The sequence below is a fragment of the Dipodomys merriami genome, unplaced genomic scaffold (assembly GCF_024711535.1).
Source record: "Dipodomys merriami isolate MVZ:Mamm:240054 unplaced genomic scaffold, mDipMer1.0.p SCAF_6, whole genome shotgun sequence".
Taxonomy (NCBI): domain Eukaryota; kingdom Metazoa; phylum Chordata; class Mammalia; order Rodentia; family Heteromyidae; genus Dipodomys; species Dipodomys merriami.
This window is the reverse complement of record NW_027206179.1, coordinates 74521748-74645449: the sequence shown is the minus strand read 5'-3', so window position 1 is coordinate 74645449 and position 123702 is coordinate 74521748. Positions and strand designations below refer to the sequence as shown.

General features: G+C 39.5%; 1 protein-coding gene across 2 annotated transcripts; it reads right to left on the bottom strand.

Moving 5' to 3' along the window:
• Positions 1-3238: 3238 nt before the first annotated feature.
• Htr2a (5-hydroxytryptamine receptor 2A) lies at positions 3239-75315 on the bottom strand. Of its 2 annotated transcripts, none has more exons than XM_070003206.1 (4): positions 74919-75315; positions 73732-74755; positions 70306-70506; positions 3239-4434 (listed from the first exon to the last, which is right to left on the bottom strand). In XM_070003206.1, the coding sequence occupies exons 2-4, from the start codon at positions 74141-74143 to the stop codon at positions 3632-3634; spliced, it is 1416 nt and encodes a 471-aa protein (XP_069859307.1). In that variant the 5' UTR covers positions 74144-74755; positions 74919-75315; the 3' UTR covers positions 3239-3631. The 2 variants fall into 2 exon arrangements, with proteins under 2 accessions (XP_069859307.1, XP_069859308.1); XM_070003207.1 differs by having other exon boundaries at positions 73732-74752.
• Between the last annotated feature and the right edge of the window lie 48387 nt (positions 75316-123702).

Sequence of the window (123702 nt, the reverse complement as noted above, 5' to 3'; positions counted from 1 at the left end):
TACACAGAGCATGTATCATCCCTATTTGATATCAGTGGCCTATCCTAACAGATGAAGTGGTGAATCAGGGAAAATTTTCTATTTTATTTAATGGTGCAATGTGTCCTTTGGTTGCTGGGAAGGAGTGTGATTGAACATACTATGCACCTGTGCACCTATACACTGGTGTACATGTCTTAGAACCTCAGTGGCTCTTCATTTTTTTGAGTTGTACATACAACTATACATAAAGATCAATCATGAAACACTTGCCATATTTAGATTGCTGGAAACTAAATTGTGACCACAGAGTCAATTGTATCTGGAGGCTCCTAGCTAATTCCAGAGATACAGGGTTCTTACTTTCAAAATATCAAAATGTTACTGAAGTTTCACCAGCCTAATGATCTGTAAAGTTTAGAGCAATTCCTTTTGGTAGACACATCAAGGGACTCATACAAAGTTGTTCATTTTTGAGGATACTTTATTTACAATGAATTATTCATTCTTGAAATGTTTTTAGAATCCATCAAAATCAGTACATAAAATAATCTTCACTGTATTTGTTACATATGGCACAGAAATAATTAAACACTTTATAAATATACTTCCTTGATGCACAAATGGGAGAAGCACCCTTTGCTAAAAAGCAGTATGGTAACTTAGTTCAATTTGGCTAGAATAGCATCTTAAAATATGACCATGAGATGGTGCTGTGGCCAAGTAGAATTTGTACTTAGGCTTTAAACTGAGTTTTTCTCAATTGTGGCATTTAATTCCTTTTCTTATGTGTTGAAAAAAATCTATCATAACAGTTAAAGCAGAGTGAGGTTTGTTACTCAGTTTTACTAATATTGATTTAGAGTAAATTCTTTCATCCTAGACCCATAAATTATTTGCAGACTGTTTCAATGGGGTGAGAATTGGATTTAAAAAGCCAGAGTAATCAGGAAGACTCCAGCCTAAACACTTAGGGTCCTAAGTTACCATTTATTTCCATATATATATATATATATATATATATCCATATCTATCTCCATATATGGATACGTACATATCCATATATCTATATATATCCATATCCATATCCATATATGGACTATTGTCTTCACCAGGCTCACAGAATTGTGTTAAAGTGATTCCACACAATCAGAGCAGCTTCCAGTTTATTTAAAGGGCGTACCTCTGTTACACATTAGCCTCCTTTGTCAGCACTGGGAGGTCATGGAAATATTAGGACATGAATTCACATTTAAATTGACATGATACAAACATGCACACATGAGTATATACTGAATATTTTCATTGACTTGCTTTTCCTCTTTATAAATATATAAATATTGAATAAAGTGCATGGGGACATGTCTGTATATATATACAGATACATGTTTATTTTATATACACTTGAACAGATACAGAGAGCAAAAAACACATATACACATGTAATATATGTATAGTAAAAGATATCTGTCAGGCAGTATTTAATATTCATTCTGATCAAGACTAAGTACATTGGGTAGAGTCTAATCTTTAATATATAATGATATGTGCGGAGTTTTAAAACTAAGGCAAATACATTACAGCAGAGACTTTAAAAATTGATATTTTCATCATTTAGTTTGTTATGTTTATCAAGCAAGAGTTCAGTTCAAATGGCATGGCATATTATAACTTCTAGCTTGAAAATGGTGAATCCTGTCTTTCAATATATGTGTACGGACATAATTAGGATAATGGTAAAGAATTTCCAAGTTATATAATCTTTCTGCATTCTTTAATTTTCAAAACTGTAATTTTATTCCAAAGGCATAAGGCAAAAAACTTCATATTCAATGGAAATCCTTCATTATTGTAAACATGGATCTAATATTTATTCAAACAACAATGTACAATTTAAGTTTGAGAGTATCAAAGTAGATCAACTACTTATAATCTCTTACACACTTCAGTAGTATTTACTTGCCTTTTTATTGGGGAATTTAATGTCAGTAATACTAAAATGAGTGTATTTTTAAAGAGTTGGATCAAATGTTTTGCTTAAAACTTAGAGTCATAGTCATAGGTAGGATCCAGATAATGCCGTGTTTGATCTCAAATGATAGCTCTCCCTTCTTTGATTAGTATTCGTTGGTGTCCAATAAAAAATTAGTGAAGCTAGGATCCAGTGGCTCACGCCTGTAATCCTAGTTACTTAGGAGGCTGAGATCTGAGGAACATGGTTCAAAGCCAGCCTGGGCAGGAAAAATCCATGAGACTCTTATCTCTAATAAACCACTCAGAAAACCAGAAGTGGTGCTGTGGCTCAAGTGGTAGAGTGCTTGCCTTGAGCTGGAGAGCTCAGGGACAGTGCCCAGGCCCAGAGATAAAGCCCCATGACTGACAAAAAAAAGTGAGAAAATTGCTATTGTAGAAACAAACCTGTTTCTACACCATGTGAGAAAGAGAAAAACTGAATTGATTCTCAAAATAACCGGTTTATGTTTTTTTTGACAATGACCATTTGAGTTTAGTCATTTTCTATAAAAGCAAGAATCATGTTTTATTTATTTATTTTTATATCACTTGTACCTAGACAATGCTTCCATCCATAGGTATGTGCTGAACAGATAATTGTAGAACCAAGCTGACCAGTTTCAATAGATAATATAAATTAGTTGATCAACTTTACCTATTTTTTTTACACAGATGTCCTAAGACTCTACTACAGAATCCTGAGTTTATTCTTCAACCTTGACACAAGTAAACATACTGTGTTTTATTCAAGGGTGTGCAGGTATGAGATAGTCCTTCCATAGTGAGTGGCCGCATATCCTCAGGTATGGTTTCAGATGTGCTATCTAGAAATGTATTTGGTAATGTTGAATTATCCTCTTCTAGTTTCTACAGAAGAACAAATATGAAACAAGACCACATTGGAAAGGCAAAGTAAAGCAGGAGATGGAAAGGAAAAAGCAGCAATTGTTATTAAATAGCAGTTAAAATCTTTTTCACTTCTGAGAAGAATTAACTTGAAATGCAGCAAGTGGCAGCAATCTTATGACAGGTTCAGGATGGCATCTATCAAAAAGCAGAAGTGCAAAATGTTGTCAAGTATTGTGTTTAATTATCTTAGCAATATAGATTTCATAATACTGTTGTTAGTGTCTATTTTCCTTTCAAAATATGTGTCACGGTGAATTATAAAGATAATTTTTCTTGATGTAAGAAGCCATTTTATTCAACACATTGTTCACTATTTATAGCTCTTTTTTTTATTTACAGCAGTAGGTAACCAACTCAATCCCATGCTGTTAGTCAACCACAACATAGCAGCGAGGCATCCATTTGATACTAGAAGTTATGTTAGATTTACTTAGGACCTCATTGTAATTGCACAGTAAAAGCTAATTATGTCAAAGACATCATTTACAATGTTAAAAGTATCATAAAGCTCACAGCTGAAGTGCTGTCACACATTTTTGAAGGGCACATTTTGTGGCATGGAACCCTGCTTCTCAATGACAGAATATAATGAGGCATATAGATATTATTATCAGTTCCAGCAGAGTGGCTTAATTTTTTTCCCAGTCTTCCTATATTTCCCCCACCCCCACTCCAGATGGGTGAAAACTTGTTCAGAGTGCCCACTTCAGTTTCCATGGCAACCGAGCTTTCACACACAGCTAACCTTTTCATTCACTGTGTCGATATTGTCTGTACAAGGATCTTCTGAATGTGGTTTTCCCAGAGCAGTCATACAGCAGTCATTATCTGTTGTCTTGACATCTACCTTGGAATTCTTTTTTTGTCCCCCTTGGAGTTGACTGGACTTGTAGGCCAATGTGGGTAGAGTGTTCACTAAGATTAATTGCAGTGGTTTTTTATTTTCTTTGTACTGACATTGAATGTACCGTGAAAAGGCCGACCTGTACGTCTTATTGAACAATGTGTAGACGAGTGGGTTGACCGCTGAGGAGAGGTATCCAATCCAAACAAACACATTGAGCAAGGCTCCAATGACATCCTCATTGCAAGACTCTTTGCAAATGACTGCCATGATGTTCGTGATGAAGAACGGGCACCACATAACCACAAATAGAAAGAAGACAATGCCCAGCACCTTGCAAGCTTTCTGCTCATTGCTGATGGACTGCATAGTCCTCCTGCCTGCATAGGACCCTGGATCCCTGTGGACTGACCTCTGGAAGAGCTTTTCTGAAGACAGAGAACTCTGGGGGAGGAAGCTGAAAGAAGTTAATTTGGCCCGTGTGCCAAGATCACTCACGCACAGAGTAGCTTCTTTCTGGAGTGACTTGATAGTTAGAAAGTAGGTGATCACCATGATAGTTAAGGGGATGAAAAATGCCACAAAAGAGCCAATCAGGACAAAGTTATCATCTGCAAGTAGGCAACTCCCTTCCTTAAAAACCTTGGAGTCATCTTGCAGTCCAAAGACTGGAATTGGCATGGATATACCTGGAGATGGGAAAAACATGAAAAAAACAGGATTATTCAGGCAAGTGCATGTAAAGTATATAAAAGGAAAAAAGATGCCAACATAATGGTTTTCTTTTTGTTTTTGTTTTTTGGTGCCAGTCGTGGGGCCTGAACTCTGGGCCTGGGCGCTGTCCCTCAGCTCTTCAGCTCAAGGCTAGCACTCTACCACTTGAGCCATAGCACCACTTCCGGCTTATTCTGCTTATGTGGTGCTAAGGAATCAAACCCAGGGCCTCATGCATGCAAGGCAAGCGCTCTACCACTGAGTCACCTTCCCAGCCCCAATAATGTTGGTTGTGAAAAGATTGTATATCAATCTTGTTTAAAGTGTCACATATATTTTTGGTGAGAATTCATAATCCTTTGGACTTATCTTTTACTTTTTAATTTTTTTGCTAGTTATGGGGCTTGAACTCAGGGTCTGGGCATGTCCTGATCTCTTTTTCAAGGCCAGTGCTTTACCATTTTGAGCCACAGTGCCACTTCTGGTTTTCTGGTGGTTATTTGGAGATAAGAGTCTTACAGACTTTCCTGCCCAAACTGACTTTGAACCAAGATCCTCAGATCTCAGCCTCCTGAATAACTAGAATGATAGGCATGGACTTACCTCTTTTTTTCTTTAAAATTTTTTTGTAAAGATACTGTACAGAAGGATTACAATTACGTGAGTAAGGTAATAAGTACATTTCGTATTGAGCATTGTTACATCCTCCTTTGTTTTTCTTCCACTATCCCTTCCCTCTCAATTCCTGCCTCCACACACTGATCTTGTAAAGTTCATTTTTCTACATAGTGTCTTGTACATCTCATTGTTCCAATGGGTCAACCTGTATCCTTGTTTCAGCATTTTGTTATTTCCCTTCCTCTCCCCAGATTAGAAAAAATGTGTATCCAATACTTACCTGAAATACCCTTCTCAGGGGCTCATATGGCAAAGATTAGATCCCCAACTAGTAGCTCTACTTTGGGAGGTTCTGGAAACTTTAGGAGATAAGACCTTGCTGGAAGATATAAGACAATGGAATGTCTATGGGAGCATCCTGATCTGTGTCTTTCTGTTTCCTGGCTGCCACGAGGCGAGTAACTCTACCTCACCATACACTTCCATCATGATATTCTTTCTACCTCAGCAACGGTCCAGGCTCCATAAAGGGATCCAGCAACCCTGAACTAAACCCTCTGAAACAAAAGCCAGAATAAACCTTTCCTCTTACAAACTGTTCCTCTCAGGTATTTGCTAGTCTGTCTAACAGTATTACATAGCCTTTTGTGTGTTGAACTGCCCTATTTCATCTTACAAAGCGCTATGATTAATCTAGCTTTCATTTTTCATGCCGTATTTTTCTGATTATAAAGCCCACTTACCTTCTTCCACCCCTCCTGTGTTATTTTGAACCAAATATCAGACATCATATCATTCAGTCTGTAAATATTTCACTGTGGAAGTCTAGAAGATATCCACATTTAGGAAAACCAAATATTATCACAGTGCCAGTCTCACTTCTAAATAGAAATCTGACACTTAATAGTATTAAATATAATAAATATTCAAGTTTCTAATTGTCCTATATAAGTCATTATATACTTTTACTAGCAGAGAATTCATAAGGGTGGGATTGCAAAAGGCAAAGCAGCTCTGACTTGTGTGTGTGTGTGTGTGTGTGTGTGTGTGTGTGTGTGTGTGTGTGTGTGTGTGTGTGTGTGTGTGTGTTCTAGTACTGGAGCTTGATCTCAAGGTCTGGGCACAGTCTCTGAGATTTTTAGTTCAAGGATAGTACTCTACCACTTGAGCCAAAGCTCTACTTCTGGATTTTTGGTAGTTAATTGGAGAAAAGAGTCCCGTGGACTTTCCTGCCTAGGCTGGCTTTATACTGTAATCCTCAGATCTCAAGCTGAGTAGCTAGAATTACAGGTGTGAGCCACGTGCCTAACTTAGCTCAGACTTTTATTAACAAACCTAAGAGTTAGGAAAGACTATGACAAAAAATGGGAATTGTAATTTTACAGTTAGTGTCTCTGTCACCCATTCAAATCTGAGGGATCTTGAAAGCTGCCCCAGATATAGGGCTCAGGCAGAAGAGGGATGGAAGTGAGGGTAGGGGACACTTTGCTCAAGCTCATGCTTTTATGGTGACAGGACCCTATTTAAATGGACAATTCACCTTGTCATCTTGTCTATTTTTTGGCCCCTTTCTGAAGCTCAGCAGTGTCAGAGAGGTTGGATCAGACCAAAGCAATCATGAGATGGCTTATTTTCTCTGCCATAAAAGTAGAACCAGGGTGATGGGAAGGGAGAAGAAAACAGCAATCAGCTTTATAATAACAAAGTTCAAAGCTTCTTTTGCCAAAAAAAAAAAAAAGAAAAGACACTTCAGGGACACTTTTGAAGAAAGATTTTTTTTTTACTTCCTTTATGTTAGCTCAGCTGAACTATATAACTGAGTGTACTGGTCTTGCTTCTGGCTACTGTGTAGACTCCAACACACAGTCTCAAGTCAGCTAAGCATATCAGTGCATTCTGGAGTCAGGGGCCGCTGATTGACTTGTCATTTATTGGGAAAAATGCTCTTTTGAAGGTATGCAATGTAACTTCTGCACAATCAGAACAGAGTTTGGCTCTATCTAACCTCATATGTGAGTGTCCTAACCTTCATGCTACCTCATGCTGGCCATCCTAGCAAGAGAGAACTTTAACTAGTACATTGTGTAACAAAAATCTTTTTTGGTGACATTTGCTGTTACCTTCACAGGTTTAAATAATGGCATTTGTCACTTGTCTATGCTGTCACCTCAATATTCCTGGAAGGTGGAGATAAATGACATCAGGGTTCATATTGAGGACATTATTAAGGCTAATGAGTCTTTATTTCCTTCCTTCTTCTCTGTCCCTGGCTGAATATTGGGAACATTTGGTGGGCTAAGAGTTGGCTATGGCTCCAAGAAGAACATCCTCTAAGACCCCACATACCTCCCAGCATTCCTGATAACAAAATCTAGCATGTGATTGCTGAGTTTTAGTATTTTCAAATGTCTAAACATATATCTATGAGTGATGTTTTCTTTTTCTTTTTCTTTTCTTTTTTTTTTGCTGGTCCTGGAGCTTGAACTCAGGGCCTGGGCATTGTCCTGGAACCTCTCTACCACTTGAGCCACAGTACCACTTCCAGCTTTTTCTATTTATGTGGTACTGAGGAATTGAACCCAAGGCTTTATGCATGGTAGGCAAGCAATCTACCACTAAGCCATGTTTCCAGCCATGAGCGATATTTTCTATATTCATAAAGTCTTATTAGATAAAGTGCTTGCTCACTGAGAACAAAGGACACACTGGACATCCATTTGAAACAGTACTGGATTTGAGTCTTGGCTATGATTCTGTTGTCCTAGATCGGTCACTTCATCCCTGTGATACTCATTTATTTATCTATAGTATGAGGCTGGCACCAACATGCCTTCATGGACCTGGTAAGGATAAAGTGAGTAAAATATGCATTGCACCCATGTCACTACCCAGGTTGAAGCAATATTCTATCATTGGCAGACAAATGTGTGAATGACTTCTGTAAAATAGAGGCACATACACCAATCTTATTTTGTTCTAATCTATATTGCTTAGTTGGTCTATATTACACTTTTCATAAACTGAAAGAATCAAAAATAAGATTTGGCTATTGGCTATCCAATAATGATGTAATTATTAGCTCTGCCAGGGCCACATAGGGTCTCAATCAATTTTAATTTGGTACAGCTAGAACTGTTGATTACTTTCCTAATGTGATGAATTATAGCCATTACTGTTAGTCATGATACATATAAACAAAAATATCAGCTGTTTAAGAAAAGGTGAATTAGTTTGTTATTAAATTTTGGGGTGCTCATCTTCCTAATTACTACCTTGTTTGTTACCTGACTGTTTAAAATAAATAGCAGTTTTCAACTAATCAGAATGTGGGATTACCTGAAATGCCAAATTCTTCAATTCCTTGGAGCTCAGAACCTTGACTTTGGTTGGGAGAACATATATACCCCCACCCACTCCAGAATGTCTCAATGTCTGCAGCTAGAAAAGGAAAGGGAGCAGGGTAGAACCATTTGCATTGGCATAGAGATTTCCTCTCTTAGGTTCCTAGAATAATCAGCCAGTCTTAAAAAGTATAAGAGAAGAGGTGTCTGGAGGGGGAGAATCAAGACCACAAGTTTTTAAATGGTCCTTTCTTCTTCACTCTAAAAAATATATAACCTTGTCTGTAACGTAGTTACTCAGGAGGCTAAGGTCTGATGATCCTGGTTCAAAGGAAAGTCTGTGATACTCTTATCTCTAATTAACAACTAGAAAACGGAAGTGGTGCTGTGGCTCACATGGTAGAGCACTCACCTTGAGCTGAAGAGCTCAGGGACAGTGCCCAGTCCCTGAGTTCAAGCTCCACCACAACTATACATTATATAACCTCAGTGTTACTATGTGCCATTCATTCAGTGTTACTATGTTCCATTTTTGGTAAGTGGTTAGCAAGGGTTGGTAAAAAGACTGGCCACAGGTCAAAACAATAATCTACAAAGAGAGAAAGAAGTTATGTTAGAGGACTAGAACACTCAGATAGGCTTGGATCCCATCAAGAGATGAAGACACTGGATGATAGCCAAAATTATGTCCAATGCCATCTCTAGGGCAATAATTTTCTGGCTGTTTTGTATGATAATAGCTGATTTGGAGACCTGACATCTCCTCTGACTTGAAATTTTTCACATAGGAAGTATTTTCCTTTATTAGTAAACAGGAGCTTGGAGTACGTGACTCTGTTTTGTTTAATGTATTTCTTTTCCTGAAAAGTGGAAAAGAGTAATCAAAATTCACTGTTGGTACTGGATCTTCAATGCACATTTTGATTTCTTTTCATTAAAACTCAAATAATGAAATGAGTGGGAAACACTGACCCCCTAAGCATACTAAGGTGTTAGTTGAGGCCTTTCTCTTTAAAATATAATGCCATTGTTGTTAATAAGGTATTGTCCAGAGGTGTTACCATTTCATAAGTCAAGTAATTAGTGCATTTCTTTTTTGGAAAATGTTACCCCTCTTCCTTTACTTTTTCCTAGTTTTCCCCTCTCATCCTGGCTCACAAGTTGCGTAGTTCATTTTAGTGTATAGAGAATACCATGACTGCATTTGTTCACCCTACCCCCTCCCTTTCTGTGTCCCTCCCTCCTTGTCCCCCTAAAAAGAAAAAAATCCAAAGCAAAAGCATACAATAACAGCAATAAAAGCCCCATGTTTCCATTCTCTGGAATTTGTTTCAATCAATAGTATTTTAAATGTTCAGAGGAGTTATGCCTTTGGATTCTTCCCCTAAGGGGTCCTCCTTTAAGTCTGTTTGTGTTCTATATAGGTTATCATGTCCAGTTGTATTTTAGATCTAGTTTCTACATATGAGAGACAACATATTTATCTGAGCTTGACTTACCCCACTTAATATGATTTCCTAAGACCATCCATTTCCCTGCAAATGATAGAATCTTATTTTTTCTAATGGATGAGTGAAATTCCATTGTGTATAGTTACTACATTGTTTTGATCCACTCATCTACTATAGAGCATCTGGGCTGTTTCCATAACTTGGCTATTGGGAATAGTGCAGCAATGAACATGGATGTGCTGTAAGTGTCTTTCCCATATCCTAACTTATGATGTTCTGGGTAGATGCCCAAGGGTGGTATGGCTGAGTCATAAGGAGGTTCTATGTGTAGTTTTTTTGAGGAACCTGCAAACCACCTTCCAGAGTGGCTTGTACTAGTTTACATTCCCACCAACAGTTGATGCCTTTCTTTTAACATAGCTCTGCTTACTCTTTAGATATAAAGTTTGTACCTCTAATCAGTTTCTTACCATGGGCTAGATAAAGGACCTTAGCTCTGGAGTACCAACAATGAAACCTGGGTTCCATTCTCAGTTCTACTCTTTTAGGCATTACTATCTTAGTGCTAATGGAGTTTCTGGTTGTCCCCTGGGGAACAAGAACATTCTGCCATTAGGTAGCAAAATTCCCATGGGGATATAGACACCAGAAGTCTCTAGGAGCTTCCAGTGCAGTAGTAGGTCAAGGGTACAGAGACATATATTTCAGGGCTTTTGTGAAAAAGATGGAAATTTAGATCTGCCAATTACTTTTCTTCACATTTTAACATGTACTGATTTTTTTTTCAGGCTTTAAAAAGGGATTTACTAGCAGTTGGAGGAAAAGCAAGCACCATGCATAAATACTTCAGGATAATCCTTAAACCACAGGAAAGAGGAATTGGATAGATAGGGCAACAAGAGTGGGACTCAGTTACCTTCCAGAAGTGTAACTCTCAAGATGTGAGAAATTTCTTATAGTCTCTGGTCTGTTACCCAGGCAGGGGAATACAAAAACCAAGGCGAGGTATGCATGCTAGTTGCCGAAGAAGTTATGTATTCTTTCTTAGAGTGATTCTCAGTAACTTTAATCATAAATTGTGCCCAGTCAAGATAATTTCATATAAATGTGTTCATTCTACATGGACATTTTACAGAATTATAGAAACATTCCTCACATTGCCCTATATGCTGATATTATCTCTGAAATGTTCTCCAAACCAGGGAGGCCTCCAAGATTTCGATGAGGCAGTGTTTAAATATGGAGGGGTAACAGCTGGTTGGGAATCTGGGAATGTAGCAATCTGTTTAGTGGCAGCCTTGGTGTAGAAATCATACCTCTCCCTTCCACTGCATGATTATTTGGGGCTGATACGGGAGGCACAGATGGAAATTATAATCCCAAACTGTACCCTGCATTTCTTTTAAAATGTATCTCATGGTGCCTCCCTCATGTGAAGTCTTTCCAAAATGATATCTCAATATAATAACAACAACTTCTCTTCACTCTATATTCCTTAATGGCTGATATTGTGTTGGTCTAATTTTTAATACCTTAGATTCTTTCTTGTGTGTTTGAAATGTCATGTATACTCAGGAGACCATAATCTCACAAGTGGCAGAATTATCTTTTCTCTTACTTATTGCAGTCATGATGAGGTTCTGCTCCTACCAGAGGTTTTTTTTTTTAACCAAGTGTTCATTAGAAGGGAAGAAAAATAAAAAGAGTTTGAGAATTGCAATACATTTTATAGACACCATTTGAAATGACTAGATGATTTCATAATGCTTCCCTTCTTTTTTTTACTTGGAAAACACAGTAAGAAAGCTGTTAGTCACAGAAGTCAGAAAGAAGGAAAAGGGACATTGTTATGATACAGAATGTGGCTGACTACCTGAACATCTGCAAACACAAGGGAAAAGATGACTATGAAACAGGGAAGCCTCCAGGGAAGCAGAGGACCTGGGTTTATTCTGATCTATTCTGACTCATTACTTGGATCCAGGCCTATTATTTTTTGAAAGCTCTTTTTTGGGTAAGGTAAACAAGTATTAGGAAACTAGAACATCATATAACAGGAAAAGAATTTAGAAACACAAGTTGTACATTTGTTTCTTGACTGTACATCACTAGCTGGGTGGCCTCAGATTGCTTAATTTTAAATGGAATTCTATGCCTCCATCAGAAAGAATGACAACGCCCCATTTGTTAGGAAATAGAAAGACTTAGAAAAAATTATATTACTGAAGTAAGCCAGGCCCAAAGAAACATAGGACCCATGGTTTCCCTTATCTGCAATAACTAGTATATGTCTAGGGCAAGCAGGAAAGTTCAAAAGCTATGTACATATGACCATATAAGATGATGTTAAGTGAAATGAACCCCAAGATAGGGATACAAGTGGTATCTTATCTTTCTTGCTATTGTTTTTAATGTATTTATAATGTACTGTGTGATTTTTTTGTTTCTTTTGTATGTTCTTCCCTCATGGTACAACCCTTGTTTTCACTGTATTTGATTCCGGTGTCCTGCATCTTGTATATACATTTTTCTAATTTGGGGAGGGGAAGGGAAATAACAAAATGCTAAAATAAGGTTACAGGTCAACCAATTGTAACAATGAGATGTACAAGACACTATGTTGAAAATGAACTTTACAACTGGGGGGGGGAGGGAGGAGTTGGGAAGGTAGGGAGGAAAGGAATAGCAGGGGCAAAATAAAGGAGGAGGTAACAATGCCTGATAGGAAATGTACTCATTACCTTACTCATGTAACTGTAACCCCTCTATACAGTATTTTTACAATAAAAATATGAAAATATTCAATATATTAGACATGCAGGGCTTTTTTTAATTGTGAAAATACTGTACAGAGGGGTTACAATTATATGGGAAGGTAATGAGTACATTTCTTACCAAGCATTGTAGCCTCCTCCTTTGTTTCCCCTTCCCATCCCTTCCCATCCTCCCCCTAACCCCCACCCAATCTTCTTCCCCCCCACCCCACCAAAGTTGTAAAGTTCGTTTTCGACATAACGACTTGTACATCTCATTGTTGCAATGGGTCCACCTGTATCCCTATTTACACGATTTGTTTTTTCCCTTTCCCTCCACAAATTATACTGATATCAAATACAGTGAAAGCAGGGGTTATACCGTGGGGACATGCAGGGTTTTAATGATAAATCAGTGTGGTGCTGTAATGTACACAACAGTTCTGAAATATTTGGTCTCAGCACTACTTTACACACTGAAGAATAGACCGGAATGTAGATCAAGTGGTGGAATACTTGCTTAGAAAGTATTATGGTTTGAGTTGAAATCCTACTACTACTAAAAAATATTATTAAGGGCTTCAGAGAATTTTTGTTTCTGTGGGTTATATTAATATCTACTGCATTAGAAATTTAAAAATTAAAATAGTTATCAAGATATGGTAATAAGCTCATTATATATATATATATATATCTATATATCTGTACACTTACTACTGCATAGCTACATGTATACAGATGTAGACATATGTATAGGGTGTACTGAGATTGGGTTCCTGATAGGTACCCTGGGTACTGTCCCTGTGCTTTTTCACTCAAGGCTACTGTTCTACCATTTGAATCCAGTTACACTTCCAGCCTTTTGGTGATTAATTGGAGATAAGAATCTTCTGGACCTTTATGTATTTATTTTTGTGTGGGCTGGTCTTGGACCTTGATCCTCAGATCTCAGCTTCTTGATTGTCTAGGATTACAGTGTGAGTCACCAGTGTCAGGTTAGATCCTCTGTGACTCTAAGTCAGTCATTTCATCCCTCTGATGTTTTTCTTCCCATAAAATGTAGATTATTTAAAAGTATTCCCATTTAATGGATTATTGCTGTGTGATCAGTTGTAACTATAGGATCAACTAATATCTGGCAAAGAGAAAATTTTATATAGCCTTTTTCAATGCTTCAGTTCCTCACTCTGTCTAAAAATCCCTGCTGTTGCTGAAATATCTGACAGCCTTGTTTGGCTCTAATAGAGATGAAGCCCAGTTTGCTACTGTCCCTATGGCTTAGTTTGGAAATGTGTGTATGGCTTGTCTTTTTTGTGAGTAAGTCTTCATTAACATAGAATCTGTTCATTTGGGGCCTCATAGTACAAGAAGGCCTCCCAGCATGGGTGATAATGGACATGTCATGTATGGGGTGACCAGGAACAATGAAGTCAACTGCCAAGTGTGCAGAGTAATGGTGGTGAACTGTCATATTGTTTTACAAGTACACTTTGGGGTTCACTGAGAAAGAACAAAAGAGATTTCCATCATGTTTTTCCTTAGTGGAGAGCAGCTTGGCCAGATGAATGCTAGGGATGTTTTTTGTAGGTTTTTTTTTTGTAGGGTTTAGGGATTAATGTGAGTGACACTCCTCCATGGTAGCCCCAAGGGAAGGTTTCCAAAATGGATCTACATTGCATGTTTTATCTGTCAAGATTCTTTGGGTTGAAGCCAAGAAATCATACTGGCTGATTTAGCAGCAAACAAGCTTAACCAATGCTATTGAATTCTTAAAAGAATTCAGGAGGGGGCTGGGATCCAGGCTACAGCTCTAGGAAGAAAATTGCACGATGGATGTGCTGGACACATGAGAAAATTTGCTGCCTTCCTTGTCACTGAGTGGCAATGAAGTCCCCACAGAAGTGTCACGCCAGTAGCAGGCACTCAGCGACGCTGCCCCTGACACTGTTCTGGCTTGCCAATAAGGAGTGTCTTGCTCATCCTGTTTATTTTGCTTTTTTCCAAAGCTTCGTTTTGCCAGGGTGCTGATATTAGGTGGGACCTAGGCTTCAAACCAATGAGCTAACTTTATAGAAAGAGAATTCAAATTGTGAGAACTGAGTTCTTGAGAATTTCCTTAAATATTGAAAGGCTAGTTAAAAGAGCTATAGTTCTTCTAATGGAACAGTTGCTACCCACTTCATTTGACAAATGGTAAAATGATTAGGACAGGGGAATACTTCTTCCAAAGATGGCACTACTGGGCTTTCTAGTCTATTCCTATCCACTCCCCTGCCTTCCTTTTATCTGTGATCTCTGTATGCTCAAGTATTTAATATTAAAAAAATGTCAGTCTGGAAATATGAATTACATGTCAGTAACTTAGACCAGTGATTCAACTTGTAATATAACTAAGAAAAATGGTGCTTGGTCTGAGTGCAATCAAGTTCAATTATGAAAAGAAAAACAACTAAGAACAGGACACATTGTGCAAACAAAACAAAATGTATCTGTGGGCTAGATAGATTTTTCATTATATTATTAGCTTGGCAGGTTTGGAGCTTTGAAGTGTTCCTGTTAGGTTCTTTTAGGTTAACATTGCTTGTGATATACATTTCAACTTGACCTTGCTCTTGGGGTTGTGTATCTATCCTGATAGTGATATGTGGGCACTCTTTCTGTCACAAGGCTTGGCTAACTGTTTATTTGGTTCTTAAATCCTAAAATTGCCCAGCGTTTTTCTCAGTTGGTCTCAGAGACACATCCTTTCTTCTCAGAAAACACTGTCATTGCACAGATGAGTGAGCTTTCAATCTGCCGGTACCATTCTGCACATTTTAGGGTCCAGAAACTTCCCAACTAGCAACTCCTTTTTCCAACCTCAGCTAAATTGTGTCTCCCTCCCCTCTTAGCAGACCTCTCTTGGGGCTCTCAGGATTCTAGAAGCTTCTTTAGAGTTCCACCTTGTTACATTTAACAGTCTGTTTGGCTCAGACCTCCAATTGTCCACCCACCTCAGGGAAGGCAGGGGTAAAGCACTTTCGATTTTTGATTTTTCTCAAACACTGTTTGCAGTCAGCAATATGAAAGTCACTGCTCAGTAAGATTGAATTTACTCCATTTCTACAAGGTTGTATATACTCTGGAATGTTAGCTTAGGGACTTGGGGGAATTTTCCCCCCAACATTGGAGAAAGCTTTCTTTAGTCTTATTTTTCCCTGTGAATTCTCTGTGTTTCTCAATCTAAGTAGGAGCTTAGTTTGCAGAAAGATGCTCTGACTTCAGGTTAAAAGGCAGCTTTGATTGACAAGTTTGTCTGGTTGTTATCGAGAGGGTAACAGATTTTGTGTTTTGGAGGTTCTTAGGTTTGAACTCAGTACCTTATATTTGCTAAGCAGTCCACTCTATCACTTGACTCATACCACAGTTCTTTTGGTTTTTCAAATAGAGCCTTGCATTTATGCCTGGCATATTATAGCCTGGACTATGGCTCTCCTATTTATGCTTCTCACATAGCTGACATGACAGGCATATTCCACCATGTTTAGCTTTTTATTGAATGCCTGGGCTGGTTCTCAAACCATACTTTTCCTGATCTTGGCCCCCTAAATATTTGGGACTACAAGCATGAGTTATTGTGCTCAGCTGAGATTTTTGCTTTTGATGAGCTCTGTGCTCGTCCAGTTGAGCAGCTTCATTCTATAGTTCATTAACTAAAGAAGAGCTCTTCAAATCTTTTATACCCATAAATAAAAGGTGGGAGGAAGCATGCATTTATAGGTGTCCATGACAAGTCAGTCACTATTTAGGTCTTCACAGATATCAATAAACTCCCTCCCCATTAGGAACTGATGAGATAGGAATTATTATCTTTTTATGGAGAAAGACAGGCGTTGCTAGTGCATTTTATGGTTTGCTATAAATTCTGTAGTTAAATGAATTTTAAAAAACCTGAAAACTAAGCCTATTTCTTTTTTCTGTAACATTTTTTGAGGGCTCTGGTCTCATGTACTCTTGTCCTGTGTTTGTTTGTTTGTTTGTTTGTTTTTAACTACACACTGTTTTTATAGGCCTATTGGGGGATTTTTTTTTAGTCTCTTGTTGAAATCATAAGATTTATTGGTTGGCTTTTTCATTTGCTTTCATTTTAGAATTAATGCTTTTGGGTTTTAAGGATTAAGAGTGTTTACTTGTAAAGAGCTTTGAGATGCATCTGAAGATTATGAGAGCCCTCCCATCATTTAAACATGGACAGTAGGAATGGAAATGGAATATGGAAAGTAGAAAATTAACTGTCTATCTTAACAGCAGTGCATTTATCATAATAAGCAATAAACAGCTTGAGTATCCAGATGCCTGCTTGGTCCCTCAACTTGAATGTATCTAATGAATATCCTTAACCTCAGTCACAGCAGAAGTCTGGCTTTTTCAGCCCTGATTCTCCTATATCCCAAGAGATAGCATCACTTCTTAACCTAGGAGTTGTCCTTTCCCTGTGGGGGAAAAAATTGCCATTGCCAGGTACCAGTGGCTCACACCTAGCTACTCAGGAAGCTGAGATCTGAGGACCCTGGTTTAAAGTCAGCCTGGGCAAGAAAATCTGAGACTCTTTTCTCCAGAAATAGAGCTGTGGCTCCAGTGGTAGAGGATCAGCCTTGAGTGAAATAGGTAAAGGATAACACGTAAGCCCTGATTTCAGCACAAACAACAACAAAACCCCTCACAACAAACAGCATAAAACCCCTGACCATTATCCTCATAATACTACCTAAGAGTCCATACCAATTGTACTTCTGAAATACAATTTTTATGTTTTAGGTTCATATCTACCTTTCTCTGTTTCTACTCTCATAGCTTGGTGCTCTAAGTCATTAGGACTCACATCTGACCTTCCTCACTGTTCTTGTTTTTGGGGGAAGGGAGAAGTCCTGATGCTTGGACTCAAGGCCTGAGAGTGCTGTTCCTGAGCTTATTTTGCTCATAGCTAGTGCTTTATCACTTGAGCCACAGTTTCACTTCCAGCTTTTTGGTGGTTAAGTGAAAAATGAGAGTCTCACAGACTTTCCTGCCTGGGCAGGCTTTGAATTGAAATCTTCAAAATCTCAGCTACCTGACATGAGCTGCTAGTGTCTGACTTTCCTGTCTATACATCGTCAGCTTGAACTCCTTGCACCCTGCTCCACTGCACTTGGAATAACATCCAAATGCCTTACCTGCTTACGGGCTTCCATGACATGGTCGAACTTCCTTTCCTTCCTGGTCTCTGGTCACTCCCACTTGTCCTATACTTTTGCTGCATGGCCTAATTCCTGGCTCTTCAGTCCCATAGGTGGCTTACCTGAGTAGGGACTTGGGATTGACTACTTTCATCTCTAGATACTCTCTCCATTGCTATTCCCCAGGCTGTCTTTTCCTTAATCTATAGCCACTGAAGTGCTCTTTTTTCCCAGGGGTTCTTCCTGACTGACCACTTAGCCTAAATTAGCCTTAGTGTAATAGGGAATCTGAAGTGTATTGCCCTTGTTTCTTTCCCTACTAGCATTTGCCACTATTCAAAACCATTCTGTTGGTAGGTTTGCTAGTTGATGGTTTGTCTCCATGCATGGGAGACCCAAAAAAGGAAAGATTTTTTTTCCTCAAATAGGGCCTGGTGCATAGTTTTAAAATAGTAAGCACTAAATGAAGATTGTGGAATAATGGACAAACAAATACAGAGGTCTTTGGGAACACATGCAACACACACATTAAAAAAGAGGAGAAAATAATTATAACTAAATAGTAGGTGTCCTCAATTCTGACAAATTTGGGCTTTGTAGAAGATAAGGGGACATAATAGTTAATTGGCGTTATGCTTTCTTGCAAGTCCTAGTTCATAAAGGTTCTTTGATTTTTAATATTTGCAGACTTATCTTGCATCAGGGAGGACTATGTGGTGGTGGTGATGATAATAAAATCACAAACATTATATTCACAGTGAGGATTTATGTGCAGTGTTTCAGGCACTATGCTATGTGCTTTATACAAGTTAGCCTCACTTGCTCCTTCCAGCAGGCTGTGAGGTAGTATTTTCATTATCCGCCTCTCACTGCCCATGAGAAAACTAAGAGATTAAGTAACCTAACGAAAGTCACCCTGGAGTGGGAGCATGAGGATTCTGAGCAATCCTCAGTTTGGTTTCAGACATAGTCTCGGCTCTTTTGTAATCTATAGCCTTTTTTCTGCACAGTTTAGGTCCCAGGCTCAGAGCCAAACTCCTTCATTTCAGAAGAGATGCCCTCACAAAAGTCATAATGCTTAGGCTTGGTTCTTAGATCCTGAATCATCATAAGCTCTGGAGCCTGAAACTGATAAACTGATGTTGGGTGCTGTGCAGTGTTTTTTTCTTTTTCATGAGTCCAGACCGCCTTTATCTGTACTGTACCATGGGAAATATTAACTTCACATTTAGAGTCATTGAGGTGCTATTCAGATGAAGGCCTTCTCATAAGAGAGAAACAAAAATTAGTATGGTAGGGAACCTAGTTCTCAAGAAATTAATGATAAAGAGCAGTTATATTTTATTGCAAGTCTTTCAGGGCAACCCCAGAACAACATTTAAAAAACAATATGATAAGTCCCTTCTCTATTTTTTAAATGATATTTATTTTCTTTTATGACTTCCCACTAGTTGGTAGTTACCATCAGTTAACCTGTGCTGGTAGTGAATGCTTTTTTTTTCTAGCTTAACATCTAGATGATATTAGAGATGATTCTGCATTGTTGAATCTGGATGTACAGAGGCTATGTCTAGTTTTGTGAATGTGTGTGTGTGTGTGTGTGTGTGTGTGTGTGTGTGTGTGTGTGTGTAAAATCATAGTAGTAAAATCATAGCTATCGGCTTTATGGTTCCATTTATTCAGGCTAGGTTTTTTTGAGACTATGGAAGCAATTTATAATATAAAAACCTATTTTTATCACATACCTTCATTGAGGTATGTAACATTTCTATCTTCTTATTCATAAAATTGACAGATCACTGGCTAAATTGATAAAGAAGAGACTCAGATCAAGAAAATCAGGGATGCCAAAGAAAACATTACAACAACATCCAAGAAATCTAAAAGATTATGAAGGACTACTTTAAAAACCTCCTCCAATGTAAAATCTAGTAGAAATGGACAAATTCCTAGGGATATGCAATCTACCTAAGCTGAACCAAGAAGAGATATAAATCACTTAAACAGGCCCATAATGCACAATGAGGTTGAGGAAGTAATCAGCAGTCTTGTAGTAAGGAAAAGCCCATGTCCCGATGGATTCATGGCTGAATTCTATAAGACTTTTAAAGTTGAACTAATACCAGTACTCCTCAAATTTAACCATGAAATAGAAAAAGAAGGATCAGTTTCAAACTCATTTTATGAAGCCAGAATCATTCATTCTTATCCCTAAAACAGGTAGGGATTCAACAAAAAAAAAAGAGAACTATAAACCAATCTCTCTGATGAACACAGATGTATAGCCCTTGAATAAAATACTAGCCAACAGAAATCAGCAAGTAACCAAAGTAAATCATACATTTTGGTCAAGTAGTTTTTATCCCAGAGATGCAAAGCTGGTTTAACATATGTAAATCAGTAAATGTAATATATCACATCAACAGAGCCAAGGACAAGAACAAAACCCAGCATCCATGAATGTTAAAAGTTCTGGAGAAGCTTTTACTGAAGAGGATGTCTTTCTTCCATTCTATTTTTTTAGCTCCCTTATCAAAGATTAGATGGCTATAGGTCTGTAGGTTCATTTCTGGGTTTTCAATTCTATTCCATTGGTCCTGAGGTCTGTTCTTTTGCCAGTACCAAGTTGTTTTGATTACTATGGCTTTATAGTAGAGTTTGAAATTTGATATTGATATTCCTCCAGCAGTGTTCTTTCTGTTGAGGATTGTTTTTGCTATTCAGGGTCTTTTATTGTTCCATATGAATTTTTGGATTGCCTCTTCTATTTCCTTGAAGAATGAGCTTGGAATTTTGATAGGTATCTCATTGAATTTGTAGATAGCCTTGGGAAGTATTGCCATTTTCACGATGTTAATCTTGCCAATCCAGGAGCAGGGGAGTTTTTCCCATTTTCTAAGTTCTGTTTTGATTTCCTTTTCCAAGTTTTTTAAGTTTTCATCATAGAGGTCCTTCTCTTCTTTGGTTAAGTTAATTCCTAGGCATTTTATTTTTTGTGGGGCTATTACAAATGGAGTTGCTTTCCTAATTTCAGCCCCACTTTTCTCATCGTTGGCAAACAGAAAAGTCATTGATTTTTGGGGTTAATTTTATACCCTGCTACTTTGCCAAAGTTTTGAATCAGCTTGAGTAATTTGGGAGTGGAGTCTATGGGATTCTTTAAATACAAGATCATGTCATCTGCAAAGAGGGAGAGTGGGCTAATGACTTAAAGAGAAACTTCTCTGAAGAAGAAAGAAGGATGGCCAATAGACACATGAAGAAATGTTCAACCTCCCTAGCCATAAAAGAAATGAAAATCAAAACAACATTGAGATACTACCTCACCCCAGTTAGAATGGCTATAATCAAGAACTCTAATAACAACAGATGCTGGAGGGGATGTGGGCAGAAGGGAACCTTACTTCATTGTTGGTGGGAGTGTAACCTTGTTCAACCACTTTGGAAAGTAGTATGGAGGTTCCTCAAAAAACTCCACATAGAGCTCCCCTATGACCCAGCAGTCCCACTTTTGGGCATTTATCCAAATATTTACAAACAAGACTACACTAAAGCTACCAGCACAACTATGTTTATTGCAGCATTATTTACCATAGCTAAGATATGGAACCAACCCAGATGCCCCTCAGTAGATGAATGGATCAAGAAAATGTGGTATATATACACAATGGAATTCTATGCCTCCATCAGAAAGAATGACATTGCCCCATTTGTTAGGAAATGGAAAGACTTGGAAAAAATTACAGTAAGTGAAGTAAGCCAAGCCCAAAGAAACACAGGTCCCATGATTTCCCTTATTTGCAATATCTAGTATATGTATGAGTCAAGCAGAAAAGGTCAGATAAGGTGATGTTCGGAAAATGAACCCTAAGATATGTATTTTAAATGTTTTTTTCTTTCATGCATTTGTTTCTAACGCAATTATACGATTATTTCTTAGTTTCTTTTTATGTCCCTCCCCCACAGTATAACCCCTGCTTTCACTGTATTTGATGTCGGTATAATTTGTGGAGGGGAAGGGGAAAAACAAGTCGTTTAAATAAAGATACAGGTGGACCTGTTGCAACAATGAGAAGTACAAGTTTTCATGTCGAAAACGAACTTTACAACTTGGGGGGGGTGGGAGGATTGGTGGGGAGGGGAGGGAGGATGGGAAGGGATGGGAAGGGTAAACAAAGGAGGAGGCTACAATGCTTGATAAAAAATGTGCTCACTATCTTGCCCATGTAATTGTAACCCCTCTGTACAGTATTTTCACAATAAAAAAAATGTTCTGGAGAAGCTAGGAAAAGAAGGAACAGACCTCAAAATAATAAAGGCTATATATGAGAAACCTACAGCCAACATCATACTGTGAAAACAGTGAAAAACTAAAACTATTTCCTCTAAAATCAGGAACAAGGCAAGGATGTCCATTCTCTCTATTCTTCTTCAATATAGTTCTGGAAGTCCTAGCCAAAAAAATCATGCTAGAAAAAGATATAAAAAGGATTCACATAAGAAAAGAAGTCAAACTATCCTTAATTGCAGAGGGAGACATGATCTTATCTAAAGGATCCAAAAGACTTCATCTCCACACTCCTAGAACTGATTGATAACTTTGGCAAAGTAGCAGGATACAATATCAAACCACAAAAATCAGTAACCTTTCTGTATGCTTGTGTGTGTGTGTGTGCGCGCACACACACACAAACAGAGAGGAAAATCAGGAAAATAACTAATTTTAAATAGCTTCAAAAATATCTAGGAATAAACCTAACCACAAAGCAAAAGACTGTTTTAGCAAAAACTATAAATATTAAAAAAAGATGACATCAGGAAATGGAAAGACATTCCATGTTCATGATAAGTACAATTAATATTGTGAAAATGGACATACTGCCAAAAATGATCTACAAATTTAACGCAATCCCCATCAAAATCCCAATGAAGTTCTTTATGGAAATAGAGAAAACAATCCAAAAATTCATTTGGAACAACAAAAGACCTCAAATAAAGGCAATTCTAAGCAAAAATGTAATCCTGGTGATACCACAATCCCAAAACTTTATTTATATAACAGGGCTATAATAACAAAAACAGCTTGGTATTGGCATAAAAATAGACCTGATGATCAATGGAACAGAGTAGAAGACCCAGAAATAAAACCAACCAAAGATATACAGTGGAAAAAAGATAGCCTCTTCAATAATTAGTGCTAGGAAAAATAGGCCTCCATATGTAGAAAACCCAAAGCGGATTCCTGTTTCTCAAATATCAACTCTAAGTGTATCAAAAGACGTTGACATTAGACCTGCAACTTGGAAATTACTACAAGAGGGAACAGGAGAAATGCTAGAATTCATAGACACAGGCAGAACCTTGTTTTGAAGAGTCCCAGGGAAATAATGAATTACATCAAACTAAAAGTCTGCACAGCAAAGGACATAGTTACTAAACTAGAAAGGCAGCCAACAAACTGGAAGAAGATCTTTACCAGCAATGCATCAGACAAAGGCCTAATACCCTAATTATACAAGGAGCTCAAGAAACTAACCCGTCTGAAAGCAAATGAAGCAATAATAAATGGGCAAAGGAGCTAAGGAGAGACTTCTCAGAAGAGGTAAGAATGGCAAAGAAACACAAGAGGAAATGCTCATCATTCCTGGTCATAAAGCAAAGCAAATCAAAACAACTCTGAGATTCCATCTCTCCCCAGTTAGATTGGCCAACATTGTGAATTGCAACAGCAACAAATTTTGGCAGGGATGTGGGAGAAAGAAGCCCTACTGCTCTGTTGGTGGTAATGTGAACTAGTACAACCACTCTGGACAGAGGTCTGGAGGTTCCTTAAAAAACTAAGCACAGATCTTCTTGACAACCCAGTCATACCACTCCTGGGCATCTAGTCAGAATACCACAAGCCAGGATACCATAAAGATACCTGCACATCCATGTTCATTGTTGTACTATTCACAATAGCCAAATTGTAGAAACAACCCAGATGCCCTACAGTAGATGAGTGAATCAAAAGAAAAATGTGGTACCTATACACAATGGAATTTTACCTAGCCATTAGGAAGAATAACCCCTGTTTTCACTGTATTTGATGTTGGTATACTTTGTAGAGGGGAAGGGAAAAAACAAATTGTTTAAATAGGGATACAGGTGGACCAACTATAACAATGAGATGTACAAGACGTTATGTGAAAATGAACTTTACAACTTTGGCTGGTTGGGGGGGCGGAAATGGGAAGGGATGGGAAGGGGAAACAAAGGAGGAGGTAACAATGCTTGATAAGAAATATGCTCATTACCTTGCCCATGTAATTGTAACCCCTCTGTGTGGTATTTTCACACACAAAAAAGAATAATAGTATGTCATTTGCAGGAAAACGGATGGACCTAGAACAAATCATGTTAAGTGAGGTAAACCAAAATCAGGGAGAAAAAAAGGCCCATGTTTTTTTCTCATATTCAGGAACTAGATCTAAAACACACCAGGACATAATAAATCATGCAAATCTCTAGGCATTTCCATGCAGTGAAACCCAAGGAGGATACTCTTAGGAGAGGAACCGAAAGGCATAATGCCCACCCATCTGATCATACAAAATAGCATTTATCGAACTGCAGGAAATGGAAACAATAGGTTTTTTTCTTTTCTGCTGTTTTTGTTTTCTTTCTTTTTATTCTGTTTGTTCATTTATATGTCATTAGGAGTACAAGGGGAGGCACAGAAATGGAAGGAAAAAGGGTGAACAAATGCAGCAATGGTACTCAGTGGAGACTATGTTGAAAATGAACTATACAACTTGTGGACCGGGATGGGAGGGAACAACTGGGAAAGAGTGAGGGAAGGGGTGATATTGTCCAAAAAGAACTGTACTCTTTACCTGACTTACATAACTGTAACCCCTCTGTACATCACTTTTATAATAATAAGAATTTTTTTAAAGAAAAAAACTTCATTAAGAAATAAAAGTTGCTGGGCACCGGTGGCTCACACCTGTAATCTCTGGCTTCTCTGAAATCTGAAGACTTTGGTTTGAAGCCAGTTGGGAAAGTCTATTAGATTCATCTCCAATTAACCATTAAAAAGTTGGAAGTGAAGGTGTGGCTCAAGTAGTAGAGTGCTAGATTTGAGGGAGAAAAATGACCAGAGTCTGCACCTAGACTCTGAATTCAAGGCTTATGATCAGCACGAAGGAAAAGAAAAGAAAAAGCAATAAAATTCATAATCATATATAAGGAGATGTAGGAAAATGAAAAAGGATGAGTTACTTGATAATTTCTGGGACACACACACACACACACACACACACACACACACACACACACACACACACACACACACACACACACACACACACACACACACACACACACACACACACACACACACACACACAGCAAAATATCCAGGGAGAAGTCTACTTGTTGGGTAATTGAATGTACACTGATGCACTTAAAGCAAGTCAGGCAAGATTTTGCTAACATTAAATGTCTGTGATAGGAGACTAGAGCTTCTGAGAAATCCTTTACTAACCCTTATGTTGACAGGATGTCTAGATTAACTGCAGGATATATGCTCCCTCTAGCCATATTCTGGTCACAGCGGGGCAGATGTGAGGCTGTTTTACAATGAAGCTGCACCTAGTAATATGAGGGCTTTTTAGTTGACCCTGCAAAATGGTTGAACCTGATATATTTTGTACTAGGTAAAATAATGACGCTGTCTAGATGTCTGCATCTAACTCTAGGACCTGTGACTTAGTTGTGTTACACAGGTGGAACTGAGATTGCTGATGTGAATTAAGGATCCAAATCTTAGCTGACCTTAAACATAGGGTGAGTACCGCTGATGATGCAGGTGGGGATATTATAATCAGGAGTTTCTTTAGAAGTAGAAGAGGGCTCTAGAGAGTGTGGCTGTGCTTGAACTGCCTGGCTTTGAAGATGGAGTCAGGGGACCGAGGCTAGGAGTGTGAGTGACCTCTAGATAAATGTATCAAGTGACCTTTTCTTCCTCGAGTTTCCAGAAAGGATATAGTCCTGCTGACACCTTGGTGTTGGCCTAGTGTGACCTGTTGTGGATTTCTCCAGAACTGTAAGTAATACATTTGAGGTGTAGGGCAATAATAAAAGTACTGCTTGAGCTTGTGGTCGTTGTCACAGGGGTGCTAGGCAGCGAGTGCTCTCAGCCAGCTCTGTTAGATTTCATACTTGGCGTTGCTGGCTTCTGGAGGATACTGAGCCGGGGTTAGGCAGTGGGGCTCTAGGTCAGCTGTAACGAGGGCAAGTTTTCACATACTTGAGATTGTAGCTTTGTCTTAACAGCTGAGCTTTTGGAGAGGTATTTGCTTAACATTCTTTGGCAAAAAACAAAACAAAACAAAACACCCCAACCAACAAACAAAAAGTCCCAGATTTGATGCCATTTAGTTCTATGTAGTACCTCTTAGACCTTTCTGTGAACAAGAAAAGTTGTCTTTTAATATGAAAAGTGTATGGTGGTGCAGTACCTTTCTTTTCACTAGCAAAATATAAGCTACAGCTGTGGCTAAGCGAGTGTGATAGGAAGGTGTTTTTTCCCCAACCCTTCCACATGCAAACAATGGATTTGATGAACTTCTATTCTGTAAACATTTTAGTTAGAACTGTCGAGTTTCTAAAATTTAACTTTTGAGTTAAAACAGTCAATCGGGGAGAAATAGAACAGTTTCACAACTTATTGAAATCATTTGAATGTCATTTAAAGTAATTTTTTTCCAGTAGGTTTCTTTTCTTATAAAAATCTTGTTAATTTTTATGTGAACATATTTTGTTTGCAGTTTTTTTTTTTTTTTGAGTCCGGTTGTGGGCCTGAACTCTACCACTTGAGCCACAGCACCACTTCCGGCTTTTTTTTTCTGCTTATGTGGTGCTGAGGAATCGAACCCAGGGCCTCACGCATGCAAGGCAAGCGCTCTACCACTGAGCCACCTTCCCAGCCCTTGTTTGCAGTTTTGTGGTTTGTGACAATATAATATTTTGCCCTTCGGTCTGGTGCGTGACAACTTCTAAATAGGTGGCTAGTTCCTCTACTTATTGATCTTTTATTTACATTGAGTTTCTCATATGTCTAGGAAATTTACCTATGACTTTGGGAAGCATTGGCGGCCTTGAGTAATATGGAAGTTATATCAGGAGAATGGCTTTCTGGCTAAGGCCTTACCCATATCCTTCCTGGTGGTCTTGAATAGGGAGGAGGGTGGGTTTCAGGTCAGAGGTCCTCTAGCATTCAATTACAGATATCTCCATGGTCAGCTGACTAGCTCAAAGTGCTCTAATCCTCAAGCTGGGGGTAGAAGAGAGCTCAGATGCTATCTGATTGCTCTCGTCCCTACTGTGTTCTTGCTGATTCTTGGCTAAGAAAGTACTGACACCTTAGATGGAGTTGCATAAGGATCCTGACATTTTAAGTCTCGGGAGAGGCTGAGCCACAGGAATACTTTAAAACGCCCCCAAATGATTCTGATGTGAAGCTGAAGTTGAGATCTGCATCTAAGCCCCCTCCTGAAGCTACCGAGGCTGGAGAAGATGCTGGAGCAACACTGCTGTCTTTGTATTGCCAGGATTACCAGGTGGTAGATCGCTGCAAAGAGCAGTATTGACACTACACTCAGGCACCGTCTACTCTGTGGCTCTTAGTTCTCCTCCTTTCTGGGTCATAGATCTTTCACATTTTCAGGTGTGGACTTAATGACCATCTGATCCCCTAGAGATTCTTTCAATTTTTGGTGAGCTCTAAGATTCTTTAATCCTTCTGTTGAGTTTGCTGGAGGCAGTTTGTAATGCTATTAACTGTGTGTTCTGAACAGGACTGGGAGTGTCGCTTTAATTGTAATCCTGCAAGACAAAAAAGAAAACTAGCTGACTAATCCTGGGGGTGGAGTCTTGGTCCTCAGCACCTTGCATGTTGTGTATTGGAACACTACTGGAGGAATAGGGGAGGAAGGCTAGGGATCCCTGTCATGCCAAGTGTACATGTGATTCTTAGCTAACCAAACAAGCTTCATTCCTTCATAGCTGTGGGGAGGATTAAATAAAATTAAATGGAAAAACACCCTCTGTACGTGACAGTCTTTACTGATGCTGACAACAGGGTCGTCAGCTACATAGGAATAACAGAACGGACTAATAGGCAGCACAGCAAAGCCCAAGCTCAGGTGCTCCTCAATGCCTTGGAGTTACACCTTGGCCTCCTTCCCTCTGTTAGGATTGTTTATTAGACTTTGTTAGCATTTGCTGTATTAGACTTCTTTCCTATTGCACGTCAGGAGGGTCACATAACGGAGCTTATATAACTTAGTTCATTTTAGGCTTGGATGAGTTGTAACTATTAGATTTTCATAGTCAAGGTTTCTAATAGTGACTTTGGGCTCAGTTTGGAATAAAATAATAATAATCTAGGACTGGTCTTATCTCTCTTTGGCTCTTTTTCAGGCTAAAATTTGCCCGTGAGTTTTAAGATCTTTGTGACTAATTATAAAAGCCAATAGAGAGTCCTAGGCAACAATGGTAATATAGTTAGCATTTTGATAACATCAAAGGCAACATAAGAACAGTACTTTGGCCAGGGGATCATGGATCCCTATTACCCTGTTATATGTAGGATCAAGTATTTTCCAAGAAAACATTATGTCCTAATCACCAGGATAGCTGTGAAGGCAATCTTCTTTGGAAATAGCAAGTTAAGGTCAAGTCTTTAGGGTGGCACCAAGCGAGCATAACAGGTAACCATACAGAAGGGGGAAATCAGGATGTAAGTGAGATATGAGCTGGGCACTAGCAGCTCATGCCTGTAATCCTAGCTGCTCAGGAGACCAAGACTCTTTATCTTCAAAAATGTGGAAGTGGAGCTGTGGCTCAAGTGGTAGAGCAATACTTTGAGCAAAAAGCTCAGGGATAAGCAGGGTGCTGGTGGTTCACACCTATAATCCTAGCCACTCAGGAGGCTGAGATATGAGGATTGTGGTTCAAAGCCAGCCGGGCAGGAAACTTGAATATTGCTAATGAATGACTCAAAAAAGCCAGAAGCAGTGCTGTGGCTCAAATGATCGAACACACTTCTTGAGCAAAAGCAGCTTAGGTACAGCACCCGACTCAGAGTTCAAGCCCCAGGACTGTCAAAAGAAAGCTCAGGGATAACACTTAGGCCTTGAGTTCAAACCCCAAGACTGGCGCGCGCATGCGCGCGCGTGCGCGCGCACACACACACACACACACACACAGACATGCATGCACAGAGCTATAACACTTTGTGAACTTGAAAGCAGAGACTAGGTGCTTTAGCTTCAATACCAAGAATTACCAACAAACCCCCACAACTAAGAGAAGGATGTTAAACTGTTTCTTCTGATAACTTGATGTCACTGTGAGCAAAGAAACGTTATTTTGAAGCCAATAAATTTGGGGTACTTTGCTATCACAACCATAGGAAACAATTTACCAGCATTTTCTCTCCCTGCCTTCTAGGAGAAATAAACTGGTCAAATTCTAGGACTCTTATTGAATTCTTAGGCTGACATGCAAAAACTAGATATTTAACCATTCTGCCCTTCAGAAAGGGAAGTTTCACAGATGGAACCTTCTAGCCAGTAGAAGTGTGTAGGACATACAAGTTTCTTTGGGGAAGGCATGGGTGGGTGGTGGTGCTGCTTTCAATTTGGCATTTCCTTCTTGTTTGGGTGGGAAATGGAGGGGAAGGGATGTCCAATCAGAAACATGCTGGACACTATGTTGCTTTGTCTTGCCCCTTTGCATTTGGGTTACTCTTCATTCCCTGCAGCCAGGAAAAATGTGAATGGAGTCAACCCTAAAGCTTTCCCTCCTTGAAGAGGATGGCTGGTAGGCAAGTCAGAATATTTGGTGTGCTGCGAGCCTGATGAAAACTTTTAGATCTGGGGAAAAAGAAATGTCGGAGCCAATTTTAAAAAAGAGCAATCTTAGAGTTAATCATTCAACTTAAATATATAATATCATCACCTATACCAGGCAGACCAGCTCTGATGACTGAATATGTAACATTTTTTTTTTTTGGTCTGGTCATGGGGCCTGAACTCTGGGCCTGGGCACTATCCCTGAGCTCTTCAGCTCAAGGCTAGCCTCTACCACTTGAGCCACAGCGCCACTTCCGGCTTTTTTCTTTTTGCTTATGTGGTGCTGAGGAATTGAACCCAGGGCCTCAGGCATGCAAGGCAAGCGCTCTACCACTGAGCCACTTTCCCAGCTCATAACATATTTAATGTGTCATATTAATGCATGAGATTGATACGTAGCGGCTCCCAGAGTAAGAATGCCCAAAGTTTGAAACACACTTGGGGATTGAAGCAGAGGGTCCTTAGCATTTATCAACTTGCATTAAATGTTCTAGGTTGCTATGTTTTGTACCATCCAAAATGGTGAAATTAGAGACTGTGTGGATTAGAACAAATCCATTCTTTGCCCTGTTCTGTCTTTGCTTATCTATGCATTTATCTTAGAAGACTGAATGTTTTCTAGTAGTGGATCGAGAGCAAGATTAAGCTATTTTTACTGAATTCCCTGTCAATAATGTTCACCCCTTTTGTGAGAGTACCCAACTTCATTTCTCTGTATACCATTTCATTAAAATGAAAAGCAAGACATTAATCCCTCAAAGATTTCTAATCTAGCTCATGGATAATTTAGAAGATCTGAAGCAAATGCAATACCTAGATACAATGCTCTGTCTTTCCAGTGAAACTTCACTTTTATTTCCTAACAAAGGCCAATCACTTCCCTTTTATTTATTTCCTAACAAAGAGAAGCAGGAAAGAAATATTGTAAGAGAGTGGTACTTACTACAAGTACTACAAGGTCATGAAATTCAAGAAGTAGAAAATAACAGTAATATTTTGAATGGGCAAAAAGACTTTTAAGTGGCTATGAGGCTTGCCTATCCTCATGCATTCTGGGATATAGGTCTCATATATGGGTGTGGACAATGGTTACGCGTTAAAACTTATGAAAGTAAGGATTAGCACACCACCCTCCAGCAGGCTGCTCTTGCTCTGAGTAAGGAAATACTGAGGCTGAATGGCCATCAGATTATCTAAGATGGTCATTCTTTTTTTTTTTTAAAGTTAAGATTATTGTGAAATTTTAGTACAAAGAGTCAGGAATCTGAGTGGGTTTGAACTACTAAAAGAGGGACATCTAAATGTTAAAACCCACAAAACAATGCCTTTAAAAACACTTACAGCCTACTTTGTTTGTTTTTTTTTTTTCTTTTTGCTTATGTGGTGCTGAGGAATCAAACCCAGGACCTCAGGCATGCAAGGCAAGCACTCTACCACTTAGCCACCTTCCCAGCCCCTTTGTTTGGTTTTTGAGACAGGATCTTACACAGTATCTCAAGCTAGTATTGAATTTGTGGTCCTCCAGCCTCAGCCTCCCAGGGACTAGTGTTACAACCAAGAAGTCTACATTGCCAAGCTACAATCAAGTCCGGATGGATAAAAATAATTTTCTGACTTGCTTATAAAGTTTCACAACATTATGTACCACCACATTTTCTCAGAAAGACTGTATCTATAGCTGGTTTATGTATAGCTGGCAGATATATTTACTAAATATCTTTTAAGTGTTAGATATGAAGCAAAGTGCTGAGTCTAGCTTGGTCCAAAATAGCAACTCTTCTTGTCGCCGTGGAGCTTACAGTTCCATTGGAGGCATTTGTAGCTCATGATTTAATCATGTCTCAAAATCCCTACCCCCTAATATCACTGCACTGCCAAGCAGACTTCAGTATATGAATTAAGAGAACATCCAAGCTTTCTGATCACCATCAGCCAGTGAGGGGGCACATGCCTTGGATTTGGGAATTGATCAGGAAATCTTTGCTTAGAAAGTAATAGCAGAAGCTCTCAAGAATATAAAGACTTTATCCACACAAATTGGATAAATGCCCCAGAGGCAAGAAAGCACAGCATATAATAAGAGCTAAAAGTAACTCAATAGGAGGTAAGGATGCTCAAGAGAGTGATGAACCAGAGTGGCATGTGAAAGCCACATCCGAAAGGGCCTTGCAAGCCATTTAAGAGGTTTTAACTTTGTCCTGAGGGCAACGGGCAGCTATTAAATGGTTTTAGATGGAGGACAGAAATGATGCGATAAATGGCCTGGCTGTGCAGAGGATGGATTAGGAAGGAGCTAGACCAGTGAAGAGGATGATGCAGTAAACAGGTGGTAGGCGGTGACAGGCAGCAGTGGCAAAGTTTGGGTGGATGGGGCGGGGGGAAGCAATAGGCTGAGAAAGAACAAAAGGAAATGGAGGGCTCCTGAGATATTAGGGGATAGAATTGGCAGAATTTACTGATTAATTGGATGTAACTAAAAGGGAGAAAATGAAGATTAGAGGCTTTGAACATAAAAATTCAGAGAGAGAGAGAGAGAGAGAGAGAGAGAGAGAGAAAGAGAGAGAAGCAAGTTTAGGAAGAAAGGTAATGACTCTTTTGCACTTAGTCATCTGGAGTGCTGAAATATGTCCTAGTAAAAGCTACTTGATAAACAGGATGCTAGAATCTACAGAAGGGAAGTGCTGGAGATTTCACCAGGATAAGCCCATCACTGAGACAGCTCTTAGGAGGGGGGCATGCAGGAAGGAGGGAGGGTGGAGATGAGTTTTGAAGGATGAGGAGTGGTCAGGTGATGAGAGGGCAGAGGTGCCTTTTGCAGAAGGGTTACATTGGAGGAAGGGAACTGTGGGTGGTATAGGAGGTGGAGACAGAAGAAACCAGGGATTCGTTTCTGAGGCACCTCGCATGTCCTATTCTGTGTATGCAGAACTATGAAAGAACCAAGCAAAGACTTCTCAGCAGAAGAGGGACATAATCTTTGTTTTGGAAATTAGGCTGAGTAAAACCTGGAAATGTGACTAAATCAGACCAATTATGAGAAGATTGGACTATTTCTTTTTCCCTGAATACCTTCTCAAAATAGGTTCCATTATTATTATTATCACATGGTGTCCTGTTCACCCATACCCCTCATTACCTATAAATTGTGTAAGTTGTTTATGTACTGTCTTTAGCTCCCACTTTGTCTTGAGGATGAAAGTCCTGACAGATTCTGTACCTGGCTATTACCAACAGCAGCATTGTGTCTGATTAATAATTACCATTCCATAATACTGGTCATTACTTGTAGAGAAGTAAAGAATACTGTTTCCAAAACTCTTTTCAGCTGGTGTCATTTCTGTGACCATTTGAACAACTTTGGTGCTCGTTTCCAGTAGCCACTGCTCAGAGCTCTAGAAGTGCATATTCCCTATTCCCCCTCTTCCAACTTCTCCTTACCCATCCACATCTCTACTTTCTCCTAGAAGCCCTTGGAATTTTCCATAACCCACAACTAAAGGCTTAACATGTGGCCCAGCAGGCCCTAGCTCTGATTTATTCAAATTGGTGTTTGTCTGTGCTGTGCATGTTCATAAATAGTTTTGCTGTCATTCCTAGCTAGACTTCTATTCCTAGCTAGACTTTCAAAGCCAGAATGGTACTTTATTTTACTACATAATGCATGGAAACTTCCATAATAATTCGATTAATACAAGTTTCTAGGGCTAATGATGAACAAATTGGGTTCATATGAAAGCAAAATGATTATGCCAGTGATGGTAAATGAATGGGTGGAGCTGTTTGCATGGGGTTGTGTTAGGGTCAGAAGCTAGAGAGGGTTAGAGCAAGGGAGGATCATAAAACAATCACTTTCTTTTAATTTTGGATTTTTGGGTGAAATACAATGTTTTACTACTCCCAAAGAAAGGGAAGACCTTTATTGAAATGAGAAGTCAAATCTCAACGGTGTTGATTTCTGCAATATGTTCTTAAGTCGAGATCCTCAGTGAGTTCTTCCATCCAGGCTTAATTGGATTCCCACTGGGTAGAATCTTAATCAGAATATATTTTATTTGCTTAAAGTGAGTATTACTGCAGTTGCCCCCTATTTATCAACGAAGTAGTCATTAATAGCCATCAGTGGCTGACCTTGATGGATTCCATTATGGAAATAATGAAGGCTGCTGGGTTACCATTATTTGCTAATGGTTTTACATTGCAGAGAAAGCTTGAGATAGGAGTGAAATGGAGCTACTCACTCAGGTAGGTGGACCACAGGGAGAAGCTGAGAAAGGAATTAATGAAAAGCACAGGGAGCTGGATGCAAAATGAATGTGCCCAGGCAGTTTCTACAAATGAGATGCAAATTCAGATGTATATCTTATTTCAAATTGGACTCACCGGATGTTCTTGTTGTAGGTAGGAATGGGAAGCCAAGTGGGAAAATAAACATTTATCTTTTGAAAAAGCCTTCTTATTTCATGAGAGCTGGTAGGAAACTAGATTGACAAATGGAAAGCAACCAGGTTTAAAAGAGGAATGGGGAGCGAAATCTCAGAAGTAAGGAGAAAAAATGGGTGAAATCTGTGTGTTATTATCAATTTTGCAATTTGGAAGGATGGGTGATATACAGTAGAACATTTTTTTCTTCTAAGAATTCAGTGGTCAATAGCTTCTTTCTCAGTGACAAAGTTTTAGATCATAAACATTTTCCTTTTATTCTACAGACCATTCTCCTTACCTTCAAACACATGATCCAAAAAGAAGTGTCAGCCCAGCAACTTTTGTTTTCTGGGCAGAACCAGTAGTGGGTGAAGTGGTATACTCCTTTCTGTGATACAGTTTGGGCGACACCAGAAAGACTATCTAACAGATCATTTCCCTTGCCTTCGTGAAAGTGTCTTATCACAGATTCATTTCTTTGAATGCATCTGCCAAGCATCTTGATCTTCCTACCTTTTCTCTTTAAATTGCAAACGTTTTTTGGAAGAGGTAATAACTTGCAACCCATTAGCTCTTATCAGTTGGAATATTAGCCTAAATGGAAGTCCTGTAGGGATCAAATCATGTAGAGTTAGAGATTGTTTTTGGGAAATTAGCATGTGGAGGGGGGGGAATTGCACTCATAGACTTTGGAAGAGCCCATGTTTGTAAGCCCATGGTCTTACAGTTCTGAAGTGGAGAGACTTTCTTTGGCTTAACTGATCTTTACTGTCAAAACTTTGTGGATTGCTGCTATCTCCAGTCAAAGCTAGGTTAAGTGTTTTTATGGCTTTATATTGCTGGAAAGCCTAAGGTAAAGAAAAATGTACACAAGGGCAACTTCTGTTTACAAGACAAATAGATTCTGTCTTCCTGTTGACTATTTTTCTGGGTGAATGGTCTAGGATCCTGCCAATTTCCTACACATGAAATTAGCTGTGGACTTTAAAATAATCTTTGTCCAATCATGCAAAATATAGAACCAGCTCCTTGTCAGAGCTGATATAGCTCAGGCAAAAATATCTTCTATTAAAGTATTTCTCTAATCAGTGCATAGCATACAGAAAATGCATTTGTCATTTTGAACCAATCATTTTTAAGCATATGCACATTAGTGGAGATAGATTCAAAGGGCCTTTAATTTTTTTAATTTTTAAACTTTTATTGTTATTTTAAAGGTGATGTACACAGGGGTTACAGTTACATAAATGAGATAAGGAGTACCTTTCTTTTTGGATGATATCACCCATTCCCTCACTCAAAATATGTTTCTATATAGCATTTTAGGAAAGGCCTCTTTTGTAAGTATTACAGTCCAAAAGTACAAAGATAACCACATGCAAGATAAATTTCTATTCTATGCAGATGAAGGTATCAGAGAACCTATGATGTTTTGCTATCAACTTTAACAATGTGACTAAATAATTAAACTTATTTGCTATAAAAAGGATCAGCTAATTCACTTTGGTGAATATGAATATAAAATATGACTTGGGAACATTCATACTCCTTACTCCTGGCCCAGTGAAGGACTTCCTAACAAGGCAAGTGATTCTTACTTGGAAATTTTTATTTATTTAATGAACTGTTTATGAGACAACTTATCACTTGCATTGAATCAGATATTTTGAAGTGTCTTCTATTTGGTAATACAGAATTCCAGTGGTAACGTACACTATGCCTTGCTGAGATTGAGGCCAGACCCAAAGAAAGAGAAGAAAATGAACTGAAGGGATGACTGAGGGTAGGAAAGGAAATCTCAGCATTGATATGAGAGAGAGTTTGATGACTAGGGAAAAATCTAGTCTACAATGACCTTAAAGGAGAGAGACAGGAAGGAAAATTAGACAGCAGACGGGCCTTATTTAAATTAACATTTATATTCAGTGAAAGCCATTCAGAATCAAAGTTATTAAAAGATCTTCATTCATATAGCTTACATCACGGAAGCTCACCAAATACCTGAAATAATGAGCTAACCACTGCATTTGTCCAAACATTTAAATATTTACCCACTGATTTGCTGGGTTAATTTTTAGTGAGTATTATAATTCTTGGGGCTGTTCTGACTCCTTGAGTAGGATATTTAAGGTATTTTATGGGAGAATGGAAATATGCATTGATTATATAGCCCACAAGTCAAACTGGTCCTTAAAGTGAGTGATGGCGCAATTCTTAATTTTTCTAAATCATAATTTTATCAAGAGTTGAAATCAACATTTTAAATCAAGTGTTAGGGACTTCTCCTAAATGATGGACTTTTCCTAAATTACATTTTCATAAATTACATTTTCAAGACATACTAAATGGGATAAAATCTATATAACAAGGCAATAAATCCATGACAAATTGTTTGTTGTTTGCGTCATATAACACAACTTTATTCGTTACTATTTCAAAACACATAAAAATATATTTGTTTCATAAAATGGCATTTGCCCTACATATAAAATAAACCAAGATTTTGGAGGGAAATATTGAAATGTTTAGATTATTTTCAGCTAATTTCCAGTCATTTGTGAATAAATGACTTAAATCACTAAAGAAATGTTTCAATTTAATCCTCATAGAAGATACCCCAGCAATCTCCACCCATTGACAGTCTTTTTGGTACTAATAATTATATGCATTTAAAAAAAGGAAAAAAAACTCTTAAATCATCTTCAGTTTAAAAGCTTTAATTCAGACTTAGTTTCTCAATAATTAGTGACATTATAAGTGGTTACGCCAAACTTTGACTTAATGTATTTTTTATGAAGATTTTAAGGGCAAATACAAATGAAAAATAAAAGACTGACTTATTCCTTTTAAAAGGCAAGACAAGAGCCAGCCACGGGCTGCTCATGCCTCTAATACTAGCTGCGCAGGAGGTTGAGATCTGAGGATCATGGTTTGAAGCCATCCCAGTCAGAAAAGTCCTTGTAAGAATCTTATTTCCAATTAACCACGCAAGAAACTGGACCTGGGGTTGTGGCTCAAAGGAGTTGAGCAAAAGAGCACAGGGACAGTGTCCAGGTCCTAGTTCTAGCTCCACAATCAACAACAACAACAACAATGTAAGGCAACAGCTAACTTGCTAGGTTAGCCAAATTGTCTTCCTTTGTTGATTTAGACACCAAGATAGCTAACTATCAAACAATTGTAAATGAATACTGTCCATGTTCCTTCTGGTGACATAAACTAAGCTATCATTTCTTCTGGTCTAGCATATGCCAGATCCCATTTTCATTCTCAAAATTCAACAAGATATATCATCAATTAAACTTTTATATGTTAAAAAGTAATAAAAGCAAAGTGAGGAACTTTTTCTTGGAGTATTTTCTTTTGTGTATTTGTCTTTGCAAATTGTTTTCTTCATTGTTGTAATGTTTCTTTCTTTGGCACATACATTTTTTCAAAGGTTCCTTGCAGCATTACAATCTTTGAGTCTCTTTTCTAAGGACTTGGGAATTGTCTCTTGAAAATGTTATCAGCAAAGGAAACCCTTGCTCAGTTTCAGTAGAGGGTAGGAGCCTGCCTTCCAAGAGATGCCTTTCTCCAAGTTGCAAAACTGCCCTTGTCATGATGATGTGAGAAATTTGTTTTTCCTTTTGTATGAAGCCAATTAGCACAGATGGTCACCCCAATTTCCATAAAAATGAAGACAGACAACATGTGATACATTGTCGAGTCCTTTTACTTGAGGACTGACTAGTTATCTCTCGACAGTGTATGGCATAGGAGGCATCTGCTTGAATCTATAAAAAGTTGAGATTGATTTATTTCTGGCTTGACAAGAGTCTCTTAGCTGATTGCCTATGTGTATCATGTTGGTTTCATGTGTACTCAGTAACAAAGATGTTTGTTTTCCTGACTGTCTTTTTGGAAGGATTTTTTTTAGAGTGGATAATGATTGTATTGTTAAAAAAACCCTCACCTTCATGACCTTATATGCATCATATGGATGACTTTCATATGTTCTTAAAAGATGTCCTTGGTAGATGTTAATATGTAGTTTTATTGCCTTGGGGTTAATCCTCAGTATTAAACAAACTTCTCTTGCTTCCAAATCTCATGGAGTTCTGCTATAATGTTTCCTATTCTACCACCTTTCCTATCTTCTCCTGGCATTATCTCCAATATGGTGCACTGTAACTTTAATTTGGTTATAGAGGATTCATTTTACGTTCTCTGAAAGTGAGGTAACAAGAAGGTGGGTTGTTGTCCTAAGCCTGGTGTGAAAGGCTCAGATGGCAGGATCCAAGGTCAGTAGGTGCACGACAGAAAGCAAAACATTGTATGAGTGAAAAGGCAGGAGCAGATTAAACAATGGCTCAGGCTCACTTACAGAAATGAAGTGTTAGAAGAAATATTAGACTTCTAACAACAGACTCTGGTACCAAACAATTCTGACTCTACCAGCCTGACATGAGCACCAAGCCAATCCTTCATCCCCTAGGCCCAGAACTAAAGATGTCTGTATGATGAATGTTATCTGCTTGTCTACTAGCTATCAGCCATGTGTGCCCATTAACCATTGAAATGATAGCCAAGGTGACTAAAGAGTATTTAATTGTATTTTTAAATCAGCCTAAAATTAAATAGCAAGATATGTACGTAGTATCTGTTGCGTCGGATAGAACAAGAATTATATGACTCAAAGGGAAAAGATTTTTGGGTCATTTACTTAGAAAAAAAGTGTTATAATTTCTGTGCTATGGAGGTGGGGTGTTGAGGGTGAGTGTCATGTGTGGATGGTAGTCAGCATTTATCACTGGTTGAAGGATGAGACAGGGGTTGAGATAGTCCTTTGAAGTTGACAGTGTTAGGTCTGAATAGCCAGCCAGGTGTCCTTATCTTGAGGCCCCAGACTAGTGCCATTTACACCTCAACTACTTCCCCTGGATTCACTATAACTTATTTGGCTGGCAATAGACCTGAGTTTTGAAAAGATCAGGGGTATGAACAGATACTCCTGGCTTCCTCCTGCTCTTCAGCTGTGACCTATTTTGCACATTCTCCACGTCTCACCATTAGTTCCTTTTGCATCAACTGCTACCAGACAGCTCCAACATTCCCAAATTCACTATGAAAGTGCTAGACCCAGAGGGTGGGTCTCTGTCTTGGGCTGGAGGCTCCTCCTCTCTGCAGATTTTCTTCTCAATAAACCTGTGCGGGCGTTGAGCCATCTCCTTGTCTATTCTTCCCTCTGTTTTGAGTCTGAACAGTTTCAGTGATGGGAATATTGGTTGCTCGGGAGGAGGCAAGCTTTTCTTTCCTCATGAGACCTTCTTGCAGCCTTTCTTGCACATATTTCATTATTTTCAAGTTCTGCTCTCTTAATCTTGCCCACATCCTGGGAATCCTAAGAGGATTCATTTGTGAGAGTTTTATAAATTGCTTTGTAGATTAAAATTCTATATAAAGTGTCTATTACTACTGGCAGTTCTGACTTACAGAGATTAGACTTCTGACAGTTCCCCATTTACAGGGTTTGCAGCAATGAATCTGCGTTATTGACCCAGGAGACAGGCTCATACAGATACGGTTAGATCGGAGTAATTGCTTACTGATACTCTAACCTATAAAGCTACCTATCCTGCAGCCTGAGCCTGGCCTCACAGGTCCTTCCTTCTTTGTCTACGTCAGAGCTCCTCTCAGGATTGCAGCCCTGGGACAAAATGAATCCATATTCCCTCCTGAGGGTGGAGGTGGAGGAGGTTATGCCATTATCTTAGCCCTGAGGGCAAGGACTGTGTTCGAGTTATGAAATAGAAGTTACGCAGAAGAGAAGCAATGGACTTCAAGTCAGAAAATCTGCCTTTGATTTCCAGCCCCGTCCCACTGGTTTTGAAACCAGGACTAGGTACTTAATCTCTTTGAGCCTTAGCTCCTTCATTCAACAAACGCTAAATACTAGATATGGGTGAGTTATTATGTCTGAGATTAGAGGTTTGTCAGTGAATCAGATTCAAAAATCTCCAAATGATCACAAACAAGACCATACTAAAGCACAACTATGTTTATTGCAGCCTTATTTACCATAGCTAAGATATGGAACCAGCCCAGATGCCATTCATTAGATGAATAGATCAAGAACATGTAATATATAAATCTATATATCTATATCTATATCTATCTATATATCTATAATGGAATTCTATAGCTCCATCAGAAAGAATGACATCACCCCATTTGTTAGGAAATGGAAAGACTTGGAAAAAATTCTATTAAGTGAAGTAAGCCAGGCCCAAAGAAACATAGGTCTCAAGGTTTCCCTTATTTGCAATAGCTAGTATATGTCTGGGACAAACAGAAAAGGTCAGATAAGATGATGATAAGCGAAATGAACCCCAAGATAGGGACACAAGTGGTTTTTTTCTTTCTTTCTATTGTTTCTAATGTATTTATAAGGTACCATGTGATTTTTTTGTTACTTTGTATGTCTCTCCCCCATGGTATAACCCCTGTTTTTACTGTATTTGATGTGGGTATAATTTGTGAAGGGGAAGGGAAAAAACAAAATGTTTAAATAGGGACACAGGCTGACCCATTGCAACAATGAGATGTACAAGACATGATGTTGCAAAACAAACTTTACAATTTAGGTGTGGGGTGGGGGAAGCTTAGGTGTGGGGGAGGGGAGAGTGTGGTTGAGGAGGTAGGAGGGAAGGGAAAGGAGGAGGGAACAATGCTTGATAAGAAATGCACTCATTACCTTGCTCATGTAATTATAACCCCTCTGTACAGTGTTTTCACAATAAAAAACTTATTTAAAAAAATCCAAATCTCATCCTCATGGAACTTACATTTCCAGTGGCAGGGAAAGTAAATACAGTGTATGTATCATGTAACATGTTAGAAGGTATAATAGAGAGAAAATAAAGCTTGATACAATAGCTGGGAAAGAATATAATTTCTGTAGGGACATTGAACTAGGCATCATTGAGAAATAGACCGTTGAACAAAGGCCTGAAGGAAATGGAGTATGTACTTATGTGGGAAAAGCTTTTGGGTAATGCAGGTTGGTCCAGAAACAGGACAGAGAAACTTAAAAGTTAGACCTGATTGTGACTCTCACTTGCCTTGATATGCCTACTGTGTGCTAGTGGCCAAGTATTTCACATCTAAAAGCTGTTTGCTGGCCTTCTTGAAAATACCAGTCAACTCCAATACCTTGATAAATGACCAGAGTCTCACAAAAGGGACCATTTTCAACTTGAATCTTGATGACACCATCTTCCATTCATCCAGTAGGTATGGGCACATAATGCAGGTTGAAGTTTTTGGAACCATTTTTTTCCCCCCCATAAGACTCTTAAGATGATTTTCCTCCAGAATCTTTTTCAAGGAGGTTTGAATAATTTGGGGGAGAATTTCTATTTGCAACAAAGTCTGTGTTTACTCATTTCTCTTCCTAAAAGATGTGGCTTCATTAAGCTCAGTTTCTTTCCTCTGATACAATCTGCTATTCCTTATACTTGTGGGAAAAGGGACTCAGGCAACCAGTGTGAAAGGTGGAAACACTGTGACTATTACTGGGGTAAATCTCTGGCCTACAGGTTTCATGTTTTTCTGCCAGAATCCACAAACTGGGGCAAGTTAACAAAATATAATCCAAGGCCTTCCCTTCAGTCCTAATATCTGTTTGAGTTAGAGATTTTCCAAGGAGAGTTCTTAAGGAAACTTAAGAAGGGTAATAAACCTTACAAACACAAGGTATCTAAATTAACTCTTTGTCCTCATTAAAGTTATAAAACATGCAGATTATAAGGAGAAAATAGAAATTTGGCAGCCAATTGTCCCAGTGCTGCTATGAAGAAAAGGTTCTTAAGGTTCTTGAGGTCTTGGAAATCTAGGTAATTTTGTGCATTATCAGGCCATTATTGGAAGTTGTGCTTCCAATTTCAAACATTATTTACTCTTTTTATCTTCCTAAGGTTATAGAACTGTCTTTTCCCTAGAAAGGTCAGACCTTAGGAAATGCAGGATATTTGAATAACCTGAAAGCTCAGCATTTGTGGATGTGTAAAGCTGACAGAGCTGGGTCAGAGAGTCAGGCTGAGTGGAATCACTGAAGGGCACAAATGCAATCTAGAAGTGAGCTTCCAAGCAAACAGATTGCTGGGAACTGACGTGTAACATTTGTACGAGATCTTGTGGGAGCAGAGATGAGAACAGCAAAGTTGATCTGAAGATTATGGGTTTGAAAGAGTTCTCCATGAACACCGAAAGCAACCACCCATGCAAAGAATTGCACATAACCTTACCTTTCCCCCAAGTAGCAGTGCTGATTTCAATTTCCTTCAACATCAAGAACAGCAGCCTAAGAGTGGGTAATTAATACCCCTAGCTCACTGAGAAAATCTACTCGTGAGGAGTATATTTGAAGTTTGGAATGTTTAGCTGGATTCCTGGTGCATCCTGTTGCAGCATTTCCTCTAGCTGTACTTCCCGGGGGAAGGTACTCATCATTAAAGCATTCAAATGTGTGTCATATGCAATGTCTACACTCACCAACTACGGAAATCCTGCCATTTCTTAAGAATGGGGTAAAAGTTATTTACTACTGTTATTAGAGTGCAGAAAAATTCAATGTAAAATATTTGAAAGCAATTGCAAAAAAAAAAAAAAACAAACCTCAATGCATATTGTTACTTTTTAATTCCCAAGCATACTATTTAAAAGTCTGGTATTTCATAATACCAATCCAAGAATGACCGAATATATTTAACGAAGTATCTTTAAAAATGTGAAGAGAGCAAGAAGGGAAAGAAGATTAAAGGAATATAAAGTGATTGAAGTAGATACAGCACCCAAATCCAAACAAAAGAAAATAAAAGGGTAGATAAGTCAAACTTCATTATAATTAAAAACTTTGTACATCAAAGAATATTGTCAAGAAAGTGAAAAGACAGCATGTAGAATGAGGGGAAATATTTTCAAATCACATATCTGATAATGACTTAGTGTCCAAGATATATAAAGAACTTTTAAAATTCAACAACAAAAAGATAAAAGAACCCAATTAAAATTTGTGTGAAGGACTTGGATAGACATATCTTCAAAGGTGGTAAGCAAAATGACTCATAAGCACATGAAACAATGCTCACCATGATGGGCTACTAGGAAAATGCAAAATAATGCCACAATGAACACCTTAGAAAGCAATGCGCAATAATGAGGGCAGCTCAGATAGGAAGAAACAGAAGCACTTATAAATTGCTGGAGGGAATATAAAATAATGCAGTTGTAACTAAAACTAGTGTGGTAATTTTCAAAAAGCTAAAACTAGATTTGCCATATGACCTAGAAATTTCACTTATAGGCATCAAGGAACTGAAAAGAGGGATATACCAATGTTCATTGCAACATTATTCATAATAGTTGAGAATTGGAAACAAATCAAGCATCAGCTGATGAATTACTACACAAAACCTGCCATATACACATAACAGAATACCATTCAGCCATGAGAGTGATTAAAATTCTGATATATATTAATGTAGATTATTCTTGATATGTAATACATAAATATATGTATATATGTAGAGAATTATAATATATATGTGTGTGTGTGTGTGTGTGTGTGTGTGTGTTATTGGTCATTGGACATGGTATAAAAACAACAGCCAGAAATTTAAAGGACAAATGTAACCTTTCATTTATATGAATGTACAAACCAATAGACAGGAAGAAGATCTACTCTAATTAGGGATCTGAGTTGAAAGAAAGATTTTTGATTAATTGTTCCTGAGTTTGTTGGGGAGATGAAAAAACTGTAGAAATTGTGGTGATGGTAGAACAAGATTACGAATTAATGTAACATGCCCCTAGCTATCATGACATTCTTAAGAAAGGTAAGAATGGTAAATTCTGTGTTCTATATTTTACCAAAAGAATTTTTAAATGTATATGACATTATTTGTGATTTTAAAAATTGAACATCGGTCAACTAAAGCTTTATTTGTGGTGATGGGAAAAGTGAAGACATTGTTGAGGCCTAAGTAAATATACGTGAAGTAATTATAAGCAAATGAATAGAAAGGGACATAGAAATTGGAGGTAGAGAAAAGAAAACCAGGTCAAAGGCCAAGTAACTGTTTTGAATAAACTACTTTGTTTCATGTTTATGGTCAAACTAGACACAGAACGGGAAGAATAGCTCACAGATTATAGTCTAACAGTCTGAGAGAATAGCAGGCATTAATAATCATAGAGCCCAGGTAGCAAGCAGAAAAATGTTAACAACACAAGCTGATGGAAAAGGATTAAGAGCATAGACCAGCACACATTATTGTATATTTTATGTGATGCCTTGCATATGGGATACAAAAATATAAACATGGAAATAGCAGTTTTAGGATTAAAATATTATTTGCTGTTGCATTCAGTTTTTTTGAAGCAAGGAATCATAAGTTGGGAAAGTTAAAGAAATCAGCAGTCTCAATAACTTGGCCTCTCCATAAGCAATTACCTAATGTACAATGAATAATTTAGAGCTTTCAGGATAAATTCCCTTTACCCTAGAATTGTGTCAATTATATATGATTTTAGTCTGCAGACTGCTATGTCTGCATTAGGTTTAAATAAGCAACAGAAATGGCATTAAGGAAAAGCCAATGGTTTGAATGAATTGTGAGTTATGGAAATTTTGCTAGAGATCTCACCAAATGTTTTCACTAATTGCCAAAGCTTAAGGTTCGGTTTCTGTAACTGGAATCATAGAGTTGAAAATTAATTTAGGAATTTGGTAGTCCAAGTTCATCTCTCTTTTTTTTATACAAAAGAAACAATTGTTGTAGATAGTCTGAATGCCAACAGCATCCAGACAGTAGCTCAGGTCTCTTGAGTCTTAGTGCTTTGCCAGTGTCATCTTTCATCCACTGCCAAACTGCATTACAGCATATTATAAACATATGCCCAGATGGATATGGTGTAGAAGGCAAAGCTTCCAAATGGTTCTAGATTGTTGCTATTAATGTGTACTAAACCAAATTAACCCAAACCATCACCCCTTCTTACACTGTAATATTCTTTACTACTTTTCAATCACTGGACTTTGGTACATACCATAGAACTTTAACATGGAACAATTTGATTTTACATCTTATTCCATTTTTTAAAGAAAAATCTGTTCCAAGCCAATAATTATTGGGTCAGTTGTGCCCTTTCCCCCACTCAAGAAACCCACATGGAAATCAATCCTACAGCCTTGACTGCTCTGTGACTGGCAGAAGAGCTCCTTAGTCAACTCTACTCCAAGCATGAGGCTGGGTTTGGAAGAATCCTCTCTGCCTGCAGACCTTCCTGGTCTAATTCTATTGTTGGCTATTATTTCAGGCTTCTGAGCCACTGATCAGGTTATTCAATAATCAATTTTTCAGCTCTGCATTCAAAAAAAGAAAGCAAAAGCAGGCAAACCACCCTGAAAATAGACTATTTAGTTCAGTCTTTCAATAGAGTCAATGATTTAGTTTATTCAACTGAGAACTCTTCCCACCCCTGGCCTCCTCTGTCCTCGCCTCCAAAAAAACCCCATGAATTACTAGCAAATGCTTCAGGTTGTAAGCTTTCCAGGCAGGCAGTGAGAGACAAGCGGTACAGGTAACAGCATGGATTTGGTCAGGCCAGGCACAGGTTTGTGTTCACATCGACACACCCAACTAACTTTGCATACGTTTCTAAAGGTCTTGTGTAGACCTGGAGTCCTTTGCTACCAGAATAAAAGCATCTTTGTTCAGAGGCTTGCTGACAATTTTAGGTGTTGAAGCCTTAAGGCAAAAAAAATGGATTTATAGTTCGAAGGATTATCAAAATGTAATTTAATTCCAGGCAAATCCCACATAAGATTTGGGATTTTCTAAACCATTTCAAAACAGCACCAGGGAAATTACTTTAGTTGTACTGTTCATTTTTCTGCTTACATTTTGATAACATGTTATTTAGGGACACTGATGTCTTTAAAATCTCACCATGCCCTTTGAGATGTGACATGGTATCTTTTTGACTTTGCCCCTAGCTTGACAGAGAAATGACTTGTGAATACAGACTTGAAATCAAAAGTTTCAGGAAGGAAAATGCCAAACAGTCAAGACCAATGCACCTGCAGGACAGAGTCAGGATTGGCTTAGTAATGGCTAGCATTAGTAAGTCCCTATTGTGCTAGTGAGGAACTTGAGTGACAGTAGCCCCGGTTGGCTGCAGATAGCTTAAAATCAAGTGAACTCTGTTGTATGGTTTATGTGACCAACTTGCACCTGCCCAATGGAAGGGCTTGCAAACCTTCTGAGCTGTGTAATTCCTGGGGAGTTGTTCAAAATTCACCCAACTCCTGGATTGAGAGTATAGGCTGTGTTTCTCAGAGCCTCATGATTCCTGGGGTTCCTCTCCATTTCTAGTTAACCAGATTCTCTGTCAACAGGCTCAGAAAAAAATATTTCCCTGTAATTCTTGGGCACTTTCGTTGTTGTCTTCCAGAAAAGCCATTGTTCCTAGAAACAAAGTAGGTTCTTATCTAACATAGAGAGGATCTTCACTTAGGGCTCACATTTTGGCCTCTATTCCCAACTTGTCCGAGAATGGTTTTTGTAGCTGCTCAGAAATGATTCACTTTCACAGTTCGGTCACATTTCTCTTCTTGAGACTCTCATTCTGTGAGCAGGAGGGCAGGGTGGGATAGGAGTGTGAGGGCTGGTGCATATGTGCATATGGATTTTTTAGCTTTTATGAGACAAAGTCTCCCCGAGCTCAAGATAGCCTCAGAGCACAATTCTTCTGCCACTGTAGCCTCCCAAGTGCTGGGATTACAGGCATGTGCTACGATGCCTGGCTCATTCAATTAGTTTTCTTAAATATTTTGATAGGCTTCATCCAAACTTGACAAAATACTTCAAAATAAGCAAGTAAGCAAGTATGAAAGACTGACTATAGAAAGGGCTAAGTGTGGGGAGTTTTAAGGCCACAACCAGAATCTAAAAGTTCCTCTATTTCCCCAGGAAATTTCCCTATTAACATTGTTCCTGTAATTGCTTTTACTTTTATGAGAAATGTAAACATTCAAAGATGAAAGCTTATTAATATAATGAAAATATTTCTTGCTTGAATTAATATGGTGCTCTCCTGCAGAGTTTAAAGTGCGGAGTCATTGAAAAGATACGAGATACAACAAGGGTACCAGCTTTTGCCTGGCAGTTGGAACATGAAATTCTCAGGGTGTATGTTTCTCATTCTTGGCTTCTGCCTATAGCCAGTTTGGCCAAAGGTGTCTCCATGGAAACAGTCATTAAATCTGAGCAAATACTGGAAAAGCTACTATAGAAAGATTCCCCCAAACTCTTCATTTGTAGTACTTTTCCAAGGAATGCTCTCTGTATGTACTTAGCGGGCACAGACAGTTACCCTAGTTAAAAAAATGCCTTTCTTAGCTGGGTGCTGGTGGCTCATGCCTATAATCCTTGCTACTCAGGAAGCTGAGCTCTGAGGTTGGAAGTTCAAAGCCAACCCTGGGGAGAGAAGTCTGTGAGCCTCTTATCTCCAATTAACCAGCAAAGGGCTGGACGTGGAGGTATGGCTCAAGTAGTAGAGCACCAACTCTGAATGAAAAAGCCAAACGAGAGCACGAGGTCCTCATTTTAACCTCCATATTGGCATACATACATGCATATATACATATACGTATATACACACACACACACATACACATGAGCATACATGCCTTATCTGGCAAATACCACAAAAGCCTTTCAGCAAACATCTCTCCTTCCTCCTTCTATGTCTTTGTCCTTCTTTCCCTTCTTTTCAACTAACCTAATTGCAATCCTGTTGATAGCTGGACATGTGAATACACGTTTCAGTATTTTCCTAGTTAGCGCTAACACAAGGCTTTGAGCCAAAACAGTCATCAGAGATGCTGCCTTTGCACGTGTGTAGGAAGCACATCTATTAAGTTAGGTATCGAGGGGGAGGGCAGGCTGTGTTATCTTGCCAGCATCCAATGTACACTGGCTCGGTGTCCATCCCAGCACAGCTTGAACAGAATGGCTGGATGACTGGTGTGGGAATGTGGATTAGGAGTTGAGACACATAGAAGGAATCTTTCATGAGCAGAGAATCCTCAGGTGGGAGGTGTTTCACCCGTCTGGAGGTCTACCAGGTGTTTAGAAGTCTATGTTTATGATGAAAATAGTCGACATAAAACTACAGTGCCTCTAGCACAGCCAATAATCGAGAAGTCAACTCTCTTCATTTCCAACAGGGTTCACTACCTTTTCTTCACATGGAACACATATTTTAGTAAGTGCTCCCCTGAACAGACAAACCTTTGAGTTCTATATCAAATGCATGAACTGATGGAAAGTAACATAGCAATGTACTAATGCTGAGAACAGAGCTGTAAACCTGGTTGCTCAACACAAACCTTTAGAGGATCATTTGGATTTTAAATTGAGGGCAGAATTATGGAGAGGAGTCCTATTGATTTCAGACTATAGGAGGAAATGTAGGTGGTAGGTTACCCACATTGTAAGCCTTTTTAAAAGTGAAGAAGATGGCTAGAATTGGTGATTATTACTCTTATTTTTTAAAAATGTAATGGTGATGTATAGAGGGGTCACAGTTACATAAGTCAGGTAATGAGTATATTTCCTTTTGAACAGCATCGCCTCCACCCTCTATCTCTAGCAGTTTTTCCCCTCCCAACTCTCCTGCCCCCCAAATGGTATAGTTCGTTTCCAGCATAGTGTCTGAATTAGTTCTCCCTTTGTCTCACTGTCTCTGTGCTTCCTTTCCCCTCCTCAAATAAGATACAGTTACATACAGGTATACAGGACAACGGATACATAAATCCAAAGTGACAAAAAGGAATAAACCAAAGGAAAGGAAAGAAGAAAACAAGAACTGTAGACAGTACAATAAAAAAACCCTCTTGCTTCCATTTCTTGGATTTCATTTCAATAAGCATCATTTTATATGGGCACATTCTATAGAACTTGGACAAAAAAGATTCTGCTCCTCTCTGTACCTCACCACAACAATGGTCCCTCATTACTGAAATCAAAAATTTATAATTAATGAGGAAGATAGATTGGATAATTGACTTGGAGGATATGATTTTTAAGTGACAGTGCAACTCACTTTTCTGAATTCTTTCTGGTAACAACAAAAACTCTGATGAACTTATAACCAGGGACGTAGAGAGTATAAGAGGTCAGAAAATGACTATTTTTTAAAAAAAATCAAGACAAAGGTTTATTTTTCAAAAAATGGCAAGATGGTTCATCTGCCAGAGTCTTCCTAGAAGTGCTTTTCCAGAAATGAAAATGTTTCTGACTTAAAAACACATTTCCCTGTTCATCCAAGATCTCAAAGTGCCTCTTTCTAAAAGTCATCAAACAAATATCCATCTCTATGACTAGTGTGAGCCAATGCTAATCTTGGAACTGTGAAATTAGCATGTTCAGAAAACTACTTTGATGAAAAAGAAATGTGGGGAAAGATGAGTCTGATGGCTAGGAATTTTCCAGTGTTCCTCCAGTTCTGGTTCTAGACAACTACTGGCCTTATGCATTGACTGACAAACACCCAGACAGGAGAAGGGGAGAGTCATGAGGACTGGAGTTATCGAAGTTTCTTTGAAGGAACATGTGAGTAATCTTGTGACTCTCCAGCCTTTCCCGAAAGTCTTTCTCTCACATTACTCTCTTTTCTTGGGAAATTCTATCTCATAATCATTTCCACTGTTGAAATGTTGCCTATCCTTCTTGTTCAACTCCATCTTCTCTCTTTTCATATAATCTTACCTGGTCCCCAACCCTGCCCGGGTTCTCTACATTTTTATTACAATGGCAAATCCTGCCTTGTGTTCCAAGTGGCTGTTCAGAATGTAAACTACTTGTAAGCATATTAAAAAAGTCCACGAGAACATGAAATTTGAAATGTTTTGTATGCATTCAGTCTTTGTTTATCCACATGCTGGCATGCCTCTGGCCCCTTGTGACTATTTGATAGGCCCTCTGAAGCGATTCTCCTTCTAGGAAGGAGAACCAGGCAGGTGAATGGGTTTGGAAAATGAGTATTACCTACATTAAAAGTAACTATGTTGTCAGATGCTACTGACTCATCATTCTATAACCTTAGCCACTCAGGAAGTTGAGATCTGAGGATTGTGGGTCAAAGCTCGCCTAGGCAGAAAAGTCCATGAGATCCTTATCCTTATCTATATTTAGCCAGCAAAAAGCTGGAAGTAGAGGTGTGGTTCAAGTAGTAGAGTGACAACCTTGAGTGAAAAAGCTAAGGAACAATGCCCCGGTCTTGAGTTCTAGTGCTAATACTGACACCAAAAAAAAAAAAAATGAGCTTATTAGAATTGGATAGATGTAAAGTCAACTTCCTAGAGTGTGACCATCCCTGGAGAAAGGAAAAAGAATAATAAGCGAAACCTACAAAGTTGATGCTTAGACTTCAGAATGTATGGGATTCCATTAACCAGCACCGCTGTCAGTACTGTGAGGTCCTAGCTGAGAGACCAGTGAGGTGAGAAGAGGAAATGCTACACTACTTTGCAGAACTATTTCTTGAGGGTTTATTTTTTGTCTTTTCTTTTTAAATTTATTTTTATTTATTTTTCTGTATTTTTTATTGTGAAAATACTGTATAGAGGGGTTATAATTACACAGGCAAGATAATGAGTACATTTTTTATCAAGCATTGTAGCCTCCTTCTTTGTTTCCCCTTCCCATCCCTTCCCTGCTCCCCTACCCAATCCTCCCCCATCAAAGTTGTAAAGTTCGTTTTTCAATGTAATGACTTGTACATCTCATTGTTGCAATGGGTCAACCTGTATCCCTGTTTAAATGATTTGTTTTTTCCTTTCCCTACCACAAATTATAGCAACATCAAATACAGTGAAAACAGGGGTTATACCATAGGAGAGGGACATACAAAGCAACAAAGAAATAATCTTATAAATATGTTAGAAATAATCATATGAAAGAAAAAAATCATCTGAATACTTATCTTGGGGTTCATTTACCTAACATCAACTTATCTGACTGTTTCTGCTTGTCTCAGACATATACTAGTTATTGCAAATAAGGGAAACCATGGGGCCTATGTTTCTTTGAGACTGGCTTACTTCACTTAATATAATTTCCTAACAAATGGGGCAATGCCATTCTTTCTGACAGAGGCATAGAATTCCATTGTGTATATATACCACATTTTCTTGATCCATTCATCTAGTGGGGGGCAGCTGGGTTGGTTGAGGAAAGAAAGATGGCCACTAGACACATGAAGAAATGCTCAACCTCCCTAGCCATAAAAGAAATGCAAATCAAAACAACATTGAGATTCCACCTCACTCCAGTTAGAATGGCTATAATCAAGAACTCTAATAACAACAGATGCTGGAGGGGATGTGGACAGAAGGGAACCCTACTGAATTGTTGGTGGGAGTGTAAACCCCCACCACTTTGGAAAGCAGTATGGAGGTTCCTTAAAAGACTCCACATAGTGCTCACCTATGACCCAGCAATCCCACTTTTGGGCACTTACCCAAATTATCACAAACAAGACCATACTAAAGCTACCAGCACAACTATGTTTATTGCACCATTATTTACCATAGCTAAGATATTTTTTGTCTTTTCTGTTTTTGGTACTGGGGATTAAGCCTAAGATGTTGTACTTGCTAAGCAAGTGCTTTGCCACTGAGCTACATCTCAGCCACTGAGTTTTTAAAAAGTAACAAATTTAAAGAAACTTTTCTGAGATGATATCCTGGATTTTGACATGAGAGAACTCAGCTTAGAAAAGGTTGATTCTCAAATGCTTTCTAAAGAAATTTTAAAATCACAACCAAAGGCTCACCAACTGTTGTGAGAACAGCAACTCTCAACACACAACTTTTCCTTACAACCCCCATGATCTAGTATATATAATAATTACAACATGGTTCACACTGAGTAGAAATATTTTAATAAATGTCTTATCTCGAGTGTGGCAATTTTTTCTTATAATGGCATGAGGGAACAAGATGTATTTTAAAGGTATCTTTGGTGTCACATTCCAAAAATCAAATTTTGTACTCATGCCTGGATTGGCATTTTTGTGTTATGTAGTTCAGGAACAAACTATGTAATGTGTTTGTTTTGCTTTCCATTCCTTGTTCTCTGGAAACTAAATAGATTGTTGACACATAAAGTATGTCTGTGAAAAGATGGATGGAAGAGTTATGGAGGGACACAAGCAAGGAAGAATACTTCTTAGAGAACAGAGAGACAAGAAGCTTTCTACGGGAGGGAGAAACACAGAAATTAGGCATTAGCTAAGCAAAAGGCTGGAAAATATTTCCAACAGATGATTAAAATGTGAAGATGGGAAACTGGAGGTGTGGCTCAACTAGTAGAGTGCCAACCATGAGTGAAAAAGCCAAGCAAGATTGTGAGGCCTTCAAAATTTTTTTAATAGAGACCTAGAAACACAACAAATCAAAGAAAGGTTGGAAAATGGGCTTGCATGAAGTTGCAGAGCTTCTGCATGACAAAGGACATAGCTAGCAAGATCTATAGAAAGCCCACAGATTGGGAGAAGATCTTCACTAGCCACAAAATGGATAAGGGTCTCATATCTAAAATATACTTAGAACTCAAAAAATTAAATCCCCAACAACAAATCCTCAAAGAACTGCCCCATAAATAAGTGAGCTAAAGACTTAGAGAAACTTCTCTGAAGAAGAAAGAAGGATGGCCAATAGACACATGAAGAAATGCTCAACCTCACTAGCCATAAAAGAAATGCAAATCAAAACAACATTGAGATTCCACGTCATTCTAGTTAGAATGGCTATAATCAATAACTCTAATAACAACAGATGCTGGAGGGGATGTGGACAGAAGGGAACCCTACTGCATTGTTGGTGGGAGTGTAAACTTGTTCAGCCACTTTGGAAAGCAGTATAGAGGTTCCTCAAAAGACTCCACATAGAGCTGCCCTATGACCCAGCAATCCCACTTCTGGACTTTTACCCAAATGATCACAAACAAGACCATACTAAAGCTACCAGCACAACTATGTTTATCGCAGCACTATTCACCATAGCTAAGATATGGAACCAACCCAGATCCATCTGAATGGATCAAGAAAACATTGTGTGTGTGTGTGTGTGTGTATATATATATATATATATATATATATATATATATATACACATATATAGATATGTATATATCTATATAGATATAGATACATATAGATATATATGTATATATATATACATATATATATATATATATAATGGAATTCTATGCCTCCATCAGAAGGAATGACATTGCCGCATTTGTTAGGAAATGGAAAGACTTGGAAAAAATTATATTAAGTGAAGTAAGCCAGGCCCAAAGAAACATAGATCCTATGCTTTCCCTTATTTGCAATAACTAGTATGTGTCTGGGGCAATGAGAAAAGGTCAAAAGCTATGTACATATGACCATTTAAGATGATGTTAAGCAAAATGAACCCCAATATAGGGACACAAGTGTTTTTTTTTTCTTTCTTGCTATTGTTCTAACGTATTTATAAGACATCATGTGATTTTTTTGTTGCTTTGTATGTCCTTCCTCCACGGTATAACCCTTGTTTTTACTGTATTTGATGTGGTATAATTTGTGGAAGGGAAGGGAAAAAGCAAATTGTTTAAATAGGGACACAGGTGGACCCATTGCAACAATGAAATGTACAAGACACTATGTTGAAAAATGAACTTTACAATTTAGGGAGTGAGTGTAGTTGTAGAGGTGGGAGGGAAGGTATGTTAGGGGAAAAACAAAAGAGGCAACAATGCTTGATAAGAAATGTACTCATTACCTTGCTCATGTATCTGTACAGTAGTTTCACGATAAAAAATATTATAAAAATATTGTGAGGCCTTGAGTTCAAGCCTAAGTAAACACACACACACACACACACACACACACACACACACACACACACACACACACACACACACACACACACACACACACACTCAAGAGAAGAGGAAGATGACGTGGAATAATTGGCAGTTCATTGTAACCGGAAGTGTGGAAGTTGAGGCAAATCCTGAGGAGATGTGACTCAGGTGCTTACAGGGCTTTTGTGTACAGGGATCATTTAAGGATCAGAACTCTACTGGTCACAGAGAAGGAATCCTGTTTCAAGCCTGAAAGTGATCTCATGAAACCTGAATTTCATGGGTTGACTTCAATGGCGAGGTAGTAAATGAAACAAGACAGCTAGCTGTATGCCCAGACCTGTGAGGCTGAATGAGGAGAACACAGGAAGCAAGTAAAACACATGGACCAGGCCAGTGTGTAGGTGTGGGAGGAGGAGGGACATGTTGGTGGCTGAGAGGGTACTTGGGCTATGTTCTGAGGGAGATTTTTTTGAAGAGTAGTGAACAGACAAGGAAGTACAGCCTATGATCTGGTTAGAGAGGTTCCTGACTGACTTCCAGCTGAAGGTGCCAAGCCGAGAGTCAAGACAGGAATCTGAAGCTCTGGGGGGCACTGGAGGCCAAAGTATCAGTTCAGCTAGTAATTAAATCCATGGAAATGGAGAGGATTCAGTAAAAGCCAGGGGAATCAGCAGTGAGAAGTTAAGTGGGTCTCCAGAGGATACTATCACCATTTTAGGAAGAAAAAATAAAAAAAAGAAACCTGCAAAAAGGTACAAAGAAGATCAGGAGGTGGGAGGAACTGAGGAAGGAGACATTAGAAGAGAATCTAACCTACAGAATTGAAGAATTGCATAAAAGAAGACCAATAATAGCTAAGAAATATCAAGGTGTACCTAGTCTCTCCCTACCTCACCTGCTCTCTCTCTGTGTGTGTGTGTGTGTGTGTGTGTGTGTGTGTGTGTGTAAACAAAGTGTCTAAACCTGGCTATACTAATCCTTATGATCCCATGTAATGATTTAAAACAGAAAATCAGGACAAATTATAACCTTCACAAAGAAATAAAAGTGTCCTTTCAATGGCATTTCAGACATCCCTGGGAAAGGAACAGCAGCAGAGACTTGGTTTAGGAAGAAACCACTTAGAAGCATGGGGATACATACAAGAAATGTCTGCAGCAAATGCCAGCAGGGGCTTTGGCAGAACGGCTTGACATGTCCACACAGCGTTAAAGCAGATCCAAGTGTGAGGACCCAAAGGCATCCTGGAAGGGCTGAAATGTGCAGGGCCATTTGCTTTGGTGATGTTTGTCCTCTGCTTAGGCTCAGCACGGAAGTGGAACAGCATGACTCAAGGTGACCGAAGTGACCTGAGCTGGGCTGGAGCAGCAGGAAGGACAAAGGGTTGTTCACTGTGTTCTCTGCAGCCTGAGCTTGTGGATGCTTGGATTCACATGGAGAATGTATCTGCCAGCAACTTGACTACATTACCTTTCCTGACTCATTAACAGATGTGTAACTCACCAAGGTAATACTCGTGAAGCTGAAAGAATAGGAAATACTATTTTGAAGGTTTAAGTTCCACCTCCACGATAAGCGGCCCATGAACATAAAAAAGTATCAATTAAAAAATAAACTTCTTCTTAGGAGTTCCAGAAAAAAACATAAATGTAATGTTTCCATGCATATGCACATTGTCTAATGTTTAAATCAGGTTAAACTGCTCTATCTTCATAAACCTATTCTTTCTTCCTGGTGAAAACATTTACCATGCTCTAACCTTTAAAAATATACAGCACCGGATGATTGCCTGTTGCCACCCTGCTGTGTACTAGCACACTGGGACTTCTTGCTCCCACCTAATTCTAACTTGGTACCCACTGATGAGCCCTTCTCCTCCCTTTCCCCTCTTCCCTTTTCTCCTATCCTCCAATTTTTATCGTATCACCTCTTTAGAAAAAACAAAACCAAAAACATTCTACATGTAAGATGGGGCAGTACTTGTCTTTTGGTGCCAGTTTCCATTCAAATTCTTTCAAATGGCAGGATTGGGTCCTTCTGGTATGGCTGACTAGTATTCCATGGTTGATGTGTGGCACGTTGTCTTTATCCGTTCATCAGTGGACAGATACTTAGGCTGATTCCATCTCCTGACTACTGGGAATTCAGGCAAATGAACACAGTGTAGATGTCTCTTTGGTATGCTGATTTAGTTGCTTTGGAGAGGTATATTCCCTGTTGTAGGACTGAGAATATTGCTACCATAAAAAAGTCTTTTGGTGACCTTGAGAAGAGCAGTAAAGAGGGGATGACGCTCTGAAGCATAAATAAGAGGAAAAGGAAACAAAGTCGAAAAATCACTGGTTGAGTCTTTGGGAACAAGATCCTAAGTTGGAAAGCTAGATGGAGAGGAGCTGATTCTTTTGAGAAAGTCAGGAGGTGGATGAGAAGTATGGAAGAACACTGAAAAAGTAGCAATAGACAGGGAATAGGAATTGTGCATGGTGGCTTCTTCTTTGAGGAGACTGGGGCCTCTAGCCAGAGAGAGAACATCTGCAGCTGCAAAGAATACAATAGAAAACAAGACTGGAAGCTGAATGTGGTGGTGTACACCTGTAATCCAGCATTTGGAAGGCGAAGGTAGGAAGATCATGAGTTGAAGCCCTCTAGGAACTACATATGAAGACACTGTCTCAAACAGAATGGAACTGAAAGGAAATAAAATATAGATTTGAGAAAAGTCCAGTAGGGACCAATGAAAGACTTGGGAGTGATGATGCAGGGCAGGTGAGGCAGGAAGCCACAGGGATGTGGCTCCAGTTGGTCCACAGTTGGGCTCTTCCCCAGTGGGTCTGGGCTCTGTGAGTGCAGGCACAGTGAAGGCTCAGCAGAGCTGTGCACAGCTAGAATTCCTTAGGCTGACACAGGAGCAGAGCACTAGGTCTCAGGGTGATAACTGACAGATCAGCTGACCTACCACAGTCCTGCCTTTGAGCCCAGAAGAGACTCAGATTGGGAGAAAGTGGTACTTTCAGGTCTACATGTTTCTGATACAGCCTGAGGGCAGGGGCCTGGCATGGAGGGGCAGCAAGTAGATAGCTTTCTTCTACTTTTAAAAACTACTGTCCCTGTCACTCTGCTCTGAGGAAGAATGATGAATGAAGGAGCAACAGAATTCACAGTCCAAGCAAGGCCAACGCAAATGACTGGAAAAGGAAAACGTGTTATTTTTTTAAACTTCTAATTAATTAATTTTGGTGTTGATAGTGGGACTTAAACTTGGGGCCTTGTGCTCAAGGCGAGCCCTCTACCACTTGACTCATACCTGCACTTCTGGTGTTTTGCACTGGTTACTTGGAGATAAAGGGGCTCGTGGCCTGGCTTCAAAAACAAGGATCCTTCTATCTCAGCCTCCTGAGTAGCTAGGATTATGGGTAGGAGCCATCACTGCCCAGCTGAATCATGTTTTGGTATTACATGTTCTCATCAGCTCCTGGTGGCTATGGAGTGTGTATGGTATACTGTTCTGTTGAGTACATTGTCCCATAGTAGCTGCTAGAGGCCACCCTGCAGAAAGGGTAGCTGCCATGTTGGCAGACTCTGAGCTTACCTAGGCATTAAATGGCTTCTTACTTATGAGCATGTCCTACAGGACAGCCTAGGACATTTTCAAAAGCACAGTCTCTTTGGGATGCCTTTTGCCATATTGTGTTTCCAATAAGAAGAATTGGTGAGGCAAGATGCCCTTATAACTTCCTGTACTCAGGACCAGCGCACACAGGAAAGGTCACTGCATTCAAGGGACAAAATCTGGGGTGAACCTGGGGAGTCTTTTGTTTCAGGGCACTGACAGAAGGCTGGCCATACCACACTGGATGGCTGCTCTCTCAGTGAGGCTGTGAGCGTCCTTGCTCCTGGGATCCTCAGGGAGGGTCATATAAATAAAGTGGCAGGGCCAAAACCAACAAAAAAAGGGCAATCCATTTCTTTATCCCAGGAGAGAAAATGAAATGAGAAACCGAGAAAAAAGAATTAGGCTGATTCTTCTCAAATTTCCCTTTGTATTCTGAGAGATGATACTAACACATCTTGTGTTCTCTGGAGGCCAGAGGCAGCATAGTAACTTCAGTCCTGACCACTTGGAGAGCCTTTGTCATCAATTTCCTAGGTTGATTCATCATCATGAGAGAGTTGGGCTTAAACCCAGGAGGCACAGAAGCCAAGAATCCCTAATGGAGTTGAACTCAGCTTTAGGCTTGCTAGACAAGGATCTCTCACTTGAGTCATACCCCAGTCTTTTTGTTTTGAGATAAGTTCTCATTAACCATCTGTGCTGGCCTCAAACTCATGAGCTTTCTGCCTCAGCCTCCTGAGTACCTTGGATTACAGGCACTCATACCCCATTTAACCAGATAAATTGTGAATCAGGTGGTAAGGGCAAACATAAAGGCTGATAAGAATACTATCTGGTTTGGAACTATAGCAGTTACTTTATTTTTTAGGTATCTTTTCAAAATAATATGTTAGGAAGAATAATATATACAGTATATTATATATAGCATAATATCTTAGGCAAATATAATACATATTGTAAGATATACTATATTATGTATAGTATATAATATATAAATATACTATATATACTACATAATATATGTAATATACATTTAAGAATATATATGCCCTATATAATATACTCTATATATTATACTATATTATGTATTATATAGCATATATAATATATGTCATATGTGCTATATATAGTATATATAATATATGCCATATGTACCATATATACTATATCTAGTATATAGAGTATATAACTATATATTATATATAATATACATATGCAGAATATACATGTACATATATATATACATATATACAGTATATATGTATATATATATATCTATATAGTATATTCAGTATGTATAGATATATACCCCCACATATACATGTATATACAACATATAATATAGTATACTTCATACTGTATAAGGTATATATATATACTACATATACTATAGAGATGCTATATTTATATACTATATAGTATATTTAGTCTATATGTTATACACTATATATATAATATATGCTTTCATTGCTCTTTAACCTATATTGTGGATTTTTTTACTGCCTAATATTTTATGTAGTTTATTTGCCACTATAAGTCCAATTTATTCTAGATGGGATTCAAATTTGGAAAAAATTACATAGCAAACAGAAGAACATGGATGGAAGTATGCCAGCCAAAGGTCCAGGCAATTGATCTTCAAAGTTTCATACAACTCTAAATAGAAATAGGTTTTTCCGCAACTTGGTAGAAGCTGATTTCTAAAATGCATAAATAAGTAAATGTCAGTGGATAGGACAAGGCTGACTACCAGTGGGTCACGGTGAGAGTAGGCTGATCAATATAGGGAAAAGAAAATTGCAATACATATGAGAACTCGGTAGACTACAGAGGAGTATATAAAATAAATGCAGTGAGGACCAAAGGTGGCCATGAATGGAAATTTATGGGATCTAGAAGATCTCCCATTAACTAGTAAAATGCTGGACTAGAGGCATGGCTCGGAAACAGCCACGTGAGTAAGCAGAGTAGGAGTGTGAGGCTGAATTCAAGCCACAGATTCTGTCATAAAAATCAGAAAAAAAAATGAAAATGAGATCACAGGTTGAGTTGTACGTGGCTCACAGAGTTCAGGGTAGAAAACAAAACTATACAAATAATCTGAGAAGCGTCTGTCACTCAGCCGTGGGAATGGCATGTTAAAATACTCACAAATCAGAAGACAGAAAAGGGAAGAAGAACATTAATAAATGAAATTACGTAAAAAGCAACCCATGGGGAAAGAACAGCATGAGAAGTGAAAGTCAAAATTGAGACTATGCACATAAATTGTGCTAAGAGTAAATCTCCAAATTTTACCAGTGTAGACAAGAGTTCTAATGACCTCAGCCTTACAGAACACTCATTGAAGGACAGACATTCTATTTACCACTTAAGCCTTAAAAATAACCTCATATTATAGATTCAGTACTTTGTACAAGATCACAGCTTTTAGTGGATAAGACCAGGATTTAAATTCAGGTAATCAGGTTTAGGATTTGTTTTTTTTGCTTTATATCTCTAAATGCTACAATAAAAACTATGGACACCCAACTATAGAAAACAAAACATAAATTTACAGTCAGATGTATTTTCGGTTTTCCTCAGAGGTCCTGTAAGATACCTGCAGGGTGGGAAGGCAGTCATTTAACTGGGACTAAAGGAAGAGTTTGGGTCTGGGCATTTGGGCACCTGGGCTTTCATGGTAGGATTTTGAGTGTGCTGTCACAGCTTACATTGTAAGGATGAAGGCCCAGAGAATAAATGGGACCCCTTGTGCCTTTTCCTCTAGTATAAAAGCAGCAATGCAGCCTGATCATGCTTAGCCTTGAGGGGGAAAAATAACTTCCCCTTAGACCGAAATTACTCCAGGAGCAGCAAATGTTATTTCTGAACTGAAAAACTTTCTGGGAAAAGCAATTTGAAACAGTATCTTTCCTTGCCTGTCAGCATGGGACAGGGCATACACAGTCCTATTCCCTTTTCCTGTTTAATGCATACTTTCACTAAAGACGGCCAATAAAGAAAGCAGCTTCCTTGTTCTTGCATATGACATTAGCCTCCTCATGAGGAAAGGTCTCCGTAGCTCACAGATCCTTGTCAAGTCTTAGTTGCCTCACATCATAGGAATTCTGTTTGTATCATTCCCTTACTGGAAAACCCAATGGATTCCAAATTGTGCTCATGTGCTCACAAATAGAAAAAAGCCTCATACAATGGCCATGACCTCACTAGTCATAACCAGGGGGAAAACAGCAATAAACATTAGGAAATCTGAGTATCATATAGTATGGTTGCCCAGCTTACACCATTTGTTAGATTCTAGTAAATCCTGGAGCTCAGTCACCAGGAAACCTACTCTGACTTGTGAGTGTGTTGTGTGTGTGTGTGTCTCTCAGACTTTTCTTCTTGGGCTGGCTTCCCATCTTCCTCCAGATCTGGGTTTCTTGAGAAGCTGGGATTATAGATGTAAGCTATGGGTGCCAACCCCAATTCAATGATTCTCAAGTTCCAAATCACTCTGCAACTTCTATAAAATGAATATATTCAGCCATAACCTATATTTTCAGTTTCCCACTACTTCAAATACTGGAGATTTATATATACTTTTGTTTCTTTATAGGAAGAATTATCTTAAGTGGGATTTTAAGGTCAGATTTCAACAGTTATTACTGGATTTTCCAGGAGCAAACAATTCACATTTGTAAAAGTAGATTGGAGGGGAGGTCCTTATTGTGTCCATACCTTTTGACTCAACCTTCTTCTGTCAGTCTGATGGATGAAAGATGGTACAGTATAGTACACTGTAGTTTAACTTCTATTTTTATGCCTGACAGAGACTGAGCATTTTGTCATGAACCTTGTGTCCATTTCTAATTACAATTCTGTGACTCACCTGTTTATTGATTAATCTGTTTGTCCCCCCCCCCCCCGCCTTCCTCTTTTATTTTGGTGGTACTAGAGTTTGGATTCTGGGCCTTGTACTTCCTAGCAGGTGCTCTACCACATGAGCCAGTTCCTCTGCCCTTTTCTGCTTTAGGTATTTTCTGGATAGGGTCTTTTTTTTTCCCCATTGGCTGGTCTTGGATCACATTCTCCCTACTTATGGCTACCACATAGCTGAGATTATAAATATGAAACATCATGCCTGGCTTGTTGATTGAAATGGAGTTTCTCTTTTTAAAACTTTTTTTTGGACTGGGTTGGTCTTGTGTTGCAGTTTTCCTGTCTGCACCTCTTAACTGAGTAGCTAAGATTACAGACATAAACCACCCTTTTCTCACTCTCCTCATTTTTGCACCTTAAAACCTACCAACTCTTAGTCTTTGATCCATATGCATTACAAATATTTTTTTCTTTTGAATTTTCTTATATTTAGCCACACCAAGCATTATTTTTCATAGAATTAGTCTTCCTAAATTTTTCCTTTTCTGCATTGTTTAGATTCCCTCCTTTGTTTTTTAAAAAATCTCCAAATGCTGTAAACTGTGACTCAGGGTGGATGAAAGACTTAGCTTAGTGAGGTTATTATTTAGGTACATTAATATAAATACTAGGGTTGTACTTATTTGGGATAATGCTTCAATCAAGAAAAAAATAGAAAAGCCCAGTAGAAATTTAAACTCCGTGTGAGGGGTGAAGACAATGGTAGGTCAGCAATGTGAAAATGAGTGTGTTATGGGGGAGATGTGACCCGCAGAAATGAATATCAAAAGAGAAGAAACAAAACAAATTGTGTAGATTGTCACAGTAAGTGTGGGTGGGCTGTAGTACAATATCACGAGGCAGCAACTGCCAGAATTTCGTTAAATAAAACCCATCTATTTGAAAGAGGGAACTTTATTACAACAGAAGGAAGATTAGATTATTGCAGATTTCTCCACACAAACTCTAAGTGCAAAGAGAACCTGGAGTGGTATAATTAAAGCTCTGAATGACAATTGTCAATGTAAACTAGTATACTTAGAGAAGCTAATTTCATAAATCAGGATACCATGAAGAGACACTTGCACACCCATGTTCACTGATGCTCTTTTCCCAATAGCCAAGTTATGGAAATGGCCCAGAGTGGATCAAAAACTATGTGGTACCTAAACACAATCGGATTTTAGATAGCCATTAGAAAGGATATTATGTCATTTACAGAGAACTGGATAGACCTAGAACAAATCATGTGAAGTGAGGTAAGCCAACCTCAGAGGATATTTTCTTTCATATGCAGAAGCTAGATCTAAAAACATGGGGTCATGATAAGTCACACAGGGCTCTAGATATTCACACACAGTGAAACCAAAGGAGGATACCCTTAGGAGAGGAACAGAAAGGCATAATGCCCACCCATATGATTATACAAAATAATATTTATAGAAATAAACTCCAGGGAATGGGAACAAGAGGTTTTTTTTCTTTGATTTTGTTTTGTGTTTTTTTAAAAAATCTTGTTTGTTAATTTATCTGTCTTTGTGAGGGTAAGGTGGTACACAGAAATGGAGGGACAAAGGATGAACAAATGCAGCAGTGGTATTCTCTAGACACTATGTGGAAAATTAACTATACAACTTGTGTGTGGGGATGGAAAGTAAAAACTGGGAGAGAGCTAGGGAAAGGCTGACATTGTCCAAAAAAAAATATACTCTTTATCTGTCTTACATAACTGTTACCCCTCTGTACATTACCTTTATAATAAACATAAACCCATCTATCATTATGTATGAAAATATACATCAGGCAAAAGGAACGTGAATATATAAAATATATTACCAATGAAGAAATGAGAAGAGATACAATGGAGACATTGAAAGGAAATAACAGCACGTGGTCCTATTAGAGTTGAATAAAATAGAATCAGCCTGTGAAGGGTTGATGACCAAGCAGCCAGGATGTGAGGAGTCTGGCTCTGGTTCTTCAGTTCAGGGAAGAGCAAAGGCATCCTGAGATGGCAGAAGCTACTCTCTTCCTCATGATACCTCAGTGTGTTGGGGACATAGAGGGATTGGGTATCTGGAGAGTGTATATCAGGCTCTGGGCTGGGGGTCTAAAAAATACAGTTCTAAGATCTTATAGTGGAGAATACATCTAGGATCATGAAGAAGTAGGTGTCGGGATAAACTATAAATAAAAAGTTCTTCCAAATCTCTGCTTAAAGTAAGTTCTGACTCTAGTTAGCTTAAGGGGTTCTGTAGTGACTGTGTCACTCAGAGTGAATGGCTCCCTCCCTGATAAAAGATAACACCAACAAAGGACAGGCTAGTCCATCCTAGTCTATATTTTTAATTATTTTTAACACAGGGTTTAATGTTAAAATTCTAGGCATGCTCGCTGACGAAATCAAGAGAAGAAAAAAATCCCTCCCAGAAAATACAACTCTACAGGGAAATCAAACATCTAGATCCCTGTGATATTAATAGTTAAGGAAACTGATGAAAATAAAGAGAATTTTTCCAGAACATTGAAATCCCCCAAGTGGAGAAAAAAAAATCTAGAACTGGGAATAGAATTGAGAGTATATCCAATAGGTTTAGCTGTAGTTTGGAAGGAGCTCTGAGAAGATTAAAAGTCAGCAAAAGCATCTCGACTGTAGCAAGAAGAGAGGAAGGAAAAGGAGGAAATGTAGGAAATGGTTCCAGTCATTAAGAAACATGAGCTGGAGTGTGGGACATAAAGGGAGGAGAGGCCGGGGCAGGAGGAATCCACCCATGAATTTCTCCAAGAGAAAAAGGCCCTGAGCCACACACTTCAACATCAGTGTAAATCTGTGCAGAAGAAAACCAAAAGGAGGCCACCCTTATTCATATCACATGAGATTGCTAGAATACAAGGCAGTTGTCATGTAGCAAGGGGTGAAAGAGGTTTCTGGTCTCTGAGGTACTGTTGGCCTGTAGCTGAGTTCTCCCAATTAGTTACAGAAGTAAAGTAATAGGGTATAGAAATGTTTGGATGTTACCTAGCAGGTGCTGGTGGGAAAAAAGGACCACCAAACTTGAGTTCTGTACTAAGCAACTATCTTGTAAAAACTAAAGGCAAAAATAAAGATGTTTACAGCAACAAAAGCTGAGAAGAAATCCCTATGATAGTCTAAAGAAAGTTCCTCAGGAATAAGAAATATACTACTGCATAGAAGCATGCAAATGAAGCAATGGCAGCAACAGAAAACTACTTGGGGAAATAAGAATAAACCAAATAGCCACGATGATGGCTTATGTGTGTTTCACTTATACATTTAGAAAGCAAGAAAAGTTGCACCAAAGCAACAGGGGGTCACTGGAGTCAAAATGTTCTGGCATCTTTACGTTTCCCAGAGGTGTTGAAGGAATACATATAGCTACGTTGCAATCACCATAGAAAGGTAAAAGAATGGATGACTATCAGACAAATAAAAGGGATGATGCATTGATAATTCTTGATTAGTCCAAAAGAAGCTAAGAATGGAGAGACATGGGAAAACAACAAATTGTAATAGCACAAAATGAAATTAAAATATATTTGAGTGACAATCAGTAGGAAAGACCTAGTCAATAAGTGACTCATACCTAGAAGAGCCGCTACTTGTGAGACTGATTAGGAAGATAGGGATTTGAGGCCAGACTGGACAAAATGTCAGTAAGATCTAATCTTTTTTTCTTTATATATATATATATATGTATATATATATATATATTATTGTAAAGATACTATACAGAGAAGTTACAGTTACATGAGCAAGGTAATGAATCCATTTCCTATGAAGCATTGTTACACCCTCCTTTATTTTTCCCCTACCATCCCTTTCCTCCCCACCTTCCCAACTCCTCCCCCTTTCCCCTCCCCCATCCCAGCAAAGTTGTAAAATTCATTCTCAACATACTGTCTTGTACATCTCATTGTTACAATGTGTCATCATGTGTCAGCATTTTGTTATTTCCCTTCCCCAAATTAGAAAAATATATGCAGGATACTGGAATCAAATACAGTGACAACAGGGGTTGTACCATGGGGAAAGAACATACAAAGAAACAAAAAAAATCACAAAGTACATTATAAGTACATTAAAAAGAACAGCAACAAAGATAAAACCTCTTGTGTCCCTATCTTGGGGTTCATTTTGATTAGTATCAGGTTATATGGTCATTTGTACACAGCTTTTGACCTCTTCAGCTTGTCCTAGACATATCTAGTTATCATCCTGCTGGCTCACACCTGTAATTTCACCTATGCAGGAAGCACAGGATCATGATCTGAGGGCATATTGGAAAAAATATCTACAGCAAAAAGGGCTGGAAGCTGTACTCAGGTGGCAGAGTACTTACCTAGCAAGTGGTAGACCCTGAGTTTGAACCCCCCACGACAGAGACTGACTACATGAAAACAAAGCAGAACTTTATTTTATTTTATTTTATTTATTTTTTTGAGTCCAGTCGTAGGACCTGAACTCTGGGCCTGGGCGCTGTCCCTCAGCTCTTCAGCTCAAGGCTAGCGCTCTGCCACTTGAACCACAGCACCACTTCCAGCTTTTTTTTCTTTTTGCTTATGTGGTGCTGAGGAATCGAATCCAGGGCCTCAGGCATGCAAGGCAAGCGCTCTACCACTGAGCCAACTTCCCAGCCCCCCAAAGCAGAACTTTAATGCTACTCACAGACAACATACATTAAACATAAAATTTGAAAATATAGGATGGAATAAGAAATTCAGAAAAAAAGATGTCTGTAAAAAATTTGTTATAACTACATAAATATCAGAAAGAGTTGATATTTAGTTCAAGAAACATCATTAGATATAAACTGAGATACATAAAAATTAAGTCAGTGTAAAAGATGACAGCAGTTTGAATGCTGCTAATAACCTAGGACATAGAAAATAGATATGGACTGGCCATAGCATTTTACCAAGTGCACCATCATAAAGTTTAGAACTTAAGTTCTGCATAACTTTTCAAGAATAGAATCCCTACATACATATTTAGAGGGGAAAACAGAAACCTAGAAGAAACCTTGTAAAATATAACCAACAGAAATATTTGTTGAACTCCAATACTAGTGAATATATTCTACAAAGAAAAGTACAGCTTGCTAATCAGAAATCTATCAAGAAATCTGTACACCAGTGAAATTGACAATATCAAAAGTTGTTTAGAAAAGCTCTCATCATTGGTAATGGAAAACCAGTTAGAGGCTGAGCCCTGGTGGCTCATGTCTGTTATCCTAGCTTCTTAAGAGTCTGAGACCTAAGGATTACAGTTTGAAGCTAGGCAGGAAAGTCTGTGAGACTCTTCAGTTAACCAAAAAGCTGGAAGTGGAGCTGCACACACACACACACATACACAAACACACACAAACACACACACACACACACACACACACACACACACACTCCCATTCCTACTTCTGAAGTTAGAAGCTGGGTGCTGGTGGCTCATATCTGTAATCCTAGTTACTCATGAGGCTGAGACCTACAGGATCTAAGAGTGAAGCAAACCTGGACAGGAGGTATATATAACTCAAGTAATAGAGCACTAGCCATGAACAAGACAGTTAAGGGACAGCATAAGGCTCTGAGTTTAAGTACCAGTACCTGCAAATATATAAATATCAGTTCCACATGATACAGCCCTAAGGAAGAAGGAAATTCTGCCTTTTGTGGCAATATGGATTAGTTGAGGAGGTAATGCTAAGCCAGAAAGAATACCTTATGTGTCATCTCACTTGTGTCTAGATCCAAAAATGTATAGATCAGAGTGAAGTGACATTTGTCATGAGCAGGAGGGTACAAAGGAAAAGAAAAACACAAAATTTAAATGTATCAAATCAGCACATGATACACCTTAAAAATCAACCATTTTCTTTCCCCAGTTATCCTTCAGTAAAACCGAAAAAAGTACCAGCTAGCTTAAAGATTGAAACTTAAAACACACACAGAACAAACCAACCAAAAGGCAAAACCCTCCAAACAAGAAACAAACCAGAAACAGAAGCACCAGAAGAAAAATATAGGATAGAGCCTCTTCAGGCTCCTCAGTAGAACTGACTTATTTTATTCTTTTCTTTCCATTTCCCACCTGTTCCCCAATCAGCCACCCACTGACTGCCATGTTACAGGATGCCATAATGCTGTGGCGGGTCTTTGACCATGTCCCTTATTCATCAACTTGGCTTTAGAAAAGGAAAACTTTACGTAGTGCCAAGGACATAGCAGATATGATTTTTTCCCCCAAATGGATGAATGATAACCTTGGGCTAGCACCTCCATAATTCTGACCTGTCTGCTTTCCTTGGGTGATAGCCAGCCAGAGCCAGAGGCAAAACTAGCCTTATTGGGTAAGTAGATCAAGCATGAACTTTACAGTCAGACTGGCCTGAATTGACTCCTGGTTATATTGGAGTCATCTTGTGTGATTTAGCTCTCTGCAGTGTTTGCTGTCAGGTGATCTGGACCATGCGGGGTCTGTAGTGAGTGTTTAGACACTGCTAGCTGTTTCTAATGCTTTTGTGACTGTGCTTGATTAAGATAGGGGAGTTGGTAAGGCCCAGGGTCAAAGATGATTGGCCCTCCCACATTTTGCTTAACACCAGTGGCACAGTCTACAGGGGTAAACGTGGGAGTAACTTTACCAATAGCTCTGGGCTTCATTTACATTGTACTTGTCTCTCTCTAGCTTATTGTAATTCCCTCTCTGATGATTGGCCTCTGTGCTCCTGGCTGTTCCTTAGAATCACTAGTTTCTACCTTGGACCAGTTAAATGATTCTCCAGAGGATTTTATGTGCATCCAAGATGGAGAATTGTTTGCCTTTACTTTTCTGTTCATAGCAGAATAAGCCATAGATTGCATGCATGGGCCCAGAATGATCCAACTTTTTCTTGGAGCAAAATAAGGAAATCACTTAAGGAAAGTGATTTCACTAGGCAGAAAGAGCAGGGCTCAGTGCTACTTTGTAGCCTGGACAAGTGGAAGAGAGAAGCATAATTCAGCAAATCGCAAAAAACTCTGTCCCCAGATTCTTTCACTTAGCACATAAACACAATAGGATCTTCTGTCTTGTCCACCTCAAATGACAATGAAATTCATAGTAGAAAAGCAGTGAAGACTTCCAAGCCCTAGCAATTGTGTGTGTGTATAACTTGTGTCTGTTTTCCTCAGTAACAAAACACATCTTCCCTCTATGCCTGTGTCCAACACAACTTATTTTTGCATCCCAGTTTCCTCATCTGCAAGCTAGACATGTACTATGCATACTATGTCAATTGCATGATACTTCCTGTGGTTAGCAGGAATGGAGGCAAACTAAAGGCATGATGTCATATAGTGTTTACCATTTACCATTTGGTGGTCCTAGGTTTGAACTGAGATCCTCATGCTTGCGAGGCAGGCCATGCCTCCAGCCCTTTTTGCTTTAGTTATTTTTCCTAAGGAGTCTTGCATTTCCTGCCCTAGAGCTGGCCTCAGATGGAAATCTTTTTACTTATACCTCTTATATGCTGGGATCATAAGCATGTATCACCATACAAGTTGTGTTTGCTATTATTGATTATTATCGTCATAACAAATCTGTAAATGGCCTGAGTTTTAGCCTGCCATCACATCTTGTATTTCTGGAAGGAGATATTGTACCCTTGTACAATACTGTACCTCAGTGAACACATTATTTCCATGTGGTGGAAAATGTTAAGACTTCACAATAGGTCTCAGAGACTCTGGTCACAAATCAAGCCTGCTTCTCTATCAGATACAGTGGATTTGGGTGCCACTTTTGCTTTCTTTACTTGGGTTTTCCTGACTGTTAGGTGTGCCACAGAAGATTATTATGGACAAAAAGTGAGTATGTGTAATTATCCTAGTAGAAGGGTATCAAAATCCTTTGGGGGCTGTACTATCACAACAGAAGCCCCAAGAACCCCAGACATACTTAAATGCCTACCCCACACAAGTTCTGCACTTTTCTCCATCCTCATCTTCTGTACTTGATACTTTTCCCCAGATCCCCCAGACCTTATGTTCTCTTTTATGAGCACCTATATCCACGTATGAACTACAAGGCCAGTGATTCCAAAACTGGAGGTTTCCAAGAGATCCAGAATTTGGGGTAGCAAACTTGGGAATGAGAGAATTCACAGTTTTTTTCTTGTTTTGGTTCTTACTGCTATGTTTATTCTTTATTTATGTGCAAAAACAATACCAATGCATGTTGTCAGCCACCTCCATAAACAGATTTTCCTTTTCTAAAGCAAATCTGATCATTACTAGACTGGGGTATATTTTCTACATATACAAGAATAGATGGAACTCAAGTGCTGGTGGCTCACACCTGTAATCCTAGCTACTCAGGAAGCTGAGATCTGAGGATATTGGTTCAAAGCCAGTCTAGGCAGAAAAGTCCATGAAACTCTGATAGTCAATTAACCAGAAAAAATTAGAGCTTTGGTTAAAATGGTAGAGCACCAGCCTTGAGTGAAAATGCACAAGGACAGTGCCCAGACCTTGAATTCAAAGCTCCAGTTATAGGCACAAAACAACCACCACCACAACAAAGAGAATCAATTTGGAATGTCAATTTTCAGCATCACAAAACACATGTCTCCCAAGAAAGCATGAGCTGCCATTTTCAGTGGGACTAGAAGGGATTCCTTCTTACCTACAGATATGGTCCACACCGCGATGATTTTCAGGAACGCCTTCGTTCTGGAGTTGAAGCGGCTGTGGTGGATGGGGTTCTGGATGGCCACGTAGCGGTCCAAGGAGATGGCGCAGAGGTGCATAATGGAGGCGGTGGAGAAGAGCACATCCAGGTAAATCCACACGGCGCAGAGTTTGCTGGGCAGAGGCCACCTGTACCCTGCAAGGCGGAAGCGGGACATCAGAACCCAGCCTAGCCTCTTGGGACATGAGAATTCTCTCTTGGGGAAAGACATTCCCAACATTTGAATGATCCAGTGGCATCTGCGCTGACCTGCACTAAAAATGCATGGTTGATGAGTGCCAGCTCTGAACATTTCTGATATGTGGAATTAAACCAGTGAGGTGAACTTGGGTTGATTTTTTCAACCAGCAGTTCTAGCTCTTCTCCCTAATAAAACTTTTTTTTTTTTTACAACCGGTAGTTCTGTCTCTTCTCCCTATTAAAACTTCTCCCGAGTAAAACTTTTTTTCTCTTTCCAAAAAATGACTCATAAACCAGGTGTGTTTGGTTGGCTCATGCCTGTCATCACAGCTACTCAGGAGTCTGAGATCTGAGGATCAGGGCTCCAAGCCAGCCTGGGTAGATAAAACTATGAAAAAAATTTTTAATCTCAATTAGCCAGCAAAAAAATCAGAAATGAAGATGTGGCTCCAGTAGTAAGTTGCTAGCCTTAAGTGAAAAAACCAAGTAAGAGTGTGAGGTCCTGAGCTACAGTACTGGTGTGTGTGTGCTAGGCAAACTTTCTTAACCTTTAGCTACATTCCCAGTTTTAAATAGTTTCTTCTAACAGGGTAGCTGGACCTACCTGATCTGGAGCCTCTGACCCAGTAAGTCTATAGCTGGGCCTGGGAACGTGCATTTCTAGAAAACTTCTGGTGATGCCTCTGGCTTGGTGACCACACTTTGAGAAGGCTGCTTAGGGCAGTGCTGGAGACACAACAGAATCAGCCACAGAGCTTTGGCTACCATCCTGTGCCCAAACTGCCCAGTTATCTCTTTCTGGAGAATGGGCAGAGGTGAATCTCAAGGATTCCCAAAGCATCACAGAACAAATTAGGCAGGTAGAAGATATTTTCTGGACAGAAGCAAAGCACTCTGTTTCTGTTTGTGTGTTTTGGAGATGATCAGGCAGATAAAGTTAGTTTTTGCAAACAGAAAAAGCAGTGTTATTAGATCTGTCTAGAAGGTGTTAGAATAAAGCTTCGTTCATTCATTCATTCATTCACTCATTCATTGATCATAGAGCTTAAACCCAGGGCTTGGGAGCTGTCCCTGAGCTTTTGTGCTCAAGGTTAGCACTCTACCACTTTGAATCACAAACCCATTTCTGGTTTGGGGATGTTGAACTGAAAATAAGAGTCTCTTGGGGACTTTTGGTTAGGGCTGGCTTCCAACTGCGATCCTCAGATCTCAGCATCTTGAATAGTTAACATTACAGGCATGAACCACCAGCGCCTGGTTTAGAATGGAGCTTTATAAAAATGACTTTTTCTTTTCTTTAAAAAAGTACATTTTATGCCCATATTATTTATGAAAGTTGCAAAGTCTTTTTAGAAAAAGTCATTTTAAAGTGGTTCTTGGGAAGAAAGATATTAGTGAAGGATAAAGAAAACATTCATTTGATATAAAATATTTAATTATAATACAAATATGAAAATTGACTTTTTCTTTATGATGGCTCAGACCACTGAGCTAGGTGAACTCTCCACCCATAAATGGGCACACTCTCCACTCAGCTGCCATAGGAGGGTGGGTTTGAACAAGGCAAAGCCTAACCAGAGCCTTCCACTTGCATTAAAGAGCTGGGGCTGAAAAGTTGTCTTTTTTCTTTTTTCTCCCCCCCCCCCCCCCCCCTGTTCAGCAGCCCTGAGGAGGAATGCAGGTGAAAACTAGTGCTGGCCCTTTAAAGGGAGTTTCCTCTGGAAAGAGGCAGCTTGGGGCCTGGGTCTGGATTTCCATGGTGGGGATAAAGTGGGGGTGGGGCGCTTCCTTTTACACATTTGGTGACTGGAACTGACTAGGGCTGTTGGGTGTGGAGGTCCCTGAGGATGCTGTTGGACTCTGGGTGGCACCGGTTGCACTCTGATGAATGGACGCCAGGCGGCAGCCTTGAACCCCGCATGGGTGGCCGGGAGACCTGCTGCACTTCCCGCCCCTCCTGCAGCCTTGGGTTCCTGCACAGTCACCCCCTCTCACACCTCCCCGCCACCCCCACTGGTGTGTGTCTCCAAGGACAGGGCTGGGAGGGGGGTGTCGTAGGAAGGGAGAACCCCTCCCCAGTGCCTGGGAAATGACAGGCGAAATTAATGGGGCAATTCTGCGGTGACAGTTGAATAGTCCAGCAGGACTGGCGTTGCAGGGAGCCCTTAGCAACCCTGAACAAACTGATGTCTGCCGTTCCTGCATTCATCTCCTCAGGGTCAGGCCAGAAAGGCTATAGAGCTTGGCCAGACAATCCCTTCTAAAAGGCAGCTGTATTACGTGACTCTAAGCTCTTGAGTGACTCCTGATTGCGTGAGGCAGCCACCTCGATATTCTCTCCTTTACTGTCTCTTTAGAGAGAAATCTGACTGTATTGCTCATCATTTGGAAGGAATATCACTTTCTGCTCCCCCATGAAGCCTTCCCAGTGTTTGCTGACTTGCCGAGGGATTTGACTGTATCAGACTCAGTGGTGAATAAAGCAAGATTGATCTCTATCTCTTTCTTTCCCACTCTTTCTTCCCTGCCAGTCTAGAGAAGTCTGTGCATTTGCATTTTTTTTAAAAAAAGAGTTGAGGGTATCATCCAAAGGCACATTTTTAAACTAGCTTCCCTTGGGGAGGGGAACAATTAAAAGCAGAGTAATTCATTGATTCTAATGGGTATTATGAATATTTTAACGTCAAACCCACTTCACTCCTAAATGTTCTTTCTGCGAATGTTCCAAGGTAATTTGGGAAGGTTTGTACCACTCCATTAGAAGTGCTGGAAACGATTCTGTCCTGAGGCTGGAATAATGGGGAGGGATCTAAAACAACAGCAACCACAAATATCAAGTGAAATCTGAATGCTGGGTAAGTTATTTCTTGGATGACTAGATTGGGAGACTTAGAACGATTATATTTTACAGTGTGAAACTTTTACACAATCTCTTTACACAGAAGGTGTTTTGCGAAGCACAAAATGGTCTAAGGGTCCACAAATAATTGCTTGTCTGGATTTTTTTCAAGTTTTAAGAGTTAAAGCCAAAGCAACATGACATGGTAGGGAAGCCTTGCCTGTAAACGAAATTGAATGCCCACTGTTCCCCTCCCCCACCCCAGTCCCTTCTTATCAGCTAGTGGCATGCACATGCTTAGGGACTATTATAGGCACAGCTGGGAGACAAATGCCACTCACCATACAGGATGGTTAGCATGGACACGGGCATGACAAGGAAACCCAGCAGCATATCAGCAATGGCAAGTGACATCAGGAAATAGTTGGTGGCATTCTGCAGCTTTTTCTCTAGGGACACTGCCATGATGACGAGTATGTTTCCAGCAATGGTCAGAATAATCACTACTGTTGTCAGTAAAGCAGACCAATTTTTTTCTTGGAGGCGAAAGATGGAGAAACACGACGGTGGGAGGTACCCTTCGCAAGAAAGGTTGGTTCGATTTTCACACTCTGTTGTCCAGTTAAATGTATCTGAAGTGTTGGCTTCTCCAGAATTAAAACCATGATTGTAGAGCCTTGGATCATCATGTAATTGTTTGAAGGAGTTCAGAGTTGAGCTCAGAGAAATATTTTCTTCACAGAGAATATCCATGGCTAAGCCAGAACTAGTAGCGGATGTAAGTGTCGAGAGATGAATTAGTTAGAGCCTTAGCTCACCATTCATCTTTCTGTCCTTGGCTCTCTGACATAGTGAAGCTGGTATTCATGTGGTGTCCCTTTGCTCCCAGGATAACAGCAATACTTAAAGAACTATCTTTAGGGCTTTCGAGTTCCTTTTTTCACAATTTCAGTAAGAGTCCACTGTTGGGGAGGGAGGTATTTTTTTTTCACCCAAAGTAAAGGCAAAAAAAAAAAAAAGAAAAAAAGAAAAAGCAGAATCAACTTTTAATATAGAGACTGCAGACTTTTGAGCATTCCGGGAGACAAATGTGCTCCTGGCTAAAAAAGAAAAGTTTTGTGAGTACTCGGAATCTCGTTCTCTCTCTGGTTGGATGGGCTGATCATCTCAGCTTAGCCCCAGCATCTCTAACATAGCATGCAATTGGACACAGCAGGCATGTGTGCTGTCAACAATCAGAAAGTCAGTTAAAAACACATCCAGTGTTAAGTTCATAATAATTGAATGTACTTGGAGCTACGGTTCTCAGTTCAGTCTCTGGCTGAATTGCTGCCGCTGCTAGGAATTTCAGCTTCTATTCTGCTGCTTCATTAATGAAAGGAAAAAGAAAAAAAAAAGTCCTGAGGATTAGCCGACAAGTCCCTTCCCCCACCAAATTCTCACAGAAATGATTACATCTTGGTCACGTTTGATTGCCAACGAGAGAGACAATGACACAGGAATCAAATACAGCAGGCAGAGAACTTACGTCTGTCGGGGTCCACCCAGAAGACACACTGGATCTTATTCTGTGACTTGCTCCATCTTGTGTGATAATTAAGCCAGTGCAGAATCTTCTCTCCTGGAGCTTGTAGCATACTAGGAGAGTAATTTGATTTCGGTTCTGCTGACTTCCCAAACTGCATGCAAGAGTCGAGCCAGTTGCAGGGCTGGGAGCTCTGTGCTGGCTGGGGCTTCCTCTGTCTCGACTCTGCTCCGGTCCTCCCTCCCGGTGCGGCTGTCCTCAGCTCGGCAGGCACACATTGAGAAATCACTCACGAGCCCCTGTCAAAGTCACACAAAAGAGACAGCCGCACGGGAAAGTAGGAAGAGCCGTGTGCGCCCCCGGGCTCGGGCTTTCCACGGGAATGGCACAGCTCGCCTTCACTTACTTCATCAGACCTTCCTGTGTTTCTGTGTCATAAACTGAGAGGTAGCAACAGCTAAGGGAGGGCGGGCCAAACAGGCTTTTTTTTTTTTTTTCTTTTGGCCATATGTTAACATTGGGAAGTTTTCCTTTGCTTTGAAAAGGGAAACTGAAGCAAAGGCCTTTTCCATACATTCCTGACAAGGCAGGGAGGCTGCCTAGCCATGAGGATGAGGATGGTGGAGGGAGAAGGGGAAGGGTGAGGCGAGGACCTAAAGAAATAACGCTGGAAAATGCTTTATCCTGAGAGTGGTAGGTACACAGCTGCTTCTGGCCGCTTCTATCCAAAGCCAGCCGTGGGTGATGTGTCCAAGTGGAATTCCTGCCACAGGTGACACATGCTCAGAGTGGCCAGGGAATCTATGGCAGTAAGTGATAAGCTAAGTACTCTTTCCTTCAGTGAAATATATTTATCCATATGCACCATTGTTGCATTGGTGAGTGTGTATATATATCATATATATGGCATGTATATGTATTTAACTCTAGATCAGTGTGACACTTATGAGTGTATATATAGTGTGTCCATATAGTGTCCATATATGCACATATGGTATATATATATATATATATATATATGGATATATGGTATATATGTCTATATGACCACACTATTGTTATACTTAGAAATTTATATGACATATGTATAAATGGTATGCATATATACACACATGTGCATATATGGTATATAATGATATATATGTATATATGTAGTGTATATACATGGCATGTATATACATTGGGTATATGGTATATATTATATATACATATACAAATATGTAGACATGTACATCCATACACATACACCATTTAAATATAGTAGTTCAATTTCCTTCAGCATCCAGATGTCATTCAGAAGTTTCCATGTGGTGGAGAATGAGTTGGGGTTTTCAGAGCTAATCCATGACAACATGCCTTGCAGACAAGAAGCCCTTTCCCAAGCAAGTTTCTAAAGACAGCCGGTGTATGTGTATCTCCTTGCTTTTGCAGATGAGAAAATGGATTTATTCTTGAACCGTTAGGGTTCCCTGGGATTTTCTGTATACTCTCTTTTTCTTTACACATTCTCTAGGGAATTCAGTCCTTTAGCATGTTTATGGCCAAATATCTACTTTCCCAGTAATGATCTCTCTAAGTTCTAGACTTAAATATCTTGCTGTAGCCAAGGCGACTTTCAACTCAGCCTTTTCTATGGCTCTCTGTTCCCCGCTGGGTTCTGGGAGCTGATCTCCACCGATCGTCCTGCTTCTCCTGTGGTCTGTGACCTTTCCTTCCTTCTCTCTGCCAGGACTTGTGCTTGGTTTCCAGTGCTCTCCTCTGCATGTATCTTTCTCAGACCTCCTCTGCTCTACCCACAGCTCGGTGTTTTCTGTTGACACTTAGTTTTGGCCACCTCTGGGGCTCTGCATTCACCTCCCCCTCTCTTCCCACTCATTCACAAGTCCCCCATCCCTCTGCCTCTTTGCATCAAATACACAGATTGAGACCAGACAGAAAGCTTGGGAGTTACAGCTCCTTAGTTTTTGAATTCCCAGCCCTCTCAGTTATAAGCATCAGGACCCCAGACAATTTGGCAGCTCCCTTCAAAGCTCAGCATTATCCCTTGTAAAATGGGGGTAAGACTCATACTTCCCTCAATAGAATGTAGTAAAACTAGAGTGAGATCATAGGAGTAAAAGCTGGAGTCTACATCTGTCTTCTGGGATGCTCAGATCCTGTTAGCTGTTTTATTCTTAGGAATATTCTTTGGGGTAACGAAATTAGCATCTCCTCCTTGCTTGCATTCCTCCAGTCTCTTCCCTTGTGGGGTGTAAGGCTCCTTTCTTAGTCTGTTCATCCCCTGAACTGTCAATATTTTTTCTGTGACTCTATCATGAACAGCCCACCTGCACCCTAAACATTACGTGCCTGTGACCATTGGCATGTATCTGTACCTGCACTCCCCCAAGTCTGGAATGCTTTGTGTGTGCATCGAGAAAATTTCTAGCCGGTTTCCCAGGCTCAATTCTGATGTTGGCTCCTCTGAGAATCCCAGGTTGGCCATGTGTACATCTGGCTTTGATGAAGCAACTTATTCTCTGTGTTTGGATGTCTGATATGTAAATAGGGATTATTAATAATATACCTGCCAAGCAGATCATTTTGAAAGCTAAAGAAATTCAGACATATCTCTAAACACACACAATAAATATTAGGTGCTATTGTTGTTAAGCTTTTTTTTTTCTTTTAAGACAGGATCTTGTTATGCAGCCTATGCTGGCTTTGAACTCACTGTGTAGCTCAGGCTAGACTCTAACTTGGGTTTTTCCTGACTCACCTTCTGAAGATCTGGGATTAGAGGAGTGAGACACCATACCTGACTATGCTTACTCTTACTACGATGGTTGTTACCCTCCTTGTCCAGTGAATACACAGACTTTAACATCTTTTGTAGTCTCTCATTTCCAGTCATGTAGCATGTAAGCTCCAGGAATGTGAGAACTAAGTCTGTTTGTCCATGATTGCATCTAAGTTGGTTTATAATGATTTGTTTGTTCACATGTCTGTCTTCTATATTGCTCAGTGAATTCTATTCATCTTTATACCTTTATTTTTATTTTTGTGTTGATACTGAGACTTAAACTCAGGACCTGGGCTCTGTCCTTTAGCTTTTTGGCTCCAGCCTGTTGCTATACCATTGAATACACAGTTCTACTTGTGCCTTTTTGCTGTTTCTTTCCTCTTCTTTTTTGTCCATTGTGGAGCTTGAACTATGGGATTGGGCGCTGTCCCTGTGCTCTTCAGCTTAAGACAAGGGCTCTACCACTTGAGCCACAGTGCCACTTCCGGTTTTCTAGTGGTTTATTGAAGATAAGAGTCTCGCAGACTTTCCTGTCCTGCCTGGCTTTGGATGGCGATCCTCAGATCTCAGCCTCCTGAGTAGCTAGGATTACAGGCGTGAGCCACCCGAGCCTGGCTCATTTTGCTGTTTAATTGGAGATGAGACTCACAGACCTTTCTTTCTGGGCTGGCTGAGGACTACAGCCCTTCAAGTCTCAGCCTTCTAACTAGCTAGAATTACAGGCATGAACCACTGGCATCTGGCTTATCTCTATACCTTTTATTGCAATGCAGTCTATGTATTTTCATTGAATTCGTAGCATATATTATAAAAGAGAACCAGAGTTGGGCACTGGTGGCTCATGCCTGTAATCCTAACTACTCAGGAGGCTGAGAACTGCAGTTTGCAATTTGAAGCCAGCCCAGGCAGGAAACACTTCCGATTATCGACCAGAAAACCAGAAATGGAGCTGTGGCTCAAAGTGGAAGAATGCTGCTAGCCTTGAGTAAAAAGAACCTTAGCCTTTTTAATTGTTTAATTTTTTTATTTTTTGGTGGTTAATTGGAGATGAGTCTCAAAGACTTTCCTCCCTGTGCTGGCTTTAAACTGTAATCCTCAGATCTCAGCCTCCTGAGTAGCTAGAATGACAGAGGCATGAGCCACTGACGGCCGCTACGGCTATGGATTCTTAAGCAGAGCTTGTCTTTGAATACCACACAAGTCAGCCTAGGTAGGAATGGCTTCTTTGAGCTGAGACATTCCTTTAGAGTTTGGACTGGAGTTTGTTGACTGCTGTGTGGATGCTCATGTGCTGTACAGCGCCCTCTGCAGGTCTTTCCTTGCTAGAGAAAGAGGTAACCAAAGACTTTTTCAGTTGACTTTCCCTCAGTCAGAGAACCCTTGACTCACAGCTAGGCTATGCTCCTCCCCTGGGACATCCCCTGGGACATCCCCCAAGCAATGGCTGGCCTTTTCAGCCTAGCTCTCAAAGCTGCAAAGCTAGATGGGCCTCAGTGGCCTCCCTGGTCCTAGAGGATCTACAGAGAGGCCCCTTGTTTGTGACTGAATCATGGCAACCCCCCTCCCAAGCCCTGCTTCTGTTGCTCCCCTACAGGTGTTGATCTGTGAGCTCTCCCCAGTCAATCCTTCCACACACAAGTCTGTCTGGTTTGGCTTCCTGGGAAACTCAGTCTCTAAGGCTTATTTTTTTTTAACTTTATGTTTTTTTTTGTTTGTTTTATTTTATTTTATTTGTGAACATACTGTACAGAGGGGTTACAATTATGTGGGCAGGATAATGCGTACATTTCTTACCAAGCATTGCAGCCTCCTCCTTTGGTTTACCCTTCACATCCCTTCCCAGCCTCCCCCCTCCCCCCCAATCCCAATTCTTCTCCTCCCCCCCCTTTCCCCCCCCCACGACGTTGTAAAGCTCGTTTTGGACATGACAACTTGTACTTCTCGTTGTTGCATCAGGTCCACCTGTATCCTTAAACAATTGGTTTTTCCCCCTCTCCTCCACAAGTTATACCGACATCAAATATAGTGAAAGCAGGGGTTATACTGTGGGGGAGGGACATACAAAGCAACAAAGAGATAATCTTATAAATGCGTTAGAAACACATGCATGAAATAAAAAACATTAAAATACATATCTAAGGGTTCATTTTCCTGTGGTATATATACACAATGGAATTCTATGCCTCCATCAGAAAGAATGACATTGCCCCATTTGTTAGGAAATGGAAAAACTTGGAAAAAATTATATTAAGTGAAGTAAGCCAGGCCCAAAGAAACATAGGTCCCATGGTTTCCCTTATTTGCAATATCTAGTATATGTATGAGTCAAGCGGAAAAGGTCAGATAATGTGATGTAAGGCTTATTTTCTTTAGCTTGTGTTTAACGTCTTAAATACCACCTCTGGATGTCTTACAGGGAATAGAAAGTAAGTGTTGCATATAGACACAGCCATATATATTTGTGTGTATGTGTGCATATAAATACATGTATGTTCATGATGGTATCCTTGGTATAAACTTAGATTTGTTCAACTGACAAATGTTACGTAATTATTGCCAGAGGAGTTTAAGGTTAACAATTCCAAGTATGAAATTTCAATTTGGGGCAGCCTCCCTCTACTCCTTAATTGGACAGTGTATACAAGGGTGCATTTTTACAACTCGTTTATTCTGGACAGTTCTCCAGAAAGTGATTGGTTTCACATTAGCTGTTGATTCTTTTAGAAAATGGTTACAGTAGTGTTTGTAGCCCTTGCATAAAATTTTCTTTCATGCCAAAGTTATTAGGATTCTGCAACATTAGTGCATTATAGATGTTAATATATGTAAGGGGAAAATTTCCATGAGTAAATAAATCTAGAGCATATTGCATCTTCTAGCCTTCTCTGAGAAATGCACAGTGCACATTAGCATATTAAAAGCTGTGAGAAATCCAATGGTAAAGACATTTATTTATATTTATCTCTCTTATTCCCTCTCTTCCAGAGCATTCACTATAGGTCAATTTCATTTTGTTGGTTTAAATCGAGTTATATTTTACATTCATTAAGACATAAAGATCTTAAGTATGCAGTTCTGAGTTTTGGCAAATATACACACCCATGTAACCATCACCCACCTCATCATTTCCATCACTTGGAAAGTGCCATTAAACCCTTTAATTAAATGAAAGCATGAAGTATTCCTTATCTTATGACTGGTTTCTTCACCTTGTTTTTGGGAAATTTCATCCCTGCTCCTATGTGTCAACATTTTTGCCTATGTGCATATTACATATTAATATCTGATCATATTAAATAATATTTATCAAAATGAACTCTGGGAAATGAAACCAAGAGGTTCTTCTTTTTTGTTGTGGCTTTTGCTTTCTTTCCTTTTATTTTTTTGCCAGTCATGGGGCCTGAACTCTGGGCCTGTGCACTGTCCCTCAGCTCTTCAGCTCAAGGCTAGTGCTCTACCACTTGAGCCACAGCGCCACTTCTGGCTTTTTCTGCTTATGTGGTGCTGAGGAATCAAACCCAGGGCCTCAAGCATGCAAGGCAAGCGCTCTACCACTGAGCCACCTTCCCAGCCCGTTTTCTTTCCTTTTTGTCTTGTTTGTTTGTCTTTGGGAGAGTAAAAGGGGGAGACAGAAATGGAAGTAGGAAGGGCAAACAGATGTAGCAGTGCTACTCACTAGACACTATTTCAAAAATGAACTATACGACTTGTGGGTGGGGATGGGAGAAAAAAACTGGGAGAGAGTGCGTGGAGTGACATTGTCCAAAAAGAAATGTACTTATTACCTGATTTATGTAACAGTAACCCTTCTGTGTATTACCTTTATAATAACAATAAAAAAAAGAATGTATCTGAGATATCAGCCAAGGATCAGTAGCTCACAACTATAACCCTAGCTACTCAGGAAGCTGAGATCTGAGAATCATGGTTTGAAGCCAGCATGGGCAGATGAATCTGAGAGACTTTTTACCTCCAATTAACTGGCAAAAAGCCGACAGTGGAACTGTGGCTCAAGTGGTAGACTATCACCTTTGAAAAAGCTAAGGGACAGTGCAAAGGCCCTGGGTTCAAAGCCCAGTACTGCTGCACACAGAAAAAGAATATATCTGAGGTATCTACGATCTAAATCTTACCATTGGTTTGAAAGAAAAAAAAAACCAACATTCCCAAGAGGATTTCCTGAAAGATATTTAACCCATTGCTTCCTTCTATACTTCAATTCTTGGTGGATTTAGAATAAGCCAGACCACCTGATCACTGGCAGCTGGAATGTAGAATGCCTTGAATTGCCACTACTTTATAGCATAAAAAGCAACTGTTTAAAATTAGCTCATTTTGTTATTTGTCTTTTAAATTTTCCCAGAGTAGATGTTTAACAATATTTATTAGATAATTGAGTGCTAAGGTAGGCAATTTGCCTTCATTTATTTCATTCAAGAAAGAGTGAGTTAGTTGATTATACTCTTATTTAATATAACACTTGCATTCTTAGGCAGAGTAATAATGTAAGAGAAAGAAATACAAAGGATAGGATCACAAGGAATCAATAGCCATGTGCATATGATCATATAAAATGCTGTGTGTTGAAATGAACTCCAGGTAATGGGAACAAGGTTTTCTTTTTTTCTTCTGTTTTTACTCTTTTGTCACTGTTTTTGATTTTTGTACCTTTTGTCTTGTAATATGTTTATCTAATTTAGGGAGGGAGACAGGAAGCACCAAAATGATGGGACAAAGGATGAAACAATTGAGCAGTGATGTTCACTAGACAGTATGTTGGAAAAGAGCTATACAACTTTCAGGGGAGGGCACTTGGATGGGGAAAAACTGGGAGAAAAGGAGGGACAGGGTGACACTGTTAAAGAAGAAATGTACTCAATATCTGACTTATGTAACTGTAACCCTTCTGTATATCACCTTTACAATAAATTTTTTTTAAAGAAATGGATACAAATAAGAAACACACAAATATACTTCCCATCCTCTCTCTTGCTCTTTTTTTTTGTGTGTGGATCCTAGTGCTGGCTTGAACTCAGGGCCTGGACACTCTGCCTGAGCTATTTGCTCAGAGCTAATGCTTTACAACTCTATACAACTTGAGCCACAGCTCTACTTCCAGATTGTTTGGTGATTAATTGGAGATAAAAGTTTGGTGGACATTCAAACTGTTCTCAGATCTCAGCTTCCTGAATAGCTAGGATTACAGGTGTCAGCCAGTGGCGTCTGGCTTGCTCTATTTTTGTACTCCATCAATAAGAAAGGAATAAATCAAATTGTCCCTATTTGCAAATCCTATACATAACAGACCCTAAAGGAAGCACCCAAAATGCTGTGATGTGACATTTTTAGCAAAGTTGCAGGATACATTAACAACAAATGATGGCCCCAAGTCTGGACTAGGGTTTGGTGGTACTGGGGTTCATTGAAGACTGGGTAATTGGGCCAGGTAAAGGGAAAGTATGAATGAAACTTGAGAGATTATCGAGCAACATGGATAAATGGCTTGGATTCTGTTTCAAATACAATGGAAGCCTCTTAGGATTTTAGAGAATAAGACAGAGGAAGACTCTTGTGCCTGCTATGAGGAAGAATGGAAGAGACACTTACAAAAGTAGAAGTGGCTGAAAGCCCATTGGCCATGCTAAACCTCAGCCAATGGCAATGGATGCAGCTTAGGAAAAGAAGCTTCAGGACCCTGGTCTATTAGGCACAGGGTGTTAAGGGCAAAATTCCAGGAGTAGTCCCTAAGTTCCTACTGATTAAGTTGGAAAAGAATAGTATCAATTATAGAGATGGAGGGTTAGGTTTCAGGGAAAAACGATTTTTGTCAGGTTGTAATTATTTTGTCCCAGTGGGATGAAGAATAGTTACATATGGGAAAATTGAATAAGAGCATAATAAACAACGAAAGCCTTTCCTTTTGACATAAATGAAGTCTGCAGCCCAATCCTTGGTTAATACCATGCTTAAGTATTTTCTGTCTTGCTTCCTTCCTTACATTGAAGTTTGGGGGTAATGCCTCACATGAATCTCACTGGGTGTAGATCGAGGTTTCTTTAGGCTGCAGTGTGTGTGTGTGTGTGTGTGTGTGTGTGTGTGTGTGTGTGTGTGTGTGTGTGTGTGTGTGTGTGTGTGTGTGTGTGTGTATGTGTGTGTGTGTGTGCGTGCGCGTGTGCATGTGCATACATGCACCCATGTTGTCCTGTGGCTTGAATTCAGGGCCTGGAAACTGTCCTTGAGCTCTTTTGCTCAATTCTAGCACTCTTCCACTTGAGCCACAGCTCAACTTCTAGTTTTTTTTATGGTTAATTGGAGATAAGTGTCTCACAGACTTTCCTGCTAAGGCTGGCTTTGGACCAAGATCCTCAATCTCAGCTTCCTGAGTAGCTAGTATTACAAGTATGATACACCTGCACTTGGTCCCCCCTTCCTCCTCCTTTTCTTCTTCCTCCTTCACCTCTTTCTTCTCTTTCTCTTTCCTTTCCTCTTTTCTCTTCTCCTTCTCCTCCTTACTTTCCTCTTTCCTCTTTCCACCACCACCATCTCTTCCTCCTGCTTCTTCACCTCCTCCTTCTCCTTCTTCACCTCCTCCTCCTTCTTTTCCTCCCTCTTCTTCTCCTTCACCTCCTGCTCCTTCTCCTCCTCCTCCTGCTCCTCCTTTTCCTTCTTCCTCCTTTTCCTCCTTCTTCCTCTTCCTCTTCCTCTACCCCTCCTTTTCTTCTTTCTTCTTCCTTCATCTCCCATCTTTGCCTTCCATCTTTTGTTTTCCATCTTCCTTGTTTCCTTTCTTCCTCCTCTTCTTCCTTCATCTCTACCTCTTCCTCCTCCTCTTCCTTTCCTTTTTTCCTCTTTCTCCTTCCCCCTCCTCTTCCCTTCTCCTCCTTCTCCTTCTCCTCCTCCTCCTCCTCCTCCTTCCTTCTTTTCCTCCTTCCTCTTCTCCCTTCTTCCTCCTCTTCTTTCTTCCTTCATTTTCCATCTTCCATTTTTCTTTCTTTCTCTTCCTCCTCCTTCACCACCACCTCTTCCTCTTCCTCTTTTTTCTTCTTTCTCCTTCCCCCTCCTCTTTCCTTCTCCTTCTTCCCCATCCTCTTTTCTTCTTCTTCCCTTCTCCTCCTCCTCCTCCCCATCCTTCTCCCCTCCTCCTCTTCCTCTCCCTCCTCCTTCCTTCCCTTCCTTCCCTTCCTCCTCCTCCTCTTCCTCCTTCTCTTCCTCCTCTAGACTCACAGGGATCTGTGCCCTAATTCTCTTTCCACTTTGTAAAGGCCATCAACATTGCTTGGCTCCTGGTCCATCCCTCCATCTCTCCAGCTAGCACAGAAAGGAGTTCTCATATTGCCCATCTCTGGTTCTTTGAATTGGGAATGATTTCTTGATTTTAAGAAGTCTTGTGGATGAGCCGGGCGCTGGTGGCTCACGCCTGTAATCCTAGCTACTCAGGAGGCTGAGATCTGAGGATCTCGGTTCAAAGCCAGCCCGGGCAGGAGAGACCGGGCAGGAGAGACCGTGAGACTCCTATCTCCAATAAACCACCAGAAAACCGGAAGTGGCGCTGTAGCTCAAGTGGTAGAGCGCTCGCCTTGAGCTGAAGAGCTGAAGGACAGCGCCCAGGCCCAGAGTTCAAGCCCCACGACCGACAAAAAAAAAAAAAAAAAAAGAAGTCTTGTGGATGTACTGAGTCCACTTGGAAAATATATTCCCTCTCAAAGTCTTCTTTTATTTTTTTACTATAATATTTATTTACTGTGAAAATACTGTACAGAGGGGTTACAATTACATGGGCAAGATAATGAGTACATTTCTTATCAAGCATTGTAGCCTGCTCCTTTGTTTCCCCTTCCCATCCCATCCTCCCCCCCCACCCCCCACCCCCCCACCCCCGCACCAAAGTAGTAAAGTTCGACATAACGACTTGTACATCTCATTGTTGCTATGGGTCCACCTGTGTCCCTATTTAAACGATTTGTTTTTCCCCTTCCCCTCCACAAATTATACCGACATCAAATACAGTGAAAGCAGGGGTTATACTGTGGGGGAGGGACATACAAAGCAACAAAGAAATAATCTTATAAATGTTAGAAACAATCGCATGAAAGAAAAAAAAACATTTGAATACATATCTTAGGGGTCATTTCCCTAACATCAACTTATCTGACCTTTTCTGCTTGACTCAGACATATACTAGATATTGTAAATAAGGGAAACCATGAGACCTATGTTTCTTTGGGCCTGGCTTACTTCACTAAATATAATTTTTTCCAAGTCTTTCCATTTCCTAACAAATGGGGCAATGCCATTCTTTCTAATGGAGGCATAGAATTCCATTGTGTATATATACCACATTTTCTTGATCCATTCATCTACTGAGGGACATCTGGGTTGGTTCCATATATTAGCTATGGTAAATAATGCTGCAGTAAACATAGTCGTGCTGGTAGCTTTAGTGTAGTCTTGTTTGTGAACATGTGGGTAAATGCCCAAAAGTATGTTTGCTGGGTCATAGGGAAGCTCTATGTGAAGTCTTTTGAGGAACCTCCATACTGCTTTCCAAAGTGGTTGAACAAGTTTACTCTCCCACCAACAATGCAGTAAGGTTCCTTTCTGTCCACATCCCCTCCAGCATCTGTTGTTATTAGAGTTCTTGATTTTAGCCATTCTAACTGGAATGAGGTGGTATCTCAATGTTGTTTTGATTTGCATTTCTTTTATGGCTAGGGAAGTTGAGCATTTCTTCATGTGTCTATTGGCCATCCTTCTTTCCTCTTCAGAGAAGTTTCTCTTTAAGTCTTTATCCCACTTATTTATTGGGCAGTTGTTTCTTTGAAGATTTGTTGTTGGGGGCTTTAATGTTTTGAGTTCTAAGTATATTTTAGATATGAGACCCTTGTCTGTTGTATGGCTAGTGAAGATCATCTCCCAATCCGTGGGCTTTCTATTGATCTTGCTAGCTATGTCCTTTGCCATGCAGAAGCTCTGCAATTTCATGCAATCCCAGTTGTCCAACCTTTCTTTGATTTGTTGTGTTTCTGGGTCTCTACTAAGAAAATTTCGGCTTGTGCCAACAAGACCTAGGGTTTCTCCTATTCCATCCTGTAATATTTTCAGAGTGTCTGCTTTGACTCTGAGATCTTTGATCCATTTGGAGTTGATTCTGGTGCAGGGTGATATATAAGGATCTAGCTTTAGTTTTCTACAAGTAGTTAACCAATTTTACCAGCACCATTTACTGAAGAGGCTGTCTTTCTTCCATTCTATTTTTTTAGCTCCCTTATCGAAGATTAGATGGCTATAGGTCTGTAGGTTCATTTCTGGGTTTTCAATTCTATTCCATTGGTCCTGAGGTCTGTTCTTGTGCCAGTACCAAGCTGTTTTGATTACTATGGCTTTGTAGTAGAGTTTGAAATTTGGTATTGATATTCCTCCAGCAGTGTTCTTTCTGTTGAGGATCATTTTTGCTTTTCAAGGTCTTTTATTGTTCCATATGAATTTTTGCCTCTTCTATTTCCTTGAAGAATGAGGCTGGAATTTTGATAGGTATCGCATTGAATTTGTAAGTAGCCTTGGGAAGTATTGCCATTTTCACGATGTTGATCTTTCCAATCCAGGAGCATGGGAGTTTTTGCCACTTTCTAAGTTCTGTTTTGATTTCCTTTTTCAAGTTTTCAAGTTTTCATCATAGAGGTCCTTCACTTCTTTGGTTAAGTTAATTCCTAGGTATTTTATTTTTTGTGGGGTTATTACGAACGGAGTTGCTTTCCTAATTTTACCCACACTTTTCTCATTGTTGGCATACAGAAAAGCCATTGATTTTTGTCCCTCTCTAAGTCTTTAACCTCAATCACATCTGCAAAGTCACACTGTCTTTGGTAGTAACATATTTACAGATTTTCGGGGACTGAGGCCATGGGCACCTTCTGCACCATTATACCATGTGCTAGTACTTTAAGAATCAAAGAATATCATACACCAGAAAAGAGGGCCTAGAGCAAGCATTGCTACATTTTGAATCTAACATTTCAAGATATGGTAGATGAAGAGGAATAGCAAAAGTTGCCAATAGCTTATGAAAGAAGATTTAATTTTGTGATATTGATTTATCACTCACAGGGTTACTACACAAGTTACATACCCCCCAGCTCTGAGCCAGTCATGGGACGCAGAAGAATGGAGCATTTTCATTGGTTAGTCTGGGTCACCTGGCCACTCCTGTGGGGGAAGGGGCGGGGCAATCAGATTGACCAAGTTCAGTGAGACTATATGGAATGGACCTATCTCTCAAATAATGATTTCTGCCCTGGCTAGTAAAATGCTGACTTTGTACTCTTAATAGTTGAAGGTATTACTTGGCTTGTCTCTCTTTTGGTGTGTTTTTATCTAGGTGTGCTTCCTGAGACATACTTAAAGATCTTTAATAGCATCAACTTTATTTTGGGTAACCTGAAGCTATGGGTACCTTTCTCCCTTTGGAACTAAATAACACTGCAGGCATTCAGTGACCTGAAACTTTAAGGGTATTTCCTGAAATATCTAATTTACTACCAAGTGTGACCTAGGTTTGGAAAAATGAAAATATTGTCACTTACATTCTCATTATAGAGCCAGATGATAATCTTTCTTATAAAAAAACCCCACACAGATCTGTTGGAGGAACAAGTATTTTTACTCTTCCCAAAGAATTACTCTCATGGTTTGATTTGGTTTTTTGTTCGGTTGTGGGGCTTGAACTCAGCACCCGGGTGCTGTCCCTGAGCTCTTCAGCTCAAGTCTAATGCTCTACCACTGAGCCACAGCACCACTTCTGGTTTTCTGGTGGTTAATTGGTGATAAGAGTCTTACAGAACTTTCCTGCCTGGGCTGGCTTTGAACCTTAGATCTAGCCTTCTGAGTAGATAGGATTACAAATATGGGCCACCAGTGCCTACTTTGTCACAAAAATTTGAAGATGCCAATTGATTGACTCTTGAAGGAAAATATTTAGTTAGGATTCTAGATTCTCTTGTGGCATCAATTGTTTGGTGTCTATGGTACATGTTGATGAGAATTTTGAGGCAGATTTTTATTCCTGACTAGGTCTTAGAGTAAACTAAGATTGGCCCATTTGAGTTGTGAGAATTCTCTTGGTCTGATCAGAGTGCTGCCTGAGTCTATTGGACCCCTCTGATCCCTACTCTGTTCCTCATTTAATGCTTCAGGGTCCAGAAAACCAACAGTTGCAATGCTTCCAAAGCAAGAAGAACCCTTTGGGCCTGTTTTAGCCAATCTAGCCCTGGGAGAAAAGTAGCCTATAGGAGGAAAGTATTACACCTGAAAGGAAGATAACAAGAGCTCATTATTCAGAGGATAGATGTTTAACTTCTTTTCTTCTGGCAACGAAGGTGGCATCTTTTCACAATCTGGCCTGATTATGTCCTTGGTCTTGACCTGATCTGATGTCCTCCATTCTTGTGGTAAGTGGGCTTGGATGTTAGCAAGAGAAAATAGGTGGAGTCCCCCCCTGGTTTTTGTGTTTGCCAGTGGGGCAAGAGAACTAGGAAGCCTGGTCTTCCTCAGGAGGACACCAGTAAAATCAAATTCTCAACTTCAACAAGGCCACAATTCAAATCCAAGTTACTGTTGTTTTCTGTCCACTGAATATTGATGACTCATGAAGTTAAGTGCCTTGGGGTGTTTTATAAATACCATAGATGGGGTCCTAGAAACCACTGAAGTGGATCAGAACATTACTTCAATTTAGTTTCTCCTAAGGCCACACACAGAGTGATAAAATTACTCTTCTATTTTCCATCAAATCTGTTCAAGTGTGCTGTCAGGATAAGGTTCAGTGGCACAGTGTATTTCAGTATTCTTCCAAAAGCCTTGAGTTTATCTACATTTCATTACTATGACCAAATATTCAAGATCAGCTTATTCTGGCCCATGTTTCCAGATGTTTCAGTCCACAGTTGCCTGGTCCTATTGCTTTGTGCATTATGGTAGAGCAGTCCTGCATGGTGAGAGGTACGTGAAGGGTACATCTCAAGTGGCAGAGCACCTGCCAGCCAAGCATGAGGTCCTAAGTTTGAAACCTCAGTGCTATTGTGTCTGCCTGTCATTAAGTCAGTATTCTCTGTTTGAAATTTTTACTTGCCCCAAATCTTTTAAAACAGATAAAGTGTTAGAACAGTCTTAAGTGAAAAAGGCCACTCATGCTTCAGATTTTGTGTGCTAAGAGTTGGAGTGGGTTAGTCTACTGCTGCCATTGCTTTTTGCTGATACCCGGTATCCCTGTTAAAGCCTTTTCTGTTTCTCCATCACAGAACTGCCCTTGTACTTTTATCTCCCACCATAGTGGGGTGACCAGTCCAAGTTGTCATTCATGCTCACGAGGTGGTTATGACTCTTGGGGCATAACTATAGCACTGTGACATGTCCTAGCATTCTTCTGTGAGGATCATGGACACTTTGGCCCTAGGATGTTATGAATCCTCAGGCTAGAGGGGTTGAAGAAGAGCACACAGTTGTGTTTGAACAAGTTTTTGTTTTAAATAGGGGATACATTTCTAGACTACAAATTGGTCGTCTTCTTATAGGTCCATTCCCATCTTGATATGGTTTGTTTTGCAAATCTAAATAAAATAAAAATAATATTGATGTTATCTCTTGGTTTTTAAATTTTGTTTTATGGTATTGGGGTCTGAACTCAGCACCTTGTGTGCTTAATTAGGTCAGTGATCTACCACTTGAGTCACACCCCAGACCTCCTTTTGTTTATTTTTCAGTAGGTGTTATATTTTTGTCTGGGTTAACACAGACTGCAATCTTATTTGTACCTCCTGCACAGTCAGACTAACAGAGCTGTGCTACCAAATCCATCTTATTCTTTGAGATGGAGGTCTCACTTATTAAAGGTTGTCCCGAACAACGATCCTTTCAACTCTGTCAAGTAGCTGGAATTAAAGGTACTAGCCATTCTTCCCAGCCATTATTTTTCTCAACTGATAAAAAAGCATATTGTGGGGCTGGGAAGGTAGCTCAGTGGCAGAGTGCTTGCTTTGCATGCATGAGGCCCTTGATTCAAAGGCTAGAAGTGGGGCTAAGGCTCAAGTGGTAGAGCACTATCTACAGCTGAAGAGCTGAGGGACAGGGCCCAGGCCCAGAGTTCAGGCCCATGACCGACAAAAAAAAATCATGTTGTAAAAATTGAAACCATTTAGAAAATTCTTCTAAACCCATTCACATATTTTATATCTTTCCAGATGTTTCCATTGCATATGTGAGTTTGCACATATATAATTGCATATGTGTGTTTGTGATTTGTATGGGATGTGTATGGTATATGTAGAACTGCTAAGTACAGATGAGCAGTGGAATTCTGGCAAGCCATGATTAATTTTTTAAATTGTTCTCTTTTCAGCAAACATGTTAAGATATTAGCATTTCAAGAGCAAAATTTCAAAGATCACCAAATATCTATCCCAAGCAGTATACTAATTTGCAGTTTAACCAACATTTTGTCTGTATTTTGTCATACCTAACCTAGAATTCTTTATACTGAGAGCTCTGACACCTTCCTTCTTGTGAACTACATTAGTTACCTTATTTGCTATAAAACAAATAAAGTTATGTTTTCCTATTAGAGATATTTTTTTCATTTATATTTAAACTTTTAAGGCATAACAATGTAGCCAGGATTTTGGAAGCCACAGACTTAGTCACTAGTAAAAGTCCTGAATTCCACAAGAAATATTTTCATATAGCAGTTTGAGATTTTCTGCATTTGCCATTTCTTTCAGTGTTTTTAAACTGTATTTTAGTAACTGTATTTTAGCACTCTTCCTTCACATAGATTAGGAGCTTTTCTCTACATCAGTTGCCATAAGAAAAGTCAAAGTCTTGATCATGCTTGCAGAAAATATCTTACCAATAATACACCCAGTCAGTGCTCATACCTGTAATCTTATAATCTTTGGAAACTGAGAGGAAAAGTATCACAACAGGAAAAGTCTGCTAGCCTTCATGTTAAAAACAAAACCCACAGCAAAAACCAGGACTGGAGGCATGGCTCAGAGGTAGAGAGCCAAAAGAGCAAGTATGAGGACCTGAGTTCAAGTCCCAGAACCTCTCCTACCTCACCTCCCTCTCCCCATGCAAAAAAAGCATGAATTTAATATGTTAGAATAGTGTAGAACTATGCCATCTATGTTATTACAATCTTTGTGATTCTTAAATATATGTATACTACAACTTGGCTTTTCCAGTTTTATGTAGCATCCATGAAGTAAGGAGAAATCATACTTACATTATTACCATATTTTCTATTTTTTCTTCTAGTTGTGGTCCCCATATCATTTCTAAAAATGTTCAGGGCTTATAATGTTGAACCCTGAGCTGTGATCACAATGTTCATGACTGTTTCAATCTTAGTCTGTAGCTTGATGGGTTGAATGCTCACCACTGTCTATTTTGCATGGTGTCTTATGATTGGATAATGGATATTCTTCTCTGGTTTCTTTAAAAAACGGATGCATATTCCACGAGTGCTAGGGAGTGAAAATAATTAATCTCTAGTCTTTAAACTGGAGTAATGTTTGATCAGTTTTAAATCCTGGTGTCACATTTTCTTTCCTTGAAGAAACAATTAGTTACTGAACTAACCATTCAACATTTGGATATGGATCTGGAGAAATAAGAGTTCGGTAGATATTTGAACTTTTTTTTTTTCTGGCCTTGGGGCTCAAAGTCCTGTCTCTGAGCTCCCTTTTGCTGAAGGCTAGTATTCTACCACTAGAGCTACAGTGCCACTATTAGATTTCTCTGTGATTAATGGGAGATAAGACTTTGGTGCCTTGGCTGGCTTTGATGATCTCAGCACCCTGGGTAGATAGGATTATGGGTGTGAGCCACCAGCATCCAGGTGAAACTTTTATGACTAGGTTGCTCAAAGTACACCTTTTATTTTTCCAACATAATATTTTCATAGTTTGTTAAGCTTAACAGAACACACACACACCCTTGCACGCACAAGGACTATTCCTCCTTCCTTCACTAGTATTCCTGTTTGTTTTTTAATAGTTTTATTTAAGTAGGGTACAATGGAGTTGTCATTCAACAAAGCAGTTTATGACTATGGTACCTCTTGATCAATGTCGCCCCTTTCAAACATTCTCACCCATCACTCCCAACCCACCCCTTCTCTTACTTTTCTTAATTTTGTAGAATATGTATTGAGTTATTTTTGCCATTTAACAAAGTAGTTTATGTATATACCATTAATCTCAATCTGTGTCGGCCCCTTCAAAATTTTCACCCTCCTTCACCCATTCCTTCCCTTATTTTTCTTAATTTTGTAGAATATACAATGAATTTTGACTGCATCCTCTTCCCTTCCCCATTTCTTTTGTCTACCCTCTCCCTTTGGCCTTAGCCCCCTCTTGAAAGTACCTATTTCCTGGTACTTATTTTGTTTGGCTTTGACTTAGTCTTTCTAACAAATTATACTATCTGAGCTCTATACTGCAGTTAATTCATTTGTAACACCACTTGCTTACCACCCAGTGTGTTTACTTAGAGATCTATAGGCACATTCTAGCTGTCACAAATGAGGGAAACCATGTAATCCTTGTTTCTCTGTGTCTGGTTTACTTCATTTAATACAATTTTTTCCAAGTCTTTCCATTTCTTTAAAAGTGGTACAATATTCTTTCTGATAGATGAGTATATTCCATTGAGTATATATATATATATATATATATATATATATATATATATATATATATATACACACACACACACACACATAACATATATATACATACCATGTATCTATATCTATATACATCTCACTGGTCTTATTGTATTTGAGGAATATGCAGTAAGGATTGATTACTCTAATTTCTGAATATGATATGGAAAAACATACCCAGATATGAAGGCAAACCAAGGAAGATAAGGGATTGCTTAGACAACTAAGTTATTTCATACTTACAACCTTCCATTTTGGTCCTTGGCCGTGAAGATCAACTGCATATAACACCAAAAGTCATGGGTCACAATTATCCCCTAACAGTGTGAAAAAGTAACGCAGCCATGAAAGATCAATATGTCCTTAGACAGTGTTTTATATATCCAAAGATGAATGATGAGAGCAGCAAATATCTCTACTCTTTGCCTTTAAGTCTCTAGAAATTCAATTTTTTGACTTCTTCCAAAAAGTGAATTAATCATTTACATAAATAAGGTCAGGTCTGTGGCTAAGAAATAATTAAGAAGACCTGTTTATTGTCAGGCTTTCAAAAGCAATTTACTGGGAAGAAAAAAAAAGGAGGTAGAGGTTTCTGATTTATTATTAAGATTATTTCAATGGCAAAAACAGAAATAGAGAAGTGTAGGGGGAGAGGAAATTAAATCTTCATAAGCAGGGGTCAGTATTTATTTTTCTGTAAAGGGCTAAAGAACATAGTTTTCATGGGCCACGTGATTGCTGTTGAAATAATGCGACCGTTGTATCATGAAATTATAGACAATGACTTAGTGAGTAGGATTGTGTTCTGATAAAGCTTTATTTAAATAACAGGGAGTCAGTAGCAGTCTGAGCGCAATAGGTTGTTGACTGATGCTATTTCCCCAAGTATTGCTGACACCACCTTCCTAGTGAGTGGAAGCATCAGACAACCATTTGCTAAATCTGGCTGTGAGAAGATATCATTTTTAGTCATGTCAAAAGCTGAGATGCTCATGGCTTCTAAGATACTAGCTGCTTATCCAAATCTCCTTTAAAAGATTTTAGGAACATCTTTCTTTTCTATTTTTTCTTTTTGGAAGAAGAAACAACAAATCAGAAGGCCTTTCTTTCTTCTTAATGTTTAAAGACACATCAGTAATGGAACCCATAAGCAGGCCTATAAAATCATACTTGACCGGCTCCTTGCTGTGTTTGATTTTTTTTTTCTTTCTTTCTTTTCTTTTGGTCTATGTAATTCTTTTATTTTTTCCCCTGAAGTCCTTGATCTTTTGATTCAAACACAAAGACTATTGAAATGTCTTCTAGTTTCTGCTATTTCAATAAGCCTTGCTTATTTCTCTCAGATTGAAGTCTTTCTCTCCAAAATTCCATCTCTCTTGGAGTCCAGAGAGGACCTGGGTGGTGAGGGCAGAGACTCCACACAAACTAGATATCAAAAAATGTGTTTGATGTGGCTCAAGTGGTTGCTAGCCTTGAGCTGAAGAGCTGAGGGATGGTGCCCAGGCCCAGAGTTCAGTCCCCACGACAGACAAAAAAAAAGTGCTTTGACTAAGACATGCCAGGTCCTCTTGCAACATTTGATTACGATTAGCTGCTTTTGAATGGAAACACGCTTGGGCTGACTCCCATTCAGCTTGCAATCATTCCGTACCTAGGTATGAATTTTCTCTGTTGCTTTTGAATTGGATCAGCACTTGCTTTAGTGACACACATTTCAGTGACACCCCACTGAGTCAGGATCCAAGCTCCAGATTGTGGAAAACGACTGTCACAGCCAGTGCCCACTTAGACCCCCCGCTGGGCACTGTGGATATAGTTGCTGGAGATGTCTGTCTGTCAGCTCATTCACCACCCGCCATCTGTTTCCCACCTCAGAAAAGCATGAAAACTGGGAAAGAGCTAAAAAATCTTCTGGGAAAGAGCTAAAAATCTCTGGATATACCTAATTATGAGCTGATGTGAACACCTCCTTGTAGCCTATATCTTACAATGAGATTGAGAATAACCATCCTTACTACATTTAAGAAAAATAGCAATACACCAGGCGTCAGTGGCTCACATCTGTAAACCTAGCTATTCAGAAGACTGATAATCTGAGAACAGAGCCAACCCAGTTGATTGTGAGATTCTTATGTCCAGTTAACCAACAAAAAGCCAAAAGTGGGGGTGTGGCTCAAGTAATAAACCAGCCTTGAACAGCAGTTCAAGAGTGCCTAGGTCCCAAGTTCATGGCTCAGTACTTGTGTGTGTGCGTGCACACACACACACACACACGGAGCAATTGGTGTTGTAAAACATAGTTATGTCCTGTTTTAGAGTGAAAGAAGGAATGGAGAAGGTTGGATGCTAGTAGAGGCATGAGTTTTGTGTTTCTATGCATCTTGGTAACAACTACAGGACAGGTAAGACAGACTGCCACTGAGAAGAGATGCTTCTCAGAGAAGAAATGTACCTGCCTGAGTTTCCCTGGTATTCCAGTATTGGGGCCAGATCACAATACCTACCACTGTTCCCTTTTCCCTGTCTATTAGGCCTTCTTTAATTATTTTGAATTTTATTATGTTATGCTTCAAAGATTTTAAACTGCCTGATAACTTCTATTTGCTTTGTTATTGATCTTTCAGATTTGTTTTACTTTTCAATATATTGCTGTATTATATCTTACAGCACAGCATGCATGTATCCCAAGTGGTCATCTCAATTTTTTTTAATGCACCCATGCTGAGAAAGAAAACTACTGACATTGGAGAAATCTCCTTTAATCCTTCCTTTTAGTCCCTTGCTTGACAACTCCATTAGGGTACAGTGTCCGACTTCTAGCAGCAATGATGGGGCTGTCTGCTCTTGAATTTCCTGTGAATAGGCCAAGGCAGTATGTATTCTTTTGTGTCTGGGTTCCTAATTGTTACATGGAGCTGTAGAATAAGCTATAGGAACTCACTATGGAAAGAGGCCAGAATTTAGTTATTCTACTGTTCTTAAGCTTTTAGGTGTTCTTATTGGACCTATAGCTGAGATGAAAGCTACTGGGTTAACTTCTTTTTAAAGAGCAGTTTTAATAGGCAGTCTATCATTGATTCATTCAGCAATTATCCCTAGAACTTTCAAAATGCATATATCTGAATTCTAACCTGAGAAATTTAGATTCAGGTCATCCACCTGCAGTGGGGCCTGGCTTTCTTCATTATAAACAAACTAAAAACCTCAAGCAATTTTATTCATGCAGAACAAGTCAGAAATCTATAGGCATTTTTTTTTGGTCAGTCGTGGGGCTTGAACTCTGGACTTGGGCGCTGTTCCTGCGCTCTTCAGCTCAAGGCAAGCACTCTACTGCTTGAGCCACAGTGCCACTTTTGATTTTCTAGGGCTTATTGGAGATAAGAGTCTCACGGAGTTTCCTGCCCGGGCTGGCTTTGAACCACGATCCTCAGATCTCAGTCTCCAGAGTAGCTAGGATTACAGGCATGAGCCACTGTGGGTGCCCGGTTTAGTCATTTTTTTAAAATTGCAGAATGTCAAATACTCTTTAACTTTTTAATTGTATATAAGGGCATTTGCTATAAGTGTGTGTTTATTTTCCAGTCATCATTGGTGATACAAATTCATTATTCAAGTTATTTGGACTATTTTCTATTTCTTTCATGTTACAAAAGAATACAATGTTTTAACCCAATTAAGTTCTGCCTACTGTTGTATTCCATGCCTGCCCTAGTATTCTATAGCAGATGTTGGGTCAGACCAAGAAATTCAATGTATGTTAGTAAAATTATCCTTTCTGGTATAAAAAGGAATCAAGTGCTAGGTAGATATGTTATGGTTTCCATGTAAAATATCACTAAGGCTCATGTATTGAAGCCCTGGCTCCAGCCAGACGATGGGATGATGCAGTTGATTACAGGATGAGGTTACATTAGGGCCTAGTGGGAGGAAGTGGGTCCTGCACATGTGTGTCGCTAAACTGTGTATCTTGTTCTTGGTTGCTTTCTCTCTCTGCTCTCTGGCTGCTACAAGGTGAGCAGCCTCCTCTGCCATATGTTCTTGGCATCATAATATTCTGCCTCACCTTAGGCCCACTCAGAGCAATGGCAATAGCTAATTTTAGATCGAAACCAGTGAGATCTGAGTCAAATAAAATTTTCCTCTAAGTTGTTTTTCTCCAGTAGTTTGTCACTAATATGAGAAGCTAACGTAAGACCCATAAAACAAAAATGCAAGTTCTGCTTGCATACTCATCACCTGGGAGACCCACTTCTTAAAGACAATTACTATTTTCTAATCATACGTAAGGTGTTTGATTTGGGCTTTTATTTGTTGTAGAAGTGTTTCAGAGCCTAGTTTGTAACTGTAGCCTGACCAAATTACTCTGAGCCTCACTTTTCTCTTCTATGAAATGGCCATGTTTGTCAGGTTATTATGAGTATTAAATGTGACACTTGGGAAGTACCAAGTGTAGCACTTGGCAGATGATTGGCATTTAGTAAATGGAGCAATTAGCAATGTAGCTGTGCTATTAAATGGCTAATGATCTGCTTTCAGGACAAAGCAGTTGAACAAGGAAGCAGGAAAGTACTTTGTATGTGACTTCAGGCTGCTTCACTTACTAAAGTAAGTTTACTACAATATCTATCCTATCTTAATCCCACTTCTACAAAGGCAGAAGTAGGTTGGAAGCTTGGCTCTTTTACAGAAATATTAGATATAATTTAAAAAATTTTGCTGGGCTGGGAATGTGGCTTAGGGGAAAGTGCTTGCCTAGCATACATGAAGCCATGGGTTTGATTCCTTAGTACCACAAAACAGAAAAAGCCAGAAGTAGTGCAGTGGCTTAAGTGGCAGAGTGCTAGCCTTCAGCAAAAGTAGCTCAGGGACAATGCCCAGGCCCTGAGTTCAAGCCCCTTCAGCCTCATCTTTAGTAAGGGAATAATCTCAGATGGTGAAATAAAAAAAGAAAAATAAAAATTATTGCTGAATTACAACTATATCAAACTGCCTGAAAATACCTTTTCTGGCATGGAAACATCTTTCCCTGGAAAGGAAATGTCACTTCTGTCCTCCTCATTGTGTGTGTGGCATGATATCTTTTGGTTTGTGTGCCCTATTCCAAAGCCCTGTTTAGTCTCATGTTACAAAGGCAAGATCCAGGATTTCCCAACTACTGTGTTGCTTTCTCTGTTTTATTTCTTTCATTCTCTACAGAATCTTTCTGAAAGAAAAGGTGTTTCTGATTTACCTTCAATTCCACATCACCAGCTCCAAGAGGGCTCTCTGAGGCACCTTCAATTTTGTCAGGCTGTGACTAGCAAAACACACAAAACCCTTCCCATCTCATAAAATACAAACTTTAAAAAAAATTACCCACAACTGTTTGAGGATATATCTATTATATAGTGAAGACCAGTTGATGCACTTATTCTTCTCAACAGAGTCGTGGCTGCTCCACCATGGGCTCCATCTATAAAACACAGCCTCATGCCTGAAGAGCCCCATCTCTCAGCAGTGAAGAAAGCACCCTGTGACCTTGTCACAGCATAAACCATGCTGGGGTGTGTGAAAGAAATTAGCAGAAATTATTTCAAGAATGATATTTGAAGTGTTTTTGTTGTTCATATATTTGAGGATTTTCTTCTTTTAGCAGTTAATTTTTATTTTATTGTTATTGTAAAGGTGATGTACAGAGGGGTTACAGTTACATAAGTCAGGTAATGAGTAAATATCTTTTTGAACAGGGTCACCTCTTCCCTCATTATCTCCTAGTTTTTTCCCCTCCCAACTCCCCCACAAATGGTATAGTTCATGTTCAACATAGTGTCTAGCGAGTATTGCGACTGCATTGGTTGACCCTTTGTCCCACCGTATCTGATTACATCACTTCTCTGTTTTGTAAGGAGAGACCAGAATCCGCTTTTGCATTCAGCCGTGATTCCCTTTAAGAACTCAAGAGTGAACTTGAGCAGAAGAGCAGAGGAATTGGGTTTTGCCCAAGGTCCTCATAGCTTACTATTGTAATACCATGCCCGGCATCAGGCTTGGCAAACTGTTCGTGCCACTCAGCATTTTCCTTTGGTTTTTCAAAGTATTAAACAGGAGGTAATTTAAAGAAAGTCAGGGAAGCTTTAAACAATTTGTTCCAATCACCAGAAAAACCTACCAAGAAGGTTTTCTAGAGAACACAGTCATCCTGTGTTCCTAGTTCAGTGCTTATGCTTGGTGAATATATTTTTATGGGGTTGGACACAATCCATATGTCTGCAATATATATAACAAAATATATAACAAAATACATAACAAATATATAACAAAAATATAACAAAAGTATTTTCAAACTCCTAAAAAGTCTACTCCCCATGCTACTTTGATCTTTTCCAGTGCTTCGATGGCTGTGCCTTTTCAAGAGTATGTATTTAGGATCATACAGTATACTTTGGGCGTCTCATTGTGGCCGAGCCTCTGGTGGCTGCATTACAGGCAGTAGTGAACGCCCCGGGTGCTGAACCACCTCCCCTGACACCTCACACCTGGTTCCTCAGAGGTAGGGGAGCCTCAGTGCTTGCTCAGGGAGCAGCTGAGCATCCCCATTCAGTGTTTAGTGGGACAGAGTAAGAGAACAGTTTATCCTTTGGGGCCTGAGTGGAGAAGAATGATTATTACCTAAAAAGTCTCTCTGCTCAGGCTGTCCCTTCCCTGATCTTCTGTTAGAGAGAAGCTTTGTTTTTTGGCCCTTTTAAAAGAGGATATGTTAGTTACACAGGAGATTTTATTGTGTTATTTCCACAAATGGTTACAATGTATTCTAGTCACTCTCATCCCCTCTGTGATTCTTTGATCCCTTTGCCCCTTCCTGAAACAATTTTGTCAGGTTTTATTGTTTTATTTCCAACCTCTTTGGCCATATCTAGCTCAATCTTGGGAGCTCAATGCCTCCCACTAGTACCCACGCCCACAGGAGAACCAGGTTCTCTTCTCCTATCCTCATCTCCTTATCTGTCAATAGCTTTCATTCGTTTTCATATATACTCGCAATGTGTATCAAAATTATTCACTTTCAGTCTTTTCTCTTTTCCTTCCCTTTTTTCTCCTAAAGCTCTTTTTTCTCATGTTCTATGTTTATATGTACATCTAGTATATATGGGCTTATATATATATATATCAACATTTTCATGAATATATGTAGTTTTTAGGTCTAGTTTCTACCTGTGAATGAAAGCATCCAATTTCTTGTTTGTTTATTTTTTGAGCTTGTCTGTCTCATTCAATATAATGTCCTTCAAATTGCATTCATTTTCTGAAAGTGGCACAGTTTCATTTGTCTTTATGGATATATAATAGTCCATAGTATGTGGACTATTATATATATATATTATATTTTCTTGTTTGTTCTTATTGGTGTTTTCTAGTTGGTCTCTTCTGAAGCACTTAGACTGGATATATGAGACCAAAAGAAAACCAAAGAGAAATCACTGTTGTATTGTTTCTTGGGATCAATAGGACTCAGCTGTTTTACTACTTCTCTCTATTTTTCAGAGTCATTGTCATCCTCATAAACATGCATGTATTTATGTATGTAGGGGTTTTCATTGCACTTAGTGGGAGGAATAAAGTATGTTGATTCAGTATTTATGGAAGAAGTCCTTTTGCTGGAGGTATTTGGAGACCATATGGGGATCAATGGCAGAATCTTTCTGAGGAGCCCATTTTGGGGTCAGCTGTTCATTGAGATCCATTTGTCTACTGGAATACAAGACCAGCATATCTGGTTACCAACTCTTCAGGGATATGGGAGCAGAAATTCTAGAGGGTACTTTACTGTCAAGGGTTCTCAAGGTTTTAAAGAGCTACTATGTATATATGTATGTATGTATGTATGTATGTATGTATGTATGTATCTATCTATCTATCTATCTATCAATCTATCTATCTATCTGTTATTTAATTAATGAGACAGGGCTTCCCCACATAGCCCAAGCTGTCCTTGAATTTGTGGTTCCCCTGGTTTTAGCCTCCCAAATGCTGGGTAATCACAGGAAAAGTTGTAATCAGGCCTGTGTTACCACACCAGTGGTCTTGTTCTCTATTTCTTTGTTATGACCCATTTGTGACAGATGAGGCCATCTATTTAGTTTAGCTGTTCCTGGACAGTTTGAAAACTGTTTGAATGCACACATCAAATATGAAAGGAGATGAGAAAATAGAATGAAACTAGAAATTTACGAGACAACTTTGAAGTTGTAAATAAGTAACAAAAATAGTCAAAACCCTTAATAATAAATGAGGAAGAGGTACCTCTTAGTGTGAATTTGCACAGCTAACTGGAAATGATCAAATTCTGTGTACGTAGGCCTTTGAAACATTAGCTCCAAGGTGCAACCTGTTCATAGTAGCCTCCCCTGTCATACAAGGCTCATTACCCATTCCTGCCAAACTTCAACTGTCATCTTGCTGTCAGGGCCTGACATCCTCTGCTGTGTTTACTGGGCCTTTTAACAGTACTTAAAAATCAGTTACATTGCTGAAAACATAATTAGGTTGGAGATGTTCTGTCTCTCCTAAAAAAACCCAAAACCAACACCCTCTCTAATTGAAGAGAGGGATGTTTTCTCTAACTTCTTTCCAGTTCCAGTTATGTTCAGTTGACAGTTACTCATCTCCTCCCACCCCATTCCCCCTACATAGCCTCTGGCATTTTCTATTTATTCAGGCCTCCCACCATCCAGGTATTGTTCTAGATGCTGAGCGTTCAGAGGTGAGTCTGTACAGACATTCCATTCTATTCAGGAACCCAGGTCATGAACACGCCGCACAATGTTTGGCCAGATAACTGTGAGTGCTTGGAAGAGCCATGTGTTAGGGAAAGAGAGTAGAGCACAATGAAGGGCCAGGAGTGAGGAGCACTTTAGATAAGGTAGTTAGGAAAGGTGTTTCAGAACAGGTAGCATGAGTGCTAATACCTGAATAGCAAGGAGGCTGCAAAGAGAGATGAATTAAGTTTTCCAAGCAGAGCCAGAATTAAATGCAAAGATATTTGATGTGGGCTTGACATGGGATATTTAAGGAAAACCCTATGAAGCCAGATCAGATAAGAGGAAGAGGGCAGGGTGAGGAGGCTGGAGAAATAGCCAGTCCAACAGCTTATGCAGTTCACGGTAAACAGCTTGAGAATTTAGAACATTTGGCTGCTGGGTAGGAAACAGGATTATAGAAAGGAATTGAGAGTGCAATGTTGTTGCCCTAGGTGTAGGCATGAGCTAGTTGATTCTGGGGGAAGTGAAAGGATATCACTGAACATGGACTATATTAGGAAGCTGGACTGCAGTAGGACTTGCTGATGTCATTTGTATGTGTATGTGTAATGTGAGTGTGTGTGTGTGTGTGTGTGTGTGTGTGTGTGTGTGTGTGTGTGTGTGCAGACGGTGTGTTTTCACCTGTGGCAGTACAATATAGTGCGGTAGGATTCTGGGTATGGAAGAGCTGTTTCTCTCAAGGTGCCAGGAAGTAAAGGGAGGGGAGAAAGCAACCAGAGTCCAAATATCCTCTTCAGAGATAACTGCCCTATGACCGGACCCTTCTTATCATTTCTCAATGACACCACAACTTTTTGATGACCAAACCTTTTAAAACATTTGCCTTTTAACACATTTGGGCAGTCGAAATCTAAACTGTAGCAATGAAAGTAAGAGATACGTGAAGGGAAGTTGTGAGATTTTGAACAATTTGGTAGAGTTACCATTACTAAGCTGTGTAAGATTGCAGAGAAATGTATTTATTTTTTGGTTGGAGAATATACATTGAATTCCATTTTGGACATGTTAAGTTTGAGATGTTTCAAAGATCTTCAAATGGAAATAGTAAGTAAGCTCTTGAACGTGTGGAATTCAGAGTTGAGGTTAGGGCTGGGGTGTTGAATCCAGAAGTCCTCCATTTTCAGAAGGCCTTCAATCCCCAAAGAGATCTAAGGAGTGAGCAGAGATGGAGAGGAGAAGATGCCTGAGGTCTGAGCTCTGGGGCATTCTGATGTGTTGGTCAGAAAGAAGAAATCTAGACAGTAACGGAAGCTGAGCTGGGGCAGCCATTGAGATGCAAGGAAACTGGAGAAAATGAAGCATTGAGAAATCCAAGAGGTGGGATGCTTTCAAGATGACAGTGGGTCAGCTGTTGCTGAACAAGGAACAGAGAGAAAAGTGAGAGAAGGCCAGAAACATGTAAAACCAAATCTTTCTTCGTGACCTGTTGGCACAGAGCTTTGAGGAAGGTGAGGACTGAGAGTCTGACTGGGGTGATCTAGAACAGAGGTAAGAGAAAGACAGTCCTAAGTTCTGCTATAAAGAGGAGGACAACACCCTGACATCCTGAATGTCTATAGACAAGACTTGCTTCTTTCTTCCTTTTGAGGTGGTAACTGGGGTTTGATCTCAGATTGTGATTACTCAGCTGGAGTGCTACCACGTAAGCCATACCTCCTGCCCTCATTGCTGACGGACAATGTGTGGATGTCTGTATGCTGATGGCAGATAGAAGAGCTAGACAGAAGAAATAATTAGCTACATAGGTGTGGAATGGAAAAAAAAGTACAGGAAAAGAGTAGAATGATAGAGCATAAAATAACTATTTTAAACTGTTAGGTTCTTTCAAAGTATTTTTTTTTTACTATATTATTGAAGATAGGCTTCCTAGGTTAAGCAAACGCAGGCTTAGTAATGTGAGGTGGACATGGTGACTTTTGCCTAGCCTCCAGGCCTCTTCCTGTGGGGACATCCCTCTTGTTTAGTTTAGCCCAGGTGTTCTAATAGGCCGGGAGGCCCCTATCTCTTACTACTCTGTTGCATGTAGAAGTGCACATGAGATATAAGAAGACAGCGTTACCCTACTATGTGATTTATTTCTTCGATATTGAGATTTGAACTCATGTCTTACACCTGCACTGTATTACTTGAGCTACATTCCCAACCCTAGGTGATTTGTCAGATTGGGTCTTATACATGATGCTGGCCTAGCTTTGTTCTATATTCCTATTACCAATGTCTCCTAAAGAACTGGAAGTACAGATGTGGTCTACCACACCTGTCTTACCTCTTGAAATGGGAGGTTGCTAACTTTTTGCTTAGGCTGGCATTGAACTACAAGTTTTCTGATCTCCACCTCTAATATTCTGATCTCTACCTCCAGAGGAGCTAGGATTATAGGCATGTGCCATGGAACTGAGCCCCCATAAGATTATAAATAGAGGGCTAAGAGTGAGAATGATTCTTTTTCCTATTGGAGAATCACCTCTAAGCTTTGCATAAGAACGAATGAGACAATAAGCAAGAAGAAGAAAAGATAGGCAGAGCCCAGTGGTGAGCTCACAGAAACACACTGAAATGGAGAGGAAACATCTTCTATCTCTCTATATATGAGGTACATTTAAAAAAATATCCAGGCAGGTGCTGGTGGCTCACACCTGTAATCCTAGTTACTTGGGAGGCTGAGATCTGAGGATGGTGGTCCAAAGCCAGCCTGGGCAGGAAAAGTCCATGAGACTCTTAGCTCCAATAAAACATCAGAAAACTGGAAGTGGCGCTGTGGCTCAAGTGGTAGAGCACTAGCCTTGAGCTGAAGAGCTGAGGGACAGCACCCAGGCCCAGAATTTGAGCCCCATGACCAACTGTGTGTGTATACATATATATACACACACATTGGACACATCTATATAGATATCAATATCGATATAGAGATCTGTAGAATCTATATAGCTATATCCAATTGTCTGATCCAGTAATTTCCTGGTTTTTGCCTATGCTGGTTTGAATTTCTATAAATTATACTGAAAGGGGGCTCATAATACTTTACATCATAGGGTTAGAGTTACATAGTTAAAGAAGTTATTGCCTGGCAACAATGTTCAAGCCAGGCACTGGTGGCTCACACCTGTAACCCTAGCTACTTAGGAGGCTGAGATCTGAGCATTGAGGTTCAAAGCCAGCTCAGGCAGGAAAGCCTGTGAAATTTTTATCTTCAATTAACCATCAAAAAGGCCAAAATTGAAGCTGGGGCTCAAGTGTAGAGTGCTAGCTTTGAGCAATAAAGTTCAGGGACAGTGCACATGTCCTGAGTTCAAGCCCCAGTCCTGGCACAAAGACAAAAAATAATGATCATCAAGAGAAACCAGTTTTTATCACAGGATAGAAAATCAGGGAAGTATGGCGGCTACATTGTGTTCCCGAGTTTCTTCCCTCATATTATATCCACCCACCTCTAATAAAAAAGACTTATTTTCATGCTGACTCTCAGCAGTGTACCCAGAATTTGGTCACATTGCTGAGATGAATGCGAGGTAATGAGTCTCTGGGACTTGGTAGCAGGTGGCATCTGCCTGGTGAATGTTACCTGCGTTCATCTGAGGAATCCACCACACTATTGTGCAAATTATAGGGACGTCTCCTGCTGATTAGGATAAGACATTTCTTTATCAGTAACATTGGACTGCAGTATTGAGTAGACACACAGACAATAAAGCCAAAAATATGGCAGTGAGTCATAATTTTACTAAGATTTGTTTCTGTCCATTTATGGGAGGTATACAATGTCCACAACATTGTCCATTTTCCTTCTGTCTGGTCAGCAAGAGCCAGGATCTGGAAGATGGCACTTGGAATTTTCCCAGGAAGAAAGGGATGGAAGTATGTTCCAATTACCTTCAGAATTGTGGATTATCTAGTCCTTTCTCTTGAGAGCCCTGGTGTGGAGTGAGGTCCTTATTTGTGTGAGAGATTGTGGTGACGAACCCTCCTTCTCCCTGGGGACCTTGTTCCCAAACTGGTTTATGTCTGATATGGACCAGATGCTTCTCCTCAACTTGTGTGTTGCCTTGAAACAGAGCTGTCTCTACACTAATTGACAACAAATGCAGTTTGATGGCATTCTTCTTATTCCTATTTGTCCCCTCTTCACACATACAAAAAAACCAGCCTGTGCAGGTAGGCCCAGGATAGCTTCTACCCATGTATTCAGTAATTCTTCTCTCTGGGAAATAGATAACTATTCTAAGACTAAATTAAAGATGCCCTTCTTGGGAGCTGGGCTACCTTCCTCCAATCTGGCCTGATCTGCAATGGTTCAAGTGTGAAGTAGTGGTGTGTCAGTACTAAGCATGGCCACTAGGGGGCTGCAGTTCCTGCTTATTGCTTTTGGAACAGGTTCTAGGAGCCTGGGGCCACCATGTACAGTCCAAATGTCTTGCCGGATGACCCTAAGGAGAGGCTCTCAGATGATGGGTAAGTAGAAGGGCCCAGCTACTCCCAGATTTCCAGTCGCAGTGCAGACATTTGAATCATTCTGTCTGGACCAGATGCCACCAGACAGAGCCAGACACTAGCTTCTGTATGATCCCAGAAAGCATCCCCTGGCACATAAGAAATTACTGGCCAAACCTTGTCCAAATTCCTTGCCCATGAGTCTATAAGAAGGAATACCAATGGACATTTTAAGCCACTAAAATTTGGGCATAGTAGTTATATGGTAATTGGTAGGTCACCACTGAGACTTCTTGGTTTTTAATGCAAGTGGATTCTGTTCAATGCATGTGGCCCCTTGCCAGATCTAGGCACATGCCTAAATTTGGCATACAGTGTGATTTTCTGTGACCTGCCTGATGTGTGCTTATTTGGTCCACAGGAGAGCATCACGTGGCCTGTGTGTTGGCATGGTGAGCTGTGCCATTGTCATGCTGCTTTACAACTAAGCTAGAAACTTCCTCACCACAGCATCCCTAACCCTAACCCTAGCCCTACCCCTAGCCCCCAGAACTCCTGTTTCCTATACTCTTGTGAGTTTTCATTGAAGGTGTTTTTTAGGGAGTGGCAGAGGAGATGAATTGGAGAGAACTATATCGTATGTGACATGAACAATTAAGTTTCTGATTAGAAAAATATTTTTTTTACCCAAGTGTGTGCCTCTCCTCACCTTTAGAAAATCCCTCCCTCCTACCCAAGCAAGTTCAGCTGTTCCCCTAAACTCACCTACCCCTCTGTGTTCCTCAACATAACTCTTGCACAGAGTAGGTAGGAAGGGAGATGTTGCATTTTATTTATTTACTTATCTATGTATTTTGTCAGTACTGGGGCTTGAACTCAGGGAGTTTACTAGTTCTTCTGGACTTTCTAAGATTTCCTCATCAGCATCTTCTCTGACTCCTAGCCATCTACCACCCTAGTTCTTTAAGGCTAAGGGTAATTCTCCTAGGTGACTCTTCACTTAGCTTACATGTTAAAGATACTGAGAAAGTTTCTGTCCTTGTCTCTGAGCCTTACTCTTTTGCTAATGCCCTGTGGGTAAGCCAGAGCCTTAGGAAGGTTGAGGAGTGGGAGATTTGTGACTGGGGTTAAGTTCAACTCAGTTGCACTGGTAATTGTTTTGAACGCCATCTGGAATGTCCTCAGTCTGAGTTCTGCGCAACCTGGGGTGTTTGACCCTGAGCTATGGTGTGAACATGTCTGTGTATTCCAAATTAATTTGTTGAAACCTTACCCACCCACTGAGTTAGACGGAAGTGGCACAGTTTACATCAGGTTGATTTCTGGGTACTCTGTATTTATCTGTTTGGCAGTCATGGTGAAGGTGTATCTTTGATTCAGTGAGATCGAACTAGAAATTGCATTTTAGTCATCCATTACCAGATCTTTGACAGACAAAAATATTCTTAGAAATTGGAACTGAAATAAGGATATAGGTTGACCCATTGTAATAGTGAGATGTATTAACACTATGTTGAAAACAAACTTTACAATTTTGGGATCGGGGGGAAGGAGGAGTTGGGGAGATGTGGAGGAAGGGAATGGTAGGAGGAAAACAAAGGAAGAGGGTAACAACGCTCCATAGGAAATGTATTCATTACCCTACTCGTGTAACTGTAATCCCCTGTACAGTATTTTTACAATAAAAAAATATATACAAAACCCCCCTGCAATCTGAGGATTGCAGTTCAAAGCTAGCCAGGGCAGAAATGTTGGTGAAACTCTTATCTCCAATAAACCATTCAGAAAACCAGAAGTAGAACTGTGGCTCAAGTGGTAGCGCGCTAGCCTTGAGCTGAAGAGCTCAGGGACAGTGGTCAGGCCCAGAGTTCAAGAGCAACAACCGACCAAAAACAAACAAAAAATAAATCAGAACTGACAGACCCAAACTGAGATGTTCAGCAATAGTCTGAGATGCTGTCAGAGACAAAACAAATCTATGGAAAACTTAATGACAATAACCATGTCCTCAATGCACTAAACCACAGTCCCAAGCAACAGGAAGACAGAGTGGGAAACTAAGATGCTCTTCCATCCATAATCAGGAACACAAACAGGCTGAGCTATCCTTTGGACAAATAGGTGCCAAAGGCTCATGTGTCCAATACTTGGTCCCTGGTTGCACTGTGGGATGCTGAAATCTTTAATCTTTAAGAAGGCTAGGGCAACTTTTCTTGTTCCTGTAGGTATCTCATTGAAGGGAATGAAACCCTGGCCCCTTCCCTCTTTCTTTTATACTGGCTATGCCACTGAGCACTCTGGCTATGCTGTTCTGTGCTGTAACAGGCTCAAAGCAATAGGACCAATCAGGCATGTATTGAAACCTCCAAAATCTGAGCCAAGGTAAACCTTGGTATTTTGTCATAGTCAAGGAAAGCTGACCAAAATAGGTGGAGAAACCTAAAAGGGGCTATAATTCAAGTTTATACAACTATGTGGCAGAAGTGGTGTTCTGTCACTTAGATTAATCCTTCTAAGCTTATAAAGGACTTTTGGGCGGTACTTGACACATAGTAAACATTTTGTAAATTTTAGGGTTTTTGTTGTTGCTGTTGGTTGTGGGGCTTGAACTAAGGGTCTAGGTACTATCCCTGAGGTCTTTTGCTTAAGGCTAATGCTGTTCCTACCACCTTTGAGTCATAATACCACTTCTAGTTTCCTGATGGTTAATTGGAGATGAGTCTTTTGCACTATCCTGCCTGGGCTGGCTTTATACCAAGACCCTCAGATCTCAGCCTCCTGAGTAGCTAGGATTACAGGTATGAGTCACTAGCACCTGGTATTATTGTTAAGAAGAACGTGGTATCAAGGCTGATTTTTAGAAATAATCTAATTGTATGGAGAGCAACCCAAGAGAGACCTCTGTGAATACAAGCACAGGCTTAGCCTTGACTTGGAGCTGGTACTGGGGTTTGAACTCAGGGTCTGGGTACTATCCCTGAGCTTTATTGCTCAAGGCTAGTGCTCTCTCACTTGAGCTACTGCTCCTCTTCTGGCTTTTTGGTGGTTAATTGGCAACTTACAGACTTTCCTGCTCAAGCTGGCTTTGAACTGCAGTCCTCAGATCTCGGTGTCCTGAGTAGCTAGAATTACAGTTTTGAGTTTCCAGCTCCCAGCCTATTCACCTTTCTTAGTGAACACTTGATGCCTCTTGATTTGTAACTCCATTATTAGCTTTCTCCAGCCCCTGGAAGAAATTTGATCCTATGACTCATGTCATAGTTCTGTTTTTAATTTTTTGAGGAACTTTTATAGAGTTTTCCTTGGAGGCCGCACCATTTTACATTCTCCTTAACAGTGTGTGAGAATTTCAATGTGTTCACATCCTTGCCAACTCTTTTTATTATTTATTTTTTGATAAGAGAGATCCTAAAAGTTGTGAAGAATATCCCATTGTGGTTTTGATTTGCATTTCCTGATAATCAGTGATGTGGGGCATGTTGTTCATATGAATTCCAGATATTTTAAAATAATTCCATCAGAAAAATGTTTATTTAATGCTTAGCTCATTATTTTTTGGGCTGTGCTGGGATTTGAACTCAGGACCTCAAACTTTCTAGGCAGGTATTCTGCAGCTGAGCCATGTTTCCAGCCTTTTTGTGCATTTGCTCTTTTGAGTAGACACAGGATTGCTATTCTCATATTTTGTTTCTTCACATAGCTGGGATGACAAGTGTGACTCATCACAACCCAACTTCTTCCCTTGGGTTGGAGTCTCATGGACTATTCTTTCTGTAACTCTAATCCTCCTGTTCTCAACCTTCAAAGTAGCTTTGATTAGATTTGTAAGCCACTGATGCCTGTCTTGCTTGTTCCATTTAAAAATCAAATTATTAGCAGGTTGCCAGTGGCTCACGCCTGTAATCCTAGCTACCCAGGAGGCTGAGATCTGAGGATCACGGTTCAAAGCCAGCCCAGGCCAGGAAAGTCTGCAAGACTCTTATCACCAATGAACCACTAGAAAACTGGAAGTGGTGCTATGGCTTAAGTGGTAGAGCGCTAGCCTTGAGCTGAAGAGCTGAGGGACAGTGCGCAGGCCCAGAGTTCAGGCCGCACGACTGCCAAAAACAAAACAAAACAAAAAAATCAAATATTAGACAATGCACCCATTTGGTGCATTGTCTTTTCACTTTTAAAATTGTTTCCTTTTCTTATGCAGTAGCTTTTAGGTTTTGGTTGAGCTGCTCATTTGTTTTAGTTTCCTGTGTTTTCGTGTCACATCCATGCCATTATTGCAAAGTCCCAGGTCATGGAGCTTTTTTCCTATGTTTTCTTCTAGGAATGTTATAGCTTCATGTCTTACATTTAAGTCTTCAATCTGTTTGCAGGTGATTTTTGTGTATAATCAATCCTCTTCTATATGGAGTAAATCTTATCTCCCTGCACATGGCTCATTGGTAAACCCAAAAGTTAATCAGACAAACTTATGGGGTTGCTTCCACATGCATCTCCATCTATGCAGTGCCTTAGCCTTTCCTGAATCTCCTTGTCTGCGTTTCTCCTAGAAGCATGAGGCTTTGTTGTTCTGCTCTGCCCTCGATTTAAGTAGTATGAGCAAGTAAAGCCACATGATAGGAATTCTGATTAGAAGGAAGAAAAATGGCAACCTCACCACTTTGAATCTAGATCTTAATTCATCTGCCAGCATTTACTCTTCAGGACTTCTCTAGTACATTGTCACATATTCTGTACAGGTTTTAGAAATGAACTCATTAGCAGAGCTGGTATAGAGTGGTTTAACTTACTTGGTGCAAGATCCAAAACTTTGGCTTAGAATTTAGATCATAGCTTGGCATTTTCCCCTAAAGGGCCAGACAGTAAGTATTTTAGGCTTGTTGGGATTATATAATTTTCGTTGCAACTATTCAAATGTACTTTTGAAACCTAACAGCAGTCATAAATAGTAGATGAATAAATGCATATTCATTTAGAAAAACAGAAGGCTGGTGTGCAGACCATACATACATTGCCCACCTTTGCTTTAGATAATGAGGCCAATGCTCACTAAGTGAAGAATAATTGAGTGGAGGTATGGAATGACAGTGGGGAATACAAAAGATTTGTCTTCTTTGCCTTGTAGTGGAAATCCAGCCTGGATGATTACACTCAAGGGTCTCCAGTTATTTTATTCTAACTCAGTTAAACATGCAGTGCACCTAACTGCTAGACTGGAGGAGGCATTTAACTATCAAGAGTTTATATTATGAATGATAGGCTAGTTATGGTCTTATACTCCTCCAGACAATCATTGCTTTGTGTTATTCTTTATAGCTATGAACTTCCTAAGTAAGAGTTAGTTACTTGTGTGTTCTTCAGTGTTGGCTTTTCATTAGCCTAGAGTGGGCCAGCTAATTGGCTCATTATCTGGCCTAAATGCAGAAGCTGGTCTTGGGGAGGGTGTTTGCTCTTCAGGCGTGAAGATGGGAAGTAGAGTGATAGTGCATTAATAATAGAAGGCTGACATTTCCAACCAACTCATGTGGGCATATGAGCATAATATTTTCTATTTCACATAGAAAAGGTTATTGATACCAGTCCTGGGTAAACAGAGTCATTCTTTTTTACACTGTTCCCCAGGCCACACAAATCAATTAGAAGTATGCCAAAGAACGCTTGCTTTTCTTCAGGGATAGAAATCAACACATGTGGGAAATCTACCTGGGTGAATATCTCTTGGGCCTAGATCTCATCTTATTGACTTCCCTTCTTGGTCTCATAGAAACCAAAGAAACCCTTTTCTTAGGGCTTCAAAAACCTGGGAGAACTAGAAGAATGTTTTGTCTTGATTTCAAAAGGAAATGTGTCAGCAGTATTGCTATGTTCAATTTTCTGTTCCATACTGAGGTCCAGTTACTCTGTGCAAAGCCTAGAGGTTCTGTAACTCTATCTACCAAAGATTTCCTGTCTGGAGGGAGTTGATGTGGGGTTGTTTTCTTGTTGATATGTCCAATGAGTCTCTCTCCCTCAACCTGGTTTTTAGTGAGTAATTGAAAAGCAATGTGATTTTCCATAATCTTCTCTTTGAGAGATTGATGGTGAGGAGGAAGAAAGGCAAGTAGGAAAGAGGGAATGGGAATGCAACATTTCTTATAAAATGCTAGTTTAATACTGTTATATCTGCTTTGTGGTTTAATATACTCAGTTGAACATGAGCGGTTTAAATTGCACAAAGGTCCTGGCACCCTCATAGTGGGGCCATGCGTAAGAGTATAGGAGCCAACAGTTTGAGTCTGAGACAGACTTCCTGGATTTCATCTGTCCTAGCTGTGCAACTTTGGATAGGTTATTGAACTTCTTTTGTTCTCTACTTTTTTATCTGGAAAATGGGAAAAATGATAACCTAAATCGAAATGTTATTGGAAGGGTTGAATGAATGAGTTACACACTAGGCAAAATACTTTGCATATACTGGCTACAAATTTTCCCTACTTAAAATATTCTTCAGTGAGACTTCTGGACAGTTTTCATGGCTGGTCTAATGAGGAAGGTATCCCACAGATAGGGAAAGAAAGATCTGTGGTGTGGTCTGTGTGTGTGTGTGTGTGTGTGTGTGTGTGTGTGTGTGTGTGTGTATTGAACATTTAAAATATCTCAGAGATAGCCATCGCCCAAAGATAGCTTGATAGCTTATTATCTAGCAAAATAAAGAGTCATTGAATCCAAAAATTAAGTGAAGATCTGTGCTGGAAGCTCTCATAAATATGTAAGAATGAAATTACATTTTATAATAAAAGAAACTTTTGCTCTTGGATTCACTCAACACTCCTGAATTCTGTGATAATTTTCCTTCAAGAATACTTAACATTTCTTCACTAATACAATTCTAATGAAGGAAAGTGACAAGGAGAGAGGTAGGCCATGTTAGTATTTTCTGTAGCACTACCTGATGCTCTGGAATTGCATTGTTCAACAGTCTCTGATAGGGTTCAGGAAAGCAGTGAACCCTTTGCTCACAACATTCAGATTTTGCTGTTAGATGGTTTTCTTCCTCAACAAAACGAGATGATGAAGAGTCATGATGCATAATGTACTGTACAATATAAAATAACACCTATTTCATATGATATCTGATTTTCTATAAATAGCAAAAAAGAATTGTCTGTGTCAGGAATTGGCCTTTCTTTAGAATTTCATCCAGGGATTATTAGTTTATTATTTTTTCATAACTCCCAAAGCAATAGTTCCTATGAATGAGTATTTATTACATTATTATTCTTCAAGCATGATTAGAACCAAGACAAAATTGTGTTATATAGTTTTCCATTTCTGTGACAAAATACCTGAGAATAGCAACTTAGAGGAAATATGTATTTTAGTCCATAATTAGCTGACTCCATTGCTCTTGGCCCTTTGATGAAGCAGAACATCTTGATGTAGAGGGCATGGAGGTACGAAAGTTGTTCACTTTGTGAAATTCAGGAAGCAGAGAGGGATGGAGAAAGGGGATAGAGAGAGGAGAGAGAGTGTACAGAGGAGAAAGAGAGTACAGAGAGAGAATACAGAGAGAAAGAGAGCGAGAGCAAGAGCAAGAGTGAGACAGAGAGAGAGAGAGATGAGAGAGTGCAGAGAGAGGAAAGAGTGCAGATTGCAGAGAGGAAAAAGGAGAGAGCCCCTTTAAAGCACACAGCTGAGGAGGCTGAGATATGAGGATTGCAGTTCAAAGCCAGCTACAGCAGGAAAGTCTGTGAGACTCTTATAGCTGATTAACCGCAAAACAAAAGCTGAAATTGGAGCTGTGGCTCAAGGGGTAAAGTGCTAGCTTTGAGCAAAAAAGCTTAGGAACAGTGCCCAGGCCCTGAGTTCAAGCCCAGGCCCACCCCTCCTTTGCCCATCCAGCCTCCACTGCCCCCAACACACAAAGTACACAGTGACCTACTTCATCTAATGAACTAGGCTCACATCTTAACCAATTCAGCTATTAGGTTAGCAGATAATACTGTCATCATCCATTCACCTCTCAGTGGCACCTTTAGGAGGGGACCAATACTTTGACACATGAGCCTTTAGGGCCTTTTGTATTGAAACTATAAGAGTAAGCAACCTTGGCATGCTATAAAAGATTGGTGTGACCTGCTGAATATCTCTTTTCTACAGCACACCACCCACCCACCAGAAATTTCCTTTGGGGGAAACCAGGACCCCAGATCAGAAAAGAAAGGTACTTCTTTATGCATGTAGTCAAACTTGATTATTGGCAAATCTTGAAAATCTATTTTTTATTTTAAATTTTTATTACTGTTACAAAGGTGATGTACAGAGGGGTTACGGTTGTAGGAGTCAGGTAATGCGTACGTTTCTTTTTGGACAATGTCACACCTTCCCTTGCTCCTTCTGATTTAAAAAGATACATTCTCCATCTCTATGGAGATATTCCCAAGGGATGGAACCCTTCTTTTGATTTTGTTAAAGTAAGAGGATGGAGTGGTGATGGGCACATATTTACATTGGAGTAACCCTAGCTACTCAGGAGGCTGAGATCTAAGGATCTTGGGTTTGAAGCCAGCCCAGTCAGGTAAGTCCCCAAGATTTTTATCTCCAATTCATATCACACACACACACACACACACACACACACACACACACACACACACACACACACACACACACACACACACACACACACACACACACACACACACACACACACACACACACACACACACACACACACACACACACACACACACACACACACACACACACACACACACACACACACACACACACACACAGCCAGAATGGTAGAGTGCCAACCATGAGCAAAAATACTCAGGATATGATGTTGGCACTGTGGCTCAATGTGGTAGAGCAAAAAGAGTACAGGACAGTGCCAAGGCCCTGAGTTCAAGCCCCATGACTGACTACAAAAACAAAACAAAACCGCTCAAGGTCAGCCCAGACCCTGAGTTCAAGCCCCAGGGCTGAAACCATTCAGTTAAATTTTTGTTTTGACATAAAATGCAAATAGACCAGTCCAGTGTCTGAACCTATGGAAGACTGTACATGCCTAATATAGTCTTTCTCCTTGCATAACATTTTTAAGCTGCCAAATTCTGCATCTGTAGCCTTTTTTGGCAGTTTTTCAAGAAAAACCCTGGGAATCACAAATTACAGAGTTACATGCCTTCCATAAAAGTTTAACAACATGGCCCCATGTAGTCTTTTGCATTAAACATATCAGAATTTAAGGAAAAATGAAGATAAATTAAGTAGCAAATATTAAAATTGACTTGTGCTCAGCATGTTTAGAGGTAGGGGTTGTACAGTTATTGCTTAATGTTTTTATGGCCCAGATAACCCTGCTTTTAGTTATTTCTTTCATCTTTCTTGAAGCCTAATACTGTGCACAGGGAAAGAGGATTCATTGTGTAGTGGTTAGCAGGCTGGGCGTGGGAAGTGGACTCCATGATCTGTAGCTGAGATTTTAGTGTCTGCGTAGACTTACTTCCCAATCTCTTTGGAGGTGTGTACTCTCATCAGACTCTACTTGTATTGATTCTATTTTGATTGTAATGGAATGAAAAATAGTTGCTGTGGCATGTCACCTAATAAATGCAGAAATAATGTGAGACAACTACTATCTTATCTTCCAGTGGAACAATACTAATAACTGCAAAAACTAGTGGGCAAAGATTGGGTAATAGGAAATTCACATGGTCTTAAAGCATCAAACCATAGATAATTTCTATTTACCTATAGAAAATGAGTCAGATTAGACATCTGCCTGTGATAATCTTAAACAACTCACCAGACTCAGCTTCTCTACCAGAGGGATAAATGGCACAAGTGCCCCTGACTCGGTGCGGTGAGAAGATCACAGCATTGCTCCTGAAGTATTCTTGCAAAAGTTGTTTTAGTCAAATCAGTGGAAGCATCTGATAGGTCATCATGTGGGCTATTAGATAAGACCATTTGCCTGTACTCATCTGGAAAAAAACTCGGTGCCATAAGACTAAAATAGATGACAGGACTATTTTGTATGAGAAGAGAGTAAATAAAAGCAGCCAAAGTCATTCTTAGATTCTTGTTTAGCTCTGAGGTTATGCTTTCAAACATATCTTAAGACAACTGCTGCACATTAAGTATGCCAGTTTCCCTCTTTCTATTGGTACTAATTAAATAGGAGAGAAATACTGTTGATTAGCAAAGTCCACTGGACCCAGGAGAGTTCAGTGCTGGAGTCTTAATATCCCATGGGTTTGGACAACTGTGAAATGACCATTCTAGCATCTTTCTGAGTGAGCTACTGCCCTCAAGTTCCTCTGTGATCTGCCCATCTTTCCTTTCATCCTGTCTCTTGGGAATTGATACTGCCCTGTTGCTATGATTTTGCCTTTTCTAGAATTTCAATCTTTGGACTTATACAGTGTGTAATCTTCACAGACTGGCTTTTTTGATGACTAATATTCACACAAGTTTCCTCTCTGGATTCCCAGGGCTTGACCACTCCTTTCCCTTTAGTGTTGAATCATAATGTGTTGTCTGGGTATACCACAACTTGTTCATTCATTCTCCTACTGAAAGAAGTTTTGGATGCTTCTAAGTTTTAGCAGTGATGAATAAAGCTTCTAACTATCTAATCTATGTTTAGGTAAATATTAAAGAGTGCCGTTGATTGTATGGTATGGCTAGTTTTTTTTAAAACGTTTTATTTGTAAAGGTGATATGTAGAGGGGTTACAGTTACATAATTCAGATAATGAGTACATTTCTTTTTGAACAGTGTCACCTTTTCCCTCATCTTCTCCTGGATTTTTCCCTGCTGAACTTCTCCCCCTGAAAGTTGTTTAGTTCATTTCCAACATAGTGTCTAGTGAAATCACTGTTTACCTTTTTTTTTTTTTTTTTTGGTCACTTGTGGGGCTTGAACTCAGGGGCTGGGTACTGTCTCTGAGCCTCTTTTTGCTTAAGGCTTGTAGTCTACTGCTTGAGCCACAGTGCCACTTCTGGGTTTTGAGTGGTTAATGGGTGATTAAGAGTCTCATGGGGACTTTTCTGCTTTCATTCTAGCAATTCAAGAAGTTCGGTTGTGAACAGTATCACTATGAGCTTATCTATCTTAGTCATAAAATGTGGAGAATAATTCCTAATCCTTTTTTATGGCCAACATCAAATGCTACACTAAATTTTAAAGAATGTGTATGTGCAGAGTAATGTACACATATAAGCATAATGTATTTGTAAATGTAGCTGGGTGCCAGTGGCTAGGGCTTATAATTCTAGCTACTTAGGATTCAGAGCTGAGGATTCCAGTTCAAAGCCAGCCCAGGCAGGAAAGTCTACGGGACTCTTTTTTTTTTTTTTTTTTTGTCGATCGTGTGGCTTGAACTCTGGGTTTGGGCGCTGTCTATGCTCTCTTCAGCTCAAGGAGAGTGCTCTATCGCTTGAGCCACAGTGCCACTTCCGGTTTCTGAGTGGTTTATTGGAGATAAGAGTCTCATGGACTTTTCTGCCTGGGCTGGCTTTGAACCTGAGATCCTTGGATCTCAGCCTCCTGAGTAGCTAGGATTCCAGGCATAAAGCCACCTTCGCTAGGCTCTCTGAGACTCTTATTTACAATTAACTACCAGAAAACCACAAGGGGCGCTATGGCTCAAAGTGATAGAGCACTAGCCTTGAGCAAAAAAGCGCAGGAGCAGTGCCCAGGCCTTGAGTCCAAACCCAATGACTGACAAAAATAAAAATATATATGTAAATATGCAGTTTTAAATGTCTGTTTCCCAGACTGGGACTGTCTTCCAGTAACTAATGTCCCTCCACCTCCCTTGGCAAAGCTTTCAGAGTTGTTTCTTAGTCATGTTGACTTCATTTCTACAGAATACCACAGTGCTCAGTGTTTTTAATGAAAATATTAACTTAGTATGTGATTGGCTTCATTTTATGTTTTATTTTTAAGTGAAAATTTTATTAAACTTTTATTCAAAGGAGGGGTTAAGCTAACATTTCTAACTTTATAGTCTGAGTCCAATTGCACTATTTAAAAGTATGATTTACTTTCTGCGATTTCCTGGCTCTGTTCTCATTGCTGATTTGTTTAATTATCCTATGTAGTTGTACAATGCATCTTGATCAATTCATATCTTTCATCATTTCCCCTATCTTCTTCCCACCTCTTAGCCCCTCAATTTTCCTGGTTACATTTTCACATATAGACATTGAAATTATGATTGCATTTCCCCACCATCCCCCTCTTCCTCTACCTCTCCCCTGGATCTCACCTCCTCTGACACCTCAAGTTCCATCTTAACTATAGGTTAGTTGTTTAAAGGAGTTAAACATTAGCTCATTTCTAGTTTTTACATGAGCCTGCTCTTTTCTTCTGTTTTCCTTGTCCCTATCGGTTTGGATTTCATTCCTAGCACTATCGGTTTGGATTTCATTCCTAGCACTTCGTCTTCAGGGTTGGGCTTCATTCTAGAAAGAAATTTGGAGGTGAGTTTGGATACAGACTGTTCTTTCCATTCAGAGCTTCCTGCAGGACTATACAAAATCCATAGAATTTCATCTCCAGTTCCATTGCCACTGTGAGATTTCCAATAGGTTCCTGTTGGTGTTCTAGAATTCTTAGGTAAAAATGATTACTGTTCCTTCTCTCTCTCTCTCTCTCTCTCTCTCTCTCTCTCTCTCTCTCTCTCTCTCTCTCTCTCTCTCTCTCTCTCTCTCTCTCTCTCTCTCTCCTCTCTGTGTGTGTGTGTCTCTCTCTCTCTCCCTCTCTCTCTCTCTCTCTCCTCTCTCTCTCTCTCTCTCTCTCTCTCTCTCTCTCTCTCTCTCTCTCTCTCTCTCTCTCTCTCTCTCTCTCTCTCTCTCTCTCCTCTCTGTGTGTGGCAGAGAAGCTATACATATGTTTAAGTGGTGAAAGTATGTTCATAACGTCCTGGGTTAGGGATGCATGAAAATATCTTGTCACCTAAGTTTGCTGATGTTTCGGGGGATCTGTTTCAGTTTTGTCTTATGCTTGTTTGCCTGCTTACTGACTATGAGATTTGAAGACAGTCAAAACGGATGCTACCATGGCCTCTAGCTTTTTAGCATATACAATATTATATCCATAGACCCATTTCTTTGATGAGCTTTGATGCCAAACTTGTCAACAAAATTTTGGACAATCGACTTCAACAACTCATCAAAAAAATCGTACACCACAATCAAACAGGATTCATTTCAGGGTTGCAAAGCTGGTTCAATATAAGTAAATCAATTAATATAATTAATCATATCAACAAGAGCAAGGATGCAGAAAAAGCATTTGGCAAGCCCAACACCCTGTTATGATGAAGGCTCTGGAAAAACTAGGAATCCATGGAACATTCCTCAATATAATAAGTGCGGTGTATGACAAGCATATATCCAGCATTATATGTAATGGCAAAAAGCTAAAGCCATTTCCTCAGGAACCAGACAGGGATGTTTGCTCTCTATGCTTCTCTTCAATTTAGTATTAGAATGCCTAGCTACAGCAATAAGACAAGATGCAAACCTAAAGGGGATCCAAATAGGAAAAAATGAAGTAAAACTCTCCCTCTCTGCAGATGGCATGATCTTGTATTTACAGAATCCCATAGACTCCACTCCTAAATTACATGAGTTGATTCAAAACTTTGGCAAAGTAGCAGGTATAAAATTAACCCTCAAAGCAACAAAAAATCACCTTATAAATACGTTGGAAACAATAGCAAGTTACATAACCCCTATTTTCACTGTATTTGATATGGTATAATTTGGGGAGGGGAAGGGAAAAAACATGGATACAGGTGAACCCATTGCAACAATGAGATGTAGAAGATGCTATGTCAAACTTTACAACTTTGGTAGGGAGGGAGGATAGGTATAGTCGTGGAGATGGGGGATGGTAGGGGAAAAACAAAGGAGGAGGCAACAATGCTTGATAAGAAATGTACTCATTACCTTGCTCATGTAATTGTAACCCCTCTGTACAGTATTTTCACAATAAAAAACTTTTTAAAAAGTGGGCAGAGATTTGAATAGAATTTTTTGTAATGTCTATTACAAGAATAGTTTACAGATTATTAAAATGTCCTGGAAACATGCTCTACATAATTTTCCAACAAATAAATATATAATGACCATAAAAAACAATTAACCCTCAAAATCAATGACTTTTCTGTTTGCCAACAATGAGAAGAGCATGGTTGAAATCAGGAAAGTAACTCCTTTTGTAATAGTCCCACAAAAAATAAAGTACCTAGGAGTTAACTAAAGAAGTGAAGGACATCTACGATGAAAACTTTAAAAAACTGAAAAAGGAAATTAAAGCAGAATTTACGATTGGGAGGATTAACATCGTGAAAATGGCAATTCTTCCAAAGGCTATCTATAAATTCAATGTGATACCTATCAATATCCCAACCTCATTCTTCAATAAATAGTAGGAGCAACCCCAAAACTCATATGGAACAATAAAAGACCCTGAATAGCAAAAACAATCCTTAGCAAAAAGAACAGTGCTGGAGGAATATCAATTCCAAATTTCAAACTCTACTACAAAGCCAGAGTAATCAAAACAGCATAGTACTGGCACAAGAACAGACCTGAGGCCCAATGGAATAGAACTGAAGACCTAGAAATGAACCCACAGACCTATAGCCACCCACCCTTTGATAAGGGAGCAAAAAAAAAATAGAATGGAAGAAAGACAGCCGCTTCAGTAAATGGTACTGGCAAAATTGGTTAAACACCTGTAGAGAACTAAAGCTAGATCCTTGTATATCACCCTGCACCAGAATCAACTCCAAATGGATCAAAGAGCTCGAAGTCGAAGTAGACACCCCGAAGACATTACAGGAAGGAATAGGAGAAATTCTAGGGCTCATTGGCACAGGCCAAAATTTTCTTAATAGAGACTCAGAAACACAACAAATCAAAGAAAGTTTGGACAAATCGGATTGCATGAAACTGCAGAGCTTCTGCATGGCAAAGGACAGAGGTAGCAAGAACAATAGAAAGCCCACAGATTGGGAGAAGATCTTCACTAGCTATACAATGGACAAAGATCTTGTATCTAAAATATACTTAGAACTAAAAAAAATAAATCCCCCACAACAAATCCTCAAAGAAACAACTGTCCCATAAATAAGTGGGCTAAAGACTTAAAGGGAAACTTCTCTGAAGAGGAAATAAGAATGGCCAATAGACACATGAAGAAATGCTCAACCTCTCTAGCCATAAAAGAAATGCAAATCAAAACAACATTGAGACTCCACTTTACCCCAGTTAGAATATCTATAATTAAGAAATCTAGTAACAACAGATATTGGAGGGGATATGGCCAAAAGGGAACCCTACTGCATTGTTGGTGGGAATGTAAACTTGTTCAACCCATCTAGAAAGCAGTATGGAGGTTCCTCAAAAGACTACCCAAAGAGGTTCCCTATGACCCAGCAATCCCTCTTTTGTCCATTTACCCAAATGACCACAAACTAGATCATACTACCAGTACAACCATGTTTATTACAGCATTATTCACCATAGCTAAGATATGGAACCAACCCAGATGCCCCTCAGTGGATGAATGGATCAAGAAAATGTGCTATATATATATATATATATATATATATATATATATATATATATATATATATATATATATTCTATGCCTCCTTCAGAAAGAATGAGTTCACCCTATTTGTTAGGAAATGAAAAGACTTGGAAAAAATTATATTAAGTGAAGTAAACCAAACCCAAAGAAACATAGGTCCCACGGTTTTCCTCATTTGCAATAAATAGTGTAAGTCTAGGACAAGCAGAAAAGGTCAAAAGCTATGTACATATGACCATATGAGATGGTGTTAATATTAGAGTTCTTAATTATAGTCATTCTAACTGGGGTGAGGTGGAATCTCAATGTTGTTTTGATTTGCATTTCTTTTGTGGCTAGAGAGGTTGAGCACTTCTTCATGTGTCTATTGGCCATTCTTATTTCCTCTTCAGGGAAGTTTCCCTTTAAGTCTTTAGCCCACTTATTTAAAAGTGATTTGTTTCTTTGTGGATTTGTTGTTGGGAGATTTAATTTTTTGAGTTCCAAGTATATTTTAGATATGAGACCCTTATCTGTTGGGAACCCTACTGCATTGTTGGTGGGAGTGTAAACTTGTTCAACCACTTGGGAAAGCAGTATGGACGTTCCTCAAAAGACTCCACATAGAGCTCCCCTGTGACCCAGCAATCCCACTTTTGGGCATTTACCCAAATGATCACAAACAACACCATACTAAAGTTACCAGCACACCTATGTTTATTGCAGCATTATTTACTATAGCTAATATATGGAACCAACCCAGATGCCCCTCAGTAGATGGATGGATCAAGAAAATGTGATATATATATATATGGAATTCTATGCCTCCATCAGAAAGAATGACATCACCCCATTTGTTAGGAAATGGAAAATAAAGACAAATTTGACTTCTTTTGCTTTAAGAGTATCTTATGACAGTTATTGAACTTCAGTGGGTTTAGTATGGAGATTCCTCCTAGAACAGCCTTCTTATACTGTCTTACATTTCTTTGTCTCATTTTCTCTTGAGATTAAGTTCCCAGTCATGCTGAACTGGATCCACCTGTTCTTGCAATGATTTAATTGATTCTGTCATACTTATTGTTTCTTTGGGAGTGATGCTCAAAATTAATTTGTCTAGTTAAAAGGAAAGGACATGTGAAGAACTCCAAAGCTGGCTTGGGTATATACTAAATTTAGTGTATCTTTTGCAATAGCTACAGGATTATTGAATATCACACCATTGATCGACTACAATGTCTGATTGATTGCTTTTGGCTGAAAAACATTTTAGAAAAAGATGGTCAGCATAAGTTGTCTGCATTCATTTTTCTCTACCAAATACAAAGAATGATCATTTCTTCTGTCAAGGTTGGGTATCCTCAAGTTTTACTTCTGAGAGAGACAGAAAAAAATAGCTTTCTCATTGGGTTCAAGGTTGACTGGTTTTTCACCAGCTCGGCAGTACTATTGTCATGATTTTCCAAATTTCTAGTATCTTCTGGACAA

Coding starts and splice junctions, on each gene's coding strand:
- Htr2a (XM_070003206.1), bottom strand. CDS start 74,143: ATGGATATTCTCTGTGAAGAAAATATTTCTCTGAGCTCAACTCTGAAC. Junction 70,507..73,731: donor CATGCTAACCATCCTGTATG/GTGAGTGGCATT, acceptor TCCGCCTTGCAG/GGTACAGGTGGCCTCTGCCC. Junction 4,435..70,305: donor GGTGTGGACCATATCTGTAG/GTAAGAAGGAAT, acceptor TCCCATCTCCAG/GTATATCCATGCCAATTCCA.